This window comes from Heptranchias perlo, chromosome 44 (genome assembly GCF_035084215.1).
Source record: "Heptranchias perlo isolate sHepPer1 chromosome 44, sHepPer1.hap1, whole genome shotgun sequence".
NCBI lineage: Eukaryota > Metazoa > Chordata > Chondrichthyes > Hexanchiformes > Hexanchidae > Heptranchias > Heptranchias perlo.
Window position 1 is genome coordinate 2,058,636 of NC_090368.1, and position 144,179 is coordinate 2,202,814.

At 47.6% G+C, this 144,179-nt stretch overlaps 2 protein-coding genes and 1 long non-coding RNA gene across 6 annotated transcripts in view; 2 read left to right on the plus strand and 1 right to left on the minus strand.

Annotated features, from left to right (window-relative positions):
* The first annotated feature begins 30,264 nt into the window (after positions 1–30,264).
* On the plus strand, positions 30,265–94,225 carry LOC137306572 (small conductance calcium-activated potassium channel protein 3-like). 2 transcript variants are annotated; one of them, XM_067975856.1, is made up of 8 exons: positions 30,265–31,524; positions 42,520–42,615; positions 56,756–57,174; positions 62,401–62,542; positions 80,453–80,563; positions 83,514–83,641; positions 85,159–85,228; positions 88,105–94,225. In XM_067975856.1, the coding sequence occupies exons 1-8, from the start codon at positions 30,706–30,708 to the stop codon at positions 88,384–88,386; spliced, it is 2,067 nt and encodes a 688-aa protein (XP_067831957.1). In that variant the 5' UTR covers positions 30,265–30,705; the 3' UTR covers positions 88,387–94,225. The 2 variants fall into 2 exon arrangements, with proteins under 2 accessions (XP_067831957.1, XP_067831958.1); XM_067975857.1 differs by lacking the exons at positions 30,265–31,524; positions 42,520–42,615 and adding an exon at positions 54,264–55,959.
* LOC137306579 (uncharacterized) lies at positions 36,854–42,947 on the minus strand. The gene is made up of 3 exons (XR_010958910.1): positions 42,509–42,947; positions 40,667–40,876; positions 36,854–37,296 (listed from the first exon to the last, which is right to left on the minus strand). It is a non-coding gene; the product is annotated as an uncharacterized lncRNA (long non-coding RNA).
* Positions 94,226–101,117: 6,892 nt separating the features above from the next.
* The window catches only part of adar (adenosine deaminase RNA specific), a 54,916-nt gene continuing 11,854 nt past the window's right edge, over positions 101,118–144,179 (plus strand). Inside the window, exons 1-10 of one of the 3 annotated variants that reach the window (XM_067975871.1) lie at positions 101,118–101,212; positions 119,896–121,536; positions 125,636–125,816; positions 129,411–129,577; positions 131,307–131,442; positions 132,383–132,597; positions 135,173–135,326; positions 136,296–136,467; positions 140,593–140,686; positions 143,634–143,753. In XM_067975871.1, coding sequence (XP_067831972.1) covers positions 119,999–121,536; positions 125,636–125,816; positions 129,411–129,577; positions 131,307–131,442; positions 132,383–132,597; positions 135,173–135,326; positions 136,296–136,467; positions 140,593–140,686; positions 143,634–143,753 — 2,777 coding nt within the window. In that variant the 5' untranslated portion in view covers positions 101,118–101,212; positions 119,896–119,998. Of the gene's footprint in view, positions 101,266–110,410; positions 110,463–119,895; positions 121,537–125,635; positions 125,817–129,410; positions 129,578–131,306; positions 131,443–132,382; positions 132,598–135,172; positions 135,327–136,295; positions 136,468–140,592; positions 140,687–143,633; positions 143,754–144,179 lie in introns of those variants that run through there. The other 2 variants (XM_067975872.1, XM_067975873.1) reach the window with 2 other exon arrangements.

Genomic DNA, 144,179 nt, shown 5'->3' on the forward strand with positions numbered 1-144,179 from the left:
ATCTGAGTCACCCTCCTTGCTAGACATGGCAGCTATGTGATAAAAGAGGAACAATGTCCCAAAAAAGGGGAACAATAATCCAAAAACCATCCGGAATTCTTTCAAAAACAGCTTTGTTAATCTATAAGGTTGTTATGAGTGTTGTTCCATATATGGTGTGAGGTTCCTGCCTGGGGGTATAAAAACACAACAACTTTTGAGCTCAGGGCACAGGAATCAGTGAAGTCCACCCAGCTCTCGAAAGAACATTTGGTACAGAGTAAAGCTCCCTCGACACTGTCCCATCAAACATTCCCAGGGCAGGTACAGCACGGGTTAGATACAGAGTAAAGCTCCCTCTACACTGTCCCATCAAACACTCCCAGGGCAGGTACAGGGTTAGATACAGAGTAAAGCTCCCTCGACACTGTCCCTTCAAACATTCCCAGGGCAGGTACAGCACGGGTTAGATACAGAGTAAAGCTCCCTCTACACTGTCCCATCAAACATTCCCAGGGCAGGTACAGCACGGGTTAGATACAGAGTAAAGCTCCCTCGACACTGTCCCATCAAACATTCCCAGGGCAGGTACAGGGTTAGATACAGAGTAAAGCTCCCTCTACACTGTCCCATCAAACACTCCCAGGGCAGGTACAGGGTTAGATACAGAGTAAAGCTCCCTCTACACTGTCCCATCAAACACTCCCAGGGCAGGTACAGCTCGGGTTAAATACAGAGTAAAGCTCCCTCTACACTGTCCCATCAAACACTCCCAGGGCAGGTACAGGGTTAAATACAGAGTAAAGCTCCCTCTACACTGTCCCATCAAACAGTCCCAGGGCAGGTACAGGGTTAAATACAGAGTAAAGCTCCCTCTACCCTGTCCCATCAAACACTCCCAGGGCAGCTACAGCACGGGTTAGATACAGAGTAAAACTCCCTCTACACTCTCCCATCAAACACTCCCAGGGCAGGTACAGAGTTAGATACAGAGTAAAGCTCCCTCTACACTGTCCCATCAAACAGTCCCAGGTCAGGTACGCCATGGGTTAGATACAGAGTAAAGCTCCCTCTACACTGTCCCATCAAACACTCCCTGGGCAGGTACAGCACGGGTTAGATTTAGATTAAAGCTTGTAAGAATATTGGAAACAGGGAAAAATTGACATCTTTTCCTTAAAGCTATTAACCATCATGCCCTGCAGGCTGTGCTGCCTATTTTGCTGAATTGTGAAATGTTAACCTTTGACTAGTGACTGATCTGAGTCACCCTCCTTGCTAGACATGGCAGCTATGTGATAAAAGAGGAACAATGTCCCAAAAAAGGGGAACAATAATCCAAAAACCATCCGGAATTCTTTCAAAAACAGCTTTGTTAATCTATAAGGTTGTTATGAGTGTTGTTCCATATATGGTGTGAGGTTCCTGCCTGGGGGTATAAAAACACAACAACTTTTGAGCTCAGGGCACAGGAATCAGTGAAGTCCACCCAGCTCTCGAAAGAACATTTGGTACAGAGTAAAGCTCCCTCGACACTGTCCCATCAAACATTCCCAGGGCAGGTACAGCACGGGTTAGATACAGAGTAAAGCTCCCTCTACACTGTCCCATCAAACACTCCCAGGGCAGGTACAGGGTTGGATACAGAGTAAAGCTCCCTCGACACTGTCCCATCAAACATTCCCAGGGCAGGTACAGCACGGGTTAGATACAGAGTAAAGCTCCCACTACACTGTCCCATCAAACACTCCCAGGGCAGGTACAGCACGGGTTAGATACAGAGTAAAGCTCCCTCGACACTGTCCCATCAAACACTCCCAGGGCAGGTACAGGGTTAAATACAGAGTAAAGCTCCCTCTACACTGTCCCATCAAACAGTCCCAGGGCAGGTACAGGGTTAAATACAGAGTAAAGCTCCCTCTACCCTGTCCCATCAAACACTCCCAGGGCAGCTACAGCACGGGTTAGATACAGAGTAAAACTCCCTCTACACTCTCCCATCAAACACTCCCAGGGCAGGTACAGAGTTAGATACAGAGTAAAGCTCCCTCTACACTGTCCCATCAAACAGTCCCAGGTCAGGTACGCCATGGGTTAGATACAGAGTAAAGCTCCCTCTACACTGTCCCATCAAACACTCCCTGGGCAGGTACAGCACGGGTTAGATTTAGATTAAAGCTTGTAAGAATATTGGAAACAGGGAAAAATTGACATCTTTTCCTTAAAGCTATTAACCATCATGCCCTGCAGGCTGTGCTGCCTATTTTGCTGAATTGTGAAATGTTAACCTTTGACTAGTGACTGACCTGAGTCACCCTCCTTGCTAGACATGGCAGCTATGTGATAAAAGAGGAACAATGTCCCAAAAAAGGGGAACAATAATCCAAAAACCATCCGGAATTCTTTCAAAAACAGCTTTGTTAATCTATAAGGTTGTTATGAGTGTTGTTCCATATATGGTGTGAGGTTCCTGCCTGGGGGTATAAAAACACAACAACTTTTGAGCTCAGGGCACAGGAATCAGTGAAGTCCACCCAGCTCTCGAAAGAACATTTGGTACAGAGTAAAGCTCCCTCTACACTGTCCCATCAAACATTCCCAGGGCAGGTACAGCACGGGTTAGATACAGAGTAAAGCTCCCTCTACACTGTCCCATCAAACACTCCCAGGGCAGGTACAGGGTTGGATAGAGTAAAGCTCCCTCGACACTGTCCCATCAAACATTCCCAGGGCAGGTACAGCACGGGTTAGATACAGAGTAAAGCTCCCTCTACACTGTCCCATCAAACACTCCCAGGGCAGGTACAGCACGGGTTAGATACAGAGTAAAGCTCCCTCGACACTGTCCCATCAAACATTCCCAGGGCAGGTACAGGGTTAGATACAGAGTAAAGCTCCCTCTACACTGTCCCATCAAACACTCCCAGGGCAGGTACAGGGTTAGATACAGAGTAAAGCTCCCTCTACACTGTCCCATCAAACACTCCCAGGGCAGGTACAGCTCGGGTTAGATACAGAGTAAAGCTCCCTCTACACTGTCCCGTCAAACACTCCCAGGGCAGGTGCAGGGTTAGATACACAGTAAAGCTCCCTCTACACTGCTGTGAAAATCATGCCTCTGCTGTAGTCTCATTAGAGTGCCTCCTATTGCACCTGTGCATACGAACATACAAGTTAAATTAGCAAAAAATATAAAAACAGATAGCAAGAGATTCTATAGTTATATAAAAGGAAAAAGGGTGGCTAAGGCAAACGTAGGTCCCTTAGAGGATGAGACCGGGAAATTAATGGTGGGAAACATGGAGATAGCAAAAATGCTGAACAAATATTTTGTTTCAGTCTTTACGGTAGAGTTCACTCAGAATATCCCAACACTGGACAAACAGGGGGCTCTAGGGGGGGAGGAGCTAAATACGATTAAAATCACTAAGGAATTGGTACTTAGTAAATTAATGGGACTCAAGGCGGATAAATCCCCTGGCCCTGATGGCTTACATCCTAGGGTCTTGAGGGAAGTGGCAGTGGGGATTGTGGATGCTTTGGTAATAATTTTCCAAAATTCTCTGGACTCGGCAAAGGTCCCGGCAGATTGGAAAACTGCTAATGTAACACCCTTATTTAAAAAGGGTAGTAGGCAGAAGGCTGGAAATTATAGACCAGTTAGCCTAACATCTGTGGTGGGTAAAATTTTGGAGTCTATTATTAAGGAGACAGTAGCAGAACATTTGGATAAACATAATTTAATAGGACAAAGTCAGCATGGCTTTACGAAGGGGAAGTCATATCTGACAAATTTGCTTGAGTTCTTTGAGGACATAATGTACAGGGTGAATAAAGGGGACCAGTGGATGTAGTATATTTAGACTTCCAGAAGGCATTCGACAAGGTGCCACATCAAAGATTATTGCTCAAGATAAAGAATCACTGGATTGGGGGTAATATTCTGGCATGGGTGGAGGATTGGTTACCTAACAGGAAGCAAAGAGTTGGGATAAATGGTTCATTCTCGGACTGGCAACCAGTAGCCAGTGGTGTTCCGCAGGGGTCGGTGCTGGGTCCCCAACTCTTTACAATCTATATTAACGATTTGGAGGAGGGGACCGAGTGTAACATATCAAAGTTTGCAGATGATACAAAGATGGGAGGGAAAGTAGAGAGTGAGGAGGACATAAACCTACAAGGGGATATAGACAGGCTGGGTGAGTGGGCGGAGATTTGGTAGATGCAATATATTATTGGAAAATGTGAGGTTATGCACTTTGGCAGGAAAAATCAGAGAGCAAGTTATTATCTTGATGGCAAGAGACTGGAAAGTACTGCAGTACAAAGGGATCTGGGGGTCCTAGTGCAAGAAAATCAAAAAGTTAGTATGCAGGTGCAGCAGGTGATCAAGAAGGCCAACGGAATGTTGGCTTTTATTGCTAGGGGGATAGAATATAAAAACAGGGAGGTATTGCTGCAGTTATATAAGGTATTGGTGAGACCGCACCTGGAATACTGCATACAGTTTTGGTCTCCATACTTAAGAAAAGACATACTTGCTCTTGAGGCAGTACAAAGAAGGTTCACTCGGTTAATCCCGGGGATGAGGGGGCGGACATATGAGGAGAGGTTGTAGATTGGGACTCTACTCATTGGAGTTCAGAAGAATGAGAGGCGATCTTATTGAAACATATAAGATTGTGAAGGGGCTTGATCGGGTGGATGCGGTGAGGATGTTCCCAAGGATGGGTGAAACTAGAACTAGGGGGCATAATCTTAGAATAAGGGGCTGCTCCTTCAAAACTGAGATGAGGGGAAACTTCTTCACTCAGAGGGTGGTAGGTCTGTGGAATTTGCTGCCCCAGGAAGCTTTATAAGCTACATCATTGAATAAATTTAAGATGTGGAGATGCCGGTGATGGACTGGGGTTGACAATTGTAAACAATTTTACAACACCAAGTTATAGTCCAGCAATTTTATTTTAAATTCACAAGCTTTCGGAGGAAGGAGGAAGCCTCCGAAAGCTTGTGAATTTAAAATAAAATTGCTGGACTATAACTTGGTGTTGTAAAATTGAATAAATTTAGAACAGAAATAGACAGTTTCCTAGAAGTAAAGGGAATTAGGGGTTACGGGGAGCAGGCAGGAAATTGGACATGAATTTAGATTTGAGGTTAGGATCAGATCAGCCATGATCTTATTAAATGGCGGAGCAGGCTCGAAGGGCCGATTGGCCTACTCCTGCCCCTATTTCTTATGTTCTTATGTACAACTGTAGCAAAACATCTCTACTTTTATATTCCATTCCCCTTGCAATAAATGACAACATTCCATTTGCCTTCCTAATCACTTGCTGTATCTGCATACTAACTTTTTGTGATTCATGTACTGGGACACCCAGATCCCTCTGTACCTCAGAGTTCTGCAATCTCTCTCCATTTAAATAATATACTGCTTTTCCATTCCTCCTGCCAAAGTGGACATGTTCACATTTTCCCACATTATACTCCATCTGCCAAATTTTTGCCCACTCACTTAACCTATCTATATCCCTTTGCAGACTCCTTATGTCCTCCTCACAATTTACTTTCCTACCTACCTTTGTGTCATCGGCAAATTTAGCAACCATACATTCGGTCCCTTCATCCAAGTCATTGATATAGATTGTAAATAGTTGAGGCCCCAGTACTGATCCCTGTGGCACTCCACTTGTTACATCTTGCCAACTTGAAAATAATCCATTTATGCCTACTCTCTATTTTCTGTTAGCTAACCAAATCTTTATCCACGCTAATATGTTACCCCCTACCCCATGAAATGTTATTTTGTGTAGTAGCCTTTGATGTGGCACCTTGTCAAATGCCTTCTGGAAATCCAAGTACATCACATCCACAGGATCCCCTTTATCCACATTGCTTGTTACTTCCTCAAAGAACTCTAATAAATTAGTCAAATATGATTTCCCTTTCACAAAGCCGTGTTGACGCTGCCTGATTGCATTGAGATTTTCGAAGTGCCCTGCTATAACCTCCTTAATAATAGTCTAGCATTTTCCCTATGACAAATGTTAAGCTAACTGGCCTGTAGTTTCCTGCTTTCTGTCTCCTTCCTCTCCTGAATAGAGGAGTTACATTCGCTATTTTCCAATCTGATGGGACCCCTCCAGAATCTAGGGAATTTTGGAAAATTAATACCAATGCATCTACTATCTCTGCAGCCACTTCTTTTAAGACCCTAGGATGAAGTCCGACAGGACCTGGGGACTTGTCAGCTTTTAGTTCTAATAATTTTTTCAGAAACCTTTCCCTGGTGATTGTAAATGTTTTAAGTTCCTCCCTCTCTTTCACCTCTTGATTCACAATTATTTCTGGCATGTTACTTGTATCCTCTACAGTGAAGACGGACGCAAAATATCTGTTCAGTTCATCCGCCATTTCCTTGTCCTCCATTATTAATTCCCCAGAATCTCTCTCTGGAGGACCAACACTCACTTTACTTACTCTTTTCCTTTTAAAATACCTGTAGAAACTCTTACTATCTGTTTTTATATTTCTAGCTAGCTTTCTCTCGTACTCTAATTTCACCCTCCTTATTATTCTTTTAGTCATTCTTTGCTGTTTTTTATATTCTGTCCAATCTTCTGACCTGCCACTCATCTTCACGGAATTGTATGCTTTTTCTTTCAATCTGATTCTATCTTTAACTTCCTTAGTTGGCCACGGATGGTACGTCCTTCACCTAGAGTCTTTCTTTCTCACTGGAATGTACCTTTGCTGAGTGTTATGAAATATCTCATTAAATGTCTGCCACTGCATCTCTACTGACATATCCCTTAACCTGATTTCCCAGTTCGCTTTAGCCAGCTCTGTCTTCATGCCCTCATTATTTAAGTTTAAAACACTCGTCTTGGACCTACTCTTCTCTCCCTCAAACTGAATGCGAAATTCAATCGTATTGTGATCACTGTTACCTGGAGGCTCCTTTACAATGAGGACATTAATTAATCATGTCTCATTACACATTACCAGATCTTGAACATTGTGCAACATTTTTCCATTTCCCCAACCAAGATTCGGGTGATTTTACAAGGGCATGACCTTCGGACTGACTCTTTCTCAGAAAGTAGAAGCCAAAACTGGCACAGTGTCTCTGAATAAATGCACCGTCGAGGGTGTGTGCTACTGAGTCATGTGGACCCGGACGGTCGCATGTTCATCCCTTGGCCAGTGCTAAATTTTATAATGCCAACTGGGACAGAATTGGAATTGTCACTTTTGGCCTCAGTGCCACCCCTGGGCTCGAGAAGGAGAAAAAAAACCTGCCTGGGTTCCCGCTCCTGATTGCTATCGAGTGACCGCCCCCGCCCCCCAGTCTTGAAAGTGGGAGTTTGCGGGCATCGGGCGAGGACTGGATTGGGTTGTGCGTGACGCACCCTGTGGTTGAATATCTCGCCGACACACTCACGGCTGCAGAGTTGAGGTCCCCGTAGGTCCGGCCCGTAGAGTGCCGAGGGGGCAGTTTTTTCAGGGGGAGGCGGAGGGAGAATTGAAATCGTTTTTTTTTCCTTTCGCAATTTCCCCCTTGCTCTTCGGCTTTCAATCTGCACACAAACTCAGTCACCTTGGCAACTGGTTGCCGTTTAAATGATGTCTCAGCACCCCCGTCAAAATAATTAACAGGCTGCCTCTTTCCCCCCTCCCTCCCCACCACCCCCTCCCGATTCCATTCTTATTTGAAACAGCTGAGCTCGGGGGAGCTGTGACCCAGGTCACATTGATTTTCGCAGTTTGTTTTTGTTACATGTAATAATTCATTCGGCTCATTACTGAACTTCTCACTACAAAAGTAAGAAGCTGTTGGAATATTACTTCAATTTTTTTCTGTTGGACATTTGTCTGGCATAGGATTACATCGAATTTACAGCACAGAAACAGGCCATTCGGCCCCACTGGTCTATGCTGGTGTTTATGCTCCACACGAGCCTCCTCCCACCTTACTTCATCTCACCCTATCAGCATATCCTTCTATTCCTTTCTCCCTCATGTGTTTATTTCGCTTCCCCTTAAATGCATCGATGTTATTCCCCTCAACCACTCCTTGTGGTAGCGAGTTCCACATTCTCACCACTCTCTGGATAAAGAAGTTTCTCCTGAATTCCCTATTGGATTTATTAGTGACTCTCTTATATTTATGACCCCTAGTTTTGGTCTCCCCCACAAGTGAAAACATTTTCTCTACATCTACCCTATCAAACCCCTTCATAATTTTAAAGACCTCTATTAGGCCACCCCTCAGCCTTCTCTTTTTCTGCAGAAAAGAGCCCCAGCCTGTTCAGTCTCACCTGATAGTTATAAACTCTCAGTTCCAGTATCAGACCAAGTGCTTAACAGCCTGATGGTGTTAAGCTTTAACATAGAAAATAGGAGCAGGAGTAGGCTATTCGGCCCTTCTAGCCTATCCACCATTCAATATGATCATGGCTGATCCTCTATCTCAATAATATAGTCCCGCTCTCTCCCCATACCCCTTGATGCCTTTTGTGTCTAGAAATCTATGTAGCTCCTTCTTAAATATATTCAGTGACTTGGCCTTCACAGCCTTCTGTGGTAGAGAATTCCACAGGTTCACCATCCTCTGAGTGAAGAAATTTCTCCTCATCTCAGTCCTAAATGTCCTACCCCGTATCCTGAGACTGTGACCCCTCGTTCTGGACCCCCCTGCACGTCCTCCCTGCATCCAGTCTGTCTGGCCCTGTCAGAATTTTATATGTTTCAATGAGATCCCCTCTCATTCTTCTAAACTCGAGTGAATACAGGCCGAGTCGACCCAATCTCTCCTCATATGACAGTCCTGCCATCCCAGGAATCAGTCTGGTGAACCTTCGCTGCACTCCCTCTATGGCAAGTATATCCTTTCTTAGGTAAGGAGTCCAAAACTGCACACAATACTCCAGGTTGGTCTCACCAAGGCCCTGTATAACTGCAGTAAGACATCCTTGCTCCTGTACTCAAATCCTCTTGCAATGAAGGCCAACATACCATTTGCCTTCCTAACTACTTGCTGCACCTGCATGTTTGCTTTCAGTGACTGGTGTACAAGGACACCCAGGTCCCTTTGTACATCAACATTCCCCAATCTATCACCATTTAAATAATACTTGGCCTTTCTGGTTTTCCTTCCGAAGTGGATAACTTCACATTTATCCACATTATACTGCATCTGCCATGTATTTGCCCACTCACTCAACTTATCTAAATCGCCTTAAAGCCTCTTTGCATCCTCCTCACAACTCACGATCCCACCTAGTTTTGTGTCATCAGCAAACTTGGAAACATTACATTTGGTTCCCTCATCCAAACCATTGATATATATTGTGAATAGCTGGGGCCCAAGCACTGATCCCTGCGGTACCCCACTAGTCACTGCCTCCCACCCGGAAAAAGACCCATTTATTCCTACTCTGTTTCCTGTCTGTTAACCAATTTTCAATCCATGCTACTATATTACCACCAATCCCATGTTCTTCAATTTTGCACACTAACCTCTTATGTGGGACTTTTTCAAGGACCTTCTGAAAATCCAAATAAACCACATCCACTTGTTCTCCCTTATCTATTCTACCAGTTACATCCTCAAAAAACTCCAGTAGGTTTGTCAAACATGATTTCCCTTTCATAAATCCATGTTGACTTTGTCTAATCCCGTTGATATTTTCTAAGTGTTCTGTTATCACATTCTTTATAATAGACTCTAGCATTTTCCCTACTACTGATGTTAGGCTAACCGGTCTGTAGTTCCCTGTTTTCTTTCTCCCTCCTTTTTTAAATAGTGGGGTTACATTTGCCACCCTCCAATCATTTTTTTTATTCGTTCATGGGATGTGGGCGTCGCTGGTGAGGCCGGCATTTATTGCCCATCCCTAATTGCCCTTGAGAAGGTGGTGGTGAGCCGCCTTCTTGAACTGCTGCAGTCCGTGTGGTGACGGTTCTCCCACAGTGCTGTTAGGAAGGGAGTTCCAGGATTTTGACCCAGCGACGATGAAGGAACGGCGAAATATTTCCAAGTCGGGATGGTGTGTGACTTGGAGGGGAACGTGCAGGTGGTGTTGTTCCCATGTGCCTGCTGCCCTTGTCCTTCTAGGTGGTAGAGGTCACGGGTTTGGGAGGTGCTGTCGAAGAAGCCTTGGCGAGTTGCTGCAGTGCATCCTGTGGATGGTACACACTGCAGCCACAGTGCGCCAGTGGCGAAGGGAGTGAATGTTTCGGGTGGTGGATAGTGTGCCAATCAAGTGGGCTGCTTTGTCCTGGATGGTGTCGAGCTTCTTGAGTGTTGTTGGAGCTGCATTCATCCAGGCAAGTGGAGAGTATTCCATCACACTCCTGACTTGTGCGTTGTAGATGGTGGAAAGGCTTTGGGGAGTTAGAAGGTGAGTCACTCGCCGCAGAATACCCAGCCTCTGACCTGCTCTTGTAGCCACAGTATTTATATGGCTGGTCCAGTTAAGTTTCTGGTCAATGGTGACCCCCAGGATGTTGATGGTGGGGGATTCGGCGATGGTAATGCCGTTGAATGTCAAGGGGAGGTGGTTAGACTCTCTCTTGTTGGAGATGGTCATTGCCTGGCACTTATCTGGCGCGAATGTTACTTGCCACTTATCAGCCCAAGCCTGGATGTTGTCCAGGTCTTGCTGCATGCGGGCACGGACTGCTTCATTATCTGAGGGGTTGCGAATGGAACTGAACACTGTGCAATCATCAGCAAACATCCCCACTTCTGACCTTATGATGGAGTGAAGGTCATTGATGAAGCAGCTGAAGATGGTTGGGTCTAGGACACTGCCCTGAGGAACTCCTGCAGCAATGTCCTGGGGCTGAGATGATTGGCCTCCAACAACCACTACCATCTTCCTTTGTGCTAGGTATGACTCCAGCCACTGGAGAGTTTTCCCCCTGATTCCCATTGACTTCAATTTTACTAGGGCTCCTTGGTGCCACACTCGGTCAAATGCTGCCTTGATGTCAAGGAATTGTTCCATAATCTATAAATTTTTGGAAGATGACAACTAATGCATCCACTATTTCCATGGCTATCTCTTTTATACTCTGGGATGCAGATTATCAGGTCCTGGGGATTTATCGGCTTTCAGTCCCATTAATTTCTCCGGCACTATTTTTTTACTAATACTAATTTTCTTTAATTCCTCCTTCTCACTAGTCCCTTGGTTCCCTAGCATTTCTGGGAAGTTATTTGTGTCCTCTTCCATAAAGTATTTGTTTAATTGCTCTTCCATTTCCCTGTTCCCCATTATAAATTCTCCCGTTTCTGACTGTAAGGGACTTACATTTGTCTTCACTAATCTTTTTCTTTTTACACACTTGTAGAAGCTTTTACAGTCCACTTTTATGTTCCTTGCAAGTTTACTCTCATACTCTATTTTTCTCCTCTTAATCAATCTCTTGGTCCTTTTTTGCTGAATTCTAAACTGCTCCCAATCCTCTGACTTGCTACTTTTCCTGGCAACTTTATATGACTCCTCTTTGGATCTAATATTATCCTTAATTTATTTTGTTAGCCATGGTTGGGCTGCTTTTTCTTTTGTGTTTTTGCGCCAGAAAGGAATGTATAATTGTTGCAATTCATGCATTCATTCCTTAAATGTTAGCCATTGCCTATCCACCGTCATGCCTTTTAATGAAGCCTCCCAATCTGTGCAACGCCCAGTGAGATACCCCACCCCCCTGTTCTGTACTGAGCTCATGGAATCATACAGCACAGAAGGAGGCCATTCAGCCCCTCATGCCTGTACTAGCTCTTTGAAAGAGCTATCCAATTAGTCCCACTCTCCCTGCCCAGAGCCCTGCATTTTTTCCTTTTCAAGTATTTATCCAATTCCCTTTTGAAAGTTACTATTAAAACTGCTTCCAGCATCCTTTCAGGCAGCGCATTCCAGATCGTAACAACTCGCTGCGTAAAACAAACTTATGAAAAACATAGGAACAGGGGGAGGCCATTCAGCCCCTCTCGCCTGTTCCACCATTCAGTTAGATCATGGCTGATCTGTAGCTCAACTCCATTTCCCCGCCTTGGTTCCAAATCTCTTAGTACCCTTGCCTATCAAAAATCAAAGGAAATGTCTCCTCAACTCCCCCCAGTTCTTTTGCCAAATCTCAGCTGGTGACCCTGGGCTAGGGAGGGGGACAAATGACCCAGGATTCTTGCTGTTGACCCCTGATGGAAAGTGTGCATGAACGTAGGGGTGAGGACGGTATTTGGCTGTGTCAGCCGTGGCTCAGCGGGCAGCCTTTTCATCTCTGAGTCAGAAGGTTGTGGGTTCAAGTCCCACTCCAGAGATTTGAGCCCATAATCTAGGCTGACACTCCCAGTGCAGTACTGAGGGAGTGCAGGCCCTGTCTGCCCTCTCAGGTGGATGTAAAAGATCCCACGGCTACTGTGGTGAAGAAGAGCAGGGGAGTTCTGGCCAATATTTATCCCTCAACCAACATCACTAAAACAGATTATCTGGTCATTATCACATTGCTGTCTGTGGGATCTTGCTGTGCACAAATTGGCTGTCGTATTTCCTACATTATAACAAGTGACCACACTTCCAAAGTGTTCAAAGAGAATTTTTTAAAAAACAATTTTGTTTTAATGCCCTTATGATTTTTCTCACTTGATTTTGCTGGCAGCAGTGACCTGGAGATTAGTCGTTAATTACTGGAGACTCCGGGCCAATCTTGGAGGGTTGGCAACTGTATCTGGGCTTCATTCATCTCCGAGTGTCAGGCTGGTGCTCCCGTCCCCATTCAGCGAGCACGCAAACCCTCCGAGCTGTGGGAAACAGAAATGTCTTTGGCCATTGTAACTCTCACGGAATCCAACAGCTCTGACAGCAGAGAATTAACACAGAATTGATGGAAATAATGAGTCTTTTTTTCTTGGACTGAAAATAAATCGAGCCTCTCAGCCAAAACGCACTTCACATTTGTTTCCATTGGCGAACAGTGCCTCCTTTGTTGTTGTCAATAGCCCCGTATTTATGACTGTAGCTAGGAATGATGTCGCAGAATTAAGGAAACGGTTTTGAAGGGTGCGTGCTCAAACAAGTGAGCCGCCCTTTTCCCTCATAGCTGTGGCTCAGTGGGTAGCACTCTCTCTCTCTCTCTCTCTCTCCTCTCCCCCCCCACCCCCGGAGTCAGAAGGTCGGTGGGTTCAAGCCCCACTCCAGAGACCTGAGCACAAAATCCAGGCCGACGCTCCCAGTGCGGTACTGAGGGAGTGCTGCACTGTCAGAGGTGCCGTCTTTCGGGTGAGACGTTAAACCGAGGTCTCAGGTGGACGTAAAAGATCCCACAAACTAACATAACCTGGTTTACATCTAACGAGAACTACACTGAGCTGTGTAACAGCTTCAGTGTGGGATTCAGTCCTGTGAATTGTTTGCGTTTTCTATTCGAAGAAGAGCAGGGCCAATATTTATCCCTCAACCAACACCACTAAAACATTATCTGGCAATTGATCGCATTGCTGTTTGTGGGATCTTGCTGTGCACAAATTGGTTGCCACGTTTCCCACATTACAACAGTGACCACACTTCAAAAAAGTACTTTGTTGGCTGTGAAGTGCTTTGGGACATCCTGAGGTTGTGAAAGGCTCTATATAAATGCAACTTCTTCCTTTTCACTAGTTCTGGGCACAGTCTGAACTGTCCGAATGGTCCCAGTTAAGTCCCGAAAGCCCTGAGCGAGGGGGGCTGCTCAGGCCACTGATGGGAGCAGTCATTGTGTCCATTCCACCACCAACAACAGTCCTGAAAGCCTCTTCCTGACACCTCGAGGCTGCATTGAGAACCCTCCGAGATCTCTGCGCTCCTCCAATTCCGGCCTCTTGCGCACCCCCCGATTTCCATCGTCCCTGCCATTGGCGGCCGTGCCTTCAGCTGCCTGGGCCCTAAGCTCTGGAATTCCCTCCCTAAACCTCTCCGCCTCTCTCTCCTCCTTTAAGACGCTCCTTAAAACCTACCTCTTTGACCAAGCTTTTAGTCACCTGTCCTAATATCTCCTTATGTGGCTCGGTGTCAAATTTTGTTTGATAATCGCTCCTGTGAAGCGCCTTGGGACGTTTTACTACGTTAAAGGCGCTGGATAAATGGGAGAAGTTGTTGTTCTTTTGATCTCCTGGACTTTTTTTTAATTCGCTCATGTGATGTGGGCGTCGCTGGCGAGGCCGGCATTTATTGCCCATCCCTAATTGCCCCTTGAGAAGGTGGTGGTGAGCCGCCTTCTTGAACCGCTACAGTCCGTGTGGTGAAGGTTCTCCCACAGTGCTGTTAGGGAGGGTGTTCCAGGATTTTGACCCAGCGACGATGAAGGAACTGTCACAGTCACCAGGATGCTCCTCACCCTGTGCCATCCCTCCTGAATGGGTTTGTGGAGTCCCCCCCACTTGTCCACCATCTGCACCATCTCAGAGGAGACCGTGACCCCCTGTGCTGTAGTCAGTGATGGGAGCGCATGTGACCCACCCTCTTGAGTGCCTTAAGGACCTGCTCTATCGCAAAGCAACATCAGCAGGTTATGGAAAATCCAGCCAGGCAATCAGCCTTGTTAATTCACTTAAAATGCTTCCATGTGCTTACCCAGAACTGGATCAGATCCAGCACTGCTCAGACTTGTCCCTGAAACGCACTGACCCCAGCCTCTACCATTCCCATCACCCAGAAACTTTTCCGTTACATTAACAGGTTCAGTAAGATAGGCTCCCATATCTGAGGAGGCTCCTCTAATCCCTCTCGTATTCCCATGTCTGGGGAGGCCCATCTAACCCCTCTCTCACACTCCTGTATCTGGGGAGGCCTCTCTCACCCCTCTCTCACACCCAGTATCTGGGGAGGCCCCTCTCACCCCTCTCTCACACCCAGTATCTGGGGAGGCCTCTCTCACCCCTCTCTCACACCCAGTATCTGGAGAGGCCTCTCTCACCCCTCTCTCACACCCAGTATCTGGAGAGGCCTCTCTCACCCCTCTCTCACACCCAGTATCTGGGGAGGCCCCTCTAACCCCTCTCTCACACTCCTGTATCTGGAGAGGCCTCTCTAAACCCTCTTTCACACTCCTGTATCTGGAGAGGCCTCTCTAAACCCTCTCTCACACCCAGTATCTGGGGAGGCCTCTCTCACCCCTCTCTCACACCCAGTATCTGGGGAGGCCCCTCTAAACCCTCTTTCACACTCCTGTATCTGGGGAGGCCCCTCTAACCCCTCTCTCACACTCCTGTATCTGGAGAGGCCTCTCTAAACCCTCTCTCACACTCCTGTATCTGGGGAGGCCCCTCTAACCCCTCTCTCACACCCAGTATCTGGGGAGGCCCCTCTAAACCCTCTTTCACACTCCTGTATCTGGAGAGGCCTCTCTAAACCCTCTCTCACACTCCTGTATCTGGGGAGGCCCCTCTAACCCCTCTCTCACACTCCTGTATCTGGAGAGGCCTCTCTAAACCCTCTTTCACACTCCTGTATCTGGAGAGGCCTCTCTAACCCCTCTTTCACACTCCTGTACCTGGGGAGGCCCCTCTAATTCCTCTCTCACACTCCTGTATCCGGGGAGGCCCCTCTAAATCCCCTCACCCCCCTCTAAACCTCCTCTCACCCCCCCCCCCCAACCCCTCTCTCACCCCCCATTCTAACCCTTCTCTCACCCCCCATTCTAACCCCTCTCTCACCCTCCTCTAACCCCTCTCTCACTCCCCTCTAACTCCTCTCACCCCTTTCTCACCCCCCCACCCCCCGAACAAATCTTGTCTGAATAACAACCCTCTCACCTCCAGTTTCCAACCTCTCTCTCCCTCGCAATCTTCCTGTCTTCTCTGTCCTATTGATCGATCCGACTGCGGTCAGTGCTCCTCTGATCTCTCCTCTCTCATCCCTCTTAAGGCCCCAATCCCCCATCCTACACTCTCTTCCTCCTCCCTGCATCGTCACTGAGATCCAGACCCATGGCACCGTCTCCTGTTCTAACTCATTCTCTCCCGGGGCTTTTAACACCCAGGTTTGAGCCGTCACCTCCCTCCACCATTGGTGACAGAGCCTATCACCATCTCAGTCCTACCCTCCGGAACTCCCCCGCTTGACCCTCCCACCTTGCTACTCCTCTCCTTGAGTTCAAAAGTATCCTCCAAAAAAAATGCGCCCCCATAAAGTCTTCCACTGCTACTTGGTGCCGTCTTTTGGATGAGACGTTAAACCGAGACCCCGTCTGCCCCTCTCAGGTGGACGTAAAAGATCCCACGGCCACCTATTTCGAAGACGAGCAGGGGAATTCTCCCCAGTGTCCTGTTATCCCTAAACCAACATCACTAAAACAGATAATTTGGTCATTATCTCATTGCTGTTTGTGGGATCTTGCTGTGCGCAAATTGGCTGCCACGTTTCCTACATTACAACAGTGACTACCCTTCGGTGGCTGTGAAGTGCTTTGGGATGCCCTGAGGTCGTGAAAGGTGCTATATAAATGCAAGTTCTTCCTTCCTTCCTTCCTTCCTCAGTTCGGTGTCAAATTTTGTCTGTTAACGCTCTTGTCAAGTGCTTTGGGGGGGGGACCTTTTGCTGCATGAAAGGCGCTGCATAAACACATGTTGTTGTTGTCGGCGATGCCACCAAAGTATCGTTTGGTATCCCTGCCACGCTGGGATCGCAGTATCCCGACGGGAACGACGTGGAGTTCGGACCGACGATCCAAGGACCGAGGGCAGGGAGGATAAAAAACACGAATGAATCGCCATCGTTATTGACTGAGGCTGCTTTTTTTTTTTGCTTCTCTCTTGGCCGTGAGTAAACTTTCCTCAGTGCCTCATTGTCCCAGCAGCACGGAAGGTGCCTGTTCCGAATGTTAACAAGTGCTTTCCTTTGTTGGGACAGGAAGCTTGGAGCGGGCTCAGTGAATCACTTGGGAGGAAAGAATTTCCCCCCTGGAGACTGCAAGTTTTAAAGGTCACAACTTTCTCTGGAAACCGAATGCCAGATTTTACCTCAGGCCAACGCACCCCTCCTGCCAGCGTGCTCCGAGCGTGGTTTGACGCCAGCCCACCCTCCCCTTGCCCCAGAGGCTGAAGTAGCGGACATGTATCCCAGCATCCCCTGCCTCTCACCGGAACCGTACCGGGGCAGAAAGGGTTAAATTACGAGCACAGGTCGCATAGACTGGGCTTGTATTCCCTCGAGTTTAGAAGATTAAGGGGTGATCTAATCGAGGTGTTTAAGATGATTAAAGGATTCGATAGGGTCGATGGAGAGAAACTATTTCCTCTGGTGGGAGAGAGTCCAGAACAAGGGGGCATAACCTTAAAATTAGAGCTCGGCCGTTCAGGGGTGATGTCAGGAAGCATTTCACACAAAGGGGAGTGGAAATCTGGAACTCTCTCCCCAAAAAGGCTGTTGAGGCTGGGGGTCAATTGAAAACTGAGATTGATAGACTTTTGTTAGGCAAGGGTATTAAGGGTTATGGAACCAAGGTGGAATTAAGATACAGATTAGCCGTGATCTAATTGAATGGTGGAACAGGCTCGAGGGGCTGAATGGCCTCCTCCTGTTCCTGTGTTCCCTCAGAGCAGGCGGAATGGGCTAAGATCGGAGGTTGCTGGTCAGGTACAGTGCAGACTGAAGCTTCCTCTACTCTGCCCAGGAATCTGTCTCTGTCCCAACTTCAGAAGAGCCCCCCACCCCCCCCCCCCCCGACATTACTGCACCAGTTTACACCCAACTGTCCTTATGCCCTGTCTGATTGAAGTGAGATGGCCCATCAACGCTGCCATAGGGACAGACATCTGCTGCCCAGGAGAAAGTAAGCCGAGACTGCCCAAACTCATTTCACATCGGGCCAACATCGGAGGCTGCCATCCCATCAGCCTCTCGCTGGCTTCAGGCTCAGGTCCCAGTCGGTTCGCCAACTCTGGTTGGACGTATCCCTGGAGGTTTCATCACATGACCTGCAACATCCCCACCCAGTCAAACAGCCTTTATTTCCCAATCTCCAATATCTTCATAACTAATAAATAAAATTGTTCAACGAGAATGAAAAAAAACACACCATTTTTTGTTACGCCTCATTGATTTTTCTCCCAGATTGCTTGTAGCAGTGTCCAGATCTTTAATTGCTGGAGAGCCCAAGGCAATCCTGGAGAGTTGGCAACCCTAGTTCCCAGAGGTGAAATAGTGTCAAACCCACAGCAGCTGCCCATTCCCCCTCCGCCTCCCCGCCTGCCCATCATCTTAACTAGAAGATAAAACTCTTATCAGCTGCTCCACATGTGAGCCATTGTGTACGGTCTCCGATTAAGTGGGAAGGGTTGCTGAGCTTTGTTTTTCGAAAGTAAAGGCTGCATTGATAGGGCTTCAGGATCCCGAGATAGTTTCTGTCCAAGTATTAAGAACTCCAGGGTGCAATTTGTCAGTTGGGGTTTGTAAAGTTCCACTCGCCGATGAAAGTAAATTAAAGTAGAAATAAAAAAAACAAGCTGGGCTCTCAGCGAGCTCAAAACAAACCGTGCACTGATTTCACAACTTTCGTATTGACAAGGATGTTAATGCAGTGTCAGCATCAAACACTCCCAGGGCAGGTACAGCACGGGTTAGATACAGAGTAAAGCTCCCTCTACACTGTCCCATCAAACACTCCCAGGGCAGGTACAGCACGGATTAGATACAGAGTAAAGCTCCCTCTACACTGCCCCATCAAACACTCCCAGGGCAGGTACAGCACAGGTTAGATACAGAGTAAAGCTCCCTCTGCACCGTCCCATCAAGTACTTCCAGGGCAGGTACAGCACAGGTTAGATACAGAGTAAAGCTCCCTCCACACCATCCCATCAAGTACTTCCAGGGCAGGTACAGGGTTAGATACAGAGTAAAGCTCCCTCTACACCGTCCCATCAAGTACTTCCAGGGCAGGTACAGCACAGGTTAGATACAGAGTAAAGCTCCCTCTGCACCGTCCCATCAAGTACTTCCAGGGCAGGTACAGGGTTAGATACAGAGTAAAGCTCCCTCTACACCGTCCCATCAAGTACTCCCAGGGCAGCTACAGCACGGGTTAGATACAGAGTAAAGCTCCCCCTACACCGTCTCATCAAACACTCCCAGGGCAGGTACAGGGTTAGATACAGAGTAAAGCTCCCTCTACACTGTCCCATCAAGTACTCCCAGGGCAGGTACAGCACGGGTTAGATACAGAGTAAAGCTCCCTCTACACCGTCCCATCAAGTACTCCCAGGGCAGCTACAGCACATGCTGAATGGCCTACTCTTGTTCCTATGATTCGGCTCCAAACAGCCCTCTGTTACCAAGGAGAAGGCCGAACTGGTAACATTCACTCAGCCCGTCCACCATGCATTGCTTTGGTCCAAGCGATTGTTCTAAATGCTGGGGAAGAGCTGGTCAGAACGCAGACAGTCCATATGTTATAAATCCCAATTGCCTTGTGCTCTATTAATAGCATAATTCTCTTTTCTAACCAATAAATGTAAAATGTAACCTGCTGGATCTCTGGTCTGCCTGTAATATTTGCCATCTGTGCAATGTGTGTCTGGGAGTAAAGCACACGATGAATGAAACTGAACTTAACCCGGCAACAGCACTGCGCATGGGACAATTGTTAAACTCTCGGCCCAGGCACACTGCATGGGAAGATACGAAGAACAATGGAAGAACTTACATTTATATAGAAAATCTGTATAGAAACTTGCATTTATATTTAGAAACTTACATTTATATATAGAAAATGTATGTTTCATGTCCTCAGGACATTCCAAATGCTTTAAAGCCAATGAATTGCTTGTGAAGTGCAGTCACTGTTGTTATTTCAGCAAACACAGCAGCCAATTTGTGCACAACAAGATCCCACAATCAGTAAATGAGATAAACGACCTGCTCATCTGTTTTCCAGTGGTGTTGATTGCGTGAGAAATGTTGGCCCAGGACACTGGGGAGAATTTAATTGCTCTTCTTCCAATATTGTCGTGGTAACTTTTACATCCACCTGAGAGGGGATACGGGCCCCGATTTAACATCACATCCAAAAGACGGCACTTCCAATAGCGCGGCACTCCCTCAGTACTACACTGGGAGCGTCAGCCCACGTTACCTGCTCAAGTTTCTGGAGTGGGGCTTGAACCCACCACCTTTTAACCCAGAGGGGAGGGAAGATGCTATCGACTGAGCTAAACAGACACTGATAATTTCAGATTGTGAGGGATGCAGTCTCCCTGCCTACAGAAACTTTCATCAGGGATGTTTAACAAGAAAACGGCGCGAGTACCTGAAGTGGTGATAATTGGAAGCTAAGATTCAGTAAATATCACTCAGGGACCGAGGGGCTGACAGAGTGTAAATCAAACTGTCAACAGCAATACAGAATGAAGATGAAAGAAATGGAGAAACAGCAAGGGCTCCCGTTGGCTCGATGGGGCAGGAGTCTCAGGACATCGGTGTATGAGGGGCCTGTCCATTCAACCCCATCAGAAACTTACTAAGTCTGAGAACGTTTAATAAAAAATAGGCATTTCAGCCCACCAGGCCCTCACAGCAGAGTTGTTGCTGAAAGGATGGGTAGGTTTTAATCATACCGGCCAGCCATAGATCAGCCACCCGTTATAGAGACTGCTTGATTTTCATCAACATTGATTACAGTGGAAATGAAAGTCGGGCGATTTCTATAACGGGCGATCGATTTGAAACGTCAGTCTTACCCCCGGGCGGTCAGTTAAAAATCTATCCTGATGGATGATATTGTTTAAAATGGATGATGAATTTAATAGAAGGCAAAAGGAAAGCAAATGATTTTTTTTTGTAATGATGAAGGGCCGAGGCCCAGGTCAGGGCATCACCACAACTCCGAGGGATGTTGAGGGAAATCACGAGGTCATGGTTAGGTGATTCCATCCTTGGGTTTTTAAAAGCTGGTTGATTAGGACTGATTTGGGGAGGGGGGAGAGTCCATGATCGAATAATCAGACACGGACTCTGGATGGAGTGGGACTGATGGGGGGAGAATCCATGATCGAATAATCAGACACGGACTCTGGATGGAGAGGGACTGATGGGGGGAGAGTCCATGATAGAATAATCAGACACGGACTCTGGATGGAGAGGGACTGATGGGGGGAGAGTCCATGATCGAATAATCAGACACGGACTCTGGATGGAGTGGGACTGATGGGGGCGGTGGGTCTCTGGTACAATAATCAGGCACAGACCCAGTGAGTACAGATGGCTGGTTAAACACACAACCCCTGTGTATTTGGACTATTTTGTGAGCCCCATAAATTACAGATTGTAAATTTTTAAAACCTGACAAAAAAGAAATATAATTTTTTATTAAAAGTCTCTGGTGCTAATGTATTAATGCTCCCTGCCCACGCTGCAGCTGTGTAGGCGAACGGCTGTCAGTTTGAATGATCAGGCTCCTGCACTGGGTACTGGTCTCACCGCAGTTACAGTGTCCTCAGCGTAGGTCCAGCCAATTGGGGTTCACCAGGGCGCTGAACAAACTGATCTGAGATGCCGATCTCTCAGGTTCCCTTTCCTTATTTAAGATTCTGTTTTTGGGGCTACATTTTTGAGTTACAGGAGTGCCAGGGAGCAGATCTGATTCAGTATCCAGTGCCATCATCTTTAACACTCCCAGGGCAGGTACAGCACAGGTTGGATACAGAGTAAAGCTCCCTCTACACTCTCCTATCAAACACTCCCAGGGCAGGTACAGGGTTAGATACAGAGTAAAGCTCCCTCTACACTGTCCCATCAAACACTCCCAGGGCAGGTACAGGGTTAGATACAGAGTAAAGCTCCCTCTACACTGTCCCATCAAACACTCCCAGGGCAGGTACAGCACGGGTTAGATACAGAGTAAAGCTCCCTCTACACTGTCCCATCAAACACTCCCAGGGCAGGTACAGCACGGGTTAGATACAGAGTAAAGCTCCCTCTACACTGTCCCATCAAACACTCCCAGGGCAGGTACAGCACGGGTTAGATACAGAGTAAAGCTCCCTCCACACTGTCCCATCAAACACTCCCAGGGCAGGTACAGGGTTAGATACAGAGTAAAGCTCCCTCTACACTGTCCCATCAGACACTCCCAGGGCAGGTACAGCACGGGTTAGATACAGAGTAAAGCTCCCTCTACACTGTCCCATCAAACACTCCCAGGAGAGGTACAACACGGGTTAGATACAGAGTAAAGCTCCCTCTACACTGTCCCATCAGACACTCCCAGGGCAGGTACAGCACAGGTTAGATACAGAGTAAAGCTCCCTCCACACTGTCCCATCAAACACTCCCAGGGCAGGTACAGGGTTAGATACAGAGTAAAGCTCCCTCTACACTGTCCCATCAGACACTCCCAGGGCAGGTACAGCACGGGTTAGATACAGAGTAAAGCTCCCTCCACACTGTCCCATCAAACACTCCCAGGGCAGGTACAGGGTTAGATACAGAGTAAAGCTCCCTCCACACTGTCCCATCAAACACTCCCAGGGCAGGTACAGGGTTAGATACAGAGTAAAGCTCCCTCTACACTGTCCCAATATCATAAGGATGCCCCTTATGCACGGATGTGACATTTCCACTTCCCACACCAGCTGTCCTCATAACCTTTCTGAGTGAGATTGTTAATTCAGTGTAACTTAACGCTGTACTGTGTGTTGAGCGGTCTGCCTAATACTACGGGATTGAAACTGCTCGAAGCTCATTTCGCGTCAGATCATGACAACTGGCAGAGAGAGGGAGACTTTCATCCCATCAATTCGGGCTGGATTTGCACTTAGATCCAAGAGGCCTGATCCTATCCTCAGCCGACACACACACACACGCTCTAGATAGTGATCAGGAGCAGGATCTCTGATTAATTTTACCTCTCCAGCCCGGGGCCTGCTGATGCCAATTGTAGCAACCCCAACTGCTGCCCCCCCCCAGCTGAGATCAGCTAGAGATTGAACCTGGGACCATCACTACTGTATGGCAAGACGGAGGGAGCGCTGCACTGTCAGAGGTGATGCCGTTCAGTTGCAACATTAAACCCGAGACCCCGTCTGCCCCTCTCAGGCGGATGTAAAAGATCCCACGGCCACTATTGGAAGAAGAGCAGGGGAGTTCTCCCCGGTGTCCTGGGGATAATATTCCTCCCTAAACCATCAAAAACAGATTATCTGGTCATTTACCACATTGCCGTTTGTTGGATCTTGCTGTGCGCAAATTGGCTGCCGCGTTTCCCGACTTTGCAACAGTGTCGACACTTTAAAGTCGTTCATTGGCCGTGAAACGCTTTGGGACGTCCCGAGGATGTGAAAGAAAGCTACAGAAATGCAAGTTCTTTTTTAAAATGTTATTTTCCTTTTTTCCATTGGGTAAGTTGTTCTGTTGGGTAAATTTCCCCCTATTTTTGTTCTGATAGTTTTACTCCCTTTTCTTAGACTCTCACGGTTCTGCTGACAGAGGGCAGCACAGAGCCTGCAGCCAGGATAGAATGAATCAGCCTGTAACTCAGTGCTCAGAGACTCCAGGCCCCAGCGAGGCATCACTCGTCCCTTCGATTCTCCCCTCCCTGATAGGAGGGTCCTCCTCAAAGAATTTCTCTCTCTCTCCATTTCCACCTTTGTCTGTCTCACTCTGGTTATCGTTGTCTATTTGCCTCTCCATCTTTATTTGTACTCTCTCTCACTCTCTTTTTGTCACATTTTCTCCTTCAAACCCTCCCTCTATATTTCTCTGTCTCTATCTCTTTCTCTCTCCCCTCTCTCTATCCTGCTCCCTCTCTATCTTTCTCTCTGTCCATTTCTCTCTCCGTTCTTCCTGGCTCACTCCCTCTCTCCCTGTCTTTTCCTCTGCCTCTCCCTTCTTTCTGTCTCTCTCTTTCTCTGTGTCCCTCTCCCTCTTTCTCTGTCCTTCTCTCTCTCTCCCTCTGTCCCTCCTCCCACTCTCTCCCACTAGTGGGTATATAACTTTCAAACACTTCTTGCTGACAGGACTTCTCCCCCTCCATTCCCCCGGGTGGGAAGTAATTCGAGCACATCTCCGATGGCCCTTTGAGATCAGAGGCGGCCCAGTGTGCTACAGAGAAAGAAGAGAGACAGAGACAGAGACAGAGGGAGGAGAGAGTCAGACAGAAAGGAGAGGGACAGAGAGAGGCAGAGAGGAGTGTTATAACTTGCGATGCACAATATTATTTAAGAACTATGTTTAACTGGCTTGTCTTTGCTATAAATACCATCAAGTCGATTCCAGGTCCATTGCTGTACGAGAGGAAACTTTGCCAATTGCCAAGTGTTTGTAAATTTCCAGGTCAGTGTGCAAATTTCCTCACCGATATCAATGGTAACTGAGCTCAACAGGAAATGACTGGCTTTCTTTTTATACCGACCGCTGACACTTTGAAGTGTGACTCCTGGAGGGGTGATTGACTCTCTGGAAACTTTTATATAGATTAGCAAATCTCCCGAGGCACTGATCACAGTAAGTTAGCGAATGTTGTTTACGAGGACAGTATTATACCGTGCAATGCACAATTTATACTGCTGCTAAAGAGTGTGGGTTGTGTGTCTCTTTAAGGCGACGTGGTGAAATTGGTCAGAGTGGGATTTTTTTTTTTTGTCCTGGGCCAATATTTATCCCTCAACCAACATCACCAAAAGCAGATTATCTGGTCATTATCACATTGCTGTTTGTGGGATCTTGCTGTGCGCAAATTGGCTGCCGTGTTTCCCTACATTGCAACAGTGACCGCGCTTTAAAAAAAGTATATCACTGGCCGTAAAGCGCTTTGGGACATCCTGAGGACGTCAATGGCGCTGTGGAAATGCAATTTCTTTTTTTAATTTCTAACCCCACTTACCTAAATCCAGAAGGGAGGAGGCGGTTTTCACCAGATAACGACAGATGGAAACGGAGGCCCCCTCCCCCCTAATCATTAGACTCCCGAGGCCCACCTGATGTGGTTTCCGAGCCCATATTCCTCCACAGCTCTGCTTATCAATGGCTTGTGGAATTTCGACAGATTCACAAATAAGAGGATATCGAGACACTGGAGAAAGTGCAAAAAAAAGAACTGCAAGGATGATCCCAGAACTGAGAGGTTCCAACTATCAGGAGAGACTGAACAGGCTGGGGCTCTTTTCTCTTGAAAAGAGAAGCCTGAGGGGGTGACCTGATAGAGGCCTGTAAGTTGGGGTAAATCTGGAGAAGATATTTCCACTTGTGGGGGAGACCAAAACTAGGGGTCATAAATATAAGAGAGTCACTAATAAATCCAATAGTGAATTCAGGAGAAACTTCTCTACCCAGAGAGTGGTGAGAATGTGGAACTCACTACCACATGGAGTGGTTGAGGCGAATAACAGAGATGCATTTAAGGGGAAGCTCGATAAACACATGAGGGTGAAAGGAATGGAAGGATATGCTGATAGGGTGAGATGATTTGCAGATTTAAGATAATTGGCAAAAGAACCACGGGGGAGATGAAGAGAATGTTTTTTACGCAGCGAGTTGTGATGATCTGGAATTCACTGCCTGAAATGGCGGTGGAAGCAAATTCAATAATAATTTTCAAAAGGGAATTGGATAAATACTTAAAATTTGCAGGGAAAGAGCAGGGGGGGAGTGGAACTAATTAGATAGCTCTTTCAGAGAACTGGCAGAGTCACGTTGGGCCGAATGGCCTCCTTCTGTGCTGTAAGATTCAAATTGAAAAAGGGAGAAAATCAAAGGACATGGGGAAATGGGATTAGAGTGGATGGCTCCAGTTGAAAGGCTTGCACTGGCTCGATGGGCCAAATGGCCCTTTTTTTTATTCATTCATGGGATGTGGGCATCGCTGGCGAGGCCAGTATTTATTGCCCATCCCTAAGTGCCCTTGAGAAGGTGGTGGTGAGCCGCCTTCTTGAACCGCTGCAGTCCGTGTGGTGAAGGTTCTCCCACAGTGCTGTTAGGAAGGGAGTTCCAGGATTTTGACCCAGCGATGATGAAGGAACGGCGATATATTTCCAAGTCAGGATGGTGTGTGACTTGGAGGGGAACATGCAGGTGGTGTTGTTCCCATGTGCCTGCTGCTCTTGTCCTTCTAGGTGGTAGAGGTCGCGGGTTTGGGAGGTGCTGTCGTAGAAGCCTTGGCGAGTTGCTGCACTGCATCCTGTGGATGGTACACACTGCAGCCACGGTGCGCCGGTGGTGAAGGGAGTGAATGTTTAGGGTGGAGGATGGGGTGCCAATCAAGCAGGCTGCTTTGTCCTGGATGGCGTCAAGCTTCTTGAGTGTTGTTGGAGCTGCACTCATCCAGGCAAGTGGAGAGTATTCCATCACACTCCTGACTTGTGCCTTGTAGATGGTGGAAAGGCTTTGGGGAGTCAGGAGGTGAGTCACTCGCCGCAGAATACCCAGCCTCTGACCTGCTCTTGTAGCCACAGTATTTATATGGCTGGTCCAGTTAAGTTTCTGGTCAATGGTGACCCCCAGGATGTTGATGGTGGGGGATTCGGCGATGTTAATACCGTTGAATGTCAAGGGGAGGTGGTTAGACTCTCTCTTGTTGGAGATGGTCATTGCCTGGAACTTGTCTGGCGCGAATGTTACTTATCAGCCCAAGCCTGGATGTTGTCCAGGTCTTGCTGCATGCGGGCTCGTACTGCTTCATTATTTGAGGGGTTGCGAATGGAACTGAACACTGTGCAATCATCAGCGAACATCCCCATTTCTGACCTTATGATGGAGGGAAGGTCATTGATGAAGCAGCTGAAGATCGTTGGGCCTAGGACACTGCCTTGAGGAACTCCTGCAGCAACGTCCTGGGGCTGAGATGATTGGCCTTCAACAACCACTACCATCTTCCTTTGTGCCAGGTATGACTCCAGCCACTGGAGAGTTTTCCCCCTGATTCCCATTGACTTCAATTTTACTAGGGCTCCTTGGTGCCACATTCGGTCAAATGCTGCCTTGATGTCAAGGGCAGTCACTCTCACCTCACCTCTGGAATTCAGCTCTTTTGTCCATGTTTGGACCAAGGCTGTAATGAGGTCTGGAGCCGAGTGGTCCTGGCAGAACCCAAACTGAGCATCGGTGAGCAGGTTATTGGTGAGTAAGTGCCGCTTGATAGCACTGTCAACGGCACCTTCCATCACTTTGCTGATGATTGAGAGTAGACTGATGGGGCGGTAATTGGCCGGATTGGATTTGTCCTGCTTTTTGTGGACAGGACATACCTGGGAAATTTTCCACATTGTTCTATGATTCTATGGCCTCAGGGCTATTCTCAGTGAAGGTACTGTCAAACGCTGAAGGACAGTCGTTGCCAGGGACTGCTTGTTGAGAAGGTGTCTTACTCGGCAGCGCTGAGATCTCTCGGCTCCGTGAAGTGGTCTCTTGGCTCATTCCCAGGTACAGTCAGGACACTTTGTCTTTTCATTTCACACGCTCCCTTTAATTAATCAGTTGACCTTTCCAAACTTGTTTTCAAGGCAATCATCAAAACATTAACTGTTGATGGGGTCCAGTTGCATGTGAGAGTTACATAAAACTGCGTAGAATTTACAGCACAGGAACAGGCCATTCGGCCCAACTGGTCCATGCTGGTGTTTATGCTCCACACGAGCCTCCTCCCACCCTACTTCATCTCACCCTATCAGCGTAACCTTCTATTCCTTTCTCCCTCGTGTGTTTATCGAGCTTCCCCTTAAATGCATCTATGTTATTCGCCTCAACCACTCCATGTGGGAGCGAGTTCCACATTCTCACCACTCTCTGGGTAAAGAGGTTTCTCCTGAATTCCCTATTGGATTTATTAGTAACTATCTTATATTTATGGCCCTCGGTCTCCCCCACAAGTGGAAACATCTTCTCTACGTCTACCCTATCAAACCCTTTCATAATTTTAAAGACCTCCATCAGGTCACCCCTCAGCCCTCTCTTTTCTAGAGAAAAAGCGCCCTAGTCTGTTGAGCCTCTCTTGATAGTTATAACCTCTCAGTTCTGGTATCATCCTTGTAAATCTTTTGTTGCACCTTCTCCAGTGCCTCGATATCCTTTTCATAATAAGGGGACCAGAACTGTGCACAATATTCCGAGTGTGAGTATTAAATTGAACAGTGCACACCAGCCGAGTCTGTCCCGAAAGCTAGCGGTTAACTTGTGCTTTGCTTGCGTGCTGATTAATGGAAGCTTGTCTTTTCTTTGTTTCCCGTTTTCCTGTATGATTTATAGCTGCAGTGAAGGGGAAACATTCTGTATCATTTGCAGCAGCTTTGTGGCATTTGCTTATCAATTGTTGCTTATCTGAGTATTGTACGCAGCAGGAGCTGGCACCTTCAGGTTTGGCTCAGTCGGTAGCACTCTGGCCTCCAAATCAGAAGATTACAAGTTTGAGCCCCACGCCAGCACTTGAGCCCGTTATCCAGGTGGTCACTCCAGGGCTGCGTTATTGGAGATGCCGTACTTTGGATGAATAAGGAACTTGAATTTATACAGCGCCTTTCATGTCCTCAGGTTGTCCCAAAGTGCTTCACAGCCAATGAAGTACTTTTTTGAAATGTAGATACAGTGTTGTCTCCTTCAATTCTGGCCTCTTGCGCATCCCCAATTTTCATCGCTCCACCATTGGCGGCCGTGCCTTCAGCTGCCTGGACCCTAAGCTCTGGAATTCCCTCCCGAAACCTCTCCACCTCTCTCTGCTCCTTTAAGACCCTCCTTAAAACCTATCTCTTTGACCAAACTTTTGGTCACCTGTCCTAATATCTCCTTATGTGGCTTGGAGTCAATTTTTGTCTGATTAACACTCCTGTGAAGCGCCTTGGGACGTTTTACTACGTTAAAGGCGCTGTATAAATGCAAGTTGTTGTTGCAGGGAAATGCGGCAGCCAATTTGCGCACAGCAAGATCCCACAAACAGCAGTAAGATAAAACTCCCCCCCCATCCTCTTCAAATAGATGTTTTACATCCATCTAAGAGGGCAGATGGGGCCTCGGTTTAACGTCTCATCTGAAAGACGGCACCACCAACAGTGCAGCATTCCCTCGGTACTGAACTGGGAGTGTCAACCTGGATTATGTGCTCGAGTGTCTGGAGAGGAATTGAACGCAGGACCTTCTAATTTAATGATGTGTGTGCTACCAATTAACTAATATGCAGGAGCATTGTATAACATAAGGAGTGTTAAATGTATAAGCATTATATAACGTACAGGTGTGTTATTAAAGATATACAGCACAGTTATACCCACTTACACAGGATAGTGTTATTTAATATACAGGAATGTTAGACCCAGTTACACAGGACAGTGTTATTTAATATACAGAACTGTTAGACCCAGTTACACGGGATAGTGTTATTTAATATACAGGACTGATGGACCCAGTTACACAGGATAGTGTTATTTAATATACAGGACTGTTAGACCCATTTACACAGGATAGTGTTATTTAATATACAGGACTGTTAGACCCAGTTACACAGGATAGTGTTATTTAATATACAGGGCTTTTAGTCCCAGTTACACAGGATAGTGTTATTTAATATACAGGACTGTTGTACCCATTTACACAGGATAGTGTTATTTAATATACAGGACTGTTGTACCCATTTACACAGGATAGTGTTATTTAATATACAAGACTGATGGACCCAGTTACACAGGATAGTGTTATTTAATATACAGGACTGATGGACCCAGTTACACAGGATAGTGTTATTTAATATACAGGACTGATGGACCCAGTTACACAGGATAGTGTTATTTAATATACAGGACTGTTAGACCCAGTTACACAGGATAGTGTTATTTAATATACAGGACTGATGGATCCAGTTACACAGGAATGCTCTGTGTTTTGTTTGGGAAGCATGGTTTGTGTTGGATGATTTTCTGCCAGCTCGAAATGAATTCAAACAAAATTGAATAAAATTCTAATGAATCATTAGACAAAACCAGCTAATGTCCTTCTTGGCTAGGAAACTTTGATTGAAACATTTCAACCGCAGCTGAAACACTGCCTCAAAACAATTTAAAAAACTTTTTTAAAAGCCGGCCGACATATATTTCCAGCCAAATTCTCACTTTGGCGCAAGTTGCTGCGTCCAAAGATGCCTCGGCGCATGCGCGGTCTGCCCGAAGCCGCCGCGACTACAACTCCCAGGGAGCCCCGGGAGGAGGAGGGGGCGGGGCGAGGATCAGGCGCAGGCGCAGTGGCCGCCGAGCCCGATAGGCTGCTGGGCGTGGCCTGGGCGCCCCGCGCGCCTGCGGGAGGGAGGGAGGGAGAGGGGGCGGAGCCTGGGACAAAAGGAGGAGACGGGCAGAGAGCGAGAGGCAGAGACAGCTGGAGCCCAAGGTGGGCTGGATGGATGGAGGGTCAGGCTGCAATGGAAGGGTTTGATGGCATTGGGGCTGGTGTGTGAGAGAGAGAGACAGGGGTGGAGAGGAGGAGGAGGAGGGTCAGCACCAGTCTGTTGAGTCTGGCCAGTGGTCATTGGCAATGAGAAGCTGCAGCCATGTGATGGGAGCTGCCCAGCCACAACTCCAATAGCAACTAGTTGGAAGGGACTTTGTAAGGTTGGAGGGGAGAAGCTGGAAGGGTGGATTAGGAAGGTCCACCTAAGTTGGGGGGGGGGGGGTGGAGGTGAGGGAGCTCCCATTCCCAGGAGCAACTAGCTGGGGCTTCCCAAACTGGATCTCCAGCAGTGAAGAGTGATTGGATTTGGACTGGACCAAGGACAATGGACAGCTCTCACTCCGGCCACTGCCATGACTCCGGGGTGGGGGACCTGGACGAGGACATTGTCAAATGCCAGTGTCCCACAGCAACAGGTGGAGGGGGGCATCCCCCTCACCTCAACCACCATCAGCATCAGCAGCACTACTGCCACCAGCAGAGCCAACCTCAGCTACTTCCCAACCTGCTCACCACTTCATCCCCAGTCTTCAGGACAGGCTCGGCCACTTCCAGCATCAGCAACGTCCACCAGCTCCCCTCCTCCAGGCACGGCAGCCAACTCAACCTGGTCGGGCCACCTCCGCCTGGAGGAGTTGGGGGAACGGCATCGACCACCGGGGCTGGCGGCAAGCACAGGCAGCCAAGCCCGCTGGTCCACCGGAGAGACAGCAACCCTTTCACCGAGATCGCCATGAGCAGCTGCAAGTACAACGGCGGGGTGGTGAAGCCCCTCAGCAGCCTGAGCACCTCCAAGAGGAACCTGGTCGACTCGGACCCCGACTCCCAGCCAATGCAGCTCTTCAGCTGCAACCACATCTTGGGCAACGCACCAGAGATAGTCATCTCCTGCAAGGAGGACCACCAGCACCAGCACCACCTCCTCCTCTCCCACCAGAACCACCAACAGCACGGCGGCAGCTCCAACAGCAACTCCCGCAAGGGTATCAAGAGGAAAAACCAGAACATTGCCTACAAGCTGGGCCACCGAAGGGCTCTCTTCGAGAAGAGGAAGAGGCTGAGTGACTATGCATTGATCTTCGGCATGTTTGGCATCGTCGTCATGGTGATTGAGACTGAGCTGTCCTGGGGAGTGTACAGTAAGGTGGGACCTTATCATTTCGATGCTTGTTTTTTCTCTAAAACCCACAGTAAAAAAAAAACCTGGCGTCATTACCCTTTAACGTGTTGCATTTCAGAATTGGGGGGTGGGGGGATGATTCACAGTCTGAATTACACTGGAATTTATTTTTTAATTGGCATCTGGTATTTTTTTGTTGGATAATATTGCAAAGCATTCACAATCCTCCATAACACTCGTCAGCAACATGTTGCATTTCTGTTTGGTGGAGCTTTCTCTAGGTTCCCGCCCATCCCAAACCTTTTCTATTTATCTGGTTGTCCCCTCCCTTCCATTCTCTTGTCCCCCCCCCCCTGCTTTTTTAAATTTTATCAATGCCTAGGATGTATAATAATGCGTTGCAGTTTTAAACCCCCTCCCACCCCAACCTCCTTGGAGAGGTGCATGTGTCCAAACCTGCCTTTCTTGATTTAGGGGAATGGGGCTGTGGAAATAAAGGCTTCCCTTACCGGGCATGTGTAGCTCGGAACCTTGCCCAGACTTGCACGGAATGCCACTGATGTGGCACAGATAACCCACCTTTGTCAACAGAGTTGGAATGAAAGGGTGCGAGGGGCCTGGAAAAACTGTTGCGGTTAAATTATAGCCCCCCCACCTCTCTCTCCCTCCACTCAACCCCCTTCCCTCTAATGGATAAATAAAAGGAGTGGAATTAAATTGATAGCGACAGATTTTGTGAAATGACCCCAGCTTAATACCTGCCGTTAAAAGAAGTTGTGTTTCAAAATGGAAATTTTAGAGAGAACATTGCTCCGTTACAAAAACAGGCAGAATTTGCCTTTCCCTGGGCAGGGCGTGTTGTAAATAATGCAAAGGTTTTCAGATTGCGATCCACTGGGTCGGACGTCAATGTTAAAGCACAAGAGAGACTGTAAATAGTTTGCAAGGGTAGGAGGGGGGAGGGTCGTATTGCCAGGCTGGGTTAGTGTGGATCAAACTGTAAAGAAGTGAGAGTGTTGAGTTTTCCTGTTGGTGTTTTGCTGTGGGTATTTTTTTATATATATATATATATACACATTGCTGTTTGAGCGACTTGCAGACCCATTCCTACATGACTGTCAGACACCGGTGATCTGAGTGATGCTAATTTGGGAATGGCACTGTTTCACACAGCCTCAGCTGTTGTGAAGCAATTCATCTTTGAGGACTCCCAATGCACAGAGCACGCAGGGAGCTGCCTCACACACTCCACACACTTCACATTTCCTCATTAACAAGTGATTAATAATAACAGATTAGGTGCCCGCGCTCTCATACTTGATTTTCCCTCACTCTGTCTCCGACTCACTCCTTCACTCTTCTTCTGCTCTTGCACTCTCTCTTTCTTGTTCTAGTTTTCTCTCTCTCTCATTTGTGCTTCCCTTTTTCTGTGCACCGACTTCCCTTTTTTTCAGTGGATTTTTCCCTGGATTTTTTTTTCTTTTCCTCTCATCTCTCTGTCTGTTTCTCTTTGTTTCTGTCTCTCTTTTCGTCTGTTTCTTTCTGACTATATTTTTTCTCTGTGTTTCTCTCTATATATTTCTCTCTTTGTGTTTCTGTTTCTCTTTGTTTTCTATCTCTTTTTCCATCTGTCTCTCCCTCTCTATATATAATATATATGTATATATATTCCTCTCTCTTTCTTTCTCAGCTGTCTTTTTCTCTCCAGATTGTGACCAACACATAAGCACCAAGATTAACACCTTGAAGCAATGAGTTGAATTGCACAAAGTGTCTTGCTGCAAAAGCAGATATGCCACTTGCACCATGTCTATCTTTTAGGACAGAAATTACGCCAAATGGGAAGAATTTTATTGAAAGACCAGGAAAAGTTTATGTGTAGTTTGCTACTTGATAAAAGGCCAGACCCCTGGAAAGAGATTCTAGCTGCAGGTCACACATATAAAGCCAGAGCTGGATTAAGAACTCTTAGGTCTCTGGACTCCAACAACAATCGGGGCCCCGTCACACCCCCACCCCCTGTCCCACAAATATGTCGATAAATAGAGCTTCAGCGACACTATCATGTGTATTTAGAATTGCTGGTTTGCCGCTCTACATTATCCCCTGTGATAGAGTTTAACCTGAGAGAGAGGGAGACAGAAACAGAGAGAGAGAGAGAGAGTTCAATTTGAGAGTCAGAAACACAGAAGGAGTCGGTTTAACCTGTAACCAGCCAGCACACTTACAGTATCATATCTTATCTCATTTAGAGTGAGATAACAGAAAATTGTGTCCTACTAAACACCAAGTTTTGTCCACTTTTACTTCACAGCAGAAGTTAATTACCTGCAAAGCGACAGAGAAGGGAGGAGGCCATTCAGCCCCTCGAGCCTGTTCCGCCATTCAATTAGATCATGGCTGATCTGTATCTTCACTCCCTTTACCCTGCAGTTTTTTTCCCTTCAAGTATTTATCCAGTTCCCTTTTCAAAGTTACTGTTGAATCTGCTTCCACCGCCCTTTCATGCAGTGAATTCAGATCATAACAACTCGCTGCGTAAAAAGAAAAAAAATTCTCATCTCCCCCCACCGGTACCTTTGCCAGTTATCTTCAATCTGTTTCCTCTGGTTACCGACCTTCCTGCCAGTGGAAACAGTTTCTCTCTATCAAAACCCCTCATAACTTTGAACACTTCTATTAAATCGCCCCCTCCTAGTTTCGCAACAACAATTTGCATTTATATAGCATCTTTAATGTTGTAAAACATCCCAAGGTGCTTCACTGGAGTGTAACCAAACAAAAATTGACACTGAGCCAAGGGGGATATTATGAGGGGCGAACAAAAGCTCGGTCAAAGAGGTGAGTTTTAAGGAGGTTCTTAAAGGAGGAGAGAGTGGTGGAGAGGTTTAGGCAGCGAATTCCAGAACTTAGGACCTAGACGGCTGAAGGCACGGCCGCCAATGTGGAGCGATGAAAATCGGGGCTGCGCAAGAGGCCAGAATTGGAGGAGCGCAGAGATCTCAGAGGGTTGTAGGGCTGGAGGAGGTTACAGAGGTAAGGGGGGGGGGGGGTTGGCGGTGGGGGCGGGGCCTCGGAGGGATTTGAACGCAAGGATGAGAATTTTAAAATCAAGGCATTGGTGGATCGGGAGCCAGTGTAGGTCAGCGAGCTCAGGTTACACATGGAATCCAGGAATATTGGGAGTGAGTAATCGACTGAAATTGATGAATGGCATCCTGAGCCACGAGAGTGAAACTCACGCAGCCCAAGGACGTCATCAGAACCCGGAGATCAAATTACCCACTCATTAGCATCGATAATTTATTATAATATATGTACAGGAATCTCAAAGTAATAATAAAAACAAGGTGACCAACAGTTAAAGGTAGTTGAAGTGACACTGAACGGAGAACTAGCAGAATGATAAAAGAAATGTGTTGCTCTGATGGCTCAGTCGGTCAGTAAGTGTCTCTACTCATGTTCCTAGGAGGAGAGGCTTCTGCAAACTGCACACTTGCCGTGACACTCCTAAACAGGAGAGGAGAATTCGATCTCTGATAAAATAATCGGACACGGACTCTGGATGGAGTGGGACTGACGGGGGGAGAGTCCATGATCGAATAATCAGACACGGACTCTGGATGGAGTGGGACTGACGGGGGGAGAGTCCATGATCGAATAATCAGACACGGACTCTGGATGGAGTGGGACTGACGGGGGGAGAGTCCATGATAGAATAATCAGACACGGACTCTGGATGGAGTGGGACTGATGGGGAGAGTCCATGATCGAATAATCAGACACGGACTCTGGATGGAGAGGGACTGATGGGGAGAGTCCATGATAGAATAATCAGACACGGACTCTGGATGGAGTGGGACTGACGGGGGGAGAGTCCATGATAGAATAATCAGACACGGACTCTGGATGGAGTGGGACTGACGGGGGGAGAGTCCATGATAGAATAATCAGACACGGACTCTGGATGGAGTGGGACTGATGGGCCGAATGGCCTGTTCTCGCTCCTGACTCTCTTGTGTTGCTTTGCAATGTAGACTGCGATCCTGCTGTCCAGATCAGGGTGAGAATTCCCAGACTTCTCCCTTCTTGCCAGTTTTCCCTGTCGTCACTGACTCCTCGCAAGAGATGAAATGGATCGGATTGAGTCAATATGGCCTCCTGCCATTCTGTACTGTGCGTTCTAGGGCTGTAAGGTCAAACAACCTTCTAAAGATAACAGTTGAGAGCCGACAGCCTGCGCCTGAGAGGTGAGGAGTGTCTGGCTGGGGAGCAACTGGAGTGGAAGGGACCGACCTCTTAAATATCTGATAATGAAATGTGAAGAATTCCATAAGGAAGACCTCCATGGAGGTCCTTCAGTACATGTCTGAGAACATCGGGTGATAGGGACTAGGGGAGAGGGATCACCGGGAGGAGGAGTGGCACATGTGGACAATCAAAAAAAAAAGAGCTTGCATTTCTATCGCGCCTTTGACGACCTCAGGACGTCCCAAAGAGCTTTACAGCCAATGAAGTACTTTTTGAAGTGTAGTCACTGTTTGTTGTAATGTAGGAAATGCGGCAGCCAATTTGAGCTCAGCAAGATCCCACAAACAGCATTGTGATAATGACCAGATCAACTGTTTTAGGTGTTGGTTGAGGGATAAATATTGGCCCAGGACACCGAGGAGAACACCCCTGCTCTTCCTCAAAATAGTGGCCATAGGATCTTTTAGCACTTTCGCCTTTGAGTCAGAAGGTCAAGGGTTCAAGCCCCACTCCAGAGACTTTAGTCCATAATCCTAGGCCGACACTCCCAGTGCAGCACTGAGGGAGTGTTGCACTGTCGGAGGTGCCGTCTTTCGGATGAGACGTTAAACCGAGGCCCCGTCTGCCCTCTCAGGTGGACATAAAAGATCCCACAGCCACTATTTGAAGAAGAGCATAGGAGTTCTCCCTGGTGTCCTGGGCCAATATTTATCCCTCAACTAACATCATTAAAACAGATTATCTGGTCATTATCGATTTGCTGTTTGTGGGAGCTTTCTGTGCGCAAATTGGTTGTCGCGTTTCCTACGCTACAACAGCAAGTACACTTAAAAAAAAAAGTACTTTGTAATGAGCGTTGGGACGTCCTGAGATCATGAAAGGCGCTGTATGAATGCAAGTCGTTCTTTCTTTTCTTTATCCTTGGAATTGTACCCCAGTAAGATTCAGCATTTGGTGGGATGGAGGGGGTGGGGGAGAGAGAGAGAGACCAGACACATCCATTTTGTCAATGGAAAAATCTCCCTTCAGTGAAACGCAGACCAGCTCTGAGATCTGTCGTCGCTGGCTTGCTTTAGGAGGCTTTTTTTCAACAAACATCTTAACTAATTTGATCAGAACAGAGATTTTTATTTTCAAAGAAACTCCTGATCTGGAGATTAAGTCCTTGTGCACGTCGTTCCTTACAGACATGGTGGACTTAGATCGATTGCAGCCGGCTTCAATGAGCACAGCTGCACAGAGCTTCCAGGAGCACAGAGAACATCTGGGCAGTGCTTCCAGGAACACTGTGCACATCTGGGCAGGAGAGTGGGTAATGTAGATCACTGAAAAAACACATTACATAAAGAACTAAGTGCACACAGCCTAGCAGTATTGGGGTCACACATGTCACTGCATTTTTTATCTAATTTGTTAGTAAAATCTCATGGATGAGTTTTCGAGCCACCAGAGGCAAAGTTATTCCCTGCGAGGATTAATCTCTGCTCTTTATAAATGGGTCCTGTGCGTTTCCAAAGACAGAGGGGAACATCGAAGCTGTCAATTCTGAAATAAAAAGAGGTGATGGTGGAAATGCACAGCTGATCCGTCCGGGAAAGACAGAAAGAAAGTAATTCATTAATTGCATTTCTGCAACGCTTTTCAGGACGTCCCAAGTCGCTTTGTAGCCAATGAAGTACTTTTTGAAGTGTGGTCACCGTTGTAATGTAAGAAACGCGGCAGCCAATTTGCGCACAGCAAGATCCCACAAACAGCAACATGACAAATGACCGGATCATCTGTTCTTTAATGATGTCGGTTGAGGGATTAAGGGAAAACGACAGGTTAATGGTTCGGGTGAAATCCTGCAGAACTGTGCAGTTCCGGTGTTACTCTGACACTGTAACATCAGCTTGGCTCAGTGGGTAGCATTCCAGGACTTCAGCTGACGCTCCCCGTGCAGTACCGAGGGAGTGCTGCACTGTCGGAGGTGCCGTCTTTCGGATGAGATGTTAAACCGAGGTCCCGTCTGCCCCCTCGGGTGGATGTAAAAGATCCCACGGCTACTATTGGAATCAGAGCAGGGAAGTTCTCCCCGGTGTCCCGGGCCAATATTTAACCCACAACCAACATCGCTAAAACAGATTATCTGGTCATTATCACATCGCTGTTTGTGGGATCTTGCTGTACCAGCACTTGTTACCGCAATTCATTGTATGTGAAGCACTTTGAGATGTGATTAAGGTTTGATTTCAAGTATTTGGACACAAGTAGTGGATTGGGAAGGGATAGAGTTATCAGACTGTCCTTCCCTTGGGACCTGTTGGCTGGGAATTAAGTTTTAATAAAAGCTGTTTACACAGGAAAGGTCTCAGTGGAATGTCCTGTGATTCAGCTTCCTGCTGTACAGAAATGGAAGTCTCCCATTGCTCAGTCAGTCCGTCACCTACCTCCGGGTTCAAGATCAGACAGGGAGACGGGATAGCAGGGAGGGCCGGGCAAGGGGTGAGCGATCAGGGGAGCGGGTGAGGAGGGGGAGAGATCGGGGGAGCGGGCATGGAGGGGGAGAGATCGGGGGAGCGTGCATGGAGGGGGAGAGATCGGGGGAACGGGCAAGGAGGGTGAGATCGGGGGAGGGGGCATGGAGGGAGAGATCGGGGGAACGGGCAAGGAGGGTGAGATCGGGGGAGGGGGCAAGGAGGGGGAGATCGGGGGAACGGGCAAGGAGGGTGAGATCGGGGGAGGGGGCATGGAGGGAGAGATCGGGGGAACGGGCAAGGAGGGTGAGATCGGGGGAGGGGGCATGGAGGGAGAGATCGGGGGAACGGGCAAGGAGGGTGAGATCGGGGGAGCGGGCATGGAGGGAGAGATCGGGGGAGCGGGCATGGAGGGAGAGATCGGGGGAACGGGCAAGGAGGGTGAGATCGGGGGAGGGGGCAAGGAGGGGGAGAGATCGGTGGAGCGGGCATGGAGGGAGAGATCGGGGGAATGGGTAAGGGGGGGAGATTGGGGAATGGGCATGGAGGGAGAGATCAGGGGAGCAGGTAAGGGGGGGCAGATCGGGGGAGCGGGCATGGAGGGAGAGATCGGGGGAGCGGGCATGGAGGGAGAGATCGGGGGAGCGGGCATGGGGGGAGAGATCGGGGGAGCGGGCATGGGGGGGGGAGAGATCGGGGGAGCGGGTAAAGGGGGGAGAGATCGGGGGAGCGGGCATGGGGGGGGAGAGATCGGGGGAGCGGGTAAGGTGGGGAGATCGGGGGAGCGGGTACAGGGGGGAGAGATCAGGGGAGCGGGTACAGGGGGGAGAGATCGGGGGAGCGGGTAAAGGGGGGAGAGATCGGGGGAGCGGGTAAAGGGGGGAGAGATCGGGGGAGCGGGTAAGGGGGGGAGAGATCGGGGGAGCGGATAAAGGGGGGAGAGATCGGGGGAGTGAGCTAGGGGGAGTGGGCAGGGGGAGAGATCGGGGGAGGGGGTAAGGGCGGGAGAAGAGATCGAGGGAGCGGGCAAGGGGGGAGCAATCGGGGGAGCGGGCGGGGAGAAAGACCGGGCGAACGGAGTGGGGTGAGGGCCCTGTTCTGCTAGTTGCTTTACAGCTGATGTGAATTAAATGAAATCCTTTAGTAACTAACGTTAGTGGGGGGAATAAAATGGGAGTTCTTTTAAACAGAGTGTTGGTGCAGTTTAGAAATTTCTAGAAACTTCACTCAAAAGAAAAAAGTAGACTGCCCAGCCCTAGTCTGTGCTGGAGCTTCAGCACCTCAACTAGCCCTCGATCGTGGCACCACATGACTGTACTCCATTTTATAAATCTGTGGGTGAGTGTAATCAGTGGAGGTGAGGGCTGCTGAAAGCTGCCTGGGCCTGTAACCGAGCTGCCTGGGCCTGTAACCGAGCTGCCTGGGCCTGTAACCGAGTGTCTGGGAGTGTTTTCGAAGGAACCCGACAGCCAAGTTGTCCAATTATGGTTCCCAAGGCCTATATGGGAGGCTTCACTTTTAATGGGAGTTCATGAGCAATACCTCGCCTCTGGCTGCAGACATGTAAATTGAGTTTAATACACGGTTGGCGTTGTAATTAGACCTTCTACATCACAAGTGGCGGAAGCTTTACAGCTCACAAATAGAAGCAAATTGCAGACCTGTCAACTCATACACACTACACCATCCACTATGTATTGGGATATCAATGAGAGTCACTATCGTTGAAACTCGATCTGGTTCAGCACGGAGCCTGGCACGGGTTAAGGGTAGATGTTCTGAGCGAGGCTGTGTGGAGCCGGTGACCGAGAGTGTTGAAGCTTCCTGGACGCACCCTGGTGTCCGAGTTGGTGTCTTCAAAGGAGTGGAATGCGGGTGCCCTGGAATGACCCGGTGCGATATCGTTCCAGGAAGGTCATCCAGTTCATCCCTTTAGAAAGAACATAGAAACAAGAGGAGGCCATTCAGCCCCTCGAGCCTGTTCAGCCATTCAGTTAGATCATGGCTGATCTGTACCTTAACTCCATTTACCCACCTTGGTTCCATATCCCTTAATACCCTCACCCAACAAAAATCCATCAATCTCAGTTTTGGAATTTTCAATTGACCCCCGGCCTCAACAGCTTTTTGGGGGAGAGAGTTCCAGATTCCCACTCCCCTTTGTGTGAGGAAGTGCTTCCTGACATCACCCCTGAACGGCCTAACTCTAATTTTAAGGTTCTGCCCCCTTGTTCTGGACTCACCCCATCAGAGGAAATAGTTTCTCTCTATAGACCTTATCAAATCCTTTAATCATCTTAAACACCTCAATTGGATTGCCCCTTAATCTTCTAAACTCGAGGGAGTACAAGCCTAGTCAGTGCAACCTGTCCTCATTATTCAACCCTTTTGGCCCCGGCATCGTTCCGGTAAAGAAACCTGCCAAGGTTCTGAGTTAGTTGGGCGCTCGTTAAACTTACCGACTGATGTTAGGTCTTCAGTTCAGTGCACTGTTACAGGCCGACTGTATTGGTCCAGGATGAAGCCTAGGTTGAGATGGCGGGTGATATTATTCACAGAGATCGAGGTCTACCCGGGATTGTAATTGGTTTGTACAAGATGTTGTCCTTGGGCTCAGGTGCTGTGCTGGTAATGTCACAAATTATCTGCTACATTCTGTGTGGAGGAAACTGGCACATTCACAGTAATCAATGCAACGTGACAAAGCACACCCACTGCAGGAAAAATACTTCTTCAACCTTTTCCCCTTATTATTTTCTCTGCTAACTGATGCAGTGACCCGGGATGGGGTGACGATGAGTCAAGAACAGGGCTACAGGCACCTGCCGCCCTCGGGTATCTCAGATAAACGGCTCATCTTCACCTGTGAGCCTGGACAATGAGTGGCAATGGGGCATTGGACCACTGGGGAAATCAGAGACTCCAATCCTGTCCTCATACTTGTATGCACGCACGGGTACACACGCACGCATATATACACCCACACACACACATGTACGCACACCTTTTCTGGCCGGGGTTACTGGATAATGGTCAGAGGTGGGTGACATTTCCTCTCCCCAGTCTTCCGACCCTGAGGCCAACAATAGAATCCAAACTACTGTCCTGGACGTGATCATTTAACTCAGCACATGCACTGGACCTGCCTGTGACGTCGGACTCAGTACCTCACGAGCCAGTGCTTCTTCCAGCAGCCCATCAGGAGAACACGAAACAACAAAAGATTTGATGGAGCGGGACTGAGAGTCAAATCAGGGAGGGAAAACTAAATGGCATCTGGCAAGAATAATTGGCAAGTAGAGAGGCCCGGTGTGCTGGGGTTTGTCTGGGTGATGTTCTAAACCTCGACAGGACAGTGGAAACAGAGAGGGTTGTTAATTGAATGCAGCTTGTGTTTATCTGAAGTGGCTGTTTCTGGGTGGCCTGGGTTATGGATCAATAATTTCAAACACTCGATTCCTAATTAGCCTGAGTCTTAACAGGAAAATCCCTGCTATAAACAAAAAACATCGGGCCGCCACTTACACAGCATCACGCTGTCACATTCCAGTCCTCTCGGGACCTCTTGCCTTTACATTCATTTTTCTTTTCACTTGTTAATTCTTCAAGTGAGTCCTTTGAGTATTTTGCTTCATCAGAAAAAAAGAACAACATCTCCAGTTATTTAACCAGAGAGCTTTTGTTCAGTTGCCCCCTCAAAATCCCAGCAGCAGCGACGTGTGGAGATTCTACAATCCCAGCAGCAGCGACGTGTGGGGATTATACAATCCCAGCAGCAGCGACGTGTGGGGATTCTACAATCCCAGCAACAGCGACGTGTGGGGATTGTACAATCCCAGCAGCAGCGACGTGTGGGGATTCTACAATCCCAGCAGCAGCGACGTGTGGGGATTGTACAATCCCAGCAGGGCGATGTGTGGGGATTGTAGAATCCCAGCAGCAGCGACGTGTGGGGATTCTACAATTCAAGCAGCAGTGACGTGTGGGGATTGTACAATCCCAGCAACAGCGACGTGTGGGGAATTGTACAATCCCAGCAGGGCGACGTGTGGGTGTTCCACAATCCCAGCAGCGCGACGTGTGGGGATTGTAGAATCCCAGCAGTGCGATGTGTGGGTTTTGGTGTACGTGGGCCCTGGGAGGAGACTGAATGGGTGGGATAGAGTCTGTGATAGGGGAGAGTGTACATGGGCTGTGGGGGGGGAGTGTGCTGTGGGGACAAGCAGCCATTTCTTGTTCCGTGCTATGGTACGATCTGGCCTGGCTAGTCTGCAAATCATAGTTATATCTTTGTATTTTACCTGTCTTTCAGGAATCCATGTATTCGCTCGCCTTGAAATGCCTTATCAGTCTGTCCACGTTGATCCTGCTGGGACTCATCATCGCCTACCATGCCAGGGAGGTCCAGGTACGCAAACTCTCCAACCAATCCGCATTACCGCTGGAGTTACGCTTTAAAGGAAACACCTTCTCATTTGTTTGCACCTAGTGTCAGCGTGAAGTATCCCCAGGTCAGATACAGCGCAGGCAAAGCTCCCTCTACACTGTCCCATCAAACACTCCCAGGGCAGGTACAGCATGGGTTAGATACAGAGTAAAGCTCCCTCTACACTGTCCCATCAAACACTCCCAGGGCAGGTACAGCACGGGTTAGATACAAAGTAAAGCTTCCTCTGCCATCAAACACTCCCAGGGCAGGTACAGCACGGGTTAGATACAGAGTAAAGCTCCCTCTACACTGTCCCATCAAATATTGCCAGGGCAGGTACAGCACGGGTCAGATACAGAGTAAAGCTCCCTTTACACCATGCCATCAAACACTCCCAGGGCAGGTACAGCACGGGTTAGATACAGAGTAAAGCTCCCTCTACACTGTCCCATCAAACACTCCCGGATTAGATACAGAATAAAGCTCCATCTACACTGTCCCATCAAACACTCCCAGGCCATGTTTTAGTGATGTTGGTTGAGGGATAAATATTGGCCAGGACACTGGGGAGAACTCCCCTGCTCTTCTTCGAAAATCGGGCCATGGGATCTTATACATCCACCTGAGAGGGCAGACAGGGCTTCGGTTTAACATTTCATCTGAAAGATGGCACCTCCGACAGTGCAGCACTCCCTCAGTACTGGCACTGGGAGTATCAGCCTGGATTTTGTGTTCAAGTCTCCGGAGTGGGACTCGAACAAAAAACCTTCTGAATCAGAGGCGAGAGAGAGAGCTATCCACTGATCCACGGCTGACGAGCACTCTCTGTAATGGGAGGTAATTGGTTGCAATGGAATTGTCTTCAGAAGTGTCAGGACAGGAAGTGATGTGGAATTTTCCCCAGTGGATGGGTGGGAATGGGATGTGAGTTGGTTTGTAGGAATCCTGCACAGAGTGGGGATGGAAGATGATTTGGTGCATTGGAATGGTGCGTCATGGACGGATGGGAATGAAACGTGAGTTGGCCCAATTCTTTGCTTGGCTCAAGTGGGGAAGCCCCCAGTACTGCCAAGACTGCTCAGGAGGAACTCTACAGGTCACAAGCTTTCAAATTGGGGTGATCAGACCCTGAGAGGTCTAAGGGGATCCCATCTCAACAAGGAATTCACGCTAAACCTTTACATATCACTGGTTGGGCCTCAGCTGGAGTATTGTGTACAATTCTGGGCACCACACTTTAGGAAGGATGTCAAGGCCTTGGAGAGGGTACAGAGGAGGTTTATCAGAATGATATCAGGGATGAGGGACTTCAGTTATGTGGGGAGATTGGAGAAACTGGGATTGTTCTCCTGGGAGCAGAGGTTAAGGGGAGATTTAATAGAGGTGTTCAAATTTATGAGGGGTTTTGACAGAGCAGGTAGGGAAAAACTGTTTCCACTGGCAAGTGGGTCAGTAAACAGAGGTCACAGATTTAAAATGATTGGCAAAAGAACTAGAGGGGAAATGAGGAGAAATTTTTTGACACAAGAGAGTTGTTATGCTCTGGAAAGCATTGCCTGAAAGGGCAATGGAAGCAGATTCCATAGGATTTCAAAAGGCAACTAGACGTGTGCTTAAAGAGGACTAACTTGCAGGGTTATGGGGAAAAAGCTGAAGTGTGAGACTAAATTGGAGAGCTCTTTCAAAAAGCCAGCACGGGTATGACGGGCCAAATGGCCTCCTTCTGTGCTGTAAGATTGTATAATTCTATTAATCTGTGTGTATCATTAACAAATTAGTTCCGTTGTTGTACGTTGATTAAATAAAAATATGTTTTTTGCAGTGATAACTATTCTCCTTTGGGTGACCAACGCTGGCTTTTAGACCAGGGGGCCCTGTCATTGTTTACAGGGGCCTGTGGGAGTGTGGGAGTGTTTGGGTGTTTAAAGGGAGTTTCCAAACAGAAATATTTGGAGAGCTTTGCTCCAGGGATAAATATTGGCCCAGGACACCGGGGAGAACTCTCCTGCTCTTCTTCAAAATAGTGGCCGTGGGATCTTTTACATCCACCTGAGGGGGACAGACGGGGCCTCGGTTTAACGTCTCATCTGAAAGACGGGACCTCCGACAGTGCAGCTCTCCCTCAGTATTGGCACAGGTGTGTCAGCCTGGGCCAGCCTGTGAGAAGCAGCTGGATGGGAGAGGGTCAGTCAGAGCTGAGATGTGGCACAGAGGAGGGTGATGGACTGAGATATTGGGGAGGGGTGGTTAGCGAGTGGTAACAGACAGTTCCACAGGATGCTGACTAGGGTCGCCAACTCTGCTGGGGTGTGTTCCTGGCGGTTTCATCACATGACCTCCTCTAACCGCCCCCACACTCCCGCCAATGGTCGCCCGATGCGTCCATCCTCATGGAGCCGCACCGCCCCCCCCCCCCCACACTCCCGCCAATGGTTGCCTGACACGTCCATCCTCATGGAGCCCCGCCCCACACTCGTCATTGGTTGCCTGACACGTCCATCCTCATGGAGCCCCACCCCCCCCCCCCCACACACTCGCCATTGGTTGCCCGATGCGTCCATCCTCATGGAGCCCCACCCCACAGCCAATTGGAAAGCGAAAAGACTTTTCACTACGCGATTGGATGATTCTTGACTGTCCGTCAAACAGCCTTTTCCCCCATCGCCAATACTTTTATAACTGACAAACAGAAGTGCTCAAAGAAAATTTTTTAAAAACCACAATTTGTTCATGCCTTTATGATATTTCTCCTGGGTTTGCTCACAGCAGTTGTCCAGGAGATTAATCTTTAATTCCTGGAGACTCCAGGACAATCCCCGGAGGGTTGGCGACCCCTCGAGCCTGGGCAGGAAACCTCGGTCAGCATACAAGGGGTTAACTGGACTCTGCAAAATCCTGGTTCGGAAAAATCAGCTGAGACGGGAATAAACACATTCCCATCGCTTTGTTGTCTCCACTCTCAAGTCCAAGTTTGTTTCCTGGAAGCTGGATGGGCTCAAACTTCCTGGGGATTTTGTTTGAAGTGTGTGAGGTTAGGAAGCAGCCCTGCTCTCTCTCACACACAGCACTGTAATGGCGGCAGTTGCCGCTCTCCTTTACCCTGTGATCTTTCCGAGAGGTTTGCAGGGAGCCTTTCAAAAGAATTTTTTAAAAAAGACCCTTGTGCCCTGAGAGGAGTCGGCCAGAGCAGCAATGCTGAGGACAGCAGATCCCCGATTCTGCCTGTTCCTAAATTCACTTCAGCTTCGGGCTTATGAATGCTTCCAGGCCCCAAAGGAAGGGAGGCTGTTTAAGGAGTGGCTGATGAGGGCCTGGAGTGGGTGGGTGGGTGGGTGGATGAGTGAGACCTGATGCCCCTTTGGTTGGAGATGTCTGGAGGTTATTTTTGATTTCAATCACACAATAAGGTTCAATTGTGCACCAGGTGACATAGTTGAACATAATGGAAGACTCTTTGACCTATTGAGTGTTGTCAAACTATTTGACTGCCGGGGCATCACAGTTGAGCCCGATATTGTCCTCACTCAACGTGCATTTATCAGCAGGACTCGACAGTGATCAGGAGCGGGAACCCTGGCTGGTTTCTCCCCTGCTATGACTTTGATCACTTGGCATACTTCAGAGATCAGCTAACACAGCAGACACCAGAAATCAACCTTCTGTGACTCAGAACAACAGCCTGCATTTATACAGCACCTTTAACGTAGTAAAACATCCCAAGGCGCTTCACAGGAGTGTAAATCAGACAAAGTTTGACCGAGCCACATCAGGAGACATTAGGACAGGCGACCAAAAGCTTGGTCAGAGAGGTAGATTTTAAGGAGCGTCTTAAAGGAGAAGAGAGAGGCAGAGGGGTTTAGGGAGGGAATTCCAGAGCTTAGGACCTAGTCAGCTGAAGGCACGGCCGCCAATGGTGGGGCGAAGGAAATCGGGGATGCGCAAGAGGCCAGAATTGGAGGAGGGCAGAGATCTCGGAGAGTTGTAGGGCTGGAGGAGGTTACGGAGATAGGAAGGGGGGCGAGGCCGTGGAGGGATTTGAACACGAGGCTGAGAATTTTAAATTCGTGGAGTTTCTGGACCGGGAGCCGATGTAGGTCAGCGAGAACAGGGTAATGGGTGAATGGGTCTCAGTAACGCGTCACGTACTGGGGGGGGTTTCCATGGTTTGATAGTGGCCCTGCCTGACTAAAGGCTGACACATGGCTCAGTAACAAGCTGTCAAATCTCTACTGTCCCTGACAGGTCAGGACCCCTGTTCCTGCTGCTAATAATAAGAGACAGCCGCGGTCTCTCCCTGACCTCTCACACAAGCACTGCCGACCTCCAGGGTCATCGCCTCTCCCGTGTTGGTGCAACTTCCAACGGTGATGGTTTGACACACTGACACAAAGACTGTCTGTTTAATCACTGGCCTGCTGCTCTGATTGGGAGTGAGAATGAGGGCTGACTTCCCCCTCCCCCCTCTCCCCAAACCAGCAACGCTGAGGGCATTTGTTATCTGCCCCCCCCCGGCCAAGGGGAGCACCAAGGGAACGAGGGAGGGGTTGAGTACATATTCCATTTGTTTCAAATTCACTTTCCCAGGTTGGAAAGTTATTTTTTTTACAAACGTTCTGAGCAGTTCCTTTAGCTGGGGATTATATGGGATCTGTGATAAATGATGGGTGAGAGGGTATGTGGGAGGGCGCAACTGAACTGATGTTCCACAGTACGACTCCATAGATTGGGAGCAATGCAGACTTACACCTGTGGGCGGAGAGAGGGAGAGAGAGAGCGATGCACACCAAGAGATAGAAAGAGAAAGGGAAACAGAGAAAGCGAGAGAGCGAGAGAGGGGCAGAGAGCGAGAGGGACGGAGGCAGGGAGCGAGAGCGGGACTGAGACAGGGAGCAAGGGCGGGACGGAGGGAGGGAGCGGGAGCGGGACGGAGGCAGGGAGCGGGAGCGGGACGGAGGCAGGGAGCGGGAGCGGGACGGAGGCAGGGAGCGGGAGCGGGACGGAGGCAGGGAGCGGGAGCGGGACGGAGGCAGGGAGCGGGACGGAGGCAGGGAGCGGGACGGAGGCAGGGAGCGGGAGCGGGACGGAGGCAGGGAGCGAGAGCGGGACTGAGGCAGGGAGCGGGAGCTCTAAGAACATGGGAATGATGGAATAGGAGGGATGGATGGTTTAAGGAAACAATGTTGATCACGGGGAATTCTCCCTCACAGTCTTGAACATTTCAATTCAATGCCTCTTTCCCCAAAAAACAACCTAACGTCCTTAACCTTTCCTCACAACTGAAATTCCTGACACGAGGAATAATCTGTACTACCGTCCTGGTGCCCTCTCAAGGGCAGTGAATTCCTCCCTCTGATTAGGTGACCAGAACTGCACCAGAATTTTGATGAATTGAGGTTCATTTACATTATTTCATTAATAAAATATTTTCACTTACAGTAACAGCAGAAAAAGATTAAATATTAAAATGTTCCTCTCAGATTGGCTGTGACCCTCATATTATTGAAGAATATCCCACCCTGGGAATTTCAAGCATTCTTTGCTCAGAAGAGTGAGAAGTGAACCTGGCACATGGGGTTAATAAACCCTTCCACCCCCGCACTCCCCCATCAAACACTCCCAGGGCAGGTACAGCACGGGTTAGATACAGAGTAAAGCTCCCTCTACACTGTCCCATCAAACACTCCCAGGGCAGGTACAGGGTTAGATACAGAGTAAAGCTCCCTCTACACTGTCCCATCAAACACTCCCAGGGCAGGTACAGCACAGGTTAGATACAGAGTAAAGCTCCCTCTACACTGTCCCTTCAAACACTCCCAGGAATCCTGTTGACTTTCCCCCCACCGCCCCTGGATGGGGGAGGGGTAAGGGAGCTGACCCTCCCTTATACAGCAGTTCACCCTTCCCGAGCTGGATCTCCTCACATCCCTGGATAAGCAGTCGAGTGCCCCATGTAATAGATCATGGTGCCTGAATGTATGCAGCGAAAACTGCATTCCCTTTCTTTGTTGTCAGGAAGCACCTGAGAAATCAGTTTGTGTGGGACTACGATCATAATGCCACATCCCTGTTGATTCAGCTGCATCCTATTAGGAAACAAGGAAAGCAGTTAGCCAGGATGGGAGGGTGGGAGACACACATTGGCTGACTCCAAGCCTTACTGATCTCCTACTCTCTCAGACCTGTAATTGTGGAATCCATCTCTCCCCGTCCTCATACAATCTTCCCGCTTTGAAAATCCAATCTTGGCGTCACCTACTCACTACCTCCCGATTAGCGATGTTCCCCTCTCCTATTCTCTTCAACCTTGGTGCTCTCTTTGTCCTAGGGGCGTCTCTGCTCTTCAACAGGGTTTCTCAATCAGAATAAATCTGTTTCCACTGCAGGGCCCGTTGATTTGATTCCTGCCTTCTTTCCATGTCTCTGTGTCCTTTCATCATTCTTGCACGTGCTGCAAGAAATGAATTGAGTTTCTATCAATGGACTGAGTCATGTTGAGTTACCTCATTAACACTCACATCCCAGGTACTCTCTGAGCTGGTGATCAGAAACTGGTGAGATGCGTGCCTCTGTTTACTAAACCAACCTTATCCCTTCACTCGCCCGAACTCCCTGATCAAAATTAGTCCACAGTCAGTTCAGATTGCTCACCGTTTTACAATTCTGAATAAAAAGTGACTCTGTACAGTCACACAGTGAGTGACCCTTACCTTGAATAGACAGTGACTCTGTACAGTTACACAGTGAGTGACCCTCACCCTGAATAAACAGGGACTCTGTACAGTTACACAGTGAGTGACCCTTACCCTGAATAAACAGTGACTGTACAGTTACACAGTGAGTGACTCTTACCCTGAATCGACAGGACTCTGTACAGTCACACAGTGAGTGACCCTTACCCTGAATAAACAGTGACTCTGTACAGTTACACAGTGAGTGACCCTTACCCTGAATAAACGGTGACTCTGTAGTCACACAGTGAGTGACCCTTACCCTGAATAAACGGTGACTCTGTACAGTCACACAGTGAGTGACCCTTACCCTGAATAAACAGTGACTCTGTACAGTCACACAGTGAGTGACCCTTACCCTGAATAAACAGTGACTCTGTACAGTTACACAGTGAGTGACCCTTACCCTGAATAAACAGTGACTCTGTACAGTCACACAGTGAGTGACTCTTACCCTGAATAAACAGTAATGCTGCACAGATACACTGTGTTAAATTACCCTTACCCTGAATAAACAACGACTCTGCACAGCTAGTTCAAGGGGTGCTGTGACTCTGTTGAAATGTATCCTTGCCTGTTCTGCTTCCAGCTGGTGATTTTGTTCACATATGCTGTTTATTGACTTATTTATATCACCTTGGCTACCTTGCTAAGAGGCTTGTGTGGGCTCCAGTACTTTTATTGTGGTGATTGATTGAGGACTGGGAGTTGTGGGGATCACTGATTGTGAGAGCTGTAATCGTTTTTATAGAAAGCAATGAACAAAGAGAGCTCAGTTACTTTTTTCATTCAGTCTCAGGATGTGGGCGTCACTGGCAAGGCCAGCATTTATTGCCCATCCTCTAGTGCCCCTTGAGAAGGTGGTGGTGAGCTGCCTTCTTGAACCGCTGCAGTCCATGTGGTGAAGGTTCTCCCACAGCGCTTCTAGGCAGGGAGTGCCAGGATTTTGACTCGGCATCAATGAGGGATCGGCCGATATATGTCCAAGTCAGGATGGTGTGTGACTTGGAGGGGAACGTGCAGGTGATGTTGTTCCCATGTACCTGCTGCTTGGGAGGTGCTGTCGAAAAAGCCTTGGCGAGTTGCTGCAGTACATCCTGTGAATGGTACACACTGCAGCCGCGATGCGCCGCTGGTGAAGGGAGTGAATGTTTAAAGTGGTGGATGGGGTGCCAATCAAGCGGGCTGCTTTGTCCTGGATGGTGTCGAGCTTCTTGAGTGTTGTTGGAGCTGCGCTCATCCAGGCAAGTGGAGAGTATTCCACCACACTCCTGACTTGTGCCTTGAAGATGGTGGAAAGGCTTTGGGGAGTCAGGAGGTGGGTCACTCGCCGCAGAATACCCAGCCTCTGACCTGCTCCAGTAGCCATTATCATAGTAACCTCGAAATTTAATGAAGTAAATCTCCTTGAACAATTTTTCATTTTCCCAAAGTGTTGCCAATGAACCTGGAGGCAAAGGTAACTTCACTGGATTATTTATGTTTCTTTCCCTTGTTTAGGAGGTGCTGAAATGAATTATAGCTGAGAACAAAGAAAGATTTGCATCTCCATAGCACCTTTCACGACACCCCAAAGTGCTTTACAGCCAATGAAGTACTTTTTGAAGTGTGGTCACTGTTGTAGTGTAGGAAACGCAGCAGCCAATTTGTACACAGCAAGATCCCACAAACAGCAGTGTGATAATGACCAGATCATCTGTTTTAGTGACGTTGGTTGAGGGTAGAACTCCCCTGTTTTTCTTCAAAATAGTGGCCATGGGATCTATTACATCTACCTGAGGCAGCAGATAGGGCCTTGGTGTAACATGTCCTCTGAAAGACAGCACAGCATTCCCTCAGTACTGTACTGGGAGTATAGCTTGGATTATTATAACTAAGTCTCTGGGGTGGGACTTGAACCTAAGACCTTCTGATTCAGAGGCACGATTGCTACGCACTGAGCCACAGCTGGACACCTTAATGCAGATTCTGGGCGCAATCTGGGACCTTCCTGATTTGTATGGCTGAGTACCACACCAAGCCATTGGGGGAAATCTCCATTTCAGGCATTCATTTCTACAATGGCTTGTGCAAAAAAAAAAGACAGTTTGAACCAGAGTTGGCACTTGGTTATAAATTCACCTTAAAAATCAATGAGTTAGGAGAGGGACAGTGGGCCATGTAGAGCTCGTTCTGATTTTTTACAAGGGCAATAATTGCTGTCTCAATTGGTTTCCAGCTCTCGGTAACCATGACAACCATAACCCTTAACTCCTAGGCCGCAGATGCTGGAACAGTTTCTGTGGGTTTTTAGCTGGGTGAAGCAGGGAGCTTCAGAATTTTACAAACAATCTGAAACACTGCTTCTCGTTAAGGGATTATTTACTTAAAGCTAATCTCAAAGCTCGAGGCAATGTCTCTTGAATGCACACAGCTGAGAGTTGCCAACTCTGGTTGGACGTATTCCTGGAGGTTTCATCACATGACCTCCAACCGCCTCGCCTGGTCAAACAGCCTTTTTCCCCCCCCCCATCTCCAATATTTTTATAATTAATAAACATAAGTGTGCAAAGAAAATGAAAGAAACACTTTTTTTATGGCCCGTTGATTTTTCTCCTGGGTTTTTGCTCGCAGAGATTAATCTTCACTTCCTGGAGACTCCAGGGCAATCCTAGAGGGTTGGCAACCCGAACACAGCCCTCCAGCGCTGAATATTTCTTTATCTGTGACACATTTCACACTGAAGGTTTTGTCACTCACCCACAGGCTGCCAAGGATTGCTGTGGACCGACCCAGCTTCTCCTCACCTCCAAGAATAACCTGCTGCCACGTATCCCAGGAGACCGGGTGCGAATGTTTGGTGGAACTGAAAATTCCTGGTTCTCCTGCAGTCTTGGACGATGTTTCCCCCTTTAATCCACACCCCCCTCGCCGACCCCCTGAAAGCACTGTCTATCGGTGGGGTTCCTTTGGGCTGCTCTCCACCGCCCACCCCCCCAACCCCCCCCACCCCACAAAGTGGCCAATCTTCACGAGTCCAGACAACAAATGTCGGCAAGTTGTAATGATTTTGAAATTGCCGTCCCCGTGTTCAAATCCCTCCTTGGCCTCGCCCCCTCCCTATCTCTGTAACCTCCTCCAGCCCCACAACCCTCCGAGATCTCTGCATTCCTCCATTTCTGGCCTTTGCGCATCCCCGATTTCCTTCGCTCCACCATTGGCGGCCGTGCCTTTAGCTGCCAAGGCCCTAAGCTCTGGAATTCCCTCCCTAAACCTCTCCGCCTCTCTACCTCTCTCCTCCTTTAAGACGCAGCGTAAAACCTACCTTTTTCACCAAGCTTTTGGTCACCTATCCTAATATCTCCTTATGTGGCTCGGTGTCAAATTTACGCTCCTGTGAAGCGCCTTGGGGCATTTTACTACGTTAAAGGCGCTATATAAATGCAAGTTATTGTTGATAATCAACTGTGATGGGGACCCACAGTCCCTGGATAATTGTCAGGAACAGGAGACCTGGCTACTTGCCCCCATCTCCCTCACTCTCTGAGCTAATTGTAGCACCCATCTCGACTGTGATCAGCTAACTCAGTACCGACTGGGGAATCAACCTGGCGCTTTCCAATTTATTCGGCTTATTGCTACTCTGGGTTGTGTAGCTTGAAGTTGGAGAGCTAAAATTAGCCCTTCGAGAGGCTGCACAGCAGCTTGCTTGCACTGACTGCCCGGGTTCAACCTTGGACGAGGTGGTGAACCTGCACCTTAGCAAAGATCAGCCCCTTCAGGAAAACGGGGCAAGTCACCCGGGTTGGCCTAAGGTAGAGGAGCCTCGGACTGTGCTGTTCAGCGACTGCTCGATGCAGAAGAGGGAGGCCATTCAGCCCATCCCGAAAGACACTGCAGCCCACCCCCATGACAGCATCCAATCCAATCGTCTCTTCAATGATGCCAGGGTGCCCCCTCCACTCCACTACCCAGAGCCCATCCACCCCCTCGTGTCACCCGCTCTCTTTATCAGTCCGCCATTTTAGTGTCAGCCGTGACTCAGTGGGTAGCACTCTCTCTCTCGCCTCTGAGTTAGAAGGTTGTGGGTTCGAGTCCCACTCCAGAGACTTGAGCCTATAATCCAGGCAGACAGTCTCAGTGCAGTACTGAGGGAGCGCTGCATTGTCGGAGGGGTGTTTTTCAGATGTGAGGTTAACTCGAGGCCCCATCTGCCCCTCTCAGGTGGATGTAAATGATTCCACAGCCATTATTCAAAGAAGAGCAGGGGAGTACTTCCTGGGCCAATATTTATCCTTTAACCAACATCACTAAAAAACAGATGATCTGGTTGTCTGTTGCCAGCATGGGTTTGATGGACCGAATGGCCTCCTCCTGTGCTGTTATGGTCATTATCATTTGTGGGATCTTGCTGTGTGCAAATTGGTTGCCGCGTTTCCTATATGCCAACAATGACTACACTTCAAATAGAGAACCCTGGGGACCCTCCCTTGGATCAGCCTCTCCCTGAGAAGGGGTCTTCCCGACTGTTTGTGACAACTGAGTCACAACAACATCAAACTGTTCAGAGACGGGACCAAAATGGCAGCCAACCCCAGCACCCTGGAGAGATTTTTGGGCCTTCATGGCAATTCCGGGAAGGACACTGTTAAAAATAAATCCCGATACTCAATCTGCCTGTTTAAATTCTAAGTGATATCACAAATAGAATCACCGTACTGTGGAGATTGTCCGTTTAAAGTGTTGAATGAGGGAGTCAGGCAGAGATACACTTCATTTCACACGTGGCACTCCATGGCCTACACTGGGAAGCTAATTAGCTATTACTGGACTTTGATGTTGTCTCCTAGGCAACGGGAATAGCACACTGTGGCATTCCGTGCTCAGAGAATTGTTGTCGCTCTCTCTCCCTCTATGTCTCTCTTATCTGTCTCTCATTCTTTGTCTGTCTCTCCATTTCTCTGTCTTCTTCTGCCTCTCTCTCTCTCTCTGAGGTTCCATTTCTCTCAGTCTGTCTCTCATTGCGTCTGTCTCCCTCTCCATTTCTCTCTCACTTACTGTTTCTCCCTCTCCATTTCTCTGTTTCTCTCTGTCTGTCGCTCCCTCTGTCTCTCCTCCTCCATTTTTCTCTCTCACTCACTGTCTCACTCTATTTCTGTCTGTCTCTCCCTCTCCATTTCTCTCTTTGTCTGTCGCTCCCTCTGTCTCTCCCTCTCCATTTCTCCCTCACTTGCTGTCGCTCTCTATTTCTCCATCTCTGTCTCTCATTCCTCGCTCTTACAATGACAGAGAAGGCTGCAGTTTCTCTCTTATCTCCTTCACACAGCCCCCGCTTTCGATATCCTGCTTCATCTGTGATCCTCTCTGAAGCATGTTTAAGTTGATTACTGTTCCTTGAGCATCTAACACCAGCCAGAACCCTCTCTATGGCACCAACCACTGGGTCACTGGAGGACTCCACAACCTTGGCTCAAATAAAGATCAGTACAGATCAGGGAGACCATTCAGCCTTTCCATAGAAATCTACGATTCCCCTATCACAGCATCCAGCTCCTTCTTGAATGCCTCCAGTTTTGGAATGATTCTACCCTGAGCTTGATCCAGTTACTGATCACTGATTCTCCCCAACATCAGTCCTGAAGCTGCCTTTTCCCAGTGTGTACCCGTGACCCCTCGTCCTATGGTCATGGTTTCATGTAAAGTCCTTTTCCACATTTCATAGCTGTGGCTCAGTGGGTCCCACTCTCACCTCTGGGTTAGAAGGTTGTAGGTTCATAATCCCACTCCGGAAACATAAGCACATAATCTAAGCTCATACTCCCAGTGCAGTCCTGAGGGAGTGTTGTGACTGTTGGAGGTGCTGTTTTTTCGGATGAGATGTTAAACCGAGGCCCTGTCTGCCCTCTCAGGCAGATGTAAAAGATCCCATGGCCACTATTTTGGAGAAGTTTCCACACTATTTCCACACCGCCTGAGGAAGGGGAAAGCCCCCGAAAGCTTGTGGGATTAAAAATAAAATTGTTGGACTATAACTTGGTGTTGTAAAATTGTTTACAATTGTCAACCCCAGTCCATCACCGGCATCTCCACATCATTTTGAAGAAGAGCAGGGGAGTTCTCCCCGTTGTCCTGGGCCAGTATTTATCCTTCAACCAATATCACTAAAAACAGATGATCTGGTCATTATCACATTGCTGTTTGTGGGATCTTTCTGTGCACAAATTGCCACGTTTCCTACATTACAACAGTGACTACACTTCAAAAAGTACTTTCATTGGCTGTAAAGCGCTTTGGGAATTCATGAGGTTGTGGAAGGTGCTATATAAATACAAGTTCTTTCTTTCTTTAACCAATTCTGGTTTGCTTGTTATCCTCATTTACCTCTGCAAGGTGCCCTCTCCCCCGCCTCCTTTCCAAAGTTTTTAGAACCTTTTCTCAAGAACTTTCTCGCAGGCTGGGGTATTGGAGGCTAAGCACAAGGGTCGTGCAGAGTACAAACGGAGGTTGTACTGGGAGGATTAGGATGTTAGAAAAAGGAATGTCGGGTCCCAGTGGCCGAGACTTGTCCTTGACTCGCCACATCTTGCCAATCAGCGAATAAACAACAAGTGACGTGGTAAGAATCTTCCAGAGCTCTGAGCAATGCTTCCCTCTCCAGTCACCGTGAAGTCCTGAATAGGGGAAAGGACAGGAAGCATTAAATAGTAAAATGCTGACTGACTGACCACCTCGAGGCAGAATGAACTCTTCAGCCCCTGGTGACCACTTGTTTATCATAGAATCATACAGCACAGAAGGAGGCCATTCGGCCCATCATGCCTGTGCCAGCTCTTTGAAAGAGCTATCCAATCAGTCCCACTCCCCTACTCTTTCCCCATTAACCCTGCAAATTTGTTCCTTTTCAAGTATTTATCCAATTCCCTTTTGAAAGTTACTGTTGAATCTGTTTCCACCGTCCTTTCAGGCAGCGCATTCCAGATAATCATAACTCGCTGCGTAAAAAAATTCTCCTCACCTCCCCTCTGGTTCTTTTCCCAATTATCTTAAATCTGTGTCCTCTGGTTACCGAACCTCCCACCAGTGGAAACAGTTTCTATCAAAACCCTTCATGATTTTGAACACTTCTATTAAATCTCCCCTTAACCTCTCTGCTCTAAGGAGAACAATCCCAGCTTCTCCATATAACTGAAGTCCCCCATCCCTGGTACCATTCTAGTAAATCTCCTCTGCTCCCTCTCCAAGGCCTTGACATCCTTCCTGAAGTGTAGTGCCCAGAATTGGACACAATACTCCAGCTGAGGCCTAACCAGTGATTTATAAAGGTTTAGCATAACTTCCTTGCTTTTGTACTTCTAAACAGACTTTCTGCTGGTTTTACTCTATCAAAACCCCCTGTCATTTCTGTCTTGCAGCTTTTCATGATAGACAACGGAGCTGATGATTGGAGGATAGCCATGACATATGAGCGGATTTTCTTCATGAGTTTGGAGATGTTGGTGTGCGCCATTCACCCGATTCCCGGACGCTACATGTTCCACTGGAAGGCCCGCCTCGCGTTCTCATACACGCTGTCGGAGACCTGGGCCGACGTGGACATCGTCCTCTCCATCCCCATGTTCCTCCGGCTCTACCTCATTGCCCGGGTCATGCTCCTCCACAGCAAGCTCTTCACGGACGCCTCCTCGCGCAGCATTGGGGCGCTCAACAAGATCAACTTCAACACGCGCTTCGTGATGAAGACGCTCATGACCATCTGCCCTGGGACCGTGCTCCTCGTGTTCAGCATCTCGCTCTGGATCATTGCCGCCTGGACCGTCCGGGTCTGCGAGAGGTGAGAGGGTGGATTTCATCCTTAGTGAGATGGAGGGAGGTCGGTGCTGAGGAAGGGGTCTCACTCCCACCTTACATCCAGTCTACAGCACAGAGACAGGCCATTCGGCCCAACTGGTCTGTGCCAGTGTTTATGCTCCTCACCCTACCCTACTTCATCTCACCCTATCAGCATATCCTTCTATTCCTTTCTCCCTCATGTGTTTATTTAGCTTCCCCTTAAATGCATCGATGTTATTCGCCTCAACCACTCCTTGTGGTAGCAAGTTCCACATTCTCACCACTCTGTGGGTAAAGAGGTTTCTCCTGAATTCCCTATTGGATTTATTAGTGACTCTCTTTATTTATGACTCTAGTTTTGGTCTCCCCCGCAAGTGGAAACATCTTCTCTACGTCTACCCTGTTGAACCCCCTTCGTAATCTTAAAGACCTCTATCAGGTCACCCCTCAGCCTTCTCTTTTCTAGAGAAAAGAACCCCAGCCTGTTCAGATCCACATTGATCTCCCCCTCATGAGCTTCACCTTTAGGATTTGGCATTATGTCCATTCCAAACCAATGGGATGAAAATCTCTTCAGCCTTCTGTCAGTCATGGCTCAGTGGGTAGCTCTCTCTCTCACACCTCTGACTCAGAAGGTTGTGGGTTCAAGCCCCACTCCAGACACTTGAGCGCATAAATCCAGGCTGACACTCCGGTGCCAGTATTGAGGGAGTGCGACACTGTCGGAGGTGCCATTAGTCAGATGAGACGTTAAATTGAGGCTGAGCAAGGCGCTATAGAAATGCAAGTTCTTCTGACTGTAGGGACCCTGTATCAAATTTCCCAGTTCCTATCGGGGATGGGCTCAAAGCATAAAACTACCTAACTCAGCACTAACGAGACAATCTCACTGCCAGAGGCCACAGGTTGGCTGTTGAGGGAAATGGGAAAATGTTGCACTGGTGGGGTGCTTTGGGGTAGGGTTGGGTAGAGTTTGTTAGGGGGCCCGCCTCGTATCGAGTCTGAGGCACTCTTGTTCTCTGTTTCAGTCCGGGCACTTCCATCGGTCATCTTTGCACCAACGTCAGAAGCAGCGGACTGAGTGATACAGAGACAAGAGAGTGTAACCACAGAGAGGTGTAAGAGTGAGACAGACAGAAAGACACAGTCTGTTTGAGAGTGAGAAAGGAAGAGTGAGAAAGAGACAGACAGAGAGAGGGTAAGCAAGAGAGAGTGGGAGAGACAGATAGAAACACTGAGAAAGAAATGTGAGAGAGTCAGGCAGATAAGAGAGAGAAAGTGACAGAGAAAGAGAGACACACACATATGGACAAACAAATCGAGAGAGAGAGCGAGAGACACGCACACAAACAGAAAGAAACAGAGGGACAGACACATGCTGAGAGACAGAAAGAGAGATAGATACACAGTGAGCTTCTGCCCCTATAAAGCACCGTAAAACACACAGAAGATGGCCCACACCAGTCATCATCATGGCCCAATTAGTGTCATATTATGGGCTGTTGACTCGCCGTCACTGGAATTGAGTTGACGACATACAAGTGTGTTTAATTTGGGCTACCATCTTTTATTCTCGCCAAATATCTGGTGTCCCCTGTGAGCAGTTCAGATCCTCATAGAATCATAGAATGATACAGCCCAGAAGGAGGCCATTCATCCCATTGTGCCTGTGCCGGCACAGGCACAATGGGATCCACTTCGTCCCACTCCCCTGCTCTTTCCCCATAGCCCTGCAATTCTCTCCCCTTCAAGTATTTATCCAAATCCCTTTTGAAAGTTACTGTTGAATCTGCTTCCACCACCCTTTCAGGCAGCAAATTCCAGATCATAACAACTCGCTGAGTAAAAAAAAAATCTCCTCATCTCCCCCCTGATTCTTTTGCCAGTTACCTTAAAAGAAGGCAGAGGCATCAAGAATGAGGGTGAGGGAGGGAAGGAGTTGGAAAACCAGTGCAGCCAAAATTCTGGCCGTTGCTAATTTTGGTAAAAAGGGTAAAGACTAAAAAGTGATAGAATGGAGGCTGAAAGCAGTGAAGGAGAGTTGGTCTTTATTTCCCCATTCTCAGCCTTCTAAAACTGGATCAAAAAAGCATTACCGCAAAATCTATTCATGTTCGGTCGTTAAGGGCTCATTAACACCATTAATGAGCATCTCCTGCAATATTTCACAACCACAGAGTTGAATCAAATAGTATTTTACTCCGGGTCCAGCATTAACTTAAAATTCTGATTCTCGCGTTCAGATCCCTCCCTGGCCTTGGTATCCTCCTCTAGCCCTACAACCCTCCCCGAACTCTGCGTTCCTCCAATTCTGGCCTGTTGTGCATCCCCCATTTCCTTCGCCCCACCGTTGGCGGCCGTGCCTTCAGCCGTCTAAGCTCTGGAATTCCCTCCCTAAACCTCTCCGCCTCTCTCTCCTCCTTTAAGAGCTCCTTAAAACCTCCCTCTTTGACCAAGTCCTAATATCTCCTTACGTGGCTCGATGTCAAATGTGGTCTGATTACACTCCTATAAAGAGCCTTGGGGACACTACGTTTCACCACGTTAAAGGCGCTGTATAAATGCAAGTTTATGCAATGTTGTTGTTGATTTGAAAGTATCATCTCTGGGGACAGTTGGAGACTTTTACCGTCACCTTATGTCCCCAGCTTTCAGCGGATGACAACCTATCAGGAGGTCCGGCTGTTGCCGATTTGCATGGCCCCAGTAAGTGGGCTACAACACGAGTCCCTTGTTGGGTCCGCGTGTAGACTGACACAGGCCGGCTGAATGTCTGCCCACCATCCCACGTCCACTGAAGTCATGAAGCCCCCGAGCTTGACGCATTGGCCAGGCAGTCACTGCCAATCTGCGGGTGACAGTAAACCTGGGAGGCCAGCAATATAACAGTGGTCATAGATCCTCCCTGCTGGTGTGGAAATGGGGCTCGGGGCAGAAATAGGGCACAGGGTGGAAATGGGGCAGACTTTGGGAGGTAGCACTTTGTGGGTTTGAGCCTCACTTCAGAACTTGAACCCATAATCCAGGCTGACACATCAATGCAGCGCTGAGGGAGTGCTGCACTGTCATAGGAACCGACTTTCAAATAAGCTGTTAAACCCAGGACCCCTCTGCCTGTTTGGGTGGATGTTAAAGATCCCATGGCACTATTGAAAGAAGAGCAGGGGAGTTCTCCCTAGTGTCCTGGGCCAATATTCATCCCTCAACCAACATCAACAACAACAAAAAAAGAACTGGTCATTCAGCTCACCGCTGCTTGTGGAATCTTGCTGTGTATAAAATGGCTGCCGCGTTCCCTACAAAACAACACTCATCGCACTTCAAAGTAATTCACCATTCATGTAGCACTTTGGGATGTTTCTGAAAGGTACAATAAGCTACTGTATAAATGTCCTTTTTTTCCCCGTTTTGAACCATAGTTTAATTGTCAAGTGACAGATTAATTCAGTCCATCGGTCCCTGAACTATTCCTTCTGTATCACTCACTCTCCTAATTGAGTTTGCTGTAATGAATCCCAGCTATAACCAGGTTTCAAAGACATACCTTAAGGCTCCAATCTCTGCTGCCTGAAGACTGAATGTAACTTTATTCAATTTGTGACTCTGGAATTGTACTGCATTTCAGTTCCAAAACTGGGTGAATTTCATATTCTAGATGGACACAAAAGCTTAGACCTGTACCAGTTACAGTTCACATATGGTAAATAAAGATCACCACTGTCACTTAAGAGGGAGCTTGAGAGACAAGGACATCTTAGGGAACTCTCGCCTCTGACTCAGAAGGTTGTGAGTCCCACTCCAGGGACTTAAGCTCATAATCCAGGCTGACACTTCCAGTGCTGCACTGTCGGAGGAGCCGTCTTTCAGATGTGACGTTAAACCAAGGCCCCGTCTGCCCTCTCAGGTGGGCGTAAAAGATCCCACGGTACTATTTCAAAAAAGAGCAGAGGAAGTCTCCCTGGTGTCCTGGGTCAATATTCCTCCCTCAACCAGGACTACCAAGAAACAGAGCATCAGGCCATTTATCTCCTGGATACATGTTTTTAAAGATATTTTGATGCCACCCAGTCACACAGGCTGTTGACTCAGGCTAAGGTTATAGGGCTGGATTCAAGGGTGGTGGGATCAGTCCGATCTTCCAGCTGAACCGACGAAGGTCCGATGGGGGAAGGCTGCAGGCAGGAGATGCGTCTGGTTGGAGAGGTGGAGGGGTGGGAAGGGGAGAGAGAGGGAAGTGAGAGGCTTTCAGCATCCTCCGTGTGGCGGCCAATATCGTGAGATCATCACCTGAGGACGGGGAGCTGTGTGTTGAAGAGCAGCTAATGGTCGCTTCGAGCATGTGGGAAAAATCTATTTGCATTGGTAATGGAATCAAAATGATTAAGAAAAATAAATTAGAGCGGAGGCAATCAGGAGAGAGTCTGAGGATAGATTAGGTGTGACGTGTGCTGGGGATCAGAGTTTTCTGTTTTCATAAAATTTAACCCTCAGTTACTGACTCGTTGCCACTCTGAGCTTGTGGTATTTGTGAAAGAAAGAACAAACCTGCATTTCTCTCGCTCCTTTCATGACCTCAGGACGTCCCAAAGTGCTTTACAGCCCATGAAGTACGTTTGAAGTGCGGTCACTGTTGTAATGTAGGAAACACGGCAGCCAATTTGCGCACAGCAAGATCCCACAAACAGCAATGTGATAAATGACCAGATCATCTGTTTTAGTGATGTTGGTTGAGGGATAAATATTGGCCCAGGACACCGAGGAGAACTCCCCCTGCTCTTCTTCCAATAGTGGCCGTGGGATCTTTTACATCCACCTGAGAGGGCAGACAGTTTCATCCGAAAGGCGGCACCTCCGACAGTGCAGCACTCCCTCAGTCCTGCACTGGGAGTGTCAGGCTGGATTAGGTGCTCAAGTCTCTGGAGTGGGACTCGAACCCACAACCTCCTGACTCAGACTGAAAAATTTATCTGGTCATTATCACATTGCTGCTTGTAAGATTTTGCTGTGTGCAAATTGGCTGCCGCGTTTCCTACACTTCAAAAATTACTTCAATGGCTGTAAAGCGCTTAGGGATGTCCTGAGGTTGTGAAAGGCACTGTATAAATACAAGTCTTTCTTTTTACATCACAACAAGCAACTGGTGTGAAGGGATTTGAGCCATTTCTCAGTCTTTATGTCGCTTATGTTCACTCCATGACGTCCTAACTCTCTCCGTCTGTCCCCCCAGGTACCACGATAACCAGGACGTCACCAGTAACTTTCTGGGGGCGATGTGGCTCATCTCCATAACGTTCCTTTCCATTGGATATGGGGACATGGTCCCCAACACTTACTGCGGGAAGGGAGTCTGTCTGCTGACTGGGATCATGGTAAGTGAGCCTCGACAGTATTTAACCTGGACGGTTCAGGCCGCAGCATGGGGACTGTGCCCCAGGAAAGGTCAGCGCATTCAGGGTCAGGGGGAACAGAAGGACAGGAGGAGGCAATTCAGCCCCTCGAACCTGTTCCGCCATTCAGTTAGATCTTGACTGATCTGTATCTTAACTCCATCTACCCGCCTTGGCTCCGTAACCCTTAATACCCTTGCCTAACAAAAATCTATCAATCTCAGGTTTCAGTTGTCCCCCAGTCTCAACAGCTTTTTGGGGAGAGAGTTCCAGATTTCTACTCCCCTTTGTGTGAAGAAATGCTTCCTGACATCACCCCTGAACAGCTGAGTTCAGATTTAAAGGTTATGCCCCTTTGTTCTGGACTATCCCACCAGAGGAAATAGTTTCTCTCCATCTATCCTATCAAATCCTTTAATCATCTTAAACACCTTGATTAGATCACCCCTTAATCTTCTTTACTCAAGGGAATACAAGCCTGGTCTGTGCAACCTGTCCTCATAATTTAACCCTTTTAGTCCTGGTATCATTCTGCGGATGAAGAAGAGGGAGGAGGAAAGAAATACTGAAAAATAAATCTGTTTTGACTCCAGGCTTAGGGTATGGTGTGTGTGTTTGTGGGGGGGGGGGAGGGAGGGGTGAACAGAACCTATAACTACAGCCCCTTAACTACACTCACTGAATTCTGGTCTAACCGGCACCCATGGCCTCCACGTGATCTTGTACATCCACCTGAGAGGGCAGACGGGTCCTCAGTATTTATCCCTCAACCAAAATCACTACAACAGATGATCTGGTCATTATCACATTGCTGTTTGTGGGATCTTGCTGTGCACATTTCCTACATTACAACAGTGACTACACTTCAAAAAGTACTACATTGGCCGTGAAGCGCTTTGGGATGTCCTGAGGTCGTGAAAGGTGCTATATAAATGCAACTCTTTCTTTCTTTCTCTGGGCAACAAGTCCTGGGCCATAAATGCCCACATCTCGAGAACAAACTGACAGAAACAGATGCAAAGCAGGTTTGGAAAAGTAAGGAGAGATGACGGAATTTTGCATGGTGGAGGAGGTGGGTCCGAGGAGGCTTTCAAAGCCGGGGGAGAATGGTCGCATTGCGGAAGGGAACCCCAGAGATTAGGGCCGAGACAGCTGAAGGCCCTGGTGATAGTGGAGTGAAAGCAGGGAGGATACGCTGGATCCCCTGACCCAGGACAAACCCTTGGATTCTCCTGTATCACTTTTAGAAAGGAGCCCAGCCTGTCCACCAGGGAGTGTTGGTGTGAGTTACGTTTATTTCTGTAACATTAGCTGGTGACTCAGTGCATTCCACTGTCTATCCTGACTCCCAGGCTATATCTAGAACAAGGGTTCATCAGCTGGGAGGGATTAGCAATGGAGGGTATTCCCCATTCCAAGCAATGGCTAATGTTCCAGTCATCAAGGACAAACGGAGAGAGCAACATAGGATCAGTATTAACAATGCACCACCTACTGTGGAGCAGGGTCACACAGACTAGGAAGATCCTAGGTTTGTTCCCCGGTCTGTGCTGAGTTGGCTGATCTTGGCTGGGAGACCGCTACAATGAGTTCATAGAATCTTACAGCACAGAAGGAGGCCATTCGGCCCATTGGGCCTGTGCCGGCTCTTTGAAGGAGCTATCCAACTAGTCCCACTCTTTCCCCATAGCCCAACAAATGTTTCCTTTTCAAGTATTTATCCAATTCCCTTTCGAAAGCTATTGTAGAATCTGCTTTCACCGCCCTTTCAGGCAGCACATTCCAGATCATAACAACTCGCTGAGTAAAAACATGTCTCCTCATCTCCCCTCTGGTTCTTTTGCCAATTATCTTAAATCTGTGTCCTCTGATTACTGACCCTCCTGCCAGTGGAAACAGTTTCTCCTTATTTACTCCATCAAAACCCCTCATAATTTTGAACACACTCCAACAGCAAATCCCTCCCTGCAACCTTTACCACTGAGAACGGCAGCAGGCACATGGGAACACCATCACCTGCACCTTCTCCTCCAAGTCACACACCATCCCATCGGTCGTTCCTTCTTCATCGCTGGGTCAAAACCCTGGCACTCCTGACCAAACAGCACTGTGGGAGAACCTTCACCACTCAGACTGCAGCGGTTCAAGAAGAAGGCGGCTCACCACCACCTTCTCAAGGGGCAGCAAAGGAGGTGTAAAAAAAAAGCCAGCCTTGCCAGCGGCGCCCACATCCCGAGATCAAATAAAAATAAAATTGGCCTCCGCCCCCCCCACCCCCAGCTTTAGGAAGAAGGACAAAAAGATCAGCCGTGGTTCCTGCTCCTGATCGTGATCCAGTGACTCCCTGCCGGAAAATGCCCTAGTGTCAGGTGACGGCGAGATCAGGCTCAGCTGCGATGATCCCCACGGTCGAATACCCCCGCTGACACTGACTGCCCAGGGCTCCCATCCGAAGAGCGGTCACTCAGGTGGAGGTCGCGGGCAGGTGCCACCTGGAGCTCCTCGCCTGCCACCGAGGGTCTGGCTCAAGTTACGACCTGCGTCCTCGCGCACTCAGAGTGACCGCTCCGCTTTCCGGTGCCGCATCGTTGAGCTTTCAACATTCCTGTGTCAGGAGAAGAGGTCAGCCAAGCGACTCCCACCCACTCCTCCTCTCCCCCCATCCTGCCCCCCCGCCCCCCCCCCACCACCACGACTTCGACAAACTTCCAGCAAGAAACCAACCGCACCAGCTGTCTGACAGTCATGTCGGGGAGAGCAGCTGCGCCCAACTGTTGGGTCACCGCAGAAATCTGAGCCGTGTGTTGCAATGATTGTGGATAAAGCTCTCCCCCTCATCCCCCTCCCCCTCCCTTGGTCACTTCGACAAGCATAGTGAAATGCCCTGGGCCATTCATAATATTAAAGGTGCTTTTGTTACTGTATGGGATATCTGGGAGCTGGGACTGGCTGCCACTGATAGCAAGCCAGCATTAGAGACCAGATCTTCATAGAATCATAGAATGATACAGCACAGAAGGAGGCCATTTGGCCCATTGTGCCTGTGCCGGCTCTTTGAAAGAGCTATCCAATTAGTCCCACTCCCCTGGCTCTTTCCCCATGGCCCTGCAAAATTTTCACTTCTCAAACATTTATCTAATTTCCTTTTCGAAAGTCATTATTGAATCTGCTTCCACCGCCCTTTCAAGCAATGTATTCCAGATTGTAAGAATCTGGAGAAATTCATGCAGTCTTTTTACTTGATGCAGCCCTTTTGACACTCAGCAGCTGGTAACTACTCCAGGACTTGAGCCCATAATCCAGGCTGACACTCTTAGTGCAGTACTGAGGCAGTGCTGCACTGTCCTTCAGGTGAGACGTTAAACTGAGGCCCCGCCTGCCAGTTCAGGTGGGGCATAAAAGACCCTAATTCAAAGAAGAGCAAAGGAGTTCTCCCTGGTGTCCTGGCCATCATTCCTCCCTCAACCAACATCACTAAAAAGACTATCTAGTCAGTACCTCATTGCTCTTTGTGGGATCTTGCTGTGCAGAAATTGGCTGCCGTGTTTGCCCACATATCACCAGTAACTACACTTTGAAAAGTATTTCATTGGCTGCCTTTGGAAGGTTTTGCTACGTTAAAGGTGCTATATAAATGCAAGTTGTTGTTGGCTGTAAAGGGCTTTGGGATGTCCTGGGGAGGTGAAAGGCACTATATAAATGCAAGTTCTTTCTGTCTTTCACTACAGTAAGGCACTAAAGCTCCCGGTCACAAATGAAACACCTTCTCTCAACACAAGACATGCCAAGAGTGATGAGCCTTCCCAATTGCTTCTTCATCTACTACAAGCACTTTGACCGTCACTCGGGGTGACTGAGGGCTGTGCAGGCCTATTTGCCGCTCAAGTAAATTGAATTCACAAGAAGGTTTACACAACAGCCCCTCTGGGAGCTCAGCACATTGTGTCTCAATTAAAAATCCACAGTATGTTGCTGGGACACAATCTCTGGGGAAACTGGGTTCAATTTGTTGAATTGGGGACCCACCATGACACCTGGTGGGAGATTGGATCAGTATATTTCAGTTGAGAGACCAGCAGCAGGTCAGTGTGTCTCCGGAGGTGTGACTCAGTTTGAATCAAAAGTCCTTGGGTAGGTCCATTCATTCTCCAGATGTCTTGGTTTTAAAGCCTGCCCTAAATATCCTCTCTTGAGTCCTAAGGATGGTTCATGAGACGAGGGGTGCTCACTAGGTAGTGGCCTGTCCTTCCCAGTCATGCAGCCTTTGACACGGTTGGCCAAACCATCCTCTTCCCAGGCCTCTCCTCCAATGTCCAGCTCGGTGATCCATCCAGTCCTAGCCAGAGAATCTTCTGCAATGGCTTCTCTTCCTGATCCTGCACAGTTACCTTTCCAGCTGGGGGCACTGGACAGTGATCAGGAGCAGGAACCCTGGCTGATTTCCCCCTCTCTCTCTAACCCAGGGGTCACTGGACAGTGATCAGGAGCAGGAACCCTGGCTGATTTCCCCCTCTCTCTAACCCAGGGGTCACTGGACAGTGATCAAGAGCAGGAACACTGGCTGATTTCCCCCTCTCTCTAACCCAGGGGTCACTGGACAGTGATCAAGAGCAGGAACCCTGGCTGATTTCCCCCTCTCTCTAACCCAGGGATCACTGGACAGTGATCAAGAGCAGGAACCCTGGCTGATTTCCCCTCTCTCTAACCCAGGGGTCACTGGACAGTGATCAGGAGCAGGAACCCTGGCTGATTTCCCCCTCTCTCTAACCCAGGGGTCACTGGACAGTGATCAAGAGCAGGAACACTGGCTGATTTCCCCCTCTCTCTAACCCAGGGATCACTGGACAGTGATCAAGAGCAGGAACCCTGGCTGATTTCCCCTCTCTCTAATCCAGGGGTCACTGGACAGTGATCAGGAGCAGGAACCCTGGCTGATTCCCCCTCTCTCTAACCCAGGGGTCACTGGACAGTGATCAGGAGCAGGAACCCTGGCTGATTTCCCCTCTCTCTAACCCAGGGGTCACTGGACAGTGATCAGGAGCAGGAACCCTGGCTGATTTCCCCCTCTCTCTAACCCAGGGGTCACTGGACAGTGATCAAGAGCAGGAACCCTGGCTGATTTCCCCCTCTCTCTAACCCAGGGATCACTGGACAGTGATCAAGAGCAGGAACCCTGGCTGATTTCCCCTCTCTCTAATCCAGGGGTCACTGGACAGTGATTAGGAGCAGGAACCCTGGCTGATTCCCCCTCTCTCTAACCCAGGGGTCACTGGACAGTGATCAGGAGCAGGAACCCTGGCTGATTTCCCCTCTCTGTAACCCAGGGGTCACTGGACAGTGATCAGGAGCAGGAACCCGGGCTGATTTCCCTCTCTCTCTAACCCAGGGGTCACTGGACAGTGATCAGGAGCAGGAACCCAGGCTGATTTCCCTCTCTCTCTAACCCAGGGGTCACTGGACAGTGATCAGGAGCAGGAACCCTGGCTGATTCCCCCTCTCTCTAACCCAGGAGTCACTGGACAGTGATCAGGAGCAGGAACCCTGGCTGATTTCCCCTCTCTGTAACCCCGGGGTCACTGGACAGTGATCAGGAGCAGGAACCCTGGCTGATTTCCCCTCTCTGTAACCCAGTGGGTCACTGGACAGTGATCAGGAGCAGGAACCCTGGCTGATTTCCCCTCCCTAGTCGAGGGGCATTGAGACTAATTGTAGCCCCCCTCCATTCAAATTGCATTTATATAGCGCCTTTAACATAGTAACACGTCCCAAGGCTCTTCATAGGAGCGTAAATCAGACAAAATTTGACACCGAGCCACAAAAGGAGATATTAGGACAGGTGACAAAAAACTTGGTCAAAGAAGTAGGTTTTAAGGAGCATCTTAAAGAGGAGAGAAAGGCAGAGAGGTTAAGGGAGGGAATTCCAGAGCTTGGGGCCTTGGCAGCTGAAGGCGTGGCCGCCAATGGTGGGGCGATTAAAATCGGGGACGCGCAAGAGGCCAGAATTGGAGGAGCGCAGAGATCTCGGAATGTTGTAGGGCTGGATGAGGTTACAGAGATAGGGAGGAACGAGGCTACGGAGGGATTTGAAAACAAGAATGAGAATTTTAAAATCGAGGCGTTGCCAGACTGGGAGCCAATGTAGGTCAGCGAGCACATGGGGTGAAGGGTGAACGGGACTTGGTGCAAGTTAGAATACAGGGCAGCAGAGTTTTGGATGAGCTGAAGTTTACAGAGGGTGGAAAGTGGGAGGCCGACCAGGACATTATTGGAATGGTCGAGTCAGCACCGACTGGGACTCCCCCAGTCCGTCTGGCCCAGCCTCTCACCCCCTTTAATCAGTTCAGGCGTCAGGGGAGCGATGAGATTTTAACATAAGAACATAAGAAATAGGAGCAGGAGTAGGCCAATCGGCCCTTCGATCCTGCTCCGCCATTTATTAAGATCATGGCTGATCTGATCCTAACCTCAAATCTAAATTCATGACCAATTTCCTGCCCGCTCCCCGTAACCCCTAATTCCCTTCACTTCCAGGAAACTGTCTATTTCTGTTTTAAATTTATTCAATGATGTAGCTTCCACAGCTTCCTGGGGCAGCAAATTCCACAGACCTACCACCCTCTGAGTGAAGAAGTTTCCCCTCATCTCAGTTTTGAAGGAGCAGCCCCTTATTCTAAGATTATGCCCCCTAGTTCTAGTTTCACCCATCCTTGGGAACATCCTCACCGCATCCACCCGATCAAGCCCCTTCACAATCTTATATGTTTCAATAAGATCGCCTCTCATTCTTCTGAACTCCAATGAGTAGAGTCCCAATCTACTCAACCTTTCCTTATATATCCGCCCCCTCATCCCCGGGATTAACCGAGTGAACCTTCTTTGTACTGCCTCGAGAGCAAGTATGCCTTTTCTTAAGTATGGAGACCAAAACTGTATGCAGTATTCCAGGTGCGGTCTCACCAATACCTTATATAACTGCAGCAATACCTCCCTGTTTTTATATTCTATCCCCCTAGCAATAAACGCCCACATTCCGTTGGCCTTATTGATCACCTGCTGCACCTGCATACTAACTTTTTGATTTTCTTGCACTAGGACCCCCAGATCCCTTTGTACTGCAGTACTTTCCAGTCTCTTGCCATCAAGATAATAACTTGCTCTCTGGTTTTTCCTGCCAAAGTGCATAACCTCACATTTTCCAATATTGTATTTCATGTGCCAAATCTCCGCCCACTCACCTAGCCTGTCTATATCCCCCTGCAGGTTTTTTATGTCCTCCTCACTCTCTACTTTCCCTCCCATCTTTGTATCATCTGCAAACTTTGATATGTTACACTCGGTCCCCTCCTCCAAATCGTTAATATAGATTGTAAAGAATTGGGGACCCAGCACCGACCCCTGCGGAACACCACTGGCTACTGGTTGCCAGTCCGAGAATGAACCATTTATCCCAACTCTTTGCTTCCTGTTAGGTAACCAATCCTCCACCCATGCCAGAATATTACCCCCAATCCAGTGATTCTTTATCTTGAGCAATAATCTTTTATGTGGCACCTTGTCGAATGCCTTCTGGAAGTCTAAATACACTATGTCCACTGGTTCCCCTGTATCCACCCTGTAAGTTATGTCCTCAAAGAACTCAAGTAAATTTGTCAGACATGACTTCCCCTTCGTAAAGCCATGCTGACTGTGTCCTATTAAATTATGTTTATCCAAATGTTCTGCTACTGTCTCCTTAATAACAGACTCCAAAATTTTACCCACCACAGATGTTAGGCTAACTGGTCTATAATTTCCAGCCTTCTGCCTACTACCCTTTTTAAATAAGGGTGTTACATTAGCAGTTTTCCAATCTGCCGGGACCTTTGCCAAGTCCAGAGAATTTTGGAAAATTATTACCAAAGCATCCACAATCCCCACTGCCACTTCCCTCAAGACCCTAGGATGTAAGCCATCAGGGCCAGGGGATTTATCCGCCTTGAGTCCCATTAATTTACTGAGTACCAATTCCTTAGTGATTTAAATCGTATTTAGCTCCTCCCCCCCTAGAGCCCCCTGTTTGTCCAGTGTTGGGATGTTCTTAGTGTCCTCTACCGTAAAGACTGAAACAAAATATTTGTTCAGCATTTTTGCCATCTCCATGTTTCCCACCATTAATTTCCCGGTCTCATCCTCTAAGGGACCTACGTTTGCCTTAGCCACCCTTTTTCTTTTTATATAACGATAGAAACTCTTGCTATCTGTTTTTATATTTTTTGCTAATTTATTTTCATAATCTGTCTTCCCTTTCTTAATCAATCCTTTAGTTACTTTTTGCTGTCTTTTGAAGACTTCCTAATCTTCTATCCTTCCACTAAGTTTGGCTACCATATATGTCCTTGTTTTTAGTCGGATACTATCCTTAATTTCTTTACTTAGCCACGGATGGCTGTCATTTCTTTTACACCCTTTTTTCCTCAGTGGAGTATATTTGTTTTGAAAGTTGTAAAATAACTCCTTAAATGAACACCACTGCTCATGTACCGTCTTACCCTTTAATCTATTTTCCCAGTCCACTTTAATCAATTCCGCCCTCATACCATCATAGTCTCCTTTATTCAAGCTCAGTACGCTTGTTTGAGAACCAACCTTCTCACCCTCTAATTGGATATGGAATGTGACCATGTTATGGTCACTCATTCCAAGGGGATCTTTAACTAGGACATTATTAATTAATCCTGGCTCATTACACAGGACCAGGTCCAAAGTTGCTTTTAAAAGATGTTTCCGGACTCTTATGGGCTGAGGCAGATATCGGGTAAACTGCAAAGTGCCTTCATTTCAGGTTTATTGTCTCTTCATTGCAGGCAGTTCCCCGGCCACTCGTTGCTGTGAATCCAATTAAATTTCCTTATCGGAACAGGGGACATAAAACAGCGTCAGCTGGGCAAATTAATATTGCTGGCAAAAATAATTGTGAATATAAAACGGACTGTGACAGTTCCACCCACTTGTTCATTTCTGTTAGTTTCTCCTCTCTAACGTCCTGCTACCCTACGTCCCAGCCATTGCCCTTCACAACTGCTGTGCACCCACCTTTAGTAGCTGAGCCTTCTGCTGTCTCTACTGCGTTTGGGATTCTCCTCCCCGTTTCCTGTTAATCTTCCGCTCCCCCATTTAAAATAAAGAAAGAAAGAACTTGCAATTCTGTAACACCTTTTACATTCTCAGGACTTCCCAAAGCGCTTTACAGCCAATGAAGTACTTTTTGAAGTGTAATGTAGGAAACGTGGCAGCCAATTTGCGCACAGCAAGATCCCACAAACCGCCATATGATACTGACTAGATAATCTGTTTTAGTGATGTTGGTTGAGGGATAAATATTGACCTAGGACACCAGGGAGAACTCCCCTGCTCTTCTTCGAAATAATGCCATGGGATCTTTTGCATCCACCTGAGAGGGCAGACAAGGCCTCGGTTTAATGTCTCATCTGAAAGACGGCACCTCCGACAGTACTTGAGTACTGCACTGGGACTGTCAGCCTGGATTTTGTGCTCAAGTGGGGCTCAAACCCACGGCCATCTGACTCTGAGGCGAGAGTGCTACCCTTAAAACCTAGTGACTGCATTTTCACACATTAGTGTTGCTAGCTGTTTCTCCTCTGTGAACTGTCCTGGGACATATACTAATTTATAATGTTATGTAAATGCAATTTGTTGTTGTGTGATTGTTGGGGATGCTGTTTAATATATGTCTGACATTCAAATACCATTGTGTGGTGCAGTGAGTTGCACAGCCAACCTCTACATCAGGGACCTGGGTTCAAATCCACTCAGAAATCCCCTCCTCTCTCTGCTCACTGTGAGGGTCCTTCATGTTTGGGGCAGTCACAATCCAGGTTCACAGGCTTGCAACATAAAACCTCCCCTAATTTGACACCGATGGCAATCTCACTCAAATGGGAAATGGTAAAAATTGTCACACTGGGCGTGTTTGATGGGACAGTGTAGAGGGAGCTTTACTCTGTATCTAACCCGTGCTGTACCTGCCCTGGGAGTGTTTGATGGGATGGTGTGGAGGGAGCTTTGCTCTGCATCAAACCCATGCTGTACCTGCCCTGGGAGTGTTTGATGGGATGGTGTAGAGGGAGCTTTACTCTGCATCTAACCCATGCTGTACCTGCCCTGGGTGTGTTTGATGGGATGGTGTAGAGGGAGCTTCATTCTGTACCTGCCCTGGGATTGTTTGACGGGACAGTGTAGAGGGAGCTTTACTCTGTATCTAACCCATGCCTGAAATGGGAAGAGTTCTATTGCCCAGAGCTAACATCTGTGAAGAGCACAAAAATGTTCCTGGGAGACCCATGATATTCTTTAAATTTCTTTTAAAGAAAAAACCTACTCTAAAATCACAAGGAAACAGGATGGTTTGTTGCTCCCTCAGTTCTTGGCTGGATTCAGGGTAATATTTCCTCAATCTTATAAAAGTTGGAGACAGTCTGTGCTGTACCATTGTTCATTATCTTTTATTAAAAACCATCCTCGCCTTGAGCCTGGAGCTCCACTCAGAGACAGCTGGAGATGGGAAATACTCGGGAGAATAAAGCTTTCTCAAAATATTGATGTAAAATAAAGAAAGATCCCGTTTCTCCCCTCCGTGCCTGAAGGCGCAGATTCTGAAGCCATGTGGCCGGTTTTTTTAATGCGCGACCTTGGGGTGCATCACACCCCAACCCGATCCTGTCCTTAACTGGCGCCAATACACAGAGACGCAGTTGCATTTTCAAGCTGGGGTTGCTGTATAGCGATCAGGCCCTGGTAACCCCGGCTGATATAGCCTCCCCTACCACCCACCCCCCCCAACCCCGACAACCCAAACTCATTCCCTTCCCTAGCTTGGGGGGCACTGAGACAAATTGTCAGAGCCACCCTGCTCCCCACCCCCGCCATAAACTGCTGCCTTGGCTGAGCTCAGTTAACTCAACACAGACCCAGATTATAATCTATGGAGCTCCCTGGGCTGTACGACTCAGTGCCACACTGGGCAGTGCATTTAAAGAAATCACTTGCATTTCTATTGCCCCTTTCATGACTTCAGCACGTCCTAAAGCACTTTACAGCCAATGATGTACTTTTTGAAGTGTAGCCGCTGTGGTAATGTAGGAATCAACCCCCTGAAGTTGATGGTGAGTCTCAAACGGGAAAGCCAGTAATTCTCACCCAGTGACCAACATCCAATGGTTTGTATCCCCTTGCGGGGTGATCTGATCAAGGTGTTTAAAATGTCAGGTCAATACAGAGAAACTGTTTCCTCTGGGTGCGGGGATCGAGAATAAGGGGGCACAATCTTAAAATTAGAGCTGGGCCGTTCAGGAATGAAATCAGGAAGCATTTTTTCCACACAAAGGGTAGCAACATAGGAATGGGAGAAGGCCATTCAGCCCCTCGAGCCTGTTCCACCATTCAATTAGATCTGTGGAAATCTGGAACTCTCTTTCCCCCCCCCCCCCCCCGCCCCAAAAGGCTGCGGATGCTGCAGGTCAATTGGAGCTTTCAAGACTGAGATCGACATATTTTTGTTAGGTAAGGGTATGAAGGGATATGGAACAAAGGCCTCTAAATGGAGTTGAGGCGCAGATCAGCCATGAACTAATTGAATGGTGGATCAGGTTCGAGGGGCTGAATGGCCTTCTCTTGTTCCTATGTAACAGTGAAACTTGAATTAGCTTTTGTCGGCAATTTTCACTGAAATCCGTTTTCCGACTGAAACCCTGGGGCTGAGACTTCACTGGGGGTCTCACCCACCTTCCACCGGAGACCAGTGGTACCCTAGTGGACTTTCAGCCCCTCCCACCCCGCCCCTCCATGCATTTAAAGGAGCTGCTGGGGGGAGGGGCAACTGGATGGCGCAGGGTGTAATGGAGATACAAAAAGCGGACAGGAAAAGACCAGCTGCTCCATCAAGCCCATCCCCATTCTGCACCATTAAACCCCCCTCCCTCCTCCCTGCACACTGTCACGCAATCTCCTGGGAGAGGCAAAGAACAAACAACAACTGGCATTTACATAGCGCCTTTAACGTGTAAAAGATCCATCGGCGCTTCTCAAGATTGTAATCAGACAAAATTTGACACCAAGCTACATAAGGAGATATTAGGACATGTAGGTTTTAAGAACGGTCTTGAAGGAGAGGTGGAGGGAATTCCAGAGGTGAGGGCCTAGGCAGCTGAAGGCACGGCAACCATAGTGCCTGTGGAACTTTACTCCAGGATCAGTCACCTTGCTCAGGAAAGGAAGAGAGAAGTTTATGGAATTATTAAAGCTGTTGACGTCATCTCCAACCAGGGGAGATAAATCCTCACTTTAATATTTCATGTATGAAATGAATTTGATGCAAAGTAAGGGATCATCTATAATTCTCACAGAACTTAGTATGTGTATGTGTGTGTGTGAGACAGAGAGAGAGACAGCTGGCTCATGACGTCTACTCCTGTGAGTGATTTAAAGCAGACCAACCAGGTCTGAGTGTGCGTTCAGTTCACGGTGAGAGGTTCTTTTTGGCAGTTTTTCTCCCCTGCTCTCTGAAGGTGCTGCCTCTCACTGGGGTACGGGTTCCACAGACACTGACTCTCACTGGGGTACGGGTTCCACAGACACTGACTCTCACTGGGGTACAGGTCCCACAGACACTGACTCTCACTGGGGTACGGGTTCCACAGACACTGACTCTCACTGGGGTACAGGTTCCACAGATACTGACTCTCACTGGGGTACAGGTTCCACAGATACTGACTCTCACTGGGGTACAGGTTCCACAGACACTGACCCTCACTGGGATACGGGTTCCACAGACACTGACCCTCACTGGGGTACGGGTTCCACAGGCACTGACTCTCACTGGGGTACAGGTCCCACAGACACTGACTCTCACTGGGGTACGGGTTCCACGGACACTGACTCTCACTGGGGTACAGGTTCCACAGACACTGACTCTCACTGGGGTACAGGTTCCACAGACACTGACTCTCACTGGAGTACAGGTTCCACAGACACTGACTCTCACTGGGGTACAGGTTCCACAGACACTGACTCTCACTGGGGTACGGGTTCCACAGACACTGACTCTCACTGGGGTACAGGTTGCACAAACGCTGACTCTCACTGGGTTACGGGTTCCACAGACACTGACTCTCACTGGGGTACGGGTTCCACAGACACTGACTCTCACTGGGGTACGGGTTCCACAGACACTGACTCTCACTGGGGTACAGGTTCCACAGGCACTGACTCTCACTGGGGTAAAGGTTTCACAGACACTGACTCTCACTGGGGTACAGGTTCCACAGGCACTGACTCTCACTGGGGTACAGGTTCCACAGACACTGACTCTCACTGGGGTACGGGTTCCACAGACACTGACTCTCACTGAGGTACGGGTTCCACAGACACTGACTCTCACTGGGGCACGGGTTCCACAGGCACCGACTCTCACTGGGGTACAGGTTCCACGGGCATTGACTCTCACTGGGGTACGGGTCCGACACACACTGACTCTCACTGGGGTACGGGTTCCACAGACAATGACTCTCACTGGGGTACGGGTTCCACGGGCATTGACTCTCACTGAGGTACGGGTTCCATGGGCACTGACTCTCACTGGGGTACAGGTCCCACAGACACTGACTCTCACTGGGGTACGGGTTCCACGGACACTGACTCTCACTGGGGTACAGGTTCCACAGACACTGACTCTCACTGGGGTACAGGTTCCACAGACACTGACTCTCACTGGAGTACAGGTTCCACAGACACTGACTCTCACTGGGGTACAGGTTCCACAGACACTGACTCTCACTGGGGTACGGGTTCCACAGACACTGACTCTCACTGGGGTACGGGTTCCACAGACACTGACTCTCACTGGGGTACAGGTTCCACAGGCACTGACTCTCACTGGGGTAAAGGTTTCACAGACACTGACTCTCACTGGGGTACAGGTTCCACAGGCACTGACTCTCACTGGGGTACAGGTTCCACAGGCACTGACTCTCACTGGGGTACAGGTTCCACAGACACTGACTCTCACTGGGGTAAAGGTTTCACAGACACTGACTCTCACTGGGGCACGGGTTCCACAGGCACTGACTCTCACTGGGGTACAGGTTCCACACACACTGACTCTCACTGGGGTACGGGTTCCATGGGCATTGACTCTCACTGGGGTACAGGTTCCACAGACACTGACTCTCACTGGGGCACGGGTTCCACAGGCACTGACTCTCACTGGGGTACAGGTTCCACAGACACTGACTCTCACTGGGGTACGGGTTCCATGGGCATTGACTCTCACTGAGGTACGGGTTCCATGGGCACTGACTCTCACTGGGGTACGGGTTCCATGGGCACTGACCCTCACTGGGATACGGGTTCCACGGGCACTGACTCTCACTGGGGTACGGGTCCCACACACACTGACTCTCACTGGGGTACGGGTTCCATGGGCATTGACTCTCACTGAGGTACGGGTTCCATGGGCACTGACTCTCACTGGGGTACGGGTTCCATGGGCACTGACCCTCACTGGGATACGGGTTCCATGGGCACTGACTCTCACTGGGGTACGGGTTCCATGGGCACTGACTCTCACTGGGGTACGGGTTCCATGGGCACTGACCCTCACTGGGATACGGGTTCCACGGGCACTGACTCTCACTGGGGTACGGGTCCCACACACACTGACTCTCACTGGGGTACGGGTTCCACGGGCATTGACTCTCACTGAGGTACGGGTTCCATGGGCACTGACTCTCACTGGGGTACAGGTCCCACAGACACTGACTCTCACTGGGGTACGGGTTCCACGGACACTGACTCTCACTGGGGTACAGGTTCCACAGACACTGACTCTCACTGGGGTACAGGTTCCACAGACACTGACTCTCACTGGAGTACAGGTTCCACAGACACTGACTCTCACTGGGGTACAGGTTCCACAGACACTGACTCTCACTGGGGTACGGGTTCCACAGACACTGACTCTCACTGGGGTACGGGTTCCACAGACACTGACTCTCACTGGGGTACAGGTTCCACAGGCACTGACTCTCACTGGGGCACGGGTTCCACGGGCATTGACTCTCACTGGGGTACGGGTCCCACACACACTGACTCTCACTGGGGTACGGGTTCCATGGGCATTGACTCTCACTGAGGTACGGGTTCCATGGGCACTGACTCTCACTGGGGTACGGGTTCCATGGGCACTGACCCTCACTGGGATACGGGTTCCACGGGCACTGACTCTCACTGGGGTACGGGTCCCACACACACTGACTCTCACTGGGGTACGGGTTCCATGGGCATTGACTCTCACTGAGGTACGGGTTCCATGGGCACTGACTCTCACTGGGGTACGGGTTCCATGGGCACTGATCCTCACTGGGATACGGGTTCCATGGGCACTGACTCTCACTGGGGTACGGGTTCCATGGGCACTGACTCTCACTGGGGTACGGGTTCCATGGGCACTGACCCTCACTGGGATACGGGTTCCACGGGCACTGACGCTTGTGGGGGCACTGAATAGTGATCAGGAGGAGGAAACCTGGCTGATTGTACCCCCTCCCCACCTCAGAGACACTGAGGCCAAATCTGGCAACCCCGCTGCTGCGCTGACTGTGGGGCTCAGTAAGACTCTAGCAGTGCCTTTATCCATAATGCCTTCAGTCAGTTATACCACATGATAAACCAGCACATTCAGAGAATGATTGTGCCGGCCATCTGATCGCTGTGGTGTTTGAGTGCAATCTGTAACTTGTGTCGAGTTAGTGCAGACGGAAGTCAACAAGGGAATTATCTGAATGATTTAAAACCTGTTATTAAAAATCTCGTACAATCTGTCAGTGAATTATCAAGGATTAATATTGTCGCAATATCACTGCTTGGCTGACAGTAGTTCCCTCGGGGACTGGTAGTGAGACTGCACTGACTGATTGTTTGGACACACTATCTGAGCAGTTTATAATCCTACTCGGATAACTTAACCTGTCTACATTTTTAACATTTATTTTCGTTCCTTCCCCTCTTTGGTTCCCCCCCATCGATATCGATTACTGGATGAGACAGCAGGCAACTTATTTAAAGATACCTGCTCCTCATTTCTTTCTCTCTCCCATGCTCACTCTTTCTCTAACTCTTTTCTTTCTGTCTATCTCTCTTTCTGTGTCTCTTTCCGGCCTGCTCTCTCCTCCTCCTCTCTTTTCTCTGTCTCTTTCTCCTTCTTCTATCTCTCCCATCATCCTCTTTATCTCTGTCTGCTTATTCCCTGTTCTCTCTGTCTGTCTCTTGCTCTTTCTCACTGTCTCTTCTTCCTTTCTCTCTGTCTGTCTCTCTCTTCCTCCCCTGTCTCTATCGCTCTCTTCTTTCTCATTCTCTCCCTCCTTTTTCTCTCCCACCTCGCTCTCACTCCCTTTCCTCTCTCACTAACTTTCTCTTCCTCCTCTAACACACTCTATTTCTCTCTCTATATACCTTTTTTTTCTCTGTTTCTCTTTCTTTCTGTCTCTCTCCCTCTTTCTATCCCTCCCTCTTTCTTCCCCTCCCCCCCTTTGTCTCTGTCTCTCATTCTCTCTCTCTGTCTCTCTACTCCCTTTCTCTTTCTCTTTCACGGCCTTGCTTCTCTCTTTCCTTCATGTATTGTGAAATCACCATATTGCACGGTGATGGGTTGGAGGTATGTGTATTTGAATTTGGGGTGTGATCTGGGAACCTGTTAGAGGGGCAGTGGGACTTTGACTCATCCCTGGTGTTTCTCCTGTTTTATATCAGTGTTTACTTTCCAGAAGAAGAGCATGTTCACTTTAGAGGAGAAACAGCTTGTTCAAAAATAATTAATCTCTTCTCTTTGGTTTTTTTTCCCTTCCCTTTCCTGGGTCCCCACCTCTCTACCCTTGCCTGTGTGTCTCTCTTGCTCTGTCCCTCTCTCTCTGTCCCTCTCTCTCTGTCCCTCTCTCTCTTTATGCATTGCCCGCTCTATCTTTTGTGTTTCCCTTCCTGTCTCTACTTGTTTATGCATCTCCATCTCTCTCTCTGTCTCTCTTTCTATCTCCATCTCTCTCTCTGTCTCTCTTTCTATCTCCATCTCTCTCTCTGTCTCTCTTTCTCTGTCTCTCTTTCTATCTCCATCTCTCTCTCTCTCTCTGTCTCCCTTTCTATCTCCATCTCTCTCTCTGTCTCTCTTTCTATCTCCATCTCTCTCTCTCTCTCTGTCTCCCTTTCTATCTCCATCTCTCTCTCTGTCTCTCTTTCTATCTCCATCTCTCTCTCTCTCTGTCTCCCTTTCTAACTCCATCTCTCTCTCTCTGTCTCCCTTTCTATCTCCATCTCTCTCTCTGTCTCCCTTTCTATCTCCATCTCTCTCTCTGTCTCCCTTTCTATCTCCATCTCTCTCTCTGTCTCCCTTTCTATCTCCATCTCTCTCTCTGTCTCCCTTTCTATCTCCATCTCTCTCTCTGTCTCCCTTTCTATCTCCATCTCTCTCTCTGTGTCTCCCTTTCTATCTCTCTCTTTCTATCTCTCTCTCTTTCTATCTCTCTCTCTTTCTCTCTTGCCATCTGTCTCTCTCTCTCTCTCTATCTATGTTCTCTCTATTTCTCCCGCTCTCTATCTTTCACCCTCTATCCATTTGTCACCCTCTCTGCCTGTGTGTCTCCCTTTCTGTATCTGTTTGTATATATGGATCTCTATTTCTCCATCTCTCTTTGTGTCTCTCTCTTTCTCTCACTTTGTCTCTCTCTCTCTGTTTATGTGTTACCCTCTCTGCCTGTGCGTGTCGCCCTTTCTCTGTGTGTATATATCTCTCTTTCCCCTTTCTGTTTGCGTGCGTCTCTCTCTCTCATCCCCTCCCCCCTCCCCAAGGGTGCAGGATGTACAGCTCTGGTGGTGGCAGTTGTTGCTAGGAAACTAGAACTAACCAAAGCCGAGAAGCACGTCCATAACTTCATGATGGATACACAGCTCACCAAGCGGGTAAGGAGACCAGGCTGTATTAAACCTCTGTGAACAGATGTCACATGTCAGCACATACATGCTGTGATCTGGTCAATCTGGAGCGCCGAACAGGACCAGCGTGAGAGTGAATTGACGGGAGCAGACAAGCATCTTAGGCGAGTGGTGTGACAGGCGCTGCTCGTCCTCCACCTCCCCGCCCCGTTCCCTGTATCACAAAACGCAGACATAATGATTCCCAGCATCGCCCTCTTACTATTCCTTATATTTTAAGGGCCTCCCTTTATTTATTTACAACATGTATTTTTGTTCCATTTTTGCCCAGACTTTCTGGTCCCATAAGTGCCGGCCGACTGCCCTCTGGGACCTCACCCCAAGCGACTGTTCTTCCAGCGTGAGTCTGGACAGGGAGCGTTGGCAGGCTGATCGACCGCAGAGGGCATCGCGGCTGAGCCATCACCCTTTCTTCACCCGATGCCTGCCCACTTTCCATAGCAGGGATCATGGGTCAGTGATCAGGCCTAGCCCCAGCCCTGCAATATCGAGGAGTTTATATTCCCCCCTCCCAGTAATATCGAGGAGTCTGTATTCCCCCCTCCCAGTAATATCGAGGTGTCTGTATTCCCCCTCCCAGTAATATCAAGGAGTCTGTATTCCCCCCTCCCAGTAATATAGAGGAGTCTGTATTCCCCCCTCCCAGTAATATCGAGGAGTCTGTATTCCCCCCTCCCAGTAATATCGAGGAGTCTGTATTCCCCCTCCCAGTAATATCGAGGAGTCTGTATTCCCCCCTCCCAGTAATATCGAGGAGTCTGTATTCCCCCCTCCCAGTAATATCGAGGAGTCTGTATTCCCCCTCCCAGTAATATCGAGGAGTCTGTATTCCCCCCTCCCAGTAATATCGAGGAGTCTATACTCCACCCCCCCCCCCACCCCAGTAATATCGAGGAGTTTGTATTCCCCCCCCCCCAGTAATATTGAGGAGTCTGTATTTCCCCTTCCCAGAAATATCAAGGAGTCTGTATTCCCCCCTCCCAGTAATATCGAGGAGTCTGTATTCCCCCCTCCCAGTAATATCGAGGAGTCTGTATTCCCCCCTCCCAGTAATATTGAGGTGTCTGTATTCCCCCCTCCCAGTAATATTGAGGTGTCTGTATTTCCCCCCTCCCAGTAATATCGAGGAGTCTGTATTCCCCCCTCCCAGTAATATCGAGGAGTCTGTATTCCCCCCTCCCAATGATATCGAGGAGTCTGTATTCCCCCCTCCCAGTAATATCGGGCTGACTATATCCCCCCCACTGCTGGATGGGCCTCAGAAGATGAGTGACTAGATGATAGACACTATCCTGCGTGGGACACGGGAAACATCTGGGAATCTTGGACAATTATCGGCTGGGGCAGTGAGAGGAATCCTTCTCCCGTCCTTGGGCCTGTCCAAATGCTACCAAAACAGGATATCTGAGAGCTGCCAGAGAGAGGAGGCATCTGACACAAGGTCACACTGACATGCTTGGAGCAGTCTAGAGTTTCCATACCTGTCTACATCTACTGCGTATCATCACAGGAGAGCGGAACCTCCTTATTTCATTCAGAAGATCCTTGGGATTCCATGGATACGTGACTGAATTAGATCAGGTTTGAAGTTCTCTTGTGTGACACATATTCTCCTTTGGCTGTGACAGCCCCAGGCCGCCTTCCAGGCCTCTGGTCACACCTTACCTGGCCAGCTGCTCAAGAGAGGCAGAGGAAAGAAAGAAAGGCTTGCATTTATATAACGCCTTTCACAACCTCAGCAAGTCCCAAAGCGCTTTACAGCAAATGAAGTACTTTTGAAGTGTAGTCACTGTTGTAATGTAGGAAACATGGCAGCCAATTTGCGCACAGCAAGATCCCACAAACAGCAATGTGATAATGACCAAATAATCTGTTTTTTAGTGGTGTTGGTGAGGGATAAATATTGGCCGGGACACTGGGGAGAACTCCCCTGCTCTTCTTCCAATAATGGCCATGGGATCTTTTACATCCACCTGTAAAGGCAGACGGGGCCTCGGTTTAATGTCTCATCTGAAAGACGGCACCTCCGACAGTGCAGCACTCTCTTAGTTCTGCACTGGGAGTGTCGGCCTCGATTATGGATTCATGTCTCTGGAGTGGGACTTGAACTCACAACCTTCTAACCCAGAGTGAGAATGCTACCCACTGGACCACAGCTGCTATCCTTGACGGAGTGACTCCCTCCAGCAAATGAAGGCTGGGCACTTGCCCAGAGCAAGGCAAGGCGGGAAGGTTGGCAGAAGACTGTTTCTCAATGCTGTAGTTATTACACCTCCTACTGGCCAGTTTCCAAATAACATCAGTAGAGCCTTGGGTTACGCGGCCCCATTGCTCCCCCACAAATGGAGTGGGGGGATCCAGAAATCGATGGGGAGAAAATAACATTGAGAACACAGCTGGGCCTCACCCTTGGTTAAGGCTGTTTAGAGACAATAATTTAACCCACTTCAAGATCCCGCAAGAAAAATGGACACATTGCATCAATAAGAGGTGGCCTTCCAGTCCCTTCATGTTCCATTGGTGGGCAATTGTGTCATGGGCAATAGCTTTTCCACTCGGGCACCTTGGATACTTGATCTGTCACAAAGCTGGGAACAGCAAGCCACACAATTAACAGAGCAAGTCACTGTAAACCAAACAAGATGGCGGAGAGATTGGACCAAGCTTCTTTTTTCTCTCTGCTTTTTCTTTGAAAGGGTCCTCATGGTGAGACTCCCTCTGTTAAAGGGTCCCACTGGTGAGACTCCCTCTGTTAAAGGGTCCCAATGGCGAGACTCCCTCTATTAAAGGCTCCCAAGAGTGAGACTCCCTCTGTTAAAGGGGACCTGATGGTGAGACTCACTCCCTCACTCTCAGTTGCTTCCTCTATCATTCCCGTCGCTTCTCGTCCCTAACCTGTTGCTTTTCCCCCCACTAGATTAAAAATGCAGCAGCCAATGTTTTGCGGGAAACCTGGCTGATCTACAAACACACAAAGCTTCTCAAGAAGATCGACCACGCTAAAGTGAGGAAGCACCAGAGGAAGTTCCTGCAGGCCATCCACCAGTGAGTTCATGGGAAAGGAGTAGTGAAATGGAGAGCCTGCACTCAGAGGACAAATATACAGGACCATAGGCAATACCCGGCAGTGAGTTACAGGCTGGACTCTAATCGAAGGGTTTGGGGGGGTTTATATATAGAATAACAGATACCCGGCAGTGAGTTACAGACTGGACTCTAATCGAAGGGTTCGGGGGGTTTATATATATAGAATAACAGATACCCGGGAGTGAGTTACAGGCTGGAATCTAATCGAGGGGTTCGGGGGGTTTATATATAGAATAACAGATACCCGGGAGTGAGTTACAGGCTGGAATCTAATCGAAGGGTTTGGGGGGTTTATATATAGAATAACAGATACCCGGGAGTGAGTTACAGGGGGAATCTAATCGAGGGGTTTGGGTAGTTTATATATAGAATAACAGATACCCGGGAGTGAGTTACAGGCTGGAATCTAATCGAGGGGTTTGGGTAGTTTATATATAGAATAACAGATACCCGGGAGTGAGTTACAGGCTGGAATCTAATCGAGGGGTTTGGGTAGTTTATATATAGAATAACAAATACCCGGGAGTGAGTTACAGACTGGAATCTAATCGAGGGGTTTGGGTAGTTTATATATAGAATAACAAATACCCGGGAGTGAGTTACAGACTGGAATCTAATCGAGGGGTTTGGGTAGTTTATATATAGAATAACAAATACCCGGGAGTGAGTTACAGGGGGAATCTAATCGAGGGGTTTGGGTAGTTTATATATAGAATAACAAATACCCGGGAGTGAGTTACAGACTGGAATCTAATCGAGGGGTTTGGGTAGTTTATATATAGAATAACAAATACCCGGGAGTGAGTTACAAACTGGAATCTAATCGAGGGGTTTGGGTAGTTTATATATAGAATAACAAATACCCCGGAGTGAGTTACAGTTCCTGCTTCTGGTTGCTATCCAGTGGCTGTTGCTGGCATGTGTGTGTATGTGCTGGGTGAGAACAGGATTGGGCTTGGCTGTGATGTTACCTATGTAAACATTCACTGTCTAGACTCAGCACCAGTCTGTGCCTTTAGGAGAGGAGGGAAGAAAATTACATGGAATGACGAAGTGTATCACTGTTGATCCACCAGGATAAAAGGCTTGTTCTGACTGACTGAAAAGTAGGGTGCCACACAACGCCACTGAGTGGTAGGTGGCACATTGACACCCAGCGAGTTGCCTATCTCGGTCACGATGCTGTAGGGGAGGGGCTGTGTGATGGGCAGGCCGTTCTACGCAGGAAGTAAGGATCCGGAGAATTGTGTTCAGTTCTGGGCACCGCACCTCAGGATGGATATATTGGCCTTGGAGAGGGTGCAGCGCAGATTCACCAGAATGATACCGGGGCTAAAAGGTTTGAATTATGAGGGCAGGTTACATAAACTTGGCTTGTATTCCCTCAAGTATAGGGGCGAGTGGGGGAGGGAGAGCGTTCACAATTGGAGCATTCAACAGTTTTGAAGACCTGCATTGTTCTGTTTATCCCGTAGGCTCCGCAACGTGAAAATGGAGCAGAGAAAACTCAGCGACCAGGCGAACACGCTGGTCGATCTCTCAAAGGTAATATTTATAGAAAGAAACAAAATCCTTCCTTGGTGGGGGGTGGCGGGGGTTGGATGGAACAGCTCACAGTCCCTCAGGCCCCTCTCCGATTCCATGCAATTACAATTTTGCCTTGTTCCCTTGATGCCTCAGTTGGTAAGGGAGTGGAGCAGCAAGATCCCAGGTTCCAACCCCAGTTTGTGCTGAGTCAGCTGATCTCAGAAGATGGTAAGAGGTCCTCAGTGCCCCTGGGGTCGGGACAGGGGAAATAAATTCGCTATCCCCCTACTGGACGTCAGCTGAGGATGGGATTGGGCTTGGCTATGTTGCTCCCCCTGGTTGATTGCCCTGCCTTCACTGGCTGCCAAGACTCACACATGAAGAAGGGTGACTTGGACCGGGAGTTGGTGGGGGGGGTCCGTATCCCACCGGTGAGGGTCCGCACCTTTGGGAATGAATGACAGTGATTGAAAACAGAGAAGCGAAGTTGGGACAAGAATTGACAGCAATTTAACACTGTCACAAAATTCAGAAGCAGACGTAATGAGGGGACTATTCTGAAGCTCCATAAACAGCATTACTTGGGAGTTAAGAGCATGCTTTAAATTATTACAGGATTATATCTGTATGGCAGGAGCCTCTCAGCCTGCGCTGGGTTAATCCCACCGCTCGTTCCATCTCATTTCATTTACCTGCCTGTCGATTCCTTTCACCTCTGCCCCCCGATTGTAGCCATGGTAACGAGCAGCTTTTTAAGCCAATTGCAGATCTTTATTTAATTCAATTAGAAATCTACTGACACTAAGAATGGCCAACTCAGGGACCGTCTCCAAAATTCACAGCTCTAAAACGTATAGCGTATTTTATTTCAAATCATTGCAGGAGTAAAGCGAGTGGCACCAGTAAAATTGATCTTCCTTTCCGGAATTAATTCAAGGTGGAAACAGAGGGTACAGCCTGAGTCTTTTTTTCCTTCATTCGCTCTAAAAGGAGCAGTATGGGGAGCTTTACTCTATATCTAACACATGCTGCACCTTCAGCCGTAGCTCAATGGGTAGCACTTTCACTTCTGAGTCAGACGGTTGTAGGTTCAAAGTCCCACTCCAGAGACTTGAGCACATAATCCAGGCTGACATTCCATTGCAGTACTGAGGGAGTGCTGCACTGTCGGAGGTGCCATCTGTCAGGTGAGCCATTAAACCGAAGCCCCGTCTGCCCCTCTCAGGTGGACGTAAAAGATCCCACGGCCACTATTCTGAAGAAGAGCATTAGAGTTCTCCCCGGTGTCCTGGGCCAATCTTTATCCCTCAACCAACACCTAAAACAGATGATCTGGTCATTATCACATTGCTGTTTGTGGGATCTTGCTGTGCGCAAATTGGCTGCCGCGTTTCCTACATTACAACAGTGACTACACTTCAAAAGTACTTCATTGGCTGTGAAACGCTTTGGGACATCATGAAGATATAGTGAGATATACAGGGGGGCAGTGGTAATAAGGAGATATGCAGTGGCAGTACCAGTTTCAGGTGTCCTGATGCCAGTGACGACTCAGATTAATGGCGTAATGTTGTAAGTGTTCAGATTCAGTGTTGAGGCTTGGGACGAGGAGCCTGTGATTTATTGCATGAGTGCATGGCGCCCTCATCAGGTGTTCAATCTAAATTACAAGCAGGCATTCTCAGTTAAAGGATGTAAGGAATACTTACAACACCAGGTTATAGTCCAGCTGTTTTATTTGAAAATCACAAGCTTTCGGATTTCAAATAAAACAGTTGGACTATAACCTGGTGTTGTAAGATTCCTTACATTTGTCAACCCCAGTCCATCACCGGCATCTCCACATCTCAGTTAAAGGAGTCTACTGTTCTCTTTTAAAGTGATAGCTTGTGGTTTTTTCACCTTGTTCGACCCGGATCGAGGGATATTAGTGTTGGGAATGGGACATTTTTTCCACTTTTGTGATACAGTGTCAATATCAAGAACTCCCAGCTCAGGTACAGCAGAAATTAGATATGGAGTAAAGCTCCCTGAAACTGCCCCAACTCATTTTATTTGGAAGTAACAAACAAAATACTGGAAATCTGAAAGTGAAACAGAAAATGCTGGAAACACAACAACAACAAGCATTTAACTTCGTAAAACGTCACAAGGCGCTTCACAGAAGCGTAATCGGACAAAATTTAACACTGAGCCACACAAATAGATATTAGGACAGGTGACTAAAAGCTTGAACAAAGAGGTGGGTTTTAAGGAGTGTCTTAAAGGAGGAGAGAGAGGCGGAGAGATTTAGAGAGGGAATTTCAGAGCTTAGGGCCTAGACGGCTGAAGGCACGGCCGCCAATAGTGGAGCGATTGAAAATTGGGGATGCGCGAGAGGCCAGAATTGGAGGAGCGCAGAGATCTCGGAGGGTTGTAGGGCTGGAGGAGGTTACAGAGATAGGGAGGGGACGAGGGCCATGGAGGGATTTGAAAACAAGGATGAGAATTTTAAATCAAGGCGTTGCCGGATTGGGAGCCAATGTAGGTCAGCGAGCACAGGGTGAACGGGACTTGGTGCGAGTAAGGAAACGGGCAGCAGAGTTTTGACTGAGCTCAAGTTTACGGAGGGTGGAAGGCAGGAGGCCGGCCAGGAGAGCATTTAATAGTTGGAGTCTGGAGGTAACAAAGTCATAGATGAGGGTTTCAGCAGCAGATTGGCTGAGGTAGGGGTGGAGACGGGCAATGTTTCGGAGGTGGAAGTAGGCGGTCTTGGTGATGGAGAGGGTAGCGGAGACCAGGGTAGGAGGAATATCGCCAACGCGTTCACTTCCTGATCATCCCTCCGAGGAACGCAGAGACTAAATGCTGCTGCTCTTTTTGTGTGTGTGTGTGTGTGTGTGTGTGTGTCCTAGATGCAGACGATCATGTACGACCTGATCACAGAGCTGAACGATCGCGGCGAGGACCTGGAGAAGCAGATCGTGAGCCTGGAGAACAAGCTGGAGGGGCTGACCAGCAGCTTCCACGCCCTGCCGGGGCTCATCGCCGACACCCTGCGCCAGCAGCAACAGCAGCTCATCAGCGCCATCGCCGAGGCAGGCAGTGCCCAGGGCGACTCGCAGCACTCCGACAGCCAGCTGGGACTCAGCTCTGCTTCCTTCCCGACCCCTTGCACCAGCTCCAGCAGCTGTTAGGGCCCGAACCTTTCCTTGGAGCGGGACTGATTTTCCGTTCCATCCCCACCCCACACCCCCTCCACCCTCCTCCCGGCTGGCTCCGCAAACGGGAAGATACGAGGACGCAGGCAGTTAGGATTAGAGCTTTCGTCTAACTCTGCACTGCTCCCCCACTGGCTCGAGGGGTGCAGACACTCCGAGTTCTCCCTCTCCGCTGCTCCCCCCAACCCCCTCAACTCCCTCCCAGATACAGCCAGGTGCCTCCGAGAAAAAACGACATGTTCAGTTCCGAAGCAAGAACAGGGTCCGGGGCCGATCTCACTGGCTAGGAGCAGACGCGAGCATTATCTTTCAACGGGAGCGGAGATTCAGGTGTTTTTAAACATAAGAAAACTGTACCCATCACTAGGAGAGGAGCCGATCAGGAGCGTTCCTGTCATGGCCTGTTGCCAAAATGTTTTTTTTCAAAAAAGAAAAACTATATATAATATATATATATTATATACATAAAACCGAATAAGCACAACACAACGAGTGACAAACACCACTCCTCTTCACCGGTGGGTATGGCACTCAACGTTTCCCTACCCGGCTTAGCTTGGCACCAGCTTGGCTTAGTCAGTCGCACTCCCGCTGGTAAGGCAGGAGGTCGTAGGTTCGAGCCACACCCTGGGATTTGAGCGCATAATCAAGGCTGTCACTCCCAGTGCCAGTACTGAAAGAGCGCTGCACTGTCGGAGGGTCAGTACTGAGGGAGCGCTGCACTGTCGGAGGGTCAGTACTGAAGGAGCGCTGCACTGTCGGAGGGTCAGTACTGAGGGAGCGCTGCACCGTCGGAGGGTCAGTACTGAGGGAGCGCTGCACTGTCGGAGGGTCAGTACAGAGGGAGCGCTGCACTGTCGGAGGGTCAGTACTGAGAGAGCGCTGCACTGTCGGAGGGGCAGCACTGAGGGAGCGCTGCACTGTCGGAGGTGCCATCTTTTGGAGGAGAGATTAAACCAAGTGCCCCGTCTGCCTGTTCAGGTGGATGTTCGAGATCCCACAGTAGAGGTACGGGTGGGCTGAATGGCCTCCTTTGTTCCTCGGGGAGTTGTCCCCGTGTCCTGGGGCCAATATTTCTCCTTCAACCAAAAACATTAACTGGTCATTCACCCTGATTCAATATAAAAAGACAGGAGAGATTCCCAACGAGGAAATCACCCAACGAGCAGGAGCGAAGGGGAACAAAATCAAAACTTAGCTTTTCTTGTTGCGTTTGAATGGAACTCATGCAGCTTTTTTTAAGAACTGGCGGCAACGATTCTTCTGTTCCCACGACGATTCCAATGACAATAGAAGAATTTGATTTTATGCAAAAGTTTTGTCTCCCGATTGGGGTGGGAGGGAGGGGGCTTGGCGTGAGCGAACTGAATGGGGAGAGGGAGATCCTGCGCTGTGTGTGTGCGTGTGCGTGTGTGCGTGTGTGGTAAAGCCCGCAAGAGAGAGAGAAAGAGAGAGAGACTGCTCTCGGATGCTTTTAACAACGTTTTTCTTTTAAAAAGGAGAGACATAACAAAAAAAATGTAGTCGCACCTTGCCTCCACGATGCCTCGGTTTTTTTTATTAATAAAAAGAAGAAATGAAGCGTTAACCTGACTACTCGAAGAAAAATGTAGAAAACCCAAAGGGACTAAAGACACTTGGCAGTATCTGTACTCTCGCTACAATCAGTATAATGGTGATGGATTTGCTTCAGTGTTTTACAGCTGTTAAACTGTCCAGGGCTGTCAGTAGACTCTCACCGCATTCTGTGTGAAAAATGAGGTTAAACCAGAATTGGTGACCAATGTGGTAAACCAGTGTGGTTACATTTATTTGTTTTAATTGCCCCCCCCCCACCTCCTTTCCACCCCTGAATCTCACTGTGGGGGTGTGGTGGGGGGTGGGGGTGTACAAGTTCCCCACGGGCACCGACTGCCCCCCCCCGCTCCCCAAGCAATGGCCCATTCTTGATGTGTGAGTCCAGACGGTGAGTGATGGGGGGATATTCACCCGTGAAAGGCATTTCAGCTGAGCCTGTCCGTTCCCCCAATGTCCGCGGGCACCTCACTTTCTGAGAACATTCACCAGACGGTGATCAAGAATGGAAAGCCTGGCTGGTTTATGTCCTCCCCCCCCCCCCCCCCCGCCCCCAACTCCTTTACCGAGGCCAAAGACAGTTTTTAATTTTAAAACAGATTTTCCATTTATTGCACAACACTTCTCGATTTTCCCCCCTTCCTCTGTCACTTTCCTTAACCCGATCAGCATTCCCTTTTCTCCTGTTGGAATTACAATGCAACACAATTTGGAGCTGAGGTGAAGGTGAGGTGGGACTAATTGGACAGCTCTTTCAAAGAGCCGGCATAGGCACGATGGGCTGAATGGCCTCCTTCTGTGCCATATCATTCTATTGGAGATGTTGGATCAAGGGGACTGTATGGATCACCATGTCCAAAGCTGGTGTCGCTCAGGATATTCCACCTGGTAATGTCTCCGGCCTGCTCTCTCCTGCCCATCTTGCTAAGATCCCATGAAACTGATTTTTCACTGGTGGAGATGCTGGCGACAGCCCTGGATTGTCTGGTGTTTGGGTACTTGACTCGGTTACTATGTGCTTTCCTTCCGTCCCTGCCTCGGTCGTGCCCCTCTTATGTCATGTCGCAAGCCTCAGGCTGGGGGGGCCCGGGAGTTGGGGCAGCCTAAACTGCAAAGCCCCACAGTTCAAGGCTCCCACCAAGATTGAAAAGAGTAGGAGAGAAGTAGTTTGTTGGACGCCTGCAGGTTTTAAGAGAAGAGGGGGGGAAGGAGCTCTACAAGTTCGTGGTCCTGGGAAAGAATGAGTTAGAGTAGGAGACGGTGCGATGAGTCTGGATTTCAACACAGTGAGGATACGGGGAGGAGGAAGATTAGGGTGTAGGGCGGGGGGGGGGGGGGGTTTGGGAGCTTAGGAGGGATAAGAACGGAGCGTTCAGAAGATCACATCTCAGTAGTATCGATAAATAAAGATGAGAAGTTGCAACAGAGAGACGTTAAAGGCTAGAGGTGGGAGAGAGATCACCAATCAACCTTTTCTGGCATCCTGTCCCGACCAGGAGAGAGATGTGAGAAGATGAGTGGGTGCGCAAAAGGGCCACAGAGGGACTGTGGGCTCAAAGAGCTGAAAGAAACTGCCGTTTCATTGCCTCGCAGAGGCTGTGAGCAGGAAGGGGGACGAGATCTGAAGGAAAGCGATAAACGTAGAGTGGAATCATCAGTTAAAGACAGTGGCGGGGGGGGGGGGGGGGAGTGCGAATTTAAGTCCTGGGGAACAGATGAGTTAGAGGAGGAGATGGTGCAATGAGTCTGGATTCCAATGCAGAGTGGGGCAAGAGTGTGGGGGGGTTGGGGGGGAGGAGGGGAGATTGGGAGTTTAGGAGGGACAATGAGGAGAGTTCAGATGGTGCCTGTTATACGTCCCTCCTGATACTCATTTCCACTGCCTTCAATAGAATTGAACATTGGGCGTGTGGTAGAATGGGAGACAAATGCAATTCCATCTGTTTCATGTCCTCACCCACGTGTGGTAAGTGAAGGAGGCCATTGATACAGAGAAGGAGAATAAGGACAGGGACCTAGGGGAAACAGGCAGTAACAAACCATGAACAACAGCACAGAGGAAACCAAGTAACAGCCTAGAGGGGACTATATAATGATAACTTGTTTAGAATTGCACGGCTTAAAAGCTAGAAATTATCCTTCTATTAACTGCCTGGATAACTGTTTGCAATATCCAAAAACCCTAACCTTGGTCAGACTCTGAGATTTTTTAAATTTTTTTATCTGTACGGCAAATTTAAGAAGTATTTTAAAAAGTGGTTCAGCCAAAGTTTGGGATTTGATTCATCCCTTCAAGTCAGATCAATTTAAAAACAAAAAGAAAGTACCATTCTTCTGTCACCTGCAGATGATTTAATTTGAGCTACTTTCTACAGATTATGCAGTGTGTGTCTATAAGTTGCTTCCTGTTATTCGGACTGGCATTGATACATGTATATATACACAACCAAGGTACAGAGCTCTGCTGATACCTGAATGTAAACATGCTCCCTGGTGTGGTACTGAGCCAAACAGAGCAGGAAGATCCCAGGTTCCAGTGCTGGCCTGTGCTGAGTCAGCTGATCTTAGGTCAAGGTCCCCCAAACCCCTAGGCTAAGGAGGTCCATAATCAGCTCGGGCCCTCACCTTTGATCACTATCCTGTGACAGGTGTGTGTGTGTGTGGACACCAAGTGAGGATTGGGCTTGGTTGGTGATGCCCATCCTGGTCGAATATCCTGCCTACACTCACTGTCCAAGCTCGTGTGTGGAGAATGGCCGCTTGGGTGAGGGAGCAGAGGTCAGGCACCAATCCTGGGACTGTATCCCAGGGAGAGTCAGCAAAATGGGCAGAAAGTTAAAGAAAATCAACCCTAGTATTCCTGAATCCAGTGACTTGGTTACATTTTGGGATATTAATAGCTGCTTCCCCATCTTGCAGTCAGCTGATTGCTTCATCCCACAAAACACCCACGTTCTCCCGGTCTAAATGGACAATCAGTTTAATTTATCATCGGGGGAAGGTTTCTTCTGTGTGATAAGTGTACTCTTGGTTTATGATCTAGTCACTTGTAGTGCCCAGATGGGGGGGGAGGTGTCTCCTTATATATATATATATATATAAAAAAGAGTTATTAACGAGTGATAATTCCTGGGGTGGGGGCCATACATTGGATATATTGCTGTTAAGGTTGGGTTTTATGTTGATGTTCAAGTCATCCTCCAGGGCATGCTTTTGTCATGCTCTTGGTGTCCATGGTAAGTTCTTTGGAACACTTTGCTTGCAGCATATTTTTCCCTCCGATTTTCTCGCCTGAAGGTGCTGATTCTTGCTGCAGAATCATTTAATGGGGAGCATCACAGCCGAGCCCCTTCTGGTCCTCATCCAACGTGTGTGCGTTCCAGAAAGGGGGTCACTGGATAGTGGTCAGCAGTGGGAACCCTGCTTTTCTCCAACTCTACCCCAGCGATACCAAGAATAATTGTAGTGCCCCTATTGCCTCTCCCTGCTCAGGTCAGCTAACTCAATACAGATTAAGAATTGAATCTGGAACCTTCCTGGTCTACATGTTTCAGTAGCACACTGGTCTGCAATTTTGGAACAATGGAATCAAATGATGTACAGTACAAATGGCTACTAGTCTGGGACAACGGGGTCAATTAATGTACACCACAAATGGCTACCAATTTGGGACAATGGGGGTCATGTGATGTACACTACAAATGGCTACCAATCTAGGACAATGGGGTCATGTGATGTACATTACAAATGGCTTCCAATCTGGGACAATAGGGTCAAGTGATGTACACTATAAATGGCTACCAATCTGGGACAATGGTGGGGGTTAAGTGATGTGCACTAAAAATGGCTACCAGTCTGAGACAGTAGGTCATACAAATAGGCAGGAAGGTGGATGCACAGATGCTGCTAGGCTGGAAATAATTTATTTCCCAGTTCCTCCAACTTCTTTTGGCCTATTAGTCCTACCACCAAACAAGCAGCGTGCACACACAGGCATGAGCTGAGATCTGTGACAATGATTGCAAACATTTAATCTGTTGCTTGTTTCTTGGTCGCCCACTTTTCATCCCCATCTGGTTCTTGGCTTTGTTTTGGTCATGTGTGCAGTGTGATTGTACCCAAAATCAGACACGGTCTAATCAATGGTTTAAACCTGTTCACTGTACAAAGTGCCTTGGACTTCAAGCTAAGGGGTCATCATATCGAAGGATATACATTAAAGGCTTCAGAACCTAAACAACTCTGACTCTCTGGCTGTTTTTTCTCTCCTAGAACTTTAAGCTATTTTTACTCAAGGAGACTGGAATACGAAGAGGAGGAAGTTATGCTTCAGCTGTACAGAGCTTTGGTCAGAGCCCATCTGGAGTACTGCGAACAGATTAGGGCACCGCACCTCAGGAAGGATATATTAGCCTTGGAGGGGGGATAGCGCAGGTTCACCACAATGATACTAGGGCTCAAAAGGTTAAATTATGAGGACAGGTTGCATAAGCTTGGCTTTTATTCCTTTGAGAATAGAAGATTGAGAGGTGATCTGATCAAGGTGTTCAAGATGATAAAATGATTTGATAAAGAGAAGCTATTTCCTCTGGTGGGGGAATCCAGAACAAGGGGGCACAATCTTAAAATTAGACCCAGGCCGCTCAGGAGTGAAATCAAAACCCTTCAGAATTCTGAACGCCTCTATCACATCTTATCTAAACCTTCTTTGTGCTGATGAAAAGAGGCCCAGTTTCTTAGGCTCTGCCTGCTCTCCAGTACCTTGCCTACATGTGGGATCCTTAGACAGTGAGCGTTGACAGGACATTGGAGCCTGACCATGCCCTCACCCCATGTCCACACACCTAGGCTTTCCAGCAGGGGTCATTGAATAGCTATCAGGGGCTGGAACACTGGCTCACCAGCCCAGGGATACCGCGTACAGTTGCCACGCACAGTTTGGATCAGCTAGCCAGAGGTTTGGTTTTGAACCTGGGATCTTCTCTATATAGAATTACATAGAATTTACAGCACAGAAACAGGCCATTTGGGCCAACAGGTCTATGCCGGTGTTTATGCTCCACACGAGCCTGCTCCCACCCGTCTTCATCTAACCCTATCAACATATTCCTTTCTCTATCATGTACTTATCTAGCTTCTCCTTGTGATAGCGAGTTGCCTCAACTACTCCTTGTGGTAGCGAGTTCTACATTCCAACTACTCTCTGGGTAAAGAAGTTTCTCCTGAATTCCCTATTGGATTTATTAGTGACTCTCTTATATTTATGGCCCCTAGTTCTGGTCTCCGCTGCAAGTGAAAACATCTTAACTACATTTATCCTATCAAACCCTTTCATAATCTTAACGACCTCCCTCAGGTCACCCCTCAGACTTTTTTCTAGAGAAAAGAACCCCAGCCTGTTCAGCCTTTCCTGATAGGTATAACCTCTCAGTTCTGGTCAGAGCATTTGTGTACTGAACAGTCGGGGCACAAAAATCTTTATTTTACTTTTTCAGTCTGTGTGGTGCTCTATACAAACTGACCCAGCACTGTCAAGTCGACCCTTAAGAGAGACAGAGTAAGAGAAGGAATGATGCACAGCCTTTAACTAATTTGTAAAGAGGCTGATGAACAGGCACTGACGGGGACTGAACAGCAGAGGGAGGCGAGCACTCGAGTTGTGATTTGTCGGGACTCCCTCCCTTCCCTGGCAGAGAATTTCATTTTGCTCCGTGATTGTTGTCCTCTTGTGGCTAGAAGCGATAGTGCAGAGCAGAACCAGGTCCAACATTTTAAACATCCCTCCAACCTCTAAACTCAAAGGAATTCAAACTAAGTTTATGCAATCTGTCCTTGTAATTTAACCCTTTAAACCCTCCCCAAGGCCAATATACCCTTCCTGAGAGTTAACAGAATGGTGTTTAAAATGTTAACAGGATTTGATAGGGTAGATGCAGAGAAACAATTTCATCTGGTGGGGGAATCAAGAACAAGCAGTTATATTAAAATTGGAGTTAGGCCATTCAGGAGTGAAAATTCTCACAAAGTGTAATAGAAATCTGGAACTTGCTCCCTCAAAAGGCTGTGGATACTGGGACAATTGGAGCTTTCAAGACTGAGATCATTAAAAGCTAATGCACAGGTGCAAAAATCGATCAAAAAGGCTAATGGAATGTTGGCCGTTATCTCGAAGGGGGCTGGAATACAAAGGGGAGGAAGATATGCTTCAGTTGTACAAAGCCTTGGTCAGACCACATCTGGAGTACTGCTTTCAGTTTTGGGCACCACAGTTCATAGAAACAGGAGTAGACCATTCTGCACCTCAACTCCATTTACCCACCTTTGCCCCATAGTCCTTGATACCCTTACCTAATAAAAATCTATCAATCTCAGTCTCGCCACTCACCATTTGCTATGGTAGTGTAGTGGTTATATTACTGGTACTGGTAATTTATAGGGCCTGGACTAGAAATCCAGAGAACTTTGAGTTCAAATCCCACCTTGGCAGATTGAGAATTTGAATTCAGTTTTTTTTAAAGTCTGGAAATGATAAGCTAGAATCAGTAAAAGTGACTATGAAGCTGTCGGGTTGTCATTAAAAGCCCAACCGGTTCACTAATGTCTTTTAGGGGAGGAAGCCTTCTGTCCTTACCCGGTCTGGGCCCAAATGTGACTCCAGTCCCCAAACCAACATTGTTGACTCTTATCTGCCCTCTGAGGTGGCTTAGCAAGCCACTCAGTCAGGTCAACTAGGGATGGGTAATAAATGCCATGCTTGCCATCGACACCCACATCCTAAGTCTCAACAACACTTAGGAAGATCTGCACCATCCAGAACAGGGCAGTTTGCTTGATTGCTACTGGATTCAACATCCACCCTCTCCATCACTGGCGCACCGTGGCTGCCGTGTGTACGATCTACAGGATGCACTTCAGCAACTCACCCAGCTTACTTAGACAGCACCTCCCTCCCCTGCGACCTCTGCCATCGAAAAGGACGAGCAGCAATGTTGTGGGAACACCGTCTCCTCCAAGTCACACACCATCCTGACTTGGACAGATATCGGCTGCTGCTTCTTTGTTGCTGGGTCACAATCCCTAGCTAAGTGAATTGTGGGAGCACCATCACCACACGGACTGCAGCGTTTCTCAGGGCAACTAGGGGTGGCCAATAAATGCCGGCCTTGCCCACGTCCCGAGACACGCAGGATAGAAAATGCGTTTGCCCAGGTTTATACCCTTGTGGCCATTCAGCATGAACACACGGTGTCCAAAGATCACTGATTGCTTCTCGGGACTGGTGGGTACTGTAAGGGATTTACGGTTTGATGGATAATTCTTGAATGATGCAGGATTTCCTTTTAGTACAGAGAGGGTCAATTTGAGATTTGTTAGTGGCATTGTCCCTAGAGGAGAGTGTTCTTGAATAAATGATGCCTGGTGTAAACTGGTGTCACCCTCACTGGCCCATCTAAATAGATCACTAATTTCTCTTGCCTGAAAAGTGTTACATGGCCCGCTCTTTGGAGTCCTTGTGCATGCCTGTGGGACCTTAGAGTTAGATCACTTAGGGACCACCGGAAAGCTGGAAGTTTCCTGGGTCCGATGGGCTTCACAGGACAGTGTCTGTCTCATCAATCCAGAAATTTCAGGTCATGATATAACTACACATATTTTATTTTGGAATAGACCAAATGTATTGGTGCTGCCTTCCTCTTGGCAAGGGCACTTGTGGAGTGTGTTTCTTGTCTTCGTGACACTGGGTATATCTCAATGGACAAAAGTTAAATTGTGGTGCAATAACGATCTGAGGACTTTGATTGGGCAACTCATTGCTTTGCTTAATGTCAGACAGCTGATTGTCCTTTCGAGGTTTAACCTTGTCTGATGATGTCATTCACCTTGTTATTTAAATGTAGAATTTGAGTGTGGTGTGTAATGAAAGGTATGTTTCTTTAGAGGTGAGAGTTAGTCATTGATGGGTTAGGGTTCTTGGGATTGTAGAAATTTGTGTTTGTCTGGGAATTGAGATTTAGGGAGATGGTTCTGGAAGAGATAATCTGGTTGATAGTGTGGGTTTGTGGTGGGAGAATTGTATCCACTTGCTCCCCTGTGAGGCCTCTCTATGTAATCAGTGCAGTAGAAATATAAGGTGGTGATGATATGAGGCAGAAATGGAAATAGATGGTTTTGATGATGGAAAGAGTTATGGGGTTTGAAGTTCTGCACTGGGTCAAATGGGGCTCTGAGGTTATGCAATGAGTTATATCAAAATGATTCACCCATAATGTCAGCTGTGGCTGTGGTAGTACACTTGCCACTGAATTGGGTTCAAGTCCCACTCCAGGGATTTGAGCATAAAATGTAGGCTGACACTCCAGGGCAATAACCAACACTTTTGAAAACAGATTATCTGGTCATTTATCACATTTGTTGTTTGGGACCTTGCTGTGTGTAAATTGGCTGCTGTGTTTCCTACATTACAATAGTGATTGTACTTCAAATACTTTACATTACAGGATGGATGTAATTGCACTAGAGAGGGTGTAAAGGAGATTTGAGGATGTTGCTAGGACTGGAGAATTTTAGCTATGATAGATTGGATGGGCTGGGGTTGTTTTCCTTGGAACAGGAGGCTGAGGGGTGATTTGATTGAGGTGTACAAAGTTGAGGGGCCTAGATAGAGTGAATAGGAAGGACCTATTTCCCTTAGTGGAGGGGTCAATGGCTGTAAAGTGCTTTGGGATGTCCTGTGGTCATGAAATGTGCTATATAAATGCAAGTCTCTTTTTAATATGAATTGTGACTCTAGTTATGTAGGCAAAAGTGGTAGCCATTTTGCACACAAAGATCCCACAAATAGTAATAACCAAGTTACAACATGGTACCATGTAAGACATTCAAATCCATATAATTGGCCAAACAAAAAAAATTAGGAAGTTATACAAAGGCCCAACCCCTGCCTTAAACTGGTCTTTCAGCTTTTGAAAATGGTGACCCACATCCAATTGAATGCAAGCTCCCTGCTGGCAATGTGGGTAAAAGTACAACTTGAAATGGAAAGAAAGAAAGAATATCATAGGTACAGCACAGGAGGAGGCCATTTGGCCCATTGTGCCTGGTTTGAAAGAGCTGAGCAATTAGTCCCACTCCTCCCTCTTTCCCCATAGCCCTGTATTTTTTCCTTCAAGTATTTAATTCCCTTTTGAGTTATTATTGAATCTGCTTCCACTGCCCTTTCAGGCAGTGTATTCCAGATCATAAATCATGGCATTTAATGTTGCCTCTGGCTCTTTTGCTGATCACCTTAAATCTGTGTCCCCTGGTTACTGACCTTTTTGCCACTGGAAATAGTTTCTCCTTATTTACACTAAACTATCCATGATCTTGACCACCTATTAGATCTCCCCTTCTGTTCGAAGGAGAACAACCCCAGCTTCTCCAGTCCCTCATCCCTGGAATCATTCCAGTAAATCTCTTCTGCACCCTCTCCAAGGCCTTGACATCCTTCCTAAAATGTGGTGCCCAGAATTGGTCACAATACTCTAGCTGAGGCCTAACCAGTGTTTTATAAAGGATTAGCATAACTTCCTTGCTTTATATAGCACCGATAGATCCTTAATGACCCAAAGCACTTCACAGCTGAAGAATTACTTTTCAAGTGCAGTCAGTGTTATTTTGAAGGCATCTGAGCTGACTGACCTGGTTTGATCCCTGGTCTATGCTGAGTTTGTTAATCTTAGCTGGGGCAACAGTTCTGGTGCAATATGGCCTCTGTGCCCATGGATTAGTGTGGAAAATTAGCCAGAGTTCCTGTTCCTGCTCAGTATCCCGGAGCCCTACTGAAGATCGGACTCAGCTGGCCAAAGAGCCTGTCAACATTCAAGGATCATGTGTGCAAGATGATCACTTTGGAATTCTCTACCCAGAGGGCTGTGACTGCTCAGTTGTTGAGTATATTCAAGGCTGAGATCAATAGATTTTTGGATACGAAGGGAATCGAGAGATATGGGGATCAGGCAGGAAAGTGTTGAAGTAGATGATCAGCTGTGATCTGATTGAATAGAGGAGTGGGCTCGAGGGACAGTATGGCCTGCTCCTATTTCTTATGTGAGGCAGTAGAGGGCAGCTGTACCTGTGGAACTTGTACCCCAACGAGAGTGAGCACCTTCAGCGGTGGTGGGAACAAAATTATTAGAAGGATTATGTTCTTTTAAGAACAGATTTGCATTTATATAGCACCTTTCACAATCCTTGGCACTTGACAGCAAATTAAGTACTTTGAGTGTAATCGCCATTGTAATGCAGGAAAATTGGGAGCCAATTTGCGCACAGCAAGTTCTCACAAACAGTGATGAAATGAATGACCAGATGATCTGTTTTAATATTGATTGAGGGGTAAGTGTTGGCCAAGAGAACTTCCTTGCTCTTCAAATAGAGCTGTGGGATTTTTACGTCCACCTGAGAGGGAAGAGGGGGGCCTCGGTTTAACGTTAAACCAACATAGATACTCAGTTTAGGCGAAGGGCTTTGAGAGGTTTCAGAGCCGTATCATGAGATTCTGTCTAAATGCAAGCCTTTCCTTCTTTTAAAAAAAATAGTAGGGATGCAACCTTGAAATCAGTCCCTAAAACGAAACCAGTTTAATTTCCCTTGCATAGTTCAGACTATAGCTTGCCCAACAAAGAGGCAGAGACAGAACAAGCAGAACATTCTTATTTCAGGTTTCGAGCATTGCCTTGTTTCCTTTTGCAACAACAAAGCAATTAGGGATGGGCAATAAAGGCTGTCCTTGCCAGCGACGCCCACATGCCATGAATGAAAAAAACTCTACACCACCACACTGGCACTTGGGGGCATGTGATTATTGTTGTTGTTGCTGCTGCCCTGAACAAAAATGGCCGACTTCATTTCAAAAAGGCTTCAGTGTGGATGCGCGCATGCGCTCTCTATCCCCCAGCAAAAAATTTTTGTGTGTGTCTCCCGCCCCTTTCACTAAGAAGCCTCCCGAGAAAGAAAGATGTAATTTCCGGATTCGCCTACGCCCGGGGAGAAGGAGGAGGAGAGAGAGAGAGAGAGAGAGGGAGGGGGGAGAAAGAAGAGAGAAAGGGGGGGAGGGGCTGTTTTTATTTGAAGCCGGAAAACAATAGGAGCGGGTGGTGGTAGGGCTGGGTGGGGGGAGCGAGATGGTGGGAAGCGGGAGCGAATCAGAGCGCGAGAACAGGGGCCGGCGATGCGGCGTGTGTAGGTAAGAGCCCCGAGTGAGTGAGTGAGGAAAACACCGGCGCCTGGGCCTAGCCGGTAAATGGCAGCAGAAGTCGCTTTGTTGGATCTCGCCGTTTCAAAAGAAAAAAAAAAATATATATATATATTTATAATAAAACCGGTCGAAGAGTTAGATTAAAACGGGAAGGGAGGGTTTTTAAAAAAAAAATTTCCAGGCCTTACCTGAGGAGAAGAAAAAAGGGACTCGAGCGGCAGCCGCGAGGCGCTTGGCCGGCGGGAAGGACCAACCGTCGTTCGAATGCGGTGTCGGCGAGCGCGAGGGGTTTCCCCCTCTGCCCCTCGTGGGGGGGTCGGGGTATTGAGAGCCCTCGGGGCAATGAGGGGGGGAGGGCAGCGGGTTCTCTCTCCGGGCCCCCGAGTGTTACACGGCGGCTCGGGCACACGGGGTAGGCCGCGGCCGCTTGTTCTGTCAGGACTTATCAAAAAAAAATATAGGGCGTGATTACACTGTAGGAGTGTGTGATTTTTTTTTTGCTGCATTGATAAGAAAGTGGGATTGCAAACTCTTGCGTTTTGAAAAAAAAAATTTGCAAAACTCTTACTATTTGGATCCAAATTGCAAACTGCACGTTGGTGTTTTAACAGTCTCTATTATAATTTGCATGCTGTAGGATTTCCCCCTCCCCTCCACACTCCGTGGCGTTGCTTGTAGTAAGTTAGGGGAATGTGTTGTTTAATAACGACAGGAGCACAGTGTATTATTCTGCTGCTAACATGGGGCTGTGTATTGGCACAGTGTATTATTGGGCTGTGTAATAGTACAGTATTATTCTGCTGCTAACATGGGGCTGTTTATTGGCACAGTATTATTGGGCTGTGTAATAGTACAGTATTATTGGGCTGTGTAATAGTACAGTATTATTCTGCTGCTAACATGGGGCTGCATTATGGCACAGTGTATTATTGGGCTGTGTAATAGTATAGTATTCTGCTGCTAACATGGGGCTGTGTTATGCATAGTATTCTACTAACACGGGGCTGTGTTATGACACTTTGTATTATTCTGCAGCTAAAATGGGGCTGTGTTATGGCACATTGTATTCTGCTAACACGGGGCTGTGTTATGGTACTGTATTCTGCTAACGTGGAGTTGTGTTATGGCACAGTATTATTCTGCTCGCATGGGGCTGTGTTATGGCACAGTATTATTTTGCTGCTAAGATGGCACTGTATTATGGCACAGTATGCTGCTAAGATGTGGCTGTGTTGTGGCACAATATTATTTTGCTGCTAACATGGGGCTGTGTTGTGGCACAGTATTATTTTGCTGCTACGGTGGAGCTGTGTTCAGATTGTCTTTTAAGGCTACAGAGCCTAGTTTCTAAGGTTAGTTGCCATTGGATGAAAGTTTGTAGATAGGTCACTACTTGTAAATTCCTTTGTTGCAGGAAACCGGCATGAACTGACTGTCTTTCTTTATACTTATGTTGGTGTGACAGACACGTGCTAATCACTAGATTTGTAATTCTGGATGTTGCAGGAAATATGCTACTGGTGTTAGTTTTATTATACAGTGTGAAATTCTTATTGATATTGAATTTCTTAAATTCTTTTATACAGGAAATTGCAAACTGTGCCCTCATGGCATGTGTGTGCCTTTTATTTCATTTTATAATTAATTTTAATATATGCAGCTCTGGGTGTAGCAAACTGCATGCTTCTGGTGTGTGTATATTTTAATACTGTGTTAAATTATAATTTAAATATTTGTACCTCTAGGATCCAAGAACTTGTGTGTGTACATTTTGCTTTTAATTAATTTTAGTCACATTTATACAGCTATTTATTTCTGAATGTTTGCGGTTGTGGATGTCACACATCACAAACAGCGAATTATTTTTTCATATATTTTACAATTTTCAGCTCAGTTTGAGTGTTTGCATTTATGAATCTCGGGCATTGCAAATAGTACCTCACTGGTGTTTGTGTATTTTTGTTTTTAAACCTCATGTTTTAATATTTGCAGTTCTGGCTGTAAACTGTATGCACTAGGTATCGTACTTGCTTTTTAAAAAATGGATATTAAGTCCTGCATTTATTTTAGTGGTTTGCAATTCTGGATTCAAAAAGTTTGAAAACTATATTCCTGGTGTGTTTTGTTCTGAATATTTCTGTATATTTGGGTGACACTGACAAAGGAATATCCATCTGTAGTTGCCCTGAGGGCATTAAGAGTCAACCACATATTGTGGGCCTGTCGAGTGGGCCATCAGGGTAAGGCGGCGGGATCCCTTCCCTGAATGGCTTTAGTGAACCAGTTGGGTTTTTATGATAATCCAGCGGTCAGTTTAAAGAAAGAACTTGCATTTCCATAGCACCTTTCATGCCCTCAGGACGTCCCAAAGTGCTTTACAGCCAATGAAGTACTTTTTACGTGTAGTCACCGTTGTAATATAGGGAAAAGTGGGCTCCTGATCTGGTCACTGTCCAGTGATGAGTTGGCAAGTGCTTGTGTGCATGGACATTGGATACAGGCAGGATTGGGCCCCACTGTGACAGAACCAACAATACCCCCCCCCCTCTCCTCTCTTTTCCGCCCCCCCCCCCCAAAACCAGGTCGATAATTATCACTTGGCTGTGGTTCTGAAGGCTGTCCATTGCCTGTGGAATTTCTCCCTGGTGACGTCACAAGGAGAAGGAAGAAACACACAAAGCTGTAAAGTTAGAAATCAAGAACTCTCATTTATACAGTTCCTTATCACACCCCGCTTAAAGCGCTTCAAGTACAGTGAATGTCACAGTGCAGCTGCTGTCATTTGGCAAAACAAAGCCATTTTGTAGCACAGCGAGGTCCCAGAAACAGAAGAGAGAGAAATGGCCAGTTGATCTTTTTTTTGGAATGTTTGATTTTTCTTTGTCCTTTCCCATAACTACTCTAAACTTAGATGGTGGTTTTACTCTGTACCTAACCTGTGCTGTACCTATCCTAGGAGTGCGTGATGGGACAGTGTAGAGGGAGCTTTAACTCTATCTAATGTATGCTGTACTTTTTCTGGGAGTACGTAATGCCGACATTGGGTGCTTGACGTGGAAAAGTGACCCACTCCATTCCCCAGCACTTGCATCTCTCGTCTTCATGACCAGAAAATTAACCAAAAAAAAGTAAAACTCAGTTATAGTTCAGACTGAAATGCTAGGTGTGGGTGTATAGTTAATAAAGTGTGTGGAGTGTATCCCAGTCTCAGCACTGCGTGTCCTAACTGCAGTCTTTGACCTTGGTGCAGCAATATTGACATCAAACACCAGCTATTAGAACCAGAATCACAAGAGGTGCCTGTTTATTGCTGTCCAGGCGACGCAGTAAGTTGGACCTGGGACATACTGCAGAGTGGTGGGACATGTGTCCTAATTCACAATATTCCAAACAGAGCTTGCTGTCCCAGTGACTGAGGTGGGCAATAACTATTCCACTGTACTCATCAAAGAACAGAGAGCCCTTGTCAACGTTCCTCCCTGAAGTAACACCACCAAAAAGCAGATGAACAGGGCATTTGTCTTGTTGCTGTTTGTGGAATCTTTCTATGTGCAAAATGGCTTCGAGGTTTATAAACGTAAGTCACTGTACTTCGAAGGTTGCTCTAATAGAGTGACATGCTGAGAGAACTTTCTGCCATGATGAGGCGGTATAAATGCAATTCTTTCTTTCGTGTCCATCTTGAAGGCTGTGAATTTTCTCACGGAGAGGGAGACTTCAGTCTCATGCACCCCCAAGTGGTATTGGCAGAGCTCCGAGAAGATTGCTTGGCTGCATGCATGGTGGCAGTGGGAGGGCAAGTGAACAGGTGTGAGGAGAAGGATGCCATTAATTTTAGAAAGGAGTCTCACTTTGATGACAATTCCCAGGAAAGTTTGAGGTCTCTGTGCCCCTCCTGATGACTCAGTAGATAAAAATATCCTTTGATGCGGAACTGAACTGGACAGACCAAGAGTGCCCCGGGTTCCATCACTGAAAAGGGCAGCTGGGACATTACAATTGGTGATGCAGCCCATTGGCTAGAGAAGGGGAAGAATATACAGCCCAGGTACCTGTTCCTGATTGCTGTTCAGTGACCCCTGGTCGAAAGTGCACATGTATGGATTTATGACGAGCGGGATTGATTTTTGCCTATGATTTCCTCTCCTCTCTCACCCTCTCTCCTCCCCAGGCGGACCTGCTGGAAAGTGCATGTGTGTGGATGACTGGTGAGCGCCGGATTGGGCTCAGCTGTCACATCCTATAGTCAAACAGCCCGTCAGCATTCAGCTGCCTAGGTTCCCACACGAGGAACGACCATGTGGGGGACTAGAGGGGTGCTGATGACTGAAACTGTAATTAAACTATCATTATTGTTGAGTATCTTCAGAAGAGGAGGTGTGGAAATCAAATAATAGGTGATGGAGGAGAGGGGAAAATGAATTGTTTGCAGGTTTTAGTAATATTGGGTCAGATAATCCTTGTGCCCACCAAGTGTAATTGGTCAACGTGAACAGATGGGTAGTCAGAATAACACTTGGGCCTCAGTCACTGTTATCGGACAATCAGCATAGACCCCTTGCCAAGTAGGTGACAGTGAAACAAAAGCAAATTCCTTTGGTTACAAATTAATTTCTGCTGGTTTACTTACACAACTTAACACCTTAAATTTTCCCATTCCCGCTGTTTAAAGAAAAAAGAGTGTAACGGGAACGCTGTGTGACATCTGTAGTGTTGGAGCAGGCCTGACGTTATCTTGCCACAAAATAAATAGGATTGATTGACCTTGCAACTGTTTGGGTGATTTAAGTGCATTGACTTTGTGACGTCCTCATAGCCTCTGTGATGGAAAAGGTTCACTTGCTGTAAATGAACATCAGTAATGCAGCAAGCAGTGCAAGTGATGCACAGATACTGGAATTAGAAGTATAATTTGGATACAGTAAAACTGTTTATATTGGGACTAATTGCTGAAAGAGGAGTGCTTCACATTAATTTCTTTTAAAGCAAGTGTATGGAGGTGCTAGTCATTTCTCCCAAGGAGTTTGTTTTCCAGTAACTATAAAACTTATTGTTTTGTATTGTTGCTAGGCAGCTGAGAGAGTAGTGCTCAAGTAGGGACCTGTGACTTTGGGGCTGATTGGGATGCCAATAGGAAGCAGGTGCTTGCTGTCTGGTGCCTGCAATGGGTAGTCTTGGAGATGCAGGAAAAGTTGTTTCCTGGCTACTGTCCGAGGTGGGGAGTTCACCTCCTTTACATCGTCTGACGCCAGAGGTCCTGCACACCTCATTCTGGTGGCACATTATCAATATAAAAGAGCCTTTAAAGGATTTGGGTACCATTCCCGCTGTTGGGCCAAGTACTGTGTGTTTCGATGCCCAATTTGCCTGCCTCTGCCCACGTGATGCCCGGAAATAGACTGTAGATGGATGTGGACACGCACAAATGTAGTTTTCTCAGCCAGACACCTTGCCACTTAATAATTCTAAACGGGGGACATGAGGAACCTGTCGGTTACAATGCTTTATCTGATGACCCCAAACAAATAATATGCGGGCAACAAATTACCCAGGTGAGATGGACAGGGCTATGCGTGACGTGGACTTGCTGCCGGGTTAAGTTGATAATCTGGTACAGTAATATCTGCTCAAAGTTTTGCAAAGGGTCACTGTTATGCCGGACGGCAGAGACCGGTTAGTTTAGATCGCTGTCCAGCAGCATTGTGCTTAAGGGATGGTTTGTTTAGTGCGGAATTTCCTGTGTTGTGGCTGAAAGAGGAGGAGCTGTTTGAGATTAAAAGACATGGGAAAGTGTTGGAGAAGTCTTTCTTATGCAAAACATTCCGCCTTATAGATTCAAAAAGTAATGATCCTTTGTGGTTTTTTTTTCAAATGTCAAATCTACCTGAGTGGAGACTTGCCAGATCTTTGGGTGGGGAGAGGGCCCGTGATGCTCACTGGATAAACTCCACTGGCACAAATACAGACACAACTTTGAATTGAAATGCACTGGACAAGTTGCATCACCAACTACTGTAGGTAAATGCTTGTGGAGAGACCCTTCCAGCTTCTACAGCAGAATGGAGGGGCCCCATTAATTGCGATATGGATCACAACTTAAAACTGGCCTAATGCAGAGCCACCTGGCTCCGAGAAAACATACCCGTACTGGGTACTCGATACATATATTCAGGTGTTTTTAATTTAGCCATTCTCCATGATGTTACACACAAAATTAACTGTCTCCCTTTCTATTTTTTTTGTTGCGTCAACTCGTTGATCTAGTTGTAATATGTAGCATGTAGATGAAGCTGGAAGGATCTCTGAACAAGCATTGGCCAGTGCATTTCAAGTAGAAATTGTGTCTGTGCTTGAAGGCACTCAGTGAGATTTATCTAGTGTGTATCACAGGGCCTCTCCCTGTCCAAAGTTACTTTTTTTAAAAATTGTCTACAGGTTCTTTATCCTGGCTTCTGAAAATTTTTATTTTCCCTCTTCAGTTTCCTGCCTCGTCACTTTCTGATCTCAACTTTAACTTTGCTATTTTTGGTTTGTATTTAACCTTTATCTTTTGTGGTGCATTTGTTCCTTGGTTACATTGTATGTTGTGTTTTTTAAAAAATTCTTTGTCAGTTGCAATCGAAGTCTTCTTGTGTGGTCTTGGGGTGTCGCTGTCAGTGTGCAAGGGAAGTGGGCAAATAATCGTGCCAAGACTTGGTGGAACGGCATTTGAAATGGGGAAGGAGGTTGGCTGGATTCGGTGAGAAAGGAATCAGCTGGGAGGTTGTGCAGACAGTTGTCCCAGAAATAATGCGAATCGAGCGCGAGGAGGTGCAGGGGCAATAGGAATTGGGTGAGAGTTTGGACGAACAAGGAGGCTGGAGCCCGGGAACAAGATCTGATTAGATTTACTGACTGCTGCCAGAGAGGGACTGTTTATTGGTGCCTGTATCTTTGTTTAAAAATGTACCTACTTTAGGTAGAGCTCTTGATTTCTGTTATGCATTTGAAAGATTTGCCAATAAAATTAAATTTGAGGTGGGACAATTTGACTATGAGCCAAGTGTGGCATACAAATTTTCCTAAGATTTGGAATACGTTTGACTGAAGTCCGACAGCCAGGAAATATCGCATGATGAGCTATTACTATAGAGAGCTATAGATATATACCTGAGTGCATTAGCCTAATATTGCTGCCTGGAAACGTGACCGTTAGCAGTTGACGAGGTTGCTGTGCAGTGTAGAAGTGACTTCATTGTGGTTTGGGTATGTTCTTGGTCTCCAGCTCTACAGTTGACTGAATCCAGATGAAACTTCTTTGTTGTCTCAGTTATTATTAATTAGGTTTGTGCATGAATCTGTCCTCGTCCTGTCTGGAGGCACAGAATCACCTGGTCTACCCTTGGGAGCTGTTTCTTTGTGAATTGTTGGGGTTAGGGGGCAAATGACCCTGCTTGCACCAAGAGAGCTCAAAGAGAAGCAACGAGGGTGTGATCCATTCGCAAATCAGCCTGCTAAATTAGCGCTGACCAGGGATTGAATCCATCGACCCCAGCACCTGCAGTGAACTTGTAGCTTGATATTATCCAGCAATGCTCCAGTTCAGAGAGTTGGGTTGATTGAATTTCTGACTTGAGATAAGTGGGTAAGTGCTTTGGCAGTAAATGAACAGCGATCTTCATTAATACGTGGAAGTGAAGTCTATCGAGGCAAATCGTGCAGTCATCTGGGAACTGGTTACTGCTGACTTTGGTAGAGAGATAATTAGGCATTTTATATGCAGAATTGTACTGGGGTTGTCGTCTGTTCCTGTCTTTTAGCTGTGATTTTTGAACTTTTCTGTGTGAGGGATCCCTGCAAATATTAACAAACTCCCAGGGAGCCACTGTGTTAACTTCCAAAAGACTTTGTTAGCTATTCAAAGGAAAGCAGTGCTCATTGCAGCAAATGTTTTTTTTAATAACATACAGGGACAGAAATAAGGAGCTGGTTTAAAAAAAACACAATAAGAAATGCAGGAATCTTGACCTCAGACTCTCTCAGCAGACCCAATTTGAAACACTGTGCTTTCATTCAATTTTCAAGCAATCGAAGGGCCCTTTCTCAGGATTGTGTAAGGGGAGGATGGAAGTTACAAATTGCCTGCCGTGAAATGCCAGAGTAGACTGCTCGCAACCTAACCTGTTCCTAGTAGGTGTTGTCCTCTAGAATGTCCGTTTTGGAGGAGCAGAAAGATTGCTGGGTGAAACTGATATATAAAGCCTATCAAATGTTGCTGGTTCCTGATGGGCACGTGGCCTCTCAGTAATATCAGTTCCAGTGACCAAAGCAGCAGTGAAATAGATGCCGGCTGCTTAACTGTGCAGCTCATGTGAAACCAGCAGGGTATTGTTTTGTATTTAATGCACTGACAGAAGTACAACTGTAACTTCACAGAACTGCCACTGAGCTGTGGACTGATACAACCTGAAATGTATGGCCTCAGAGGGTGTGTGTGTGTGTGGATACAGGCACAGCACTTTTCCACTAGGGTCACGGGATAGTGATCTGCAGCTGGAACATGGAATATTTTGTAATTTCCCCAACCCCTCTAGCCTGGAGGACTCAGGCTGATTGACATATCCCAGTAAAAAACATTTGCAGCAACGAGCAAACTCAGCACAGACCTAGGAAACCAACCTAGTCCATCACGTGTTTCCTTTATGTAAACTGAGTCATCAAGATTTCTTATGAGATGTTTTTTTAGTTTTAAAAGTCACCAGAAGGGGTTTGCAAGACCAGGGTGGTTCTCTTCTGGTTTCCCAAATTGCTTGAATATCTTTTTATTTGTGTGTGTGTGTGTGTGTGTGTGTGTGTGCGCCTTTAACAAAATAAACCTTATTCCATATTTGAGCAGTTTTTGCTGTAAAGGCTACCCCTAACCCCCCCCCAACTTAAGTTTACTTTATGTATGCAGTCCCTTTATCATCATCACCACATCCTTGTTTGAGCTCCATTCCAGGAGTGACATCTTTGCTCTGTTGCTTTTGATCTGTGCAGCTGAGCGTGTTGCAAAAGTGAAGAGACAGCTGCTGAATCCACAAAACTATTTTTTGCCTAATATTTTGCTGTAAAGCTTTCACCAAGTAAATGCTGTAATTCTGGTTACAGGCATATCATCTGAAATGCAAATTGGAAAGATCTTTTTGAAAATGAAATTGAAACACTTGCAGTCGCATGGCTCCTTATCATATTGTTGAAACACCCTGTGCTTCACACAGTAAGTTACTTTTGTAGTGTAGTGATCGTTATGTCGGAAAATCGGTCACAGGTGTAGCGTACGTCACAGGTGTAGCGTACGTCACAGGTGTAGCGTACATCACCGTGCAAGTTAAGAACACACAAGTCCTGAGAGAGAAATCCATTCGGCCCGTCTAACCAGGTCCTTTCAGAGTCCATGTCTGATTATTCTATCATGGATTTCCTCTAATCCAGATGTACTCCAGATGTAAAAGCAGTTCCTATTCAGAGGTTAATTGACCCTGAATTGCTTACCTTTGAGTCTGTTCCAGGTGTCCACTATCGTGTATGGTGGGACGTGGTCTAATATCTTGGGTAACAGCTTATAAGTCTTTTTTCAAATAACTATATTTGTTACTGAGTTGTACCTAAGTTTACATGCGCTCCCAGGTCACTAGACTGTCAAACGCATGGTGCTTTGCAGGTTACGTGGTACTTGCATGTGCATACATTTAGGGTCCTCTACAGTTATAACAGTTCTTCATACTGGGAAAAGGATACAGGGTTATTCCTTGAGAGAGGCAGTATTATTGATCAGGGTATGCAGTGGTGAGGGGTGGGGGCATTATTGATCAGTGATGTTCTTGGGAGGGGGTTAGTATTGGTCAGGGTTGTTCCCGATGGGAGGCTTCGGGAAGTGTGAGGGGATCTTGTTGGGCACAAGTGTTTTTCTTGTGATCTTAGTTCTAGGGAGTTGGTGCGCTATTATTGTCTGGCGTGGAGTGAAAATGAAATGTGAAATGGTTTGAAGGGTCCTAAAATAAACAACCATCTGTTTTACTCATATAAACTGCAGTAACTTTGAGAAATTATTTGGAGCTTTGATTTAGGAAAGCTGAATACTTAAAAAGTAGCTTCCTAATCCAAAAAGAAAATGACCTGCTGTTTGTGTTCATTACTCTTGTCACGCCGGCTGTCATTCTAGCACGTCGCAGTCATCTTTCACACACCAACAATCACTTGGAAATTAAGCCATTTGTTTGCAACAGGGATTTTATTGTGATTGTATTCCCATCCAAGTATAAAGTTACTTGGTTAAATTAGTGGCCTGTTTAACAGGGTATGCACATGTCCGCAGTGTGTTGCGCTCTGTTCTTTGCTCTGTCTTGGTTCGAGAGGGACTGTGTACGCAGGGGAACCCAGAATATTAATAATAGCTCAGCCAGCAAGGAAGGAAGTGAAAATTGCAAAAAATGCCTAACTGAGGAAAGCTCACTTCCTTGGGGACCAGACAAAATGACATTTTGGTGTTGCTGTGTTCTAAAACTTGTAAACAATTTTACAACACCAAGTTATAGTCCAGCAATTTTATTTTAAATTCACAAGCTTTCGGAGATTTTCTCCTTCCTCAGGTAAATGTTTCAAGATCTCGAAAACAGGAGAGTGTTCTAAAACAGGAGAGACTCGGAGTGACTTTCAACAGATTTTGACTTAATTTATTTGACAATGAGATTTACACCCACAAATTTCAATCACATGGTTTCACTGCCCAAATGTAGTTTGATGCAGGATCATTGGTTGATTCTTTCTCTCCATTCTCCCCCCCCCCCCCACCCCCCCCCCCCCAAAGAAAAAGCCCAAGGGCACTGTGTCCTATACAGCAGGATAATTTTGCGTTTGGTTCTCCAGTCTGTGCTGAGTTAGCTGATGTCAGTGGTAAAGGCAAAGTGCTGTGGTTTAGGGAGGGGGAAATATCTCTCTTACTGACTTAGCCTGCATGCAAAAAGTGGCCCTTTTGAGTAGCAGGAGTGCTCATTGCTTGTAATTTTATCTGAAATTTTTATTTACAGCTTATTATGCAAGCCATTTGAGAAAAGCTCTGATGGTGAACATTTACACCTATCCCACCATCCCAGGCTCAATGGGTATTGGTGTCAATGCACAAATCAAGGTTGGCGATAGTGCAGTGGTTTCCATGTGGGAGGAGGAGCAGGTTATTTTACAGGTGTCCCCAAGCCAGGCTTGATTCCTTAGCTAAAAGAGTGGGTAGGTGACCTCTTTCTAACGCAGTGCTGCTCTGTACCTGGCACATGATGGTGCACAAACCCGTGGGTTTGAACCTGCGTTGCGTTCCAACAATGCAACCGTGCCACTATGTTTATTTAGCATAATGTTACTGCCATAGCAAAATATAGCAGAATGAAATTGATGCTGATAATTCACCCCATCAAATTGCTTTCACCATCACCACCAGTGGCAGTCTTGTAACTACCACACTTATTCACCCTATTTTATAATTCAAAATGCTCTCTCTAGGCGCGGATCGGGTTTAGAAGCGCAGAGTCTAATTGTACTGCTGAGTGTTTTTCACAGATCGGGTGGACACTGAAAATTTCACACACCCGCCATTAGGCATTGAAATACGAGCTGTAACACTACAGAATGTGAAGGATAATGAAAAACCTGGAGTTGATCTCAGGCAACAAGATTGCAGTCTGGACTTCACACTTACCTATCCAATTTTCCATATGTTCAGTTGAGGATTTAAAAATTTACTGCAATTTAATCTGCAGTTGATGAACAACATTGGTGCTAATGTATATTATCCAGCCTCAAATTTCTAGATGGGATGTTGTATTTTCTGTTAACTGTAAATATTAAAAAGCAGAGCTTGTAGGTGTGCAAGCTTGTAAGAAATTCAAGCCCAGTGGAGGAGTAGAAAGGGAGCTCCACCACTATGCTAAATTGTTGAGGCAACCTATTCTGGGTGCACGGGAGTATTCCCGTCTTGGAGAAACTGAAGCAGGTGCTTTAGCCGAGGCTTTTTGTCAGTTTCTAACTTTATCCTGACTAAATTACATAGAATTTATGGCACAGAAATAGGTCATTCGGCTCAACTGGCCTGTTTATGCTCCACACAAGCCCCCTCCCACCTTACTTCATCTCGCCCTATCAACATATTCCTTTCTCCCTCATGTGCTTATCTAAGTTCCCCTTAAGTTGTGGGGTTTTAAAATAATTCTGAATCCGTCACTGATTTAACCCAAAAATCTTAACTCATTGACATTTTCCTCAGTGTCCCAATTTTGTGTGACTTTCTCAACCTGCACCTTGTCTAGCCGCACTTGATGGGGTCTGCTGTGGGCTCTGCAATTCAACATCCAAAAAAAAATCTGTAACCCGAGTTTTTTTTAATAAGTTAGAATGAAGTACATTGGTAGTAACTATTGAACAAGAACTGCTGGTTTCAGAAACATTTCATAACTGTGAATTCCCCCAAAATACGATTACTTCCCCCCCAGATCTTTGCCTAGATTTTAATTGTTTTTTTGAATCTTCCAGAAAACGTTGAAAAGAAACAGAAAACAAAGAACTATTATCCATTGGGGTTTTATTTTTGGGCAGTTCACTATCTTGACACAGAGAAACTTGTGAGTCTCCAAACCAATCCACTGAGAAACGCACATGGGCAGAGTTTCTCCTTTGCCTAATTTGGCGTGCGCACTCTCTCCGTGTAGGAACACACCTCGTTTATCTCTTAAGTCTAGAGTTCTAGACTTATCAACAACCCAAGGTTTAGGGAGCCCCGCGTGTGCACGGGTCCTGCTGGGGTTGAGCCAGCCAAAAATCTGCAGCATAGTGTCATTAAAATGGATACTGTTAATGCTGGAAATCTGAACCAAAACCCCAGAATCTGGACATGCACAGCAGGTTGATTAGCCCTTGAAAGCGAGAGATTGATTGCAGACGTTGAACGATAGCCCTGGTTTGTAATCTGGGTTTACTTGGTGTATTGTCACTAGTACACCGTATAGAAAAAAGAAAGATTTGTATTTTTTTATACAGTGCTTTTCACGACTTCAGGGTGTCCCAAAACGCTTTACAGCCAATGAAGTACTTTTGAAGTGTAGTCACTGTTGTAATGTAGGAGAAACATGCAAGCCGTTATGCTTTAATGCGCAGTATGCTTCTTGTGTGATGCTCTTAAGATGCTTTTACGTTCCCAGCTTTTTACTCCTGTTCCGTAGAAACGATCAACGTGCCTCGTTCTCCCCTTTTACAATGGGCATTGGGTGCTGTCTCTAGCGCTGTTGTACATTACGGAGACACAGTGCAAGTGCATGCACTTCAGTGAACCCGGCGGCTCGCTGTACGTCACAAGGCTCACACGATGCAGTCCAGCCGATCGGGAGAGGGCTGCCTGTCCGTCGTATTCTGCAATCCAGTGCCTTTTAATTTTACAATTGTAAACAATTTTACAACACCAAGTTATAGTCCAGCAATTTTATTTTAAATTCACAAGCTTTCGGAGGCTTCCTCCTTCGTCAGGTGAACGATGTTAATTTTACCACCTCAAATTCCCTCCAGCCCCAGTAACGGGCCTGTAACTACCAGTATTTCATCGTGGTATTCTACAGCTAAATTGTTTTCCAAACAGCCCAAGTTTGGAAAGACAGAGGACAATTGTGTGTCTGGGTGTTCTTGCAGAAAATTTTGCATCCACTATTACATTGTGCTGAAATCCTAGTGACAGCACTGTATGATGAAAGCTGCTTGAAAGTTGACTCGTTACTTTTTTTTAAAAACTGCAGATGGTCAGAGAGGTTGTTCTTTTTCTGACAAAATGAAAGTGAAACTGGCTCGGATCCCTGTAAAGTGGCTTTGTGAGCAGGCGAGGTGGAGCCTTTGCCAACCATACCAGTGTATGAGGGCCTGTAAACTGCTCTGGGGATAACAACAAGTCACTCCTTGCTACCAGGCAGTTCAGACCAGAATCAAAACTGAAACTAGCCTCGTCGTAAGGGATGGTTAAAGGCAGTATCAGAACCCAGGAAGTACAGTCAGCTCTGCTTAAGATCAAGTAGGATTTTTCTAGCTAAAACTGTTCACTTTGGTCTTTGTTAATTATAAGGATAAAACAACTGTTTAAAAGGAGACTGGTTTGCAAGTAACTTGCTCTTAAGTGGAATGAACTGTACCGTGGGAATCTGGCAGTGAATCCTTGTACATGGATCAGTAGGCCCTTTCCTAGAGATCGAGTTAACCTAACATTTCAGTGTCGTTTGCAAAAACAGTTGATTAATTTTTAGTCTCCTGAAACTTTTTCACAGTTGCCCCAAAGTTTCAGGTGTTCGATGGTGGGGATTGATCTGATTTTCCTCCGCTAACTAGGAAGCTTGGCTTTTGCTGCAGTCCCTTCAATCCAGTGACTTTCTAGCAAGGCCGCGACAGGGGATTCAAAGCTGGAGCTGTTCCTCCAACCTGCAAAACAAATCTGCGCTTCCTCTCTACGTAAAGGTGTTGCTGTTCTAGGGGTAACCCTTTTGACTGCAGTTTTACTTGCTCTGCCAGGAGCGTGTTCTATAACAGGTACTTAGTGAAGCTTGTTGATTCTGGTGGATTTGTGCTGAGGTTTAAAATTAATCGTGCCTCAAATTAATGATGGAAGCAATTTATTCAGCTGGCTTCCTTCTGAGGAGCGGGGTGTTCCAGATTTGTTTCGCTAAATATCTGGTAATCTAAATCTTTCTCTGCGCTCGCTCACTCACTATGGTGTGTTGGCCCCAATACAGAAGCTGCTGTTGTTTTGCTGTGTTGGCGCTGGCTCCTGGCAGGCAGTCTTTGTGAAGCCAGCGATGATGCTAAAATAAATATGCCAGGACCTGGAGGTTGGAAGATCTGTTTTTACTGTGTCTTCCATCTGCCGGCCTTAGAGAATCCAGTGACTTACTGACTTGTGCGAGGCCCACATAGTGGGAGCTTGTGGCACCAGCATGGCATTGCAGCAATATAAAATCAGTTTCAGGAGGGGTTAACAAAACCATTTTTTAAAATTAAAACTAGTTTGGGTAGGCATTGGGCATCGAATGATTAATATTTTTAATTACATGATAGATCTTTCAAGTTTTTAATTCCCTGTAGTCTCCTCTTGACAGACTATAAGATGAGTGCCATTCTCTGAGTTGGCATATGTGACATGCCCGATCTGGTGGAACTGTGGTGCATGTTCTTGCCTAGCTGACATTTGACCCCATTTTTCCCTTCGTTACTGCTCCCAGGTTGCCTGACCTGAAGACAGTTGAATCCTGGCTGCATCGGGAATGCGATGCCTTCATTACTTTTCATAATACCGCTATAGAATTTTAATTGTTTAAGTTCTCGGGGGTTTGAAGACAAGTAATTGAAGCAGCAGGTTTTCAATGCATGTTCTTAATTAAAATGTAATTGTGTAACAGATACTTGCAGGAATCTTCGTTCTCTGCAATCCCCTACCCTGTTACTCACCACGATTTCCCCTCTCCTTCACTACCTCAACCTCTGCACTGAACCATAACTCGTCCTCAGTGATTTCAACTTCCATCTCCACTCTTCTTGCCCTCCTCTGATTTCACTGCCCTCCCTAAACCCCTCCCTCTATATAAACTCTCCCACCCATATTCACAGGCCACACTCTGGACCTTGTGATCTCACGTGGGCTTGATCACAGACAAGGCCATCTCTGACCACTTCCTTGTACTCCTCACCACCCACATTCCCCAACCCCAACTTCCTTCTGCATCTGTCCCTAGAACAAAAATATTCCCCCCCACTCCCCAAGTCACTTAGAACTGCACTTTCAAACTCCAAACTGTTCAGCCTCTGTCCCTCAATTTACCGTGATATTTCTGCAGCTGACGATCTGCTCCACCGCACCCTATCCTACCTTTTGATGCCCTTGTCTCCCGTTTTTAAAAAAAACCTTTACTCCCTGCCATTCAATTAGATCACGGCTGATCTGCATATCAACTCCATTTTCCTGCCTTTGCTCCCAAATTTTGAGCTGTAAACTCTAGTGCTTCTGCAAATCATTTTCAAAATCCTGGTGCTTGCTTTCAAATGTAGCCTCACTTACCTGATTTTAAATTTTTCTTCCTTGTTTTGTAAATCCCTCCATGGCCTCGCCCCTCCCTATCTCTGTAACCTCCTCCAGCCCTACGACCCTCCGAGATCTCTGGCCTCTTGCGCATCCCCGATTTCCATCGCTCCACCATTGGCGGCCGTGCCTTCAGCTGCCGAGGCCCTAAGCTTTGGAATTCCCTCCCTAAACCTCTCCGCCTCTCCTCTTTTTAAGACGCTCCTTAAAACCTACCTGTTTGACCGAGCTTTTGGTCACCTGTCCTAATATCTCCTGGTGTGACTCAGTGTCAAATTTTGTTTGCTAACGCTCCTGTGAAGCGCCTTGGGACATTTTGCTACGTTAAAAGCGCTATATAAATTATTGTTATGAGTCTTGCAGCCTTAGTTCCCCCTGCCCCACCCCCCCCCACCCCCCCAACTCTTCACTCCTCTGCTATTGCTCTGCTCCTTGTCACCTGTCCTCTTTGCCGCACCCCTGGTGATCAGTCTATCTGAGACTCCCTTCTCTCTCCACCTTCCAGTCTCCCACTTCCAAAGACTTTTCTCCAACCAATCTTTTGGCCCAAGCCTCTGCTTTATTCTCGGTTGCTTGGTGTTCATTTTTTGTTTCTGTAAAGTGCTGAAACATCTGTCTGAACTTTGAAGCATGCTAAGAGTGTAAGTTGTATGGTGACTTACTGGTGGTTGCAGGTTTGTCGCTGATTGTTCGAGTACTGCACGACATTATCGGCTTGTGTTTTTCCCCTGCTAGAATATTGGTACCAATAAGCCAGGTAAAGACAAGGACATGAACCCACAATGTATTATCTTTGTAGGAGCTCCCATTCTTTATTACACCCTTTTGACGAACATTTGGAGATTTTTGTCTGGTGTAAACAGGTAGTGTTTCCAGGAGTTAATATTTTTAAAAATCTGAGACGTGTGTGGTGTATTAAAATTTCATAAAACATGTTTTTTTGGGTGACATTCGAGCAGATTGCTGATGGTACCTGACCACGCTCAGGATAAATTTGACCTTTGTAACAATGTTTAAAACCAGGGTTTTGGAGCTGTGGAACTGTCTCCATATAGTCATAGATACATTTCCTGCTTGCAGATCTATCTGTGTTTCTGCTGCTGTTTGTTGTGATCATCAGTGTGTCCTTGAAACCTGACTTCAGTTTGCCAGTACGCAGTGACTCGAGCTGACGTCAAAGATGCTTCAGTGTTTTTGATGGTGCAGGGGACGAGCAGGGTCTGTGCAAATCACGGGGCTTGCTTCTTTTGAGTGCAGCCAAACCCTTGTTTGGTCCTTCGGAGGTTGTGAGACGAAGGCCTGCGTTTTGTGCTGCCTCCATCCATAGCTCTCAGTAAAATTCAGGCCCAGGATGCTATTGGAACTGTGGAGTTTATCGTGTTCACAATGCTGAATTTGGTGGTAGCAGGAATACTGGACCGAACGGCCTGTTTCCGTGTTGTAATTTCTGTGTAATTCCATGTGTAAAGCTGCCATCAGGGACCCTGCCGGTATAAGCTGGTAATTGCCTCCATGCTGTGTTACTCTTGAAATCTCTGCCTGTGCAAATTAATCAGTGCAATCTGCTAGCGAGTATTGCATAGCATACTTGCATCCATAGTACACCCATTAACCCGCACAGCCGGGGGCACTTCCAGTTATGGAAGCTAAGTCCTTAGTTTCCTGGGGTGATGAGGAGTAATCGGCTACTATAGTCTCCTGGAACCTTGCTTGACTGCCTTAGGGGTCAGAGAGCAATTTCTGGAGTATTTCCAAAAATTAGCCCCAGGTTAAGGGGGTGGGCAAATAGTGTGCATGGTTATGCTAGATGTGGATGGGGTGATCTTGATGGGTCTGAGCTCTTTTCCTGTCCTCCTTTTCATATTTTGGAGGTACAAGCTGGGCAGTTATACCAACAACTATGGTGATGTGCAGCCCGGCTGACTGACGGTTCCAAGACTCTCATGGAGACAAGTGTATACTTTCTCCACAAGTGTATCTTCAAAAGCTGTGATTGCAGAATATATTTCTGTGTTTATGCTCCAGCACATACTTGCTTTTCAATGGGGTTTCTTTTTACAGGATTTCTTCCTAGAAAGTGCTGAGCTTTGCTTCGGTACAGTCTCACTGGTGCCAGCAGCCCTCCAGTACACTGCCCAACTGGCCATTCTTCATTGCCACCCTAGCCAGCGAGTGTCGACGGGCATCACAGCCCATCCTGACCTTACTCCATTGTCCTCGCGCTCACTTTCCAGCAAGGGTCATTGGATGGCCATCAGGAGCGAGAACCCTGGCTGATTTCTCCCTCTCCAACCTCTCCCCACCGGCCACCTACTTGCATTTAACATAAAGAAACATCCGGAGCTTCACAAATAGGTGGAAAGAACATTTCCAAATATTTGTCCTGCCCTCCCAGATGAGATCAGCTAACTCAGCACAGACTGGGAATCTAACCTGGGGCCTTCTGGGTTGTATGTTTAGTGCCGCGCTAGTCAGCGCATTTGCTCAATAGACTCAGAGGAGTTGTTTGGTGTTGTCAATCTATTCTGCGTGTTTAACGATGATTTTCTGGTTTTTTCAGGTGTGTGCACGTGATCTGATCGATTGGACTACGATTCCAGTCACACCTGCGTGCCCATTAGTGTGTTGACACAGGCACGCCCAACTGCTCTTAGTTAAGAGCTATGAGCAGAGGTGGTGGTGGTGATAGAAGAGCACGAAGAGGTAAAGCGAAAAGTTTTAATCAGTATAACCATTACAACCACCCCCACGATCAGTACAACAACAGTCATCCGGCTTTCCACTCCGTGGGTCAAGGAACTGGAATTGATCATTTTAGAAATCAACAGATCCGGTTTCTCACCGGCCAGATTGCACAGGCACCCGCCTTTGTGCTCCAGCAGCTGAACAGGAACCAGGCTCCCCACCAACACAAGCAGCGAGATTTCCGTCAAGCGGGTTACAGCACTCCGCAAAGGGCCAAGAACTGGAACGGCAACTTCTGCCAGCAGCCAGTCGGTTATCCCCAGCCCCCGGCTGCCCCTGCCCAGAGCGGAAACAAGAACTCCAAGAGTCAAAAGGAACAAAATCAGCTGCTTTCAAGTTTTCAGAGACTCTCAATTAGTGGCCCAAACAATTGGGAGGAAATTGTTTGCATTTTGGGAAAACTTAAACCAGAGGGAAGATTACCTGCCCGTAATATAGCCAAGCAACTCGGTGTTCAGAAAAAAATAGTCAACCACATCTTGTACAGGCTTCTAGCGGACAAACGTGTGCTCAAGGAGGACACTTCACCCCCTTTGTGGTGCCTAGCAGCCCAAGCTGAATCTAGTGAGCAAGTTGCAAACCCTGAAAGCCAACGGTCATCACCTGAGGGCAAAGCTTTACCGCTCCAGTCAGAGGAAGAGGAGCAGGCGTCCGAAGACGAAGACAGCTCCGAGGATAGTTCGGCAGACGAATCCGACATGGGAGACAGCGAGAGCCAAAAGAACAAAATATTGTTCTTCCTTCTGGAGAAGGATAAGGCCACAGCCCTAGAGATAGCCAAAAATATAGGGCTGAAGTCAGCCAGGCAAGTCAATCCCTCCCTTCATTTATTGGAAAATCAAGGTGATCTCTACAAAGAGTCCGCGTTTCCACCTATTTGGACCCTTTCAGACAGAAAGAAGGAAGTTTTGCTAAGGAAGAGGAAGGTGCAGGAATTGGGCGAGCCTAGAATTGGAGCCGTCCAGGCACTAGAAGTGGCAGTTCCAGGCGAAAGGGATGTTTCACAGGCAGATATTGAAGCGGTCAAAATTAATGAAGAGGGGAGTATTGGGAATGGCCAGGCAGTTCCTCTTAAAGAGGAAGCAAATGATTTGAAGTCCCAGTTCCCTCCTGGTCCTTTGCAGCTTGATGTTAAAGAGACCAATCGAGCTAATCATGCTGAAGCGAACTACTACGATACCACCACGGAAAATGGCCAGTGGGCGTCTGACGATATCCCCGATGACCTGAACATCATCAATCGTGTGACTGGGGCTGGGGAGACTGTTGGCTTGCCCCAGGGCGTGTTGGCCGGCAAGCCCGGTGCCGATCACCAACCGGCTCTTTCGCCGACAGACAGGCTTCGTGCCTGCTTAGCGAAGAATCCAGTCAGCGGCCTCATGGAATATTCACAGGGCTTGGCTTTGCAGTGTGAATTCATCCTCCTCACCCAGACAGGACCATCCCACGACCCTCGGTAAGGGAACTTTTTTTTTAATCCATCAGGTGTGCTGACTCAGTTGTTGAAAATATCTTTATCTCCCCCAATCCCCCACCCAATGGCAGTCAGGTTGCTGAGCCATACAGGCTAGAAGAGATTCCTAGTCTGTATTGTCAGCGGATCGCAGCTGAGGCGGCAGTAGGTTAAAGGAGGGAAGGGCGGCTGCCGTTTAATTCCCTCGATGTGTGTGCACATTGGGCGATCACCAGATTAGACTTGACTGTGATGCCGCCCATGGTAAAATAGCCAACTGGCACTTCATATCGAGCCTCAAGCAGAAATGGCTACTTGGGTGAGGTAAGCATAGGAACAGGAGTAGGCCATTCAGCCCATCGAACCTGTTCTGCCATTCAGTTAGATAATGGCTGATCTGTAGCTTGGCTCCATTTACCTGCCTTGCTTCCATAACCCTTAATACCTTTGCCTAACAAAAATCTATCCATCTCCGTTTCAAAATGTTCAATTGACCCCCAGCCTCAGCAGCTTTTTGGGGGAGAGTGTTCCAGATTCCCACTCCCCTTTGTGTGGAAAAAGTGCTTCCTGACATCACCCCTGAACAGCCCAGCTCTAATTTTAAGGTTATGCCCCCTTGTTCTGGACTCTCCCACCAGAGGAAATAGTTTCTCTCTATCGACCCTATCAGATTCTTTAATCATAAACGCCTCAATTAGATCACCCGTGGGACTGTTCCCCAATAGGTAGTTGATGCCTTCTGGAGAGAATTGACCAGAAAAAGAAAATGTCAGGAACTCGGGTGGCGTAGTTAGTTGGCACACTGCCTCTTCACTTCTGGCATGGGTTTGAATCCACCCCAGACTGATTGTGGGGGGGGGGGGAGTTAAAGGAAAACCTCACCCAGGTAGCCATTTTTCACCTGAGTATCTAACCAGTGTGTCAGCAGAGTACTTGACCATGGTGGTGGAGGGGGAGGGACTTTGCACTCAAGCCCGATCCTAACCTCACCTGCCCATGCATGCTGAAAACCTGAACTTAAAAAATATATATATGCAGAAAATATGCAGCAGATCCATCGGCATCTGATGGAGACACCGTTTGGCAGGGACTCCCTCCTTCTGAAATCTGTGTACTTCTAGCATCTTCTGATGGAAAGGAGTCATGCCAGCAGCAAAGAAGTGAAAAGGAGCATGGAAACAGGAGTAAGCCATTCAGCCCCTCGAGCCTGTTCCCACCACCCTCCCCCCAATTAGTTCACAGCTGATCTGTACCTCACCTCCATTTACCCTGCCTTGGCTCCACATCCCTTGATACCCTTACCAAAAAGATCCATCCATCTCAGTCTTGAAAGCTCCAACAGACCCCCCCCCAGAATCCACAGCCTTTTGAGGGGGGAGAGAAATCCAGATTTCTAAAAAGATCACAAGAACGTTGGACGTGCTGCAACCCAGTTTCTCGTGCTCGTGGGCACAGTATGGAATTGCTTGTAATTTGATATAAATTAGCACTAAATTGTCATTATTACTCAGAACTACAAGAATGCGCAGTATTGAAAATGGAAGTGCCACTGGTAGGGTGTGCTGTTCTGAGGTGGTAGCAAAGTAGAAAGAGATTTTCTCTGCATCTAAGGGCACTCTTGTGCTTAATCCAGGTTTTTTTTTTGGCGGTGAGGAGCAACCCTTTGTATCCAGGTTGATTGATATATCGAACAACCTGCTTGTTCTCATGTAACATCTGGTCTCTCAAAGTGGGGAGAAGTTTGGGGTCTTCCTCATCTGTACGGCCCTGCATCGCAATGCATGTTGCACTTAACTTACTGGAAGCTTATTTTTTTGAATGGGAATCCTCGGTACCAAGCAACAGACTACCTGTTGCTCCGGATGCAGGTCTGAATTGGGCTCTGAGAAACTTGCCTGAGGCAAATCTCTTGTAAATTTCAGGCCGGATACTTAAAAACCACCCAGCACGTGAACAGTCGGGACAGTTGTCTGCCTCGCCCCCGGGGAGTCTCGGCGGCAAACAGAAGATATTCCCTTTGGGGTTTACCTCTAAGTAGGGCTTTAGAATGCTGAGTGGCATTCATTTTTTTGGGCAATGTTGTCCACATACAGGAGGCCTCCGGCCACGAGAACACCTCTTTGAACCCCCACTTTCAAGATTTACAAACATCCTTTTCATCCCATCCATTTCTGTCACTAATTTAAATTAAATGGGTGGCGCTGATGAGATTGGGGTACCCGAGGCTGACTTATTAGGGACCTAAATTATTAGTACAGAGGCACACAAACTCAGGAATGATTCAGTTTTAACTGTAAATGTTAATTCAGCGCTCACGCTATCAGGGTGAGCGCTGAATTAACTCTCCTGTTGACGTTTTCAGGTCTTGCCATGTATCAAAATTGATGAACAAAACAAAAATGAATGCAATTTTTTTTTTTAAATAGCATCTAATGCACAGATTCCCTCTTTTTAATGACCTGCTGCAACCTTAAGAGTGACAGAGCCCTGCCTTTCCAAATTGAGCCAATGCAGGGGATGTTAAATTGATCACAGCTTGATCAGACAGTGCCACTGAACCGATGCTTTGTTACTGCGACATCTGGCACAAGCCCAGCGAGAGAGATTGAGGCCTGTTTATTTATTTATCAAAAGTGGTTGAAAGTTTGGATGGGTGTACATGTTGCAGCGTTCCAGTCTAGGTGCTGGACTCTAGAGTTAAACAAGCAAGCTTGACATGAGGAATAAAAAATTTGACGTTGCAGTCTACCCTTTAGCATTGGCCTGTCCCAACAATATTATATTAATTGCAGTTTCTTGCATTAATAGGTTTCATTTTCCTTCTCACTTCCCCAGAGGCCTGTACTCAGGGCAGTGCCTGTCTAATGCTAGGATACACAACAGCACAGGGTTGTCAGCACTTTCTGCCTCTGCTTATGATCTCCTTGGTGGAGGAGGTACTTAGCTGAGTGCTGCTATCTTGGTATCCTTCGTTGAAGTGCAATGTGGCCACTTCCGCATCCAGGACCTTTGTGATGCACTGGAATAAAAGTTTTTTAAAATTGCAGTGATACAGATGAAATATCTGGTTAGATGAAATGGCCGAACTGGAGGATATGATGAATTTCAAAAGAGCGATGGATGATATTTTGGCTGAAGGAGCTATTGAAGGGTGCGTAAGGTGAAGCAGGGCACTGAGATTGACTTCTGGCACAGGTCTGATGGCGGTCGCAATCACAGTGACTGGGTTGGGATCTCGGGGCAGATCAGAACCACCGAGGTCCCAGGTCGCTCGGTGGTCTCCGTTCGCTTGCCCTATACCCTCTGTGGGTTCAGGTTCAGAAACCAGGATTCGGTGTTAACCAAGGCATCAGACCGAAATAAAACTCGGTAAATCAGCTGCCTTGTACCCTCTACCCTTCTGTAAACAGTCTTGAGAAGCTGTGTAAAAATACTAGAACCTACAGGGACCCCCCCACCCTCACTGTTCAAACGTTGATGGACCTGCTCTGCATTTCCAGCATTTTTTGTTGTCTTGAATTTCCAGCATTTGCAGTTTCTTGGGGTTCCCTGAATTGGTGAACACAACAATGTGTGGTTGGAGAGGAGCCTTTGTTACTACTGCTATTACTACAACAACAACTTGCATTTATACAGCGTCTTTAACATAGTAAAAACATCCCAAGGTGCTTCACAGGAGCATTAATCTGACAAAACTTGACACCCAGCCACATAAGGAGATATTAGGGCAGAGGTGTGTTTCAAGGAGCATCTTAAAGGAGGAGAAAGAGGGGCGGAGAGGTTTGGGGGGGGAATTCCAGAGCTTAGGGCCCAGGCAACTGAGGGCCCGCCTGCCAGTGGTGGAGCGATGAAAATCTACATCTCAATACCAATTACAGTACGGTAGACCCTCCAGCTATATGAAAGATTGTGGGTTCTCTTAGGAAAGGGTACAGTGCATGACCTGAGGGCCGGACCAATGTATCTCACTATTACAGTACACTTCAAGGTTATTTCATTGGCTATAAAGCACTTTGGGAGGTTCTGAGGTTGTGAAAGGCGCTATATAAATACAAATCTTTTTCTTTCACTGACCATCTCCTCTTTCCCCTCGTTAATAAAGGTTCAGGATGCAAGCCGCTATAGGCGGCAGGAGATTCCCTCCGGCTGAAGCCAACAGCAAGAAAACAGCCAAGAAGGACGCAGCAACCAATGCTCTGAAGGTGCTGCTGAAGGAGATGCTGGGAGAAGACATCGAGATTCCTCCTTCCTCTCCGCATCCTGAGCCTCCAGTTGCAATGGAGGTTGGTATAGCACCTGGACTTGGGGATAGCTGTTGCTGATTTTAGAAAGGTTGCATTAATATGGAACAGCCTCCTGACAGTTGCTGCAGTGAGTTAGTCTCCAGAATTCTGCCTGCCTGCACCAGCAAAGAAATGCTTGTGGCTAATTTCAGCTGTTCCCCGAGGTGCTTCTAACAGCAACCCCCGCCCTTGACTAATTTGTGGAATTACTGTTTTTAAATCCAGTGCAGGTGGTTCTGTGACATCTCAAAACAATGCCCCAGGAAAAAGAGTCTTTCAGGAATGTCCTCTTATTCCACACAATGCAATGTTACCATTAACTTTTGAACACTTAAAATCATACAGCACAGAAGGAGGCCATTCGGCCCATCGTGCCTGTGCCAGCTCTTTGAAAGAGCTATCCAATTAGTCCCGCTCCCCCCTGCTCTTTCCCTATAGCCAGTGGAAACAGATTCATAGAATCATAGAAAGGTTACAGCACGGAAGGAGACCCATTGAGTCCGCGCCAGCTCTATGCAAGAGCAATCCAGCTAGTCCCGCTGCCTCACCCTATCCCCCGTAGCCCTGCAAATTTTTTACTTTCAACTACTTATCCAGTTCCCTTTTTGAAAGCCACGATTGAATCTACCTCCACCACCCAACCTGGCCGTCCATTCCAGATCCTAACCACTCGCTGCATAAAAAAGTTTTTCCTCTTGTCACCTTTGGTTCTTTTACCTTAAATCTATGTCCCCTGTTTCTTGACCCTTCCGCCAGTGGGAACAGTTTCTCTCTATCTACTCTGTCTAGACCACTCATGATTTTAAATACCTCTATCAAATCTCCTCTCAACCCTCTCTGTTCCAAGGAGAACAACCCCAGCTTCTCCAATCTATCCACGTAACTTAAGGCCCTTCTTTTCCCTTTTCCGCCTCTGTCCCTAGCCAGAGGCACTTTACCATGCTCTGAGTATGGTTCCACGAACACCGGGTGCCCTATGGTACCTTACCTCAGTGAAACAGTTCTAACGTGTGAGCCGCCGGGGGCAGGTTACTCAACCGTGGGGGGATCACAGGTGAGCCAGATGCTGCCCTTATCCCACCTTTTCTCTCTCTCTCACTTTCTAGCAGGGTTCACTGAATTGTCATCAGGTTGAGCTTGAGGGAGTTGCCCCAGCCCAACTGACAATCCGAGGAAAGATTTGGGGCCCCGTTTGCTTAAAATTAATATTTTAATAATTAATATTTCCTCATATATTTTCCAAGTTTTTTAAAAAATGTGGACCACAACTCCACCAAAGATAAAAGGTTCAGAAATATTTTAAACACTAATACAGAGGTGAGAACTATTGAATAATTCATTGCCTACATAAAAGGTAAGTATTTGGATGCTCGTTGTGACTGCATAATTGTAACTTGTGTATCCTGGGGCATTTCTTTCATGTGCTGAACTTATCACTGGTGAGAGATCAAATCTTCTCCGTAAGGTCTGGTTGTTTAAAGTCATTTGAAAGAATGAAACGGTGGGTGGTGGTGCAGTAGGAGGGGGCTTGGTGCCCACCATTTCCCAGCCATGTGCTGAGCTTCTGTTCTCTGACATGTTGTCATGTGGGAGGCCAGGTAGAAATACACAAGTTACAGCATGGAAACAGGCCATTCGGCCCAACTGGTCCTTGTCGGTGTTTACCCACCACCTAAGCAAATAGTTCTAATCATATTTACCCACCCTGTTCCCATATCCCTTCAACCCCTTTTTCCTTCATCCAATCTAATTTTGAATGTTGACATAGCTTCTCCCTCAACCACTAACCCTGGAAGTGAATTCCACATCCTCAGTGTAAAGAAGTTTCTTCTGTCCTCTGTTCAAAATCTCTCAATCGTATCAATGGCTCTCCATTCTTGACCCCTCAATTACTGCTTCTACCTTTCATAATTTTAAACACTCCTTAGTGGGCAAGAGTGGCCACTCGGACAGACAAGCCAACCCCAGGCTTCTCTTGAGTACCTTCCAGCGCCTGGCTTCATCGGAATATTGGCAGAGGCCTGAGCTGCTGCCCTACTGGGTTACCCGGGGATGGTATGGGGCATGTAGGCTGCTTCGTCACCCCATCCCAGGGATGATGATCTGGCGTCCTCTTGCTGAATTGCCTTTTGTCTCATTAAGTGAGGTTTTTCCCACTCTTTGTGTCACAGCCAGTGTTTCTGAATCAGCCTCTAGTAAACATCCCACTGCTGGACAGACAATGCAGGAAGCACCAACTCGACTGAGGGCGAAGGGGACATACTTTGTAAAATTGAAGTCAATGGGAATCAGGGGGAAAACTCTCCAGTGGCTGGAGTCATACCTAGCACAAAGGAAGATGGTAGTGGTTGTTGGAGGCCAAGCATCTCAGCCCCAGGGCATTGCTGCAGGAGTTCCTCAGGGCAGTGTCCTAGGCCCAACCATCTTCAGCTGCTTCATCAATGACCTTCCCTCCATCATAAGGTCAGAAATGGGGATGTTTGCTGATGACTGCACAGTGTTCAGTTCCATTCGCAACCCCTCAGATAATGAAGCAGTCCGAGCCCGCATGCAACAAGACCTGGACAACATCCAGGCTTGGGCTGATAAGTGGCAAGTAACATTCGCGCCAGATAAGTGCCAGGCAATGACCATCTCCAACAAGAGAGAGTCTAACCACCTCCCCTTGACATTCAACGGCATTACCATCGCCGAATCCCCCACCATCAACATCCTGGGGGTCACCATTGACCAGAAACTTAACTGGACCAGCCATATAAATACTGTGGCTACGAGAGCAGGTCAGAGGCTGGGTATTCTGCGGCGAGTGACTCACCTCCTGACTCCCCAAAGCCTTTCCACCATCTACAAGGCACAAGTCAGGAGTGTGATGGAATACTCTCCACTTGCCTGGATGAGTGCAGCTCCAACAACACTCAAGAAGCTCGACACCATCCAAGATAAAGCAGCCCGCTTGATTGGCACCCCATCCACCACCCTAAACATTCACTCCCTTCACCACCGGCGCACTGTGGCTGCAGTGTGCACCATCCACAGGATGCACTGCAGCAACTCGCCAAGGCTTCTTCGACAGCACCTCCCAAACCCGCGACCTCTACCACCTCGAAGGACAAGGGCAGCAGGCGCATGAGAACAACACCACCTGCACGTTCCCCTCCAAGTCACACACCATCCCGACTTGGAAATATATCGCCGTTCCTTCATTGTCGCTGGGTCAAAATCCTGGAACTCCCTTCCTAACAGCACTGTGGGAGAACCGTCACCACACGGACTGCAGCGGTTCAAGAAGGCGGCTCACCACCACTTTCTCAAGGGCAATTAGGGATGGGCAATAAATGCCGGCCTTGCCAGCGACGCCCACATCCCGTGAACGAATAAAAAAAAACTCTCCTGGCCTTCGTGCTGTATTATGACTAGTTCTACGCTAAAGGAATTTACATATCTGTCTTAAAAAAATGACCCAGGTTAATAGGGATCTACAGTATTTGATTAAACCTTAAATGATTAATTATAGTCCCATATGGCAATTGTTTTTCTCTGAAATGTATGAAACTTTGATTTGAAAATGTTTGATTTTTTTTTTCCCCCACCCAGAGTGCAGCTGCTCCGGTTGATGTGAAGACTGAGCCATGCACTGTGTCTCCACCCACGCTGCCTGCAGGGAAAAACCCAGTCTGCATGTTAATGGAGTACGCACAGAAGTCGGGCAATGCCTGTGAATTCCAGCTCGTGTCACAGAGTGGTCCTCCCCATGACCCCAGGTGTGTTGGATTCAGCTACAGAAGCTCTGAATGCAGAGCAAGTACAGCATGAGTTAAGCATGCAGAGTAAAGCTCCCTCTACACTGTCCCATCAAACACTCCCAGGGCAGGTACAGCACGGGTTAGATACAGAGTAAAGCTCCCTCCACACTGTCCCATCAAACACTCCCAGGGCAGGTAAAGCACGGGTTAGATACAGAGTCATGTTTAACAAAGTGCCTCAGAAGACCATACTCTGCTGCACCACTGTAACATTTTCCTGCTGATAGCCGTATGGTTGAAATACCCATGGCGCCTTATTCCAGTATGAGGTAGTATCTTCAGGAGAAGAAATTGGAAAGAAGGAGAAAAATCATGGTCTGTTAGTGTAATCACTTGAAGTTTCAGACAAGGTGGCCACCTTGGTTTTCTGGTTGAATTTTGGTTGGGGAACCAGATGTTAGAATCATGTGATGATCATTCAAGGTTTCTCTCTCTTGGGTATTCTAATTCAGAGGCTAGCAGTTATACCTATTCAGTGATAATACTGCACACTGGAATTACATGGGATTCCCTTACATCTCCTGTCAAACCAGAAGGCAGACAATATCAAACTCTAGTCCCACTTGGTGCTTGTTAAAACTAGAGTAGGTTTATTTACCATGAGATGAGTTACAGAAGCAAAGACATAAGCAGATACTATACAGCACAAGTAACAATTTATAGTACACACAAACTATAATGACTACTTGGAGCCTGCTGTTCTCTCAGCTCCTTCAGGCAAGCTGTTAACATGATGCAGCTCCTTGCAGTGCACAAGCCACCTGCTTACAGAGGTCAGTGCATCTGACTGTACATCAGCCACTGGGGGGAAAAGAAACTGAAGACAGACAGATTCTTGTGTATTTCATCTTTTAATTCCTTTATAGAAGAAGAACTTTCATTCATATCGCACCTTTCACAACCTCAGGGCTTCCCAAAGCACTTTACAGCTAATTAAGTACTTCTGAAGTGTAGTCACTGTTGTAATGTAGGAAACACGGCAGCCAAGTTGCGCACAGCAAGATCCTACAAACAGCAATGTGATAATGACCAGATCATCTGTCTTTTTAGTGATGTTGGTTGAGGGATAAATATTGACCAGGGTGACGGGGAGAACTCCCCTGATCATCTTCGAAATAGTGGCCGTGGGATCTTTTACATCCGCCTGAGGGGGCAGATGGGGCCTCGGTTTAACATCTCATCTGAAGGACGGCATCTCCAACAGCGTAGCACTCCCTTAGTACTGGCGCTGGGAGTGTCGACCTAGATTTTGTGCTCGAGCCTCTGGAGCGAGACTTGAACCCACAACCTTCTAACTCAGATAGTAAGAGCCAACTTTCAGTTTACAGAGGAGCTGGCTGATGAATTGACGTCACACCAGTTATAAATCGCATACCAGTTAACAAACCAGTAAACATAACTCCTGACACACACTTGGTGAGCTGTGACGGGATGTAAAATTTTGCAGGGCTGAAGGACGACTTCTAATCTTCAAGTAGAGTTGATTCATTTATTATGCTAATTCAGGATGGAATGTTTGGGTCCCCTTGGATTAAGGGTGCTCTGGTGTTTATTGTAATACATTAAAAATAAACCACGCATTTCCAGTTTATCTTGTTTTAGCTGTATTGCTTGGCCAGTTTTATCGCATTCTGCTTTATACCTGCTGCGTGCAGTGATTTTTTTTTTTAAATATCCTGCCCTGTAGGTTCACCATCATGGTTAAGTTGGGGCACGAGACCTTCCCATCCGCTACGGCAAACAGCAAGAAGCTGGCCAAGATGTTTGCAGCAAAGGCGGCCGTCCTCATCCTCCTAGGAAATTCTCCTCACTTTCCATCCAAGGTAAGCTGTGGACCCACGTGTTGCGGCAGTGTCGACTATTCTAATGGTTATTGGAGACGAGGTAGGGGGCGGGGGCTGGGTGGTTGGTGAGGGAATGGAGGGAGGGAGGGACGAGGGGGTGGTGGTGTCAACTGTACCTCTGCGACATCGAACCACCTCCGCAGACACATCCCATATTGTTCACGTGAAAAGCAAAGAAAACAGAAAATGCTGGAACTACACAGCAGGCCCGTCAGCATCTGTAGAGAGAAAAGAGAAGTTAACGCCACAGGTGAATGCTGTCATCAGACCTGCTGAAGGGTCCACACAGGCAGCTCATCTGTTTGTTCTCTTCTCAGGTGCTGACTGACCTATGTATTTTCAGCTTTTTCCATCAGTCTTCATATTGTTTTCTGCGTCTCTCTCCTCCCCACCATCTCCTCCTCCACCGCCCAAGATGATTACTGCACCACTTCATGCTGTACCACCGAGAGCAGAACTTCACCCACATCAGCCTTCCCTTCGCGCTCTGCAATAATCCTTTTCCGAGAAGGCAGATGATCCGCTGCCCAGTTGTTCCACTGAGCTCTGCAATTGGGCAGGAATATTTCCTTCTGTACATCGTACAATCATAAGCGTGTCAGCTTGTTTCCGTCGGTAGTACTTTCGCCTCTGAGAAAGCTTTCGAGGTCGAGCTGCCCTCCAGGACTTGAACTCATAATCTAGGCCAATACTCCAGTTAAACCGGGGTCCCGTCTAACTGTTCAGGTGGACGTTAAAGATCCCACGGCACTGTTGGGAGAGAAAAGCCCGGCCGAAATCATGCTTTTTGTGCAATTTCCAAGCCACGTACCATCAGAAGTGTTATTCCACCTACTTGGTTTTTTTTTAGGCTTCTCCCCTCACCCCTTGTACTTTCTGATTAGTTCTCGCTCATGACTATTATCTCCTTCTCTGCCAGTCCTCAGACACTAACATGGAGAATTCTGTTGGTCAAACCTCCATTCCATCCCTGACGCCGATGGATTTGGAAGCTGCCCAGGCAGCTGGCTTGGGAGAGCTGATCGCCTACCTGAACAAGAACCCCATCGGTGGCCTCTTGGAATACGCACGCTCGAAGGGATTCGCGGCGGAGCTCAAGATGATAGATCAGTCGGGACCGCCGCATGACCCCAGGTTGGTGTTTTCTCTCCTTCCCCTCCTCACCCACTGTCTCTTTGCCACATCCAGTCCAGGGTTGGTTCTGTTTTCCGTCTCTCCCTTCCTCCCCCTCATTTTCTGTGCGATTCCTCCATTGCTTCCATGTCTTTTTTTTTTGCTCTCTGATTCTCTTCCCTCTTTTCCTGAAGGTGCTGACTGATGTGTACTTCCTCGGTTGCCTCGCCCGTGCGACAATCCCTGTCAACAGGATATTTGTTCGCTGGGGTTCGAGCAGCTGATCACGACCCGTACTTTCCAGTAAGGGCCATCAGATCACATTGCCACTCGATGATTTAAATTTGTGAGCGTTTTTTAAAAATAAAATCCACAGATCATGAGGTTTACAAGTAGAATCGCAAGTGTTGAGCGTGGGCTGGATAATAATCGGTACCAGGAAACCTGACTGATTCCTCTCTCTCCCTCCCTTCTCCCCCATGGGTTGCCCTTTCCATTTTCAAAAAAGACTCCCACTATCAAGTTATTCTCTCCCCGTCTCCTGTTTCCTACCCTTCTCTCCCCTTCACGTAATTATCTAATTCCCTTTTGAAAGTTACTATTGAATCTGCTTTCAAGGCAGTGCATTCCAGATCATCATAACTCGCATATAAAAAAAAAAATTTCCTCATCTCCCCTCTGGTTCTTTTGTCAATTATCTTAAATCTGTGTCCTCTGGTTACCGACCCTCCCATCAGAAGGAACAGTTTCTCCGTATTTACTCTATCAAAACCCCTCATAAATTTGAACACATCTCTTAAATCGCCCTTCACCTGCTCTGCTCTAGGGAGAACAACCCCAGTTTCTCCAGTCTCGCCACATAACTGAAGTCTCTCATCCCTGGTACCGTTCTCGTAAATTTCCTCTGTACCCTCTCCAAGGCCTGCACCTGTTACATTCCCACTGAGGTTTCAATGAAGTGATTGTGAGCCTGTGAAATTTCTGTATTTATAAACTCTCAAAATCACCCTGTACAATTATAGATTCTGTGTTTCCAAATTTGGGTTGTGTGTGGAGAGAGCATCTTGAGCTGCATAACACCCGAAGTGAAATACTAGCAGGTCTGCTCACTGGTGAGGGGAGCAATTTGAGGTGATAAATTAAGAGCATCGCGCAACGCTGAGGCCTAGTGGCTTGTTAGCCCGATGGTGTGTTGCTGCATAATAAGCCTTGTGACCCAACTGTTCGCTCGGCACGGTGCGTCGCCCGGTGTGGCTGGAAACCAGCCAGTTTTGGTACTATTGCCGTGAATAGATCAACGCTGCGGTACAGAAAAGACGGTGAAATGCGGGGGGGAAATGTTCTGATTATCAGTTGCTCGTTAAAGCTGCCGTTCAACTGAGCATGGGTTCCTGTTTTTACTCTTGTGTCTGAACTCTCCACTCAGTTTTAGCGTTCGAGAGGGAATAAAAGGGTTAACGGTTTTTGCAGCCACCTCCTCTGTTCCTCTCCCTGTTCCTCTTCCCTGTTATAAGCAGTTCCGCTTCGAACCATAGGGGTTTATGGCACAGGAGGAGGCCACTCTGCCTATCGTGTCAGTGCCGGCTCTGTGCTAGAGCAATCTAAAACTAATCCCACTGCCCTCTGTACACCTTCCTCTGCTTTGAATAGTTACTCACTTTTCACTAAAGGGGTGCAGTGGTCTCTGCTTCAGCCACACCCTGTGACAAAACATTTCGTGCTCCAGCAACTCTGTGATCTGTGTCTCTGCTGATCTCAGCAGGGGCTGCAGCAATCATGCCCCCCCCCACCCCCCCTGCCTCCCCTCAGATTACAGAGGAGAAAAATCAGCAAGGGCTCCCCCTCCTGATCATTATCCAGGGACCCCTGCTAGAAAGTATGTGAATATTGATAAGAAGTGAGCACATGTTGCATTGAATTTATAACAGGCCATTCGGCCCAACCGTGCTGGTGTTCTATGCTCCACACGAGTCTCCTCCCAACCCTCTTCATCTAACCCTATCAGGATATCCTCCTGTTCCTTTCTCCCTCATGTACATATCTACCTTCCCCTTAAATGCATCCATGCTATTCGCCTCAACCACTCCATGTGGTAGCGAGTTCCACATTCTCACCACTCTCTGGGTAAAGAAATTTCTCCTGAGTTCCTTATTGGATTTATTAGTGATGATCATATTTATGGCCCCTAGTTTTGGACTCCCCCACGTGTGGAAACTACATCTACCCTATCGAACCCCTTCGTAATTTTAAAGACCTCTATCAGGTCTCCCCTTCAGCCTTCTATTTTCTAGTGAAAAGAGCAGCAGCCTGTTCCGTCTTTCCTGATAGTTATAACCTCTCAGTTCTTGATTGGGTGTGCGACGCCCTCTGCAGTCGATTAGCTCATTGACCCTCATTAGCCTCACACATCAATAGGCATTTGAGTGAGGTACCAGTTGGCACCAGATGCCTGTGGAACCGTACTTGAGCGCAGTTCAGTGCCTTCAGGTTAGATGAGAAGTAGATCATATTGTGCATTGCTGTTTGATTTTTGCACCTCCCCCTAGTGACCTGAGAAATATCTGCAATTTGTCTCTTTTATTTCACCGTGCCGCAGGTTTACGTACCAGGCGAAGGTCGGAGGCCGCTGGTTCCCTCCGGTGAGCTCGAGCAGCAAGAAGCAGGCGAAGCAGGAGGCGGCAGATGCCGCACTGCGCGTCCTCATTGGCGAGGGCGAGAAGGCGGCGCGGACCGGAGACTTCTGCTCTGAGGTGGGTACCGCAAAAAAAGAATTTGTTGGGCGAGGTCTTGTAACTCGCGGCAGTCCGTGTAGCTGGGGACTCAATAGTTTTATCCTCGGGGCCATGGCGGGGATATACCAGACAGTGTTCCCACTCCTGATCCGATCCGTCAATCCCTGTCCGAGTGTGCGTGTGTAGACTTTGCCCGAGGATAGGATCAGTTCCGCTGTGATGTGCCCCACAGTTGAATAGCCTGCCAGTGCTCACTGTAGCCTCGCACCTGACCAACAAAACACTTGGATGAAGTCGAGACTGGACAGTCCCTGTGCACCTCCCAAACCCGCGGCCTCCACCACCTAGAACGACAAGGGCAGCAGGTGCATGGGATCGCCACCACTTCCAAGTTGCCCTCCACACCATCCCGACTTGGGCACATGTCGGCTGCTCCTTCATTGTCACTGGGTCAGAATCCCTGCCTAGCAGCACTGTGGGAGCACCTTCGCTACGTGGGCTGCAGTGGTTCAAGAAGGCGGCTCACCACCACCTTCTCAAGGGGCAACTAGGGGATGGGCAATAAATGCCGGCCTTGCCAGCGACGCCCACATCCCCAAAATGGCTTGAGTCAGCACTTTCAGCTGTGAAAAATGTGGAAGGGAGGTTTCAAATCCCACAATATCTGAAATGACGTTTGACTGTTGAGGGGATTTTTTTTTTGAAAAGCAGAGTTTGCATTTTCTGCTGCCATGGCAACCAAAAGCACCATGTGTAGTAGACGGGTTGTGTAAGTGGAAGCCATATCATGTGCCGCTACAATGAGCCGGGCTCCATGTTTGCTGAACGCTTAACTGAAGTTAAATCGCCTGTGAAGGATATGCTGCTTTAAGAGCATGCTGAGGTTCAGCACGGGTCGTGGGTATGGGTATGGGGGGTGGGGGTGGCGTTTGTTGAGGTTTTGCCTCCCCACTCCATTGTGTGATGTAGTTCTCTCTCGGTTTTCAGCTGCCCGTGTCCGGGGGTACGATGCACGACCAGATCGCCATGCTCAGCCACCAGTGCTTCAACACTTTGACCGCACGTATCCAGCACAGCCTGCTGGGGCGGAAGATCCTGGCAGCCATCATCATGAAGAGGGGAGACGACGACTTGGGGACCACAGTTAGCCTGGGCACAGGTACGTTCACGTGAGGCTGTGCGAATAAACGCAATGTCTTGTGGAGTTCCCCTCCGTCCCCCGTCCCCGATATGGCTTCAAGTCATACAAACCAGGAAAGTTTGCTCTCTGCGCAGTGTCAAGTTGGCTGATCTTGCTGTGCAGGAGTTGACTCCAGTGTCCCTGTGCTGGGGACAGGAAAAATCAGCCGTTCCTGATCATATCCCAGCGATTTCCCTACTGGGAACATCAAGTAAAGATACGATCGGACTCTTGAGGCTCCCCAGGGTCGAATAGTCCGTTGCGCTTCACTGTCCGGGCCCTCGTATGAAGAACGAGAACCGTACTCCAAAAGGAATCAACACCATCAGGAGAGGGGGAGGAAAATGTGACACCCCTTTGAGATGTCTATCTTTTTATAAATAGGAGCATTGAGTACAAGAGCAAAGAAGTCATGATAGATTTCTCCCAAATATTGGTTAGCCCACGGCGAGAGCACTGTGTGCATTTTTGGGCATCCCACTGTAGAAAGGACGTCAAAGCCATAGAAAGCGCACAGTGTCGATTCACCAGGAAGATGGCAGGGATGGGAAATTATCATTCTGAGGAGAGACGTGAAATACTGGGATTATTTCCACTTTTAGCAGAGAAGGCTAAAAGGAGATTTAATAGAGGTTTTTAAAATTATGACGGGTATTGATGGAATAAGTAAGGAAAGGCCATTTCCTCCTTTTGGGAAGTCGGTGAGGGGTGATAAATTTAAAATTGCCACTGAGAGTGAGGAAAGAGGGTAGAAGTTGTTTCTTTAAGCAGGGTTGTTGGAGAATGGAGTGCTTTGCCACAGGGAATGGTTGAGGCAAAGACCATCGTACCTTTTATATATTTGAAGTAGAGGAAGATACAGGGCTATGGGGAGAGAGTGGGATCAGTTTCAGATTGCTCTAGAAAGAGCCGGCACAGACACGATGGGCTAAATGGCCACCTTCTGTGCTATAAACCTCTGTGTCGCTCCCTTGTAGCTCTACCCATCCTGTGTATTCACTGCATCTAATGCAATTCCTTTGGGAATTATGACTTCAAACATGGAGACCTGGAAGCAAATCAACTTCAAATAGGGAGGCTTGTGGAATACTGGGTTTGATAAGTAAGGACCCTGGAGGTTGGTGCAGTATTTATATGCATGTTTGATGTTTGCCTGTTTTAAATCCCCTCCGGAAGATTGCTGATGCAGCTGGCAACTCAGCAACTTGTCAGGCAGACAGAGATTTTCTGTTTTTATCAAAGCATGAATGATGGAAATCTGAAATGCCCAGCTTCTGAGAGAAAGTATGGTTCCCATTTTGTGTCGGATGATAAAGGGTCCCACCCAAACCCACCAGTCTTTCTCTTCCCGCTGCTGACTGACATGCTGCGTATGAACAAATGGAATGATGGTGCTGGAGAATGGCTTACTTTCAATTTTAAGCACCCAGTATCAGCATTTAGCATTCTCAAAGCAGGTACAGCACGGGTTAGATACAGAGCAAGGTTTCCTCTACACTGTCTCATCAAACACTCCCAGGGCAGGTACAGGGTTAGATACAGAGTAAAGCTCCCTCTACACTGTCCCATCAAACACTCCCAGGGCAGGTACAGCACGGGGTTAGATACAGAGTAAAGCTCCCTCTACACTGTCCCATCAAACACTCCCAGGGCAGGTACAGCACGGGTTAGATACAGAGTAAAGCTCCCTCTACACTGTCCCATCAAACACTCCCAGGGCAGGTACAGGGTTAGATACAGAGTAAAGCTCCCTCTATACTGTCCCATCAAACACTCCCAGGGCAGGTACAGCATGGGTTAGATACAGAGTAAAGCTCCCTCTACATTGTCCTATCGAACACTCCCAGGGCAGGGACAGCATGGGTTAGATACAGAGTAAAGCTCCCTCTACACTGTCCTATCGAACACTCCCAGGGCAGGGACAGCGTGGGTTAGATACAGAGTAAGGCTTCCTCTACACTGCTCCAGTAATATCCCTCAGTTTCCAACTCAGAAGTGCACCCACTGCTGCAGTAGTGTCTTTTTTCCTTTTCCATTTCCCTCACCAGATACTCTGTGGCAGCAGTGAGGGCAGAAAGTATCGGTTGCCTTCTCTGCTTTCTGATGAAGACTCCCACTGGCTCTGTGTAAGGGATCCGTGCCCACTAAGAACTGCCTAAATTTGTATATTTTTTGAGCGGGTAGATAGGGAGCTGTCTGACCTTTTTTAAAACTAACTTGCTGCCTCGGTATATTAACGGTGCTGCTTTGATTGATTGCTCCTTTCGCACTTGACTGTAACTGTATTTGAAAGGAGTATGTGGGAATCTGCTGACCAGTGTCTCCCAGGCATCAACGCTGAGGTGAAAACCTCTGAGTTTATGAGAAGGTGCCAGCTTCTGAAAGCCTCAGTGGTTACCACAGTTAGACCTGCTGTGAAGATTGAAGGGTATGGAAAAAGGGTGGGGAATTGCGATTTAAACGTTGGAGCAGCCATGGCTAACCATGAATCGGTTACCATCTATGAGGTGGCGGGAGTTTTATTAAAAGTTAAATATTAGGTGTACACTCACGGCAAACACAGAGATTGCAAAGGATGTTTTGCCGCAGAAGATATGCACGTTACAGTCGGGTGAGTTCAAGCCTGCAGATAGCTCCCTTCTTCACCTCCCCCGCACAGTACAATGTTGTTGCTTTTAAGCTTAGCTAAAAGGCCATTACACCACCACCTCCATGGCCCTTCTCCCACTCTCAATATCTATTCTGATATCTTACCGTCTGGAGTTGTAGAAAAAAAGAAAATCGATGTTTTAGGGTCAGTGTGACCCTAAAACATCGATTTTCAGGTCAAAGGAGCCATGCTACCAAAACATCACTACTGAGTCTAGTTTAGAGCGCTGAAGCGAATCTAAATGTAAACAATATCAGCCTGTCCTTCGAGAATGCCTCTTGTACAGATATACTGTCAGTCTTTCAATTTTAGGGTTTTTACACTACAGAAATAATCTAAGAAAAGGGAATATAGTATACTATAATTCTAGTCTAGAATAACAAGTAATTATTTCGTGTAAAATGGATTTATTTAACTATTTCTCAATCTTAATCTCTGACCGTGTCAGCTGGGACACTGCATTCAGTGGATGTGTGCCGACATGCTCAGTAATAGATTACCATCTGTGCCTGAGCATCAGGGATTTATTGAATTGCGAATCACCAGAAAACAAGACCACTCCTTGAGGCTTTTAATTTAGCTTTTATTTTCTGTAAGCTTCCTCTGAACTGCGCTTTGATTTGCAAAGAGATTCTGCTGGAGCAGCCTCTGAGGGGATTTACCAAGACCAGCTCTCTGTGATTAGTCTCCAGTTATTAGGTTATGCACATAGAATGGAAAGCAGCACTTCCAGTGAGGAGATCAAGAGCTAGAAAGGGGTGGGTGAGTCTTTTCAATTGAAGTACTCAACCAATTTATGCAATTGGCGTAAAATTGGGCAAAAATGCTAATAAGGAGGCCCAGGTCCGAGTCCCTAGTCTGTACCGAGTTAGCTGATCCCAGCCAGGCGCACGTTTTGGGGGGCACTTCAGCCCTCAGTGCCCCCGAATAAGGAAGAATAGGAAAAAACAAACCAGGGTTCCTAATCCCAGATCACTGTCAGTGACTCCTGCTGGAAAGTGCATGTGTGTGTGGTGAACAGGATCGGGTACTCTTCCACGGACGAATGGCCGACTGACACACTGTTACGACGTGAAGGATGTGCGCTTGAGTGTAACTGTCTCAGAACGAGTCAGCGCCTTCAGGAGAAGAGGGGGAAATGGACAAGAAAAATTCACTTTTATTTTTTAAAAAAAAGGTTTAACCATTTTTCACTATTTATAAGCGAGTGGAGGCTGAATTCTGACGTTCACTGGTGATGGCTGCTTAACATGGTCACAGCTGATGCCAGTGGAGTGCGCCCCAAGGGCGCGAGCAGAAGACAAATGGTGCATCCAATGGAGACAAGTCCATGGAGAATTTTACCAGTTCGGTGATCAGTCAACATGGCCTTGTGGGCACTCCTGGTTCCTGCTGTCCGAAATGGCGGGGTTCCCTGTAACGATGCTGATGTGTGCCCTCTTGCTTCCTGACAGGTAACCGATGTGTTAAAGGGGAAGAGCTGAGTCTTAAAGGGGAGACCGTTAACGACTGTCATGCTGAAATCATCTCACGGAGAGGCTTCATAAGGTAAAGCGTTTCTGGGGGAAGGGAGAATGAGTGAGAGGTTTAATGTGGCTCGCTGGGTTAATGAGCTACATGTTGTGGTATTGTACTGTACAGACCAGGAAGATCCCAATTTTGATTCCTGGTCTGTGCTGAGTTAGCCGGGGAACCACAATTGTTCTGGCAGAAGGGCGGGAACGCCAGGGTTCTTCCTGATGCCTATCCAGTGACTCTTGTTGGAAAGTGCATGCATGTGAGAACATTGGGTGGGGACAGGATCGGGCTTGACTCTGCCACCCTCAACAGTAAATAGCCTGACGTCACTCATTGTCTGGTCTCAAACATTAAGAAAGACCAGTTGGGTGAGGTGAGAAACGGCCAACACCTGTGGGATCGTACCTTGGCAAGAGTCCACACCTTCAGGAGAGGAGAGGAATGCAGCACGGATAGTTTGTATTGAACACAAGTGCTGTACCTTGTGGTGGTTCCACCCAGCAAAGTGACCTGGAGCTTCCCCTCACCGCACAGACGCAGCTGGTGGAGTGTGCTTACAAAGGTCACGTTCACCCCATCCCAGTAAGCACTCACTTCCCTTCCTTGTTCCTTCAACTTCCTTGTTGGTCAAAGTTTGTTTGTCGATTTAAAGGGCTGAAGCCCAGGGACACCAAGAGAAAGGTGAGGAGAGAAGATGAGATGAATTAGGAACTAGTGATCAGGTGACGCCACGCTTAGGTTTAAAAGTTTGTGGATTTAAGAGAAGACGGGAGGAAAGGAGCAGATCCACAGTCTTGAGGCCCTGGGAAAGAATGATTTGGAGGAGGAGACGATGCAACGAGACTTAATTTCAATGCAGGAGGAGGAAGAATGTGTCGGAGGAGAACAGAGTGTTTGGAGCTCTGGGTGGGGATGCTGTCAACTCCTGAAAGCTTTGTGTGGCCGAGATGGTGTGTTGCCCACTGTTGTACTGGGACCTGACTAAACTGGAGCTGCAATTCTCCCTTCCTGATTGTAGGAGGAAGGGAAGACCTGAGGGAGTTTGAGGAGCTCCACCTTTTTGCATAATTCATTCTCCGAATGTGGGCATCGCTGGCAAGGCCGGCATTTATTGCCGATCCCTAGTTTCCCCTTGAGGAATTGATGGTGAGCTGCCTTCTTCAACCGCTGCAGTCCATGTGGTGAAGGTTCTCACACGATGCTGTTAGGTCGGGAGTTCCAGGATTTTGATCCAGCGACAATGAAGGAACAGCCAATATACGTCCAAGTCGGGATGGTGTGTGTGACTTGGAGGGTGATGGTGTTGCCATGCACCTGCTGCCCTTGTCCTTCTAGGTGGTGTAGGTCGCGGGTTTGGGAGGTGCTGGAAAATGATGTTAGAGTAAGCCACGTCATGACAAATCCTGATTTCAACAAAGTACGCTGGGAGGAGAGAGGGCGTTCCTTGCTGAGCAACCGGATTCTAGGCTTCTTCATGATGTGTTGCATTAAGCTGCCTGGAGACTGAGGGTATTTTTTCTTCCTCTTTCTCACTCCCCTCCGCAACAAGTAATTCAAGTTGGCCTCAGCTCAGTAGCGACCTTGCCCACCAAATCCCTGCAGATCCTATTTAATTCTCCCACCAGGATCCTGCAGTGTTAAATCCCATCTGTGGCATGGTTAACCTTGACTCTCCTTCACAGGCTTTCAAAGTGTGCGCTGTCTCCTCGTGTAACTGTGTGCAGCGGCCCCCTAACTAAATCAAATTCAGAAACTTAAAGAAATGTATACGGATTATTTATATTTTGCACTAATAATGGGTTTGCAGTCTGAAGCTGTAGCGGAGTTTGTGTGGGGAGGGGGTGGGAGGGAGAGGGAGCGTCTCCCTGGAGCAGATGGTTCCATGTTGGCAAACTGTGTCTGCATCACGGATAGGAGCAGCATCACAACGGGGCTGCTTCTGACAGCTTTATAGGGACCGTTCACTGGCGGGGTTTAATGAGATGGACTGAAACAGGGACAGGTTGTACACCACTGGTTACAGGATTAATTAAAGAAATTAAAGCAACAGAGTAAATTCTTCAATGAAGATGAGCAGACCAGCAATCTAGCAGCTGGCTTCGGTATTTGTTTTAAATCCTTGTGAAAGCTGCAGCCTGTAATAGGAGTAAATGTTCAGGTTAGCGTTTTCTTTCACCTTATTACTCTCTTTTTCTTAAATCATTATTTTTCACCAATCCTGCACCCAGGATGTGCAGCCTTACTTTCAACATCTTCGACTCCAACTCCTGCTCAGAAAGCTTTGCGTTAATGGTTCACCACCCTCCCCCCCCCCCCCCCCACCTCCCAATCATATTGACACACCCCTGGGGATCCCCTCCTGTAGATATTGACACACCCCTGGGGATCCCCTCCTGTAGATATTGACACACCCCTGGGGATCCCCTCCTGTCGATATTGACACACCCCTGGGGATCCCCTCCTGTCGATATTGACACACCCCTGGGGATCCCCTCCTGTAGATATTGACACACCCCTGGGGATCCCCTCCTGTAGATATTGACACACCCCTGGGGATCCCCTCCTGTAGATATTGACCCACTCCCTGTGCTTTGAGAAATGAGCATGCACTGTTTGTCACTGTCCTGCCAGGGATACCTGCTCTCACCGCCCTGGTGCTGGGTAGCATTGTTCTCGTGCCAGGTTGGCGGTGATGGCGTTGCAGCCCTTCCATTGGGGGAACGGCACCGCAGAGTGGAATAGGAATTTATAGTGAAAAAAGTTGATAGGAAGTGCGCACAGATTTTTAATGTGAAGATGGGGGAAGAGGGAAATTCTTCAGTAATGAAATAAAAACACAAATAACACAGCAGGTCCATCAGCATGTGTGAAGGGGAAAATCCAGTTAAGGTTTCAGTTGGGGATCTGCCGTGCCTTGCAAGTATTTGCAGTTTAATTGTATTTCTATCTTCTAATCAGGCTGCTGCTTCCTCCACAGATTCCTGTACAGCGAGCTGTTAAAGTATAACCCTGCATCTCCAGACGACAGCCTGTTTATGCCAGCGCAGGACAGCAGGTTACAGATAAAACCAGGAATAACTTTTCACCTTTACATCAGGTCTGTTAAACCCCCCCCACCTTACCGTTTACGTTGTACTGCGGGTACTTGCACTGTATTCGGGGCAGGCGCAACAGGCAAAGGAGAGAGTTGTTTGCTGTAGTGAAGGGCTCAAATACATGGGGGCCATGTGTTAAAATGAGAGAGAAAGAACTTGTATTTTTGTTGCGCCTTTCATGACCTCAGGACATCTCAAAGCGCTTTACAGCCAATTAAATACTTTTGAAGTGTAATCTCTGATGTAATGTAGGAAACACGACAGCCAATTTGCGCACAGCAAGATCCCACAAACAGCAATGAGGTAACGACCAGATCATCTGTTTTTAGTGATGTTGGTTGAGGGATAAATATCAGCAAAGACACGGGGGGGATCTCTCCTCCTCTTTGAAATAGTGCCCTGGGATCTTTTACCTGAGAAGGCAGACG

Excerpts from the sequence above, each read along its gene's own strand:
- LOC137306572 (XM_067975856.1), top strand. The coding sequence starts at position 30,706 with ATGGACAGCTCTCACTCCGGCCACTGCCATGACTCCGGGGTGGGGGAC. Across the intron at positions 80,564-83,513 it reads ATACACAGCTCACCAAGCGG|ATTAAAAATGCAGCAGCCAA; the intron begins GTAAGGAGACCA and ends TCCCCCCACTAG. Across the intron at positions 85,229-88,104 it reads CGCTGGTCGATCTCTCAAAG|ATGCAGACGATCATGTACGA; the intron begins GTAATATTTATA and ends TGTGTGTCCTAG.